General features: G+C 41.7%; 3 protein-coding genes and 1 pseudogene across 4 annotated transcripts; 3 read left to right on the forward strand and 1 right to left on the reverse strand.

Moving 5' to 3' along the window:
* The first annotated feature begins 520 nt into the window (after nt 1–520).
* On the forward strand, nt 521–22730 carry LOC308039894 (transmembrane protease serine 11E-like). The gene is made up of 11 exons (XM_080343623.1): nt 521–621; nt 7913–8036; nt 13722–13837; nt 14130–14197; nt 15504–15667; nt 16740–16778; nt 17668–17848; nt 18089–18354; nt 19242–19384; nt 19796–19969; nt 22117–22730. The coding sequence occupies exons 2-10, from the start codon at nt 7925–7927 to the stop codon at nt 19955–19957; spliced, it is 1251 nt and encodes a 416-aa protein (XP_080199749.1). The 5' UTR covers nt 521–621; nt 7913–7924; the 3' UTR covers nt 19958–19969; nt 22117–22730.
* Nucleotides 22731–28667: 5937 nt separating this feature from the next.
* On the forward strand, nt 28668–67578 carry LOC308039999 (transmembrane protease serine 11E-like; the record flags this gene model as incomplete). The annotated part of the gene is made up of 10 exons (XM_080343803.1): nt 28668–28831; nt 35219–35340; nt 36056–36174; nt 48073–48140; nt 51209–51372; nt 60304–60342; nt 63423–63618; nt 64836–65095; nt 65872–66014; nt 67417–67578. The coding sequence occupies 10 exons, from the start codon at nt 28668–28670 to the stop codon at nt 67576–67578; spliced, it is 1437 nt and encodes a 478-aa protein (XP_080199929.1).
* A 6034-nt stretch (nt 67579–73612) lies between these two features.
* On the forward strand, nt 73613–102443 carry UBA6 (ubiquitin like modifier activating enzyme 6). Its single transcript, XM_080344364.1, has 33 exons — nt 73613–73713; nt 75939–76001; nt 77180–77274; nt 78096–78124; nt 78993–79087; nt 79615–79726; nt 80806–80886; nt 80976–81098; nt 82910–83033; nt 84209–84312; nt 85097–85159; nt 86201–86277; nt 86931–86997; nt 87405–87548; nt 88201–88268; nt 88554–88632; nt 88822–88902; nt 89286–89363; nt 90645–90826; nt 91404–91509; nt 92215–92304; nt 92407–92487; nt 93099–93227; nt 93805–93856; nt 93942–94005; nt 94875–94944; nt 95643–95714; nt 96869–96986; nt 97823–98016; nt 98661–98788; nt 99600–99687; nt 100058–100152; nt 101710–102443. Exons 2-33 carry the CDS (start codon nt 75961–75963, stop codon nt 101843–101845), a joined length of 3066 nt encoding a protein of 1021 aa, XP_080200490.1. The 5' UTR covers nt 73613–73713; nt 75939–75960; the 3' UTR covers nt 101846–102443.
* A 3372-nt stretch (nt 102444–105815) lies between these two features.
* Nucleotides 105816–119795, reverse strand: LOC308040025 (annotated as a pseudogene). The gene is made up of 3 exons: nt 119721–119795; nt 107971–108042; nt 105816–105987 (listed from the first exon to the last, which is right to left on the reverse strand). The product of its transcript is annotated as an uncharacterized misc_RNA (transcript).
* Between the last annotated feature and the right edge of the window lie 23909 nt (nt 119796–143704).

Consider the following 143704-nt stretch of genomic DNA (forward strand, 5'->3'; position numbering starts at 1 on the left):
GTGATGAAAGAAGTGTATTGTTATTGTTTTAGGGGAAGAATCATGCTACTGGGTAAGCCTCTGTCACTAGAGACTTGCTGGACTCGTTTGTTCTGACTTGGCTATGACTCCTTTCTTTCCTAATTCAGGAGATAAAGCCTCAAGTCTATGCTGAGATGCTACACACTGTGTTGTGGCGTTGGGGACAGTGCATCTCCCACACAGAAGAGCTGCTTGCTGACCTCTCAGAGGTGAGTGCTACAGCCATCTGACTTGCTACTGGGTACTTTGAGCAGTGTGGCTGTCTTGAGCTTTCTAGGACAGTTTGAGCTTTCACTGAGGGTATGGGGAAAATGGCACTGCCTCTGAGTGTACCTTTGATTTGAGCTGCCTTCCATGCATCAGTAATCCTTCTGATACTTCTCCCTTTCTCCTCACCTGAAATGCATTTGTTTTCCAGGCATTTTTGGCTCCTCTACAGCATGGTATGGTTGACAAATCAAGCTGGTCTCTGGCCACTGAGGGGTGGGAGGGCAGGTGAGAGTCCTCTCACTGCACCCCCTCTCTCATCTGCCCTTTGTGCTGGTGTGCTTAGAATGCGTTACAGCCACAGCTGCTGAGCTAACAGTGTGGTACAAGAGGGTGAGTGCAGTAAAGTAGTAAAAGTGGCTTCTTGCGCTCTTGTTTATTTTCATGGACTTCTTATGCAGCCAGTGAAGTGTTAATCTGTGCAGAATCAGCTTGGAAACACTCTGAATCTGGCACCAGACCATTTCACCCACCCTACCTTGGAATGAAAATCAGACTGAGAAACCACAGAGACTACAACTGCTTGTCTGGTATCTCACTTCTGGAGTGGATTTCAACCTGTCAAGGGGGAGGAAAAGGAGGCAGGCAGAGCTGCTGCCAAACGCTAAAAAGCGGAGACCTACTGCTGTGTTCTGGCACTGCTGAACTGACATAAGATACCTGTCTATGAATGGAGCTGGAAGTAGAAATTGTGAGGGGTAGAAGATGTTGTACACATTGCAGAACCTTATCCTAAGCTGGTTGCAGTCGGTGTCTGTGTACCTAATATTTCCCTTGCACTGGGATGGCCACTCACATATTCATGCAGGTTATAAAGTCCTGATTTATCGAGTAGCCTTCCTAGTTCCACTAAAGCTTATTACAGAACACAGGAGTTTTTCTCAAGATGGTGGGTGTGGCAGTCAACTGCAGAAAGATGTGTTATTGATTTAGGTTATTTTAGTTTCTGGCCTTCTATATTGTTGTAGTAACACGTTAGGCCAGCTCTATCTGAGTAATTAAAGAGCTCACAACCTCCAAAAAGCTGTGTGCAAAACAAATGAGAGAGTAAGGAAAAACAGACACTTTGTGCTGATTGCTAAGGTGATAAAATAATTGGTAAAGCCTGTGTGAGTAGCATTTGAATGTTATGGATACTGATAAACTCTGAGTTAAGACACCCCACAGAGTGAACGCTGCCATTGAATGTTTCTGCAAATCACCAGAACAGTATTTGGAGCTGTTGTTGTTGTCCAGCTGAAGTGTGCTTCTGGGAAGCAGCAAGACCTCCATAGAGCTGGATGGTGGTTAAGAGGAGGAGTTCAATTAGTAAGTGGCAAGGACATTAGTGATGCTTTATCTGACTGCAGAGGGGTGGCACGCAGCACCTACTGTTTTTGTGGGATGTTGGAGGGTGTGGGGAGATGAAGCTGATTCAGCATGACGCATAGAAGAACACACACGTTTTGTTTCCATCAGCAGATGCCTTCAATATTTGCAGGTCTACCATTGTATCAGATTTGCTTTAGGACATACCAAGCTTTGAGAGACTGAGGCTTGTAGGTAACTGACCTCATCCAAACAAGGCTCCTGCAGTACTTGGGGACTAGCTGCTTCTGTTTCAGTGCCCAAAGTAGTGGCAGAGGACCTTGTCCCATTCTTTTCTGAGTACGTGTAGTCGTTAGGCTGTAGGAATGGAGGAGAAGCGTTAGGTTGGCACGATTGCTTGTGGTAAAGGTGGGAGTAGACTTGGCATATCTGGCTTCCTGGCCCCATGCTTGTGCTACAGCATGCCTGGGGTAAGCCCAATGCTCTCCGGTTGCTGCCTTTGCCAGCCACCCTGCCAAGGTAGGTAGCTTCAGGGACGTAGTCTGGATTTTTAATTGGCACTCCCCAGGCCAGCAGATTAGTTGGTTGGCTTGTCTTATGAAAGGTCCCATTTCTAGGAAGAGCAGTTATAGGGATGTGCTTGAATTAATCTTTGAATGGAAAACCGATCATGGCTGTAAATGTGGAGGGACCCTTATTGGCAGATGTGCTGCCCAAGCTCTGCGGCTGCCTTTTCGGAGAGTATTGCAATACCAGTGAGCAGGATTCTAATAAATAATACAATAATTTTATTATAGTAAGACAGCAGCAGATCAGATAGTAGAAAGAAAAAGGTTGCATATTTTTCTCTATCTCAAGTGGGGCAAATAGGTTGGTTTAAATACTTGGTCCTGCCAGGAAACATGGTTTAGATAAATCTAAAAGCAAATGAGATGCTATGAGGGCTTAGCTTAATAAGTCAAAAATAGTCAAGGACAGATCCTTAAAACAGAACAGGGTAGCTGCTCCCTGCTTGCTCAGCAGCTCAGTGACTAGGGCCCTTTCCAAGGATATGGGTGGTAAAGTTTCACTTCTTTTCCTTGTCTGAATAGATGTCTTCTGGTCAGTTTTCTAGTATTGTTGTTACTGAGGCTTTTGATAACGCACAGTTGCTCCACTGGGAGAGATCTATAAGCTAAATATAGCTAATACAATTCTGTCAGGCAGAGGTGGGAGCTGAGTTTTCATCACTTGCATTGTGAATGAATGTAGTAACCTTTTAGGGAGTTTGGTACAGGGTGAGAGGAAAAACAGCTGATCACCCGTGTATTGTGCTAGTCATTTGCTTTTGGGTGAATAGTCCACAAGGCCAAGAATTCATTTGAGGCTGATCACAGTTTTACTGTGTTTAAAAGAACTTAATTCTATACAAACATAGCTATTTCCAAGATCGTTAATTTGGATGGATTTTTAATGATCAAACCGCATTCTTTGCCTCAGAGCAAAGGTGTGTAAACTAGGAGACTAACAGTTTGCACTTCCAGACCCAAATGAACTATGGATGAAATCGTCAGATGCTACTGTCTCCATGGGTTGTCTTGGGCTCCTTGGGAATTAAGCATGTTTTAAATGAGGGCAGGGATGGCTGAAGGAGGTCTGTGTTCATCCATACTATTGCCAAGATAAGCAATTTTGTACTGAACTTAAGGTCTTGAGTTGGAAACTTCTTGCCAGTTCACTTCAGACTGAAAGCTGCCAGAGACAGGCTGTGAGTAGGTTGTCTTCTGAGCAGAGAGCACTTGGCCTTAGAGGTCTTCTGGTGGAGTGTGGTTTCTCATCTCTTGTTATGGTTGGCTCTTGAGGAATTAAGACTATCCTCATCTATGTTGGAGGACAAATGCATCCATGTTAGCTGAATTTCCCTCTCTGCTCCCCCCACCCCCCGCCCCCCCACCAGCCGAGAGCTAATTTGTAACTTACTGGAGTTAGGGCAGTAAAACAAACAAACAAACACACACACAAAAAAGAAAAAACCAACAACAACAACAACAAAAAACAAACAAACAAAAAACCAACCAAACAAAAAAAAACAACAAACCAAATCAAAGAGTGTAGTATAAGGAAGCAAGAAACATGAGGCTGTACAAAACACCTGAGTCTGGAAGGTGTCTAGAGATGGTGGTGTTGGGGGTCTTCTGAGGCAAACACCTATCTATTAAGCAGTGCTTCTTTGCCACAAGAAGAAAGGAAGGATGCATCTATGGTTGAAGGTGATGATATCATCTCTGCTTCTGCATTCATTAGTGCTGCAGAGGATCAGTGTTTTTCTGGCCAGGGAGTGTTGCTGGGTGGAGCAGAGTTTTCTCAGTTACAAGAGCGCAGGTAAGACCACACAGAAATCTGATTCCTAAATAGGGGGAACAACCTGCTGCTGAACTATTGAACTGTGGAGATGGATGTCTCAAGCCACAGAAGTCCCTCTTGGGGGGTTACTCTGGTAGAGCAGAAAAATTCTGCTGTCCATAGCATAATAGCAAAAAGACCAGGGCAGTAAAGGGGCTGGCTGGAGGTAAACTGCATGTGATTAATGACTGGGTGGGGTGAGTGGACATAACCTGGATGACAACTGTCTTTCACTAAACATCCGAGTAGGTCTCAGCAGAGCCAGCCTCAAAACCAGACCTATTTGTGACTGGGGTTTGTTTTGTGTATACATCCCCTATCATGTGAGAGGCCATCCCATTGCATGGTTGTGGGCACAACTGGAAATATATGCGGCTCTAATACAAGCAGTAAACATTTGATGTTGCCTGTGCTCAAGCTGTTATTCAAAGAGTAAAGGATAGCTGCTCTTGGGTCACACAGGACCATCTTCCCTGCACTTGTGCTGATTCCTGAAACTGGTGGCAAAAGATCGGGTATTTCTTAAAAAGCTAAAACCAGGAGAGTTTGTTCTTTCCCAGTCCTTCAGCACAGCTGGTGACCAGCATGTCTGCTGATCGAGTAGACAGAAACATGTGGGCTACTGAGTTGGGTCCTGCACTCAGGTATTGCTGCTGAAGCACATGTATTGGCAGTTGTGAACTGCAGGAGGTGATGAGACTTGCTGCTTCCATTGCATGACAGATTATTTTTTTTTTCTTTTGGTACTTATCATACCAAGATGGAAGTCAGGAGCATCCTACTCAAGGGAGGAAACTGGTTTGGGTTTACAGAGGTGTTTTCACTTTAATTTGTATATTCTATGTACAAATAAACTACTGATATGAATGTAGAAATATACGAAAGTGCTTCCTGGCAAATTTCTTTATAATTTTAAAGTGAAATTTGTGTCAGAAATGGAGGTTTTTTGGTGTTTTTGTTTTGTTGGTTGGTTTGTTTGTTTGTGGTTTTTTTTTTTTACATTTTTCGCATGTTTCCATTTCCCCCAGAACTGCAGGAGTTCCTAGGGTATCTGTTTCCCTTTGTAAGTCTGTGACCTGTGGAAAACAAGTGGTTCTGAAATGCTGGAGGAGGAGGGGCGTCTGTGCTGCCAGTACCTGTCCATGTAGCTGATATTTGCACAAAAAAGAAATACAGATTGAAATGCAGCACGGCACTGCCTGTCAGAGCATGAGTCCCACAAGCAACGAGGTGCTTGTTTCTCAAGTGGAAGTCTTAAGCTTTTGTAGCTTAGGTGTAAGGCTAAGTCTTGAAGAAATCTCTCTGTACTTAGTTCAAGAAAGCCGGTGGCTATGCGATGAGTGCTGTTGCCTGGATATTTGCAGAGTCAGTTGTACACTGTCAGGTCTGTGCTGTGTGTTCTCTGTGTTGGGAGCGAAGGAGGGATGTTGCTCTGATTGCTATTGGGGTGGGAGCGCAGCTGAAGGGCAGGGAACCAGGCTGGTTGAGTTTCTTGATGGGGGGAGCTCAGACTGGGCAGTAAAGGCTATCCAGTGAGGGGATCAAAATTGGGTGCTAAGGCAGCATCTTTAAAACATGAGGGATGGCTAGCCAGGGGAGAACAGAGTCATATTGCCATAGAGGGGTTCCGGTTAGCCAAGTGAGACACCATGAGCTGTGAGATGAGGATGCCCCAGGGGAGACTGCAGCATGTTAGAGAAACTGAGGCAGGACAGTCTCACTGGTATTGTTTTTATCTGAATTTCTGCATCTGTTTAAACCCTCAGGAGTAATGAACAGAGTGTGCAGTGAAAGTCTAGATGGCCAGAAGTTATTACGGCCTCTATGGATCAGCTTAGCTCTACTGTCTGTATATGATATGCTCCCTGCAATGTGCAGCTTACAGATTAAGTAACCCTGTCTAGCCTGGGCTTCTAGGCTGCTCTAAAGTCTGCTTTGCAGAGCCTTGCCATCAGGGAACTGAGCCAATCTGGTTGGGAGACAGCTAGATTTGGGGAAAACCTCAACTGTGCGTTGCCAAAACATAAGTTTGTCCCCAAACAAGCAGGCACAACAGAAGGAGAGGTATCAGGCTTCTCCACAGAGAGCGACAGTGAAGCAGAAGGCTTCATCCTGGTCACCTGCCCTGTGTATTTTACTAACACTTAGTTGTGGTCTGTGACTACCTGCATTTGTGGTGCTGGCTGAAGCTACCCTGCTTAACTTTTTTTTTTTTTTTTCAGTGTGCTGCCAGTTTGAGGGGGTAAAGACTTGCATCCCCTTCTTAAGCAATGGACTGGGATACCTGCCAGCACTCTCACTAGCCAAAACCAAGCTTTTACGTGAGGATATTAAACTCTGAGTTGCTTCCAACATCCCTGTCCCTTGCTGAGCACACTCTTACTGTGTGCAGACCTCTCAGCTGCTTCCTCCTTGGCTCAATTTTTTCTGGTTTGCTTTGCATGCCATCTCTTCCTTGTAGCTTTGCTCAGCTTCCTTGCCCTCAGGGCAGAGTGTAAAACCCCACTCTGCTCTCCAACCACTTCACTCTTTTGCTGTTTTGGGTTTGTATATCACACCCTCAGATTCACCGCTGATTCACCCTCTCAGCTCATCTCCTAAAATGGAGCCTCTGCTGTTATTCTGCTCTGTATTGTCTTTCTTGTCACCTGACAGAGAACCTGCAAAGCCTTGTTCTCTCTGACTCCTCTTCTGTGCCTTCTTGTCACTTTTTCCTCAGAAGTGGTTGTGCCATAGGCCTGCAAAGGGGAAAAGAGCATTTTTAGCATGTCTGGTCCACAGCAATACAAACATGGATCAGTGGGTGAGTAGCCAGCTGAGTTCCTCCTCCCCAGAACTGGCTGCTGCCACTGGTCTCTCCAGGCACCTTTGAGAGATTGTCTCATGTGTTTTTCTAGTACTCTGTACTGAATACCCGCCCGCCATGATGTGGAGACTCAGTGCATGGCATGACAGCAATTACTACATAGCGCACTGGGGAATTACTGGGGATCTGAAATAATTGCACTTAAGGCTTTGTATCATCCTACAACAAAGCCACTGGGAACATGCATAAAAAATGCAGTTTTCCTAACGCTCTCTTGCTTAATGCTGCACAGGAGGATGTAAATGGAGGAGAGAGGCTTATGTGCCTTTGTTCACGTGTGAGTCAAGTTCCTAACCCTTTTGTGAGTCTGTTGGCTTTCAGCAAGTCCCTATTTCTGGGTCTTGTTGCCATATCATGTTCACACATGAGTAGCTATTTCTCTTCCCTCTGACAGGCTGCCTGGCAGGGTACAGGATACGGTCTCTTACAATGTACATGTGGTTCTGGTGCAATAAAACCCAAGCCCTGTAGGGGATCGATAAATTTTATTACTCATACCAACTAAAAATAGTTCCAAGCTGTGTGTTATATGGCATCTCTGGTAACCTAGAGTGTCCTTGGTGCAGAAGTTACTTCATCAGTCCTGAATTATTAAATTTATGTTCAGTTTGAGCACTTGTGTATGCAGCCAGCTACACTTGAAATCTGTGTAATATTTCTTGATGGAAAATTGTCTCTACTAGCCATACCTGTGCAACCCTAGGCTTTTCTCAGGGGTGTGTGTGAGGCAATGGAGGCAAATTAGAGCACAGAAAATTCTGACTAAGTGTAAAGAAAAAGCTTTTGCCATGAGGGTGGTCAGAAACTGGACCAGGACCCCTGAGAGTCCGGAGGATCTCTGTCCTTGGAGATATTAAAACTTAACTGGACAAAGCCCAGAGCAACCTGCTCTGGTGAGACATGGTTTGGGCAGAAGGTCAGACCTGCAGAGTCTTGAGGTTCTTCCCAACCTCCCTCATTCTTGGAGGTTTGTCAGCTGAGCTAAGCTGTGACAGATGATTTGGCTGAGGATGCGCTATTGTCTTTGTAATAGAGTTGAATTCCCCCCTGTTTTTTCCTTCAATGCAGATACTGATCCAGATGGACAGAGCAACGCAGCGTCTAGAGCCATGGAAAATAGCAGTCATTGTTGTGGCGGTGATAGCAGGCTTAGCCCTCATCATTGGCTTACTAACATTTTATTTGTGCCATGGTAAGCATACCACTTCTTTGTTGTCACAGGACTTTTGGAATATGTTGTGTTTCACTTGGTATTGTGGTCTTACCTGATGATTTAGGTATGAAATTCACCCTGGTATAGAATCCACATGAGAAGGTGTACTAGACTGTACTTGAGTTCTGAATTGATTAGAAAACCTGCAGGAATGGTTAAAATATCACTTACTTGAAACAGGCATTTTAGTATTGTCCATCTATTTGTTTCTTGTTTTACCATGGTGCCTGCACTGGTATCCATGGTTAACCAAAGGCCAGCAGGCTTCTGTGGAAGCCATGGTGGTGTGTCTAGAGCTCAGGCTAGGCAGAGTAAGCTTGACCTTGAACAAAGCTTATCTTTGCTTTTTGTTAACTCCGCATTATGGAACCCCTCTCTGCTGATCACCCGAGAGCCAAGTTTTCAACTTGCCTGCTGAGTGGATGCAAACAGCTCTGAGGCACCTGCCTCTGTGTCAGAAGGGACATATGTGACCTGATGTGTCCCACGCTGTGCCCACCTCAGGCTGATGTGAAGATGGTCCCCAGAGAAATATTGTAGTGGGTGTAATATCAGGCTGCTTGGGACGGTCCTCAAAGTAGAAATGAACCCCTAGTTGGTCCACGGAGTGGTAAGGTGGCTCAAAGCCCACCTCAGCTACTTTAATCTTAGCAGTTTGATCTGCTTGTTGGTTGTTTAGATGTTCCTCGGTGGCTCGACTTTTAGGCACATGAGCATCTACATGACAAACTTTCACAGGCAGGCTCTCTAGCCAAGCAGCAATGTCTTGCCACAGTGTGGCAGCCCAAATGGGTTTACCTCTGCGCTGCCAGTTGCTTTTCTTCCATTGCTGTAGCCACCCCCACAAGGCATTTGCTACCATCCATGAGTCAGTGTAGAGATAAAGTATTGGCCACTTCTCTCGTTCAGCAATGTCCAAAGCCAGCTGGATGGCTTTCACTTCTGCAAATTGACTAGATTCACCTTGTCCTTCAGTGGCTTCTGTAAATTATCATGTGGGACTCCACACAGCAGCTTTCCACCTTCGATGTTTTCCTACAAGACGATAGGATCCATCTGTGAACAGTGCATACTGCTTATCAGTCTCTGAAAGTGTAATATACGGTGGTCTTTCTTCAGCATATGTTACTTCCTCCTCATCTGGAGACATCCCAAAGTCTTTGCTTTCTGGCCAGTCTGTAATCACTTCTAAGATCCCTGAGTGATTGGGATTTCCAATTCGAGCTCATTGCGTGATCAGTGCAATCCATTCACTCCACATAACTTCGGTTGCATGATGTTGAGAGGGAACCATGCCTTTGAACATCCAGCTCAGCACCGGCAGTCGAGGTGCTAGGAGGAGCTGTGCTTCAGTACCGATCACTTCTGAAGCAGCTCAAACTCCTTCATATGCTGCTAGTATGTCTTTTTCAGTTGGAGTGTAGTTGGCCTCAGATCCTTTGTATCCTCGACTCCAAAAACCTAAGGTCGACCTCGGGTTTCTCCTGGTACTTTCTGCCAGAGGCTCCAGGTAAGTCCATTATCTCTGGCTGTGGTGTAGAGCACATTTTTAACATCTAGTCCAGTCCAAACTGGTCCAAGGGCCACCGCATGAGTTATCTCACGCTTAATTTGTTCAAAGGCTTGTCGTTGTTCCGGGCCCCACTCAAATTGGTTCTTTTTACGAGTCACTCGATAGAGAGGGCTCACAATCTGGCTGTAGTCAGGAATATGCATTCTCCAAAAACCTACAACGCCCAAGGAAGTCTGTGTCTCCTTTTTATTAGTAGGTGGAGACATTGCTGCAGTTTTGTTGATCACATCCATTGGGATCTGACGACAGCCATCTTGCCATTTTATTCCTAAAAACTGGATCTCTCATGCAGGTCCCTTGACCCTGCTTTGTTTTATGGCAAAACCAGTACCCAAAAGAATCTGACTTATTCTCTCACCTTTCTCGAAGACTTCTTTTGCTGTGGCACCCCATACAATGATGTCATCAATATATTGCAAGTGTTCTGGAGCTTTACCTTGCTCCAGCGTGGTCTGGATCAGTCCATGGCAGATGGTAGGACTGCGTTTCCACCCCTGGGGCAAGTGATTCCATGTGTACTGGATGCCCCTCCAGGTGAAAGCAAACTGCGGCCTGCACTCTGCTGCTACAGGAATAGAGAAAAATGCATTAGCAATGTCAGTTGTAGCATACCACTTGGCTGCCTTTGACTCCAGTTCAAATTGCAGTTCTGGCATGTCAGGCACAGCAGCACTCAGTGGTGGCATAACTTCATTCAGGCCGCGATAGTCTACAGTTAGTCTTCACTCGTCACTAGACTTACGCACTGGCCAGACTGGGCTGTTAAAAGGTGAGCGAGTCTTACTGATCACACCCTGGCTTTCCAACTGACAGATCAACTTCTGGATAGGAATCAAAGAGTCTCGATTGGTGCGATATTGCCGGCGATGCACCATCATGGTAGCAATTGGCACCTGCTGATCATCAACCATCAGCAGTCCTACAACAGAGGGGTCATCTGAAAGACCAGGCAAATCAGACAGCTGTTCAATTTTCTCAGTGTCCACAGCTGCTATACCAAATGCCCACCTATACCCTTTTGGGTCCTTAAAATACCCTCTCTTGAGGTAGTCTATGCCAAAGATGCACGGAGCATCTGGACCAGTCACAATGGGATGCTTTTGCCAGTTTTTTCCAGTTAGGCTCATTTCAGCCTCTACAACAGTCAGTTCCTGGGATCCCCCAGTCACTCCAACAATATTGATGGATTGCGTTCCTTTATAATTAGAAGGAATTATTGTGCATTGAGCACCAGTGTCCACTAAAGCTTTGTACTCCTGGGGGTGTGTTGTACCAGGCCATCGTATTTGTACAGTCCAATAAACTCTGTTATCCCTTTCCTCCACCTGGTTGGAGGCAGGGCACTTCTAATTTCTGTTTGCACAGTCTCTGGGTGTGAATTAGAGGTTCCTTCAAGAGCATCAGAATCTCTTCTGCTCCTTTTGTAAACTGGAGCAGCCACTCTCCTGGGAGTTTTTCCTTTTATCTCATGTACTCGTTCCTGAAGTTCTGAGGTAGGTCTTCCATGCCACTTATTCATGTTTTCTCCCTGCTCACGTAGGAAGAACCACAGTGAATCTCTTTTTGTGGACTGCCTCTGTCCTCTCTCTCGAGACTGGAAACGCCTTTTCCTAATAGCTGAAACATAGGTTTGTGCAGGTCGTGAATGGTACGTGTCTTCTCTGAGTTCTTTGATTTCTTGCAACAGCTTTTCAAAACGGTCATCAGATTTTTCACATAGTTTCTCCACAGCAGAGACACAAGCCCGTAGAGAACCAGCAAGGCTGTCCTCAAAGTCTCGGAGCTGCTCAATCACTTCAGTAATATTTTGTACACCTCCAGATGACCAGACCATTACTGCCAATGACTTAGCGTATGCAGATAGTGCACTTTGTACAAATCTGCGCCACAGAGGTCGTGTACAATTGATTCTGTCTGGGTCTGTTCCCTCTTGGCTGTTTGGTTCAAAATAGATGATCTCTCGCACAACTGATTTTCTCAGGAACTGGATACCTCTCTCCATAGTATTCCATTTCCCTAACTTGGATATACGATCTTCCTTGTAGGGAAATCTTACTTTCATAGCTGCCAGGAGTCGGGTCCAAAGGGTAGTGGCATTAGGCTCTCTTGAAATTGCCCTATCAGTGGTGGAATCTTTTGACAGAGATCCCAGCTGCCTGGCTTCACCACCTTCTAATTCAATTGTTTCTGCCCCATTGTCCCAGCATTGAAGCAGCCAGGTTAAAATATTCTCACCTTCACGACGACTAAAGTCTTTTCGCAGATCTCTCAGCTCACCTGGAGAAAAGGACCGAGTGGTGGTCACTTCATCTCCTCCCTGTGCTGATGATGCCCCTTGGGTTGATGTTGGCCCTGTGCCATCATCTGCTGCACGGGTAGTCTTTCTAGTGACTTTCTTACAACTGGCAACTGATGCTGATATGAGTTCACCATAATTTGATTCATTTCCAGAGTCTGAATGACTGTCACAGTGATTGCTGTGGTTACAGCAGCAACAGTGACCAGTGTGTGAAGTGGGGGCTGCCTTTGAGGCTGGAGAAGTAATGTTATCTGCAGCGACCTTGGCAGAGGAACTCTGCGTAGGAGCTGTAGCTTCAGCCTGTGAAGCCACTGTTGGGTGGGCAGTGGCTGCAGTGGCAGCTTTCGCTGTTTTGCTTTTTCTTGAGAGGCTAGGAGTGCTTTTTGCTAAAGCTTCTGAAGATGCACCGCAAATCTCAGGACTAAAAAGAGACGCAAACATCCTATTGAACCTAATTTCTCTTAACAGTAACACAAACTGACACACATTCAGCAAACGAGATAACACCATCACAGTTCTATCAAAGCTCCAAGGATATTCAAAGCTCTCTAAAACATTTGCAAACTGTCTTAGCGAAAAAACGAAAGTATTGTTAGTCAGCCTTTCTAAAGATTCACTCAACCAATTCGCAAACACAGAGCCGTATTGCTCTTTAATCTCTCCTGGAGGCTTTTCAAGGTAAAGCAGAAATGAGTAGAACTTCATTAGTGGCTGCAGTATAATGAAATAAACCAGTGCCCAACCACACAGTATCATCAGAATCATCGTCCAGTTTCTTGTTGTTATGTAATGAATACTTCGATTTAGAAAGAAGGCCCAGCACAAATATGGAATCACCGAACACAGTGTAGAAAATAACTGATACAACTTATACCATAACATCTTTAAATCGATGTAATTCACTTTGCCTTAATACCACTAAATAATGTCCGAAGCAAACAGATGCATGAGTATCATAACTCAGAGTTGGCACGGTGCCAAGAAAATTGAAAGGTACATCAGAGAAGTAGAAAAGCCGAAAAATCTTCAAATTTACCCCTTTCTCTCACCCGGCATTGGGCGCCAATTATCTGTCGAGGGTTTAGATTGCGGGGTGATAATAAAACCCTGGCAGATGTTCTGTTAATCTCCTCTCCCCCCCCACTTCCCCCTTTTTGCCCCTCCCTCTCCCCCCTTCCCACTCAGGACAGGCGATCGGGAGGAAAAGAAGGACAGAGAGAAGAGAGTTGGAAAAAAATTAAAGATGTTTTACTAATGCTACTAATAAGAATAGAGAAAATAATACAAAATATACAAAACCAATCTTGAAAGTCTCAGCAACTGCAGAGCCGGCACCCAAAGTCCTGGACTGGACTCTGCAGCCAACCAGAGCTGGATTCAGTCTGTCACTAGGCCTCAGTTCGCAGGGACGACTAGCAAGGTCCTCTCCTAATGTCGGCCATAAGCAGAAGGGAAAAGGGAAAAGTGACGAGATCCTTGTGATCTCCCACTTTTATATGAAGTATTCACGTGAATGGAATGTTATACACTGTTGTTCAGTTTCTTGGTCACCAGTTTCTCATTGTCCCTCTCACGAGATGTCCATCCGTGCTTATCAATAAGTTTGCATTCCATTGCTATGTTTACCAAAACATGTATCTGGTTCTCGAGGAAAATGCAGCTAATATGAAGGCTTTAGCTGACAGGCAAAATTCACTAAAAGAGAAACTTGTTTTTTAACAAAACCAGGACAGAAATGCTGTACATGTCTGAACTGTACTGAAGAAGATAAGCAACCTTTCCTTCTCTGTAGATCAGGACCGGTATTACAATGCATCGTTCCTAATCACCAATGTCAAGTACAAACCTCAGTATGAAAGACAAACCACAGAAGAGTTCAGAGACCTGAGTGAAGAGATTGAAACCATGGTAAGCCAAGATGTTTCTCTGTTTCTGCTTCACCTATGGTGAAGAGTCCTGTGACTGGAAAGTGGGTTGGAGCCTTGTGGTGGAACAGGAACCTTCAGAGCAGAAGGGACATAAAAAATCTGCCTACTCAGCTGTTTATTTTGGTTCTGCAATCTCTGATGGGAATTTAGAGGTAACTTTGGTGTAGAGGTGGAGATCTGAAGGCGTTTTTTGTTTCAGAGGCTCACAAGACTTACCTTGGAAGTGTGTACATATTAGAGGTGTATTTTAACATGTTCTTTTCCTTTAACAGATGTCTGCAGTGTTTAAGGGGTCCTTTCTAAGTAAAAGGTACATCAGGTCCCACGTTGTCAGTCTAAGGTAAGTAACATGAAGGTCAGGAATAAGCAGGGGTGGAGATAAATACCCTTTCTTCCTACCCCTTGACCATATGGAGTGTGCTTGGTTAATGCTTCCTGTGGAACCTTGAGCTGGTGTTTGTGTCTCTGCATAGTCTACAGCAGAATGTGACTCTTCTCCCTCTCTGAAAAGGTATGAATGAGTAAGTTGATTCCATTGTGAGATACCGGCATACAGAGTTAAGGGAAGGAAACAAGTGGGACATATGGGTCTAAAGGTCCTGTGGGAGATCTTTAAAGTCTTCTCTGGGCAGTGATTATGTATTCACTCTCAGCAATAAGCCATTGCTTCCCTCTTCACATTACTTTTCGTTTGGAGTTGTAGTTCTTGAAGGTTCAATTCCGCTGTAGAATATTTTCCCTAGAGAGCAAAGAACGCTAAACTTGCCACAAATGTCCTCCTTCACAGCGCTTCTGGGGTCTATTGTATTTACCTATATCTAGATGGAATGAATAATTTCCTTGAACTATTGCACATTATTTTCTGCTTCTGGTTTCTTCCACAAACCTCCCACACTGTGTATTGTCTGAAATCACAGAAGTTGAGGGCTAGACTTGAACCAACCTCTTAAAACCTTTTGGGCTGACCAAACAATGTCTTTTCCAAACTTATTTTTGTTACAGATACCTTATTGTGCAAATGAGCGCTGGCCCAGCCTAGCTGTATAGCTGCTGTCTTTTCTTCTAGGCTTCAGCTGGTTTCCCTTTAGACTGTAAGCCTAAAGTATTAGGCCAAATATTTTATACAGGCAGTAAGTGACCATGCCTTGCTCTGGTAACTTAAGCTATTGAGATTTGTTTCTAGATCCAATGGAGCTAACTATCCAATAAATGGACAAGTGTCTTAAATGGAAAGAGAGGCCAAACAGCTGTTTTAAGCTTCTGTGGCTCTAAACTGGGTCTTTTGAATGCCTGTTAGGAAGGACTTGTTGGGTACCTGTTGAAGGGTTTTAACTTGTTGCATTGCTCCTACTGCTGTCTGTGTCCTACTGACTATGAGCTGTGTGGAGACCAAAGGGAGTGATCCCTCCATGTCTTTCTCAGCTATACTGCTTATAACAGCTCCCAGAAGATTCCCTCTTATCCCTGCTTACCTGCTGACATATGTAGTCATCTTCCTTTACTTATGCACAACTATGCTATTCATTTTATGCACCTTGGAATACCAGATCTGTTCTCATATAAGGAAGGCAGATGGTGCAAAGCAGAGCAAAGAGGACTGGTGAGCAAAGAGAGAATGACACCACTTTGTTTTTGTTGGTTTGCAGCCCAGATCCTGGTGGAGTGCTGGCATCGGTTGTTCTGGTATTTAAATTTGTCTCGGCTGACAGTCAGGCGACAAGCTTGGGTCACATCAACCGCGTGTTGCGCATAAGGCTGCAAACAAGCTCCAACTCCTTGAATGTTGACCAGTCTACCCTTATTATCACAGGCAAGTGCCTTAGGTTTGTTTTTTTAGGTTGGAGTTTCTTCCTCATACTTTGCTGTTCTCAGTCTAAGGAGTTTCACTTCAGTATGCAAATGTATGGGCCGTTACTGTTTTATCTTGTTAAAATCATGGTACAGCTGACAGCCTGTGAACTTGGGAAAAAGTAGGTGGAAGAGAACTAAAGCAGACTGGCACTGACTTAAGAGTATGAGCTCTCCTCTGTGCATCAGAGGCTTTTTCGCGTGACCTAGCTCTGTTAAATGGCATTGTCCCCCTGCACAGTTTATCCAAAAAAGGCCTAACTTTGTGACCATGGCTTCACAGATGATTTTGCTAAGGCACACAGTGAGTTGGAGAGGAACCTGTAACACCAAGCACTCAAATGCTGAGTCTTCAAGCTGTTAAAAAAACCAAAAAAAGATAAACAAAAACAAAACAAACAAAAACAAACACACACCAAAAAAACCCATCAAAAAACCCCAAAACAACTAAAAACCAACAGCAAAACACAAGGCTGAAATGGTTCTGTTCTTCCCTCCTTGACATTTTCTTTGCCTCTTTGATAGTTTGCTGTAGTGAGTGATCATAACAAAAACCTGAGGTGCCCTGGGCAGTAATCATCTCCCATGAATCTGTTGTTGGTTACCATCAGAATCTGGCAGAGGGTTTTTTGTAGGGAAGAAATCTGTAATGTTACCATTTAGCTCCTGGTGCTGAGGATTTGTGAAGGCTCTTTTGACCACCTTGCTATACTGAACCTGCACAAATGCCTATAGGCTTTTATATAATAGCCACAGCACATGTAGTTGTTACTTGGACCTACTTGCACTTAGTTGCTGCTTTTTATTTTAGCTTTAAGCTGAGGCAAGAAAGATGTATCTTTGGCCTTACACTTTCAGTGAGAAACAGAGGCTTAATTGAACTTCTCCAACAAACCAAATTATCCCTTTTACCATACTGTCAACTTCATGCAGCAATGCCATTTAATTTGTGTTTGTTGAGTACAGGGAGGGAGTCTCTGCTAGATCACGTGGCAATATGAGAGGTACACAGTGTTGTTTGCTTTTCTTTTCAGAGTTAAATAAGGAAAAGGGAGACAACCTTCTAAACAACTGTAAGTACAACTACTCTATAAAAAAGTCCAGGGACATGGTGCTATAGGTTCTGTATTTACAAGATTCTTATGCTTTTGAGATGCAAATTGAAACGTAACCTGTTAAAAATACTAGAGCAGTAGATAAATATGAGCCAGGGAAGACCTCAGCTCATTTTTTTGCAGTTAGGCTGGCTCTGTAGTGTTTGCAGAATTGAGCATTCTGGCTTGGTGGTGGGAAGCACTTGCTTTAATGTTGGTAATGGGAAGTGGGAGCATATAGGTGAGTTGCTGTTGGTGAGCTTTACATGAGGATTACACTGACATTTCCATGCAGTACTAAGAGAGATTTTGTCTTTAGATGGAACTTAGATGCTGTTTTTATGAAAGGTATATGAATGTAAATGCTTAGGTTGATTATCAGTGCATGTCTTCATGTGTGACCATCTGTGTGTGTACCTGTATGCACAGACATGGTAATGAGTATATACATGTTACCTTTCCCTTGTACAGCTCTGATCAAATATCAAACAAAGCAAGGTTTATAGAGGGGCAGTATTTCTCTTTTTAAACTATGTAAACAGTTATAGTTGGGGAAAATAAACAGTGTGTCAGAGGCACAGCCCTCAGTTCCCATGGGAACGCATATGGGCTGGTGTGTCTTAAAACTGGCTTTATGACAAAGTAGTGACTCTTCTACCAAACTTCTTTGTTTACTCCACATCAGTCCTGAGATACTTGTGACTGTGATGTGTGGTTTCCCTGCGATGGGAGGCACTGCTTTAGGTGAAGGCTGTCTCTTGGCATCACTGCCCCATTATGCCTGTGCCTGCAGCCATGTGGGCCTTTCCCAAAGCAAGACCCTGACTTCCCTCCATTGACTAAAGCAGAGCTGCCTTTTCTTTGACAGGCTGTGGAATACGCAAACAGCCGTTTTCCTTCTCAGGAGTGGAGAGAATAATTGACGGGCAGCGTGCTCAGGAGGGGGAATGGCCGTGGCAGGCTAGTATTCAGCTCGATGGGTCCCATCGCTGTGGTGCATCAGTGATCAGTAATACATGGCTAGTGACTGCAGCCCACTGCTTTAGAGGGTAAGTCATCAGCACCTACATGATCCTACAGGCTTTAGGACTTGTGGGTGCTTTGACAGGTCTGCTCTGACCTTTTGTGGCTCGTTTATGTCTGTATCTGCTGAAAGATAATGAAGTTTGGCTCTACTCTGCCACTTGGGCAAACCTGGCCACATTGCATTTTGATGCATAAATGGAGAGTTAAGCTCCTTTGGGGATCTTGTTTTGTGTGGCTGTGACATAACCTCCAATATCTTTCAGAGTACAAGATCCTCGGAGATGGACTGCCAGCTTTGGAATTCTGCTGAGACCTCCAAAACAGAAAAAATATGTCCGAAGAATTATTGTTCATGAAAGATACGGCAACTTTGTCCTTGATCATCAATATGATGTGGCTGTTGTGGAACTTGCCTCTCCTATTGAGTTCACAAGTGATGTGCACAGTGTCTGTCTTCCTGAAGCATCTCACGTATTCCCAGAGAACACCTCCTGTTTTGTCACAGGTTGGGGAGCTTTGGAGAATGATGGTGAGTGTCTCTTGCCCTTCTATGCCCTGTCATGCATGTATTGGAGAAGACTGCTGTTAGTTTTATGGCTTTTTGTTTGTTTATTCTGGTTTCCTTAGACCTGGTGTATGTGTGATAGGTGCTTCTGCTAGTGATGGACTAATGGACTTGGTTTGCCGCTTTTTCCCCCCTCTCTTTGTCACCAGCTTGGAATATGGCGGGGGGAAAATCCTTGCAGGTTAGCCTTACAGGAATAAGAACCACTTTTTTTGCTGGTGCGTGCATTGTGGTGGTTGAGTGCATTCTGTTGTCCCTTCCCACTGGCACATTCCTGGATTTAGCTCTGACCTGAGTTCTTTGCCCATTCAGCTTTGTCTGTCATAGATAAATTATAACAGTCTTCATCAGTTTTTCTCTATTTAGTCATAATTCAGACTTCATTTTATCAAAAGTCTTGAATGAGCTTTGTTCAAATTAGTTGATGTTAGTGAGATTAGAGATGATGGGACTATACATGGGCTTACGAGAGTCATTGAACTGTACATTGTGTTCCCTGGTAGACTCTTGGGGTGTGTAGTGGTTATCCAAAGCTACATTGCAGTTAACCAGTGCATCCTTCTAGTGACATGGAAGACATATTTTGTAGCCTACAGTTGAATTCAACACTGAAATGTGCAAAAGTCCCTTTGCCCATTATACTAAAGAGCATCTGGTGAGACTAAAGCATGGAGAAGGGTTATGAGCAAGCAAAGGACTTCAGAGGAAAAAAATTACTTTCTTCTTCCTGAGATATTGGCTGGGTAGCTCACTTTGCTGCCTATAATGGTAGAAAAGCTATAGGAAAAACTGACTGCTCCTAATCCTTTTGTGTTTTAGGTTGAAAATGCTAATGTCACTTTTCCTTCTAGGCCAAAGTGTTAATCAGCTTCGACAAGCGGAAGTGAAAATTATAAGTACTGAGGTTTGTAATAGGAGAGCAGTGTACAATGGAGCGATAACACCTGGAATGTTGTGTGCTGGATACTTAGAGGGGAAGGTGGATGCCTGCCAGGTACGTCTGTTTATAAGGTAGCAGTAAGAAGGAAGTGGGGTGGGAGGTGATGTTTCCTAGAAACAAGAAATACAATAACACTGGCTAATCTTAAGTTGATGGGCTTCAGGATATTGACAGATGTAAACTAGAACTTTGCTTCTGCACTGAAGTCTGTACTGAGGTGCTTGGGTTTTATATGTAATGCACATGTGAGAGAATGCAGATGTGAGGGTGTGGAGTGGGAGAGATGGAGTTAGACATAAACTGTAATCCTCTGTCTTCTGATTAAATTGTGTAGAGATTGGATTATAGCTGTGGTCTAGAAACAAATATCTGTCAGTTGTAGCAGAACACTTTGTGGCTTGCTATGTCGGTTAGGTGAGCACTGTTTACTTTTTGTTCCTGCCTGCTGATGTTTTTTCTCCTTAGGGTGACTCTGGTGGCCCACTTGTGAACATGAACTCCAGAGGAATCTGGTATCTCGTGGGAATAGTGAGCTGGGGAGATGAATGTGGCAAGCGAAATAAACCAGGAGTGTATACGCGAGTGACTTACTATCGAGACTGGATTGCCTCCAAAACGGGCGTTTGAAACCTGCAGCGGGTTAAGTTTTGTGGGCTGTGTATAAGGCTCTTCCTCTGACACATTCTACTCTGTGGCTGCCCTCTCACCAGCTGCTGGCCTAACCTGTGGTCCTGTATCAAGTGCCAGTGAGCTTGGAGTAGTCTAGGACTTGAAGTTGGTTTGGCCTAAAACCAGAAAGGAACGGACTTGATCCATGTGGCAGCTTGTTTGTTCAGGAAGTACTCTGACAAAGGGGCAACTGCCTCGGTCTGTATGCAACATACTGACCATTTTTTCTCTGTGGCCATATGTCTTGGCCCCTATTTTTACAGCCAGGCAAAGTGTCTGAGCTTAAACTATCATTTACCAGCATCTGTGACATCTTCTGTGTGCTCCTGAGGCCCCATTGATCCATAGACCAGCTGGAATCCAGCCCCTGATTTGAAGGCTGCTGCACTTTGGAATTCTTTTTGAGCTTTTCTCCTGCCTCATTCCAGGGAGCATACTCTAATGAAGACCAGAAGATGTCTTAGAGAAGTCCTGGTTCCTAATATCACATCAGAGTGTTACCTAAGTGAATAGAGAATTTTTCCTTGCTGTGTTGTCCTGAAAAAGAGATTGGTCAAAACCATCAGCTTCTGTCCACCTTCTTTGAACAAGCCCACTCATCGTTTCGTATGAACAGCTTCTACCACAGCATTTGCTGAGACTTAAGACCCCAAACCCCTTTATGTTTATTCCAGTCTGTCATATCAGAGTATGTGGCTGAATTGACTTCCATTTTTAACTTTCCAGATTGTATTGTTCTGAATAAAAGTCTTTGGCTTCTCATGCACAGTGGAGGATTGTAACAATCTTAGTGTGACCATTGCCAAAGAAACCCCTCTAAGGCTCCTTATTTTTGTGAATGGTGTTTTCAAGTCTTCATAATTTAATCTTCAGCTGTGTCAGGAAAAAAAAAAAGCTTTTGTGTTATGGCGGAAATTCCTGTCTCCTCCAGAGCTTCTCACTGACCCAGTGGTCTTATGTAAAGATCTCTCTTCAGTCAGGAAGCAAGAAGAGCCTGTGTCTCACTGCCAGATCATGGCTAACCTGTTTCATCTCAAGCACACAAAATTAATATTCTCTCTGATTTCATGTTTTTGAGAGTCTGTGTTTCCTTCTCCCAAGTAGATCTCAAACACTTTCTGCACCCCAGCAGTAGAACATACCTGTTCCTGGTGGGGATGCTTTCCTTGGGGCATCTGCATCCTCTTTCCAACACTGTGTGTGAATGCTGATCCTGACAACAGCAAGTGCTGTGGTCTTAGTTGCTAGATAATGAGCAACTCAATTGCTCTTTGTTTTTTCTCTGTGGTCAGAAGAGAAAAGAACTTGGGGAAAAAAACAGCCAGAGTGCCAAGACTCAGAGCTGGTCTGGTGTGGAAGCAAGCAAGAATCTTATGCCAGGCTAGAAAAGGCAAACAGCAGGCTTTTGTCCTGCTCATAGGTAGATTTGGGGAAAACAGGCCCTCAGTGATTAAAGGCTTAGGATCAAAGTGATCTGGCTGCTTGTGAGTACAGACAACTAGAGTTTTCCAGAATCTCACTTGGGTGCCCAGAGAAAGGCCTGCATGAAAGACAAGGGTCTGAAGCTGTCGGGTGTTCTATATTTGTATATATCCGGAAGATGTGGCACTTAAAAAAAAAAAAATCTCAGGAAACTGTTTTGTGGAATGTCGTGAACTTCAGATACAAAGCCTTGGTGGCCTTAATTCTAGATAAGGAGTAAAAAGTGTCAGACTGGTTCTGTAGGTTTGTTGAGCCCAACAAATCTCATTTTAGTCTCTTAAGCAGAACACAGCCTTGAAGTATATTGTTTGTAGAGGAAGCTTAAAAATGGTGTATGGAAAGTACACATGATTTTTTTTTCTTCTTGGTAGCAATTGTCTTACCAATACAGTGAATAAGATTTGAGTCTTTGTGAAGAAAAAAACATCATTAAAAGACACTATGGATTTCTAGTTTGCTAAGCACTTTAGGCTTGGGTGTTCAAAGGGCATAATGGTTTCCCCATCCTGCTGGATTTCATTGTAACTTAGAAACATAATATTTTTAGGCTTGCAAATTCCCAGCTATCTCACAGATTTCCTCAGGCAGGTAAGTATATGCCCGAAAGACTAATTCTGCATCTGTGATCTTTCCAGGTATGCTCATTTTGAGTACAAAATCAGAAAGCCTTAAGCATTTTGCCCTGTGGTAAATACCATTCTCTAAAGTGGTGTGCACAAGACTGAAATAGCAAACTTGTCATCTGCTTAAGGACACACAAGTTCTGAGAATCTCCTCAGAGATTCAGTTCCTCATTCACCTGTAAGGCCAAGCACCATAACAGTACGTCCAGAGGAGCGGAGCTGAAGAGGACCTGACATCTACACAGTGTATGTTTTAGGAGCCTTTATTGACTGCATTGTGAACTTTGAGTTTTCCTCATAGCAGCTGAAGCAAACTTGGGTGATCAATTTTTTATTTTTTTTTTTCCAGAAGCAATGTAGTTTAAGTGCTCTGAGGCCTCTCGGTGATGCAAAGCAGTGTTAAGGGGGCTGTCAAGAAAAGGACTTGAAAAAACATCCCTCAAATTATGGAAACCTCAAGCAATGTAGGTGGCCAAAATGCTTTACTTGGTTTGGATGGCCTAACAGATCTGTACTTCTTCTAAGCTGCAGTCTCACCTTTTTATGAAGCCATGAGCTTTATGTGTTCTCAGCTATCTTCTCATAGTAATTAACATTTTCACTCAAGACTAATGGGATATGTCTAACTGTACAATCCTGCGTGACACACAGGAATGTAATTTATATGTAAATTAAATAAAACCTGTTAAATAATTTGCCTTCTGTTTCACGTACTTGTTAATTGCCTGTATCACAGTAAGCAACTATAAGATGAGGACTGTTTAAGAACATGTTACACTGATCCTATACCATGTATTTATATACTGGCTTTGATGTAGTCTTAACCATCTGGTTTTATTGACTTGTTAGAAGAGCATAGCTGGAGGAAGAGCATAACACCCTCCAGACTTGAGCAGGATTTACCTCCCTGTCTGGAGGTTCCCTGAATTTGTGTGCAGGCCAACAGATCTTGTGGCAGCCACTAGAGGGTATTATCTAAGAGCCTTGAACTCTTGGCTGTTGATGCTGCTCTGTTTCAGCTCTGTAGAGAGGATCTGGAGGACAAGGTACTGTTTTGGTGTTGCCTCAAAGAGATGCTACACTTGCAAAGTTTGAGGAAACTGCAGCCATTCAGCTTTTAGTGCAGAACTGGGCAGCACTAGGTGAGTTTCAGTCTCTTCCCCCATCACCAAGTTGGTGTTAAATGCTCCCTTTCAGTTGCAGGAGAATGCTATGGCTATGTGCAGGGGGCTGAGCAGGTGTTTTGTTTTTTGGTTTTTTTTGTGTGGTGTTGTTTTTTGTTTTTTGTTTTTTGTTTTTTTCTGCCAGACTGTAGCCAGACCTTTGTCCTGTGGAAAAGTAGACTGGAAAGGCACATTGTCAGGTGGTGCTGGCATCACCGGTCCATTTTGTCAGCTTGTTTAGCCTTCCTGCAAACAAGATAGCAAAGAGCATAAACAATTTTGAGAATCTTGTAGGCTGGGAGGTTTTCAAGTGGCATACAGCTGCTGTTTGCTTTGACCTCCTGTTTTGAGAACTCCTGATTATTCCTGTAGATTGAAGACACATCAGATTTCTTCTTGCCCTTTCCTGTCAGGATGTGAAACTTGATACAAATAGCACCATATTCTGAGGTAGAAAAGCAACTTCTTGATGAACAAAACATGGTGGAGTTCCTTGATCATCCTGGTCTATAATACTTAATAGCCAAAGGGATGGTCTTGGAATTTGAAGTAGTCCAAAAGGATAGAATGGAGTACAACAGCTTTACTGCAGTTTTACAGGACATGCAAGGTTGGCTATGGATGGGAGGGTGGCTGCTTGTTTGGAAGAACACTAGCCAGTTTGTCACGCTTTACTGGGTCAGGTGCAATAGAGGGAGTCTGAAATCAGAGGCAGGCGACTTAAAAAAACGTTGTAACAAATTTATTTGGTTTTTTTTTTGTTTCTTTTTTTTAATATAGCTTAGGGGAAACTGAGTTACTGACAGAGTGTGTACTCTGTGTGTGACACTTAGATAAAGCATTTATGAGCATTCAGTAGCTGGTAACTGTGCCATGACCCAAGGTTAGGTGTGGCTGGTGTGGTTTTATCTGTCTGGGGGAGCCATGTGGGTGGAGTTACTGACAAAGGGTTTGAAGTGAAGAACATCTCTCATCCGCCCCTGTATGTGTGGCTGAACCTGGATCCTTCTATAAAACACAGCTGTCAATATTTCAGCTTGTTTAAGGTCTTTAATCCGTTATTGCCTCAAAGGAACCTTTAAAAACTCATCTGGTTAGAATATTTCAGAAGCAAATACTACAGGCTGCAGTTAATCTGCTTTATCTTGGGGTAAAGTTTTCTTTGTAATTGAACCCATCCTTAAATGACACTACTTTGAATGCTATTTGATGATTGCATGCTGCCATTTATTGCTAGTGGTGCAAATAGACTGTTGCCATAAAGACAGAGAGAAGTCTTTTGGGAACTTATTAAAAAATGCATTTATTTTCTTTTATGCAAGCTTTGATAGGTCCAAGGAATGCATGGCATGTCTCTGATTCACCAGATTAGCTAATGAATTCCTTTTTCCTTCCAGTAAACCTGAAAGGTTGTGCTTGCCATGTGATGTTTGTCCCCTCAGCTCCTGTGCTTTCTATCTTCCAGTTGTGCCACTGGGCAGTACAATCCTGGAAGAAGGACTGAGTATCAGCCAAGTGTCCAGAGCCTGTTTTAACCACAGATTGTTCTTTTAATGTCAGTACAGACAGTCAGCTGCCTGCAATTGTCACACATCTCTGACCTTGCCCAAACTCTTGGGTTCACCCACAGTCTTTGGAGTTGTGACCTAGACAGTCTGGCACTGTTCTCCAGGCCAGCAGAGGTGACCTGCATACCAAAGGGACCTGTTACTGGGATCATTCCTTCCCTAGTGGACAGACCAGGTGGAGGGACTGTACTAGGAAACCATTTCTCCCATGCTAGAGGGTGGTGCAAATATAAGAGTGAACTTTATTGTGAGAATGATTGAATATTGAAACAGGTTGTCAGGAAAAGTTATGGAATCTCTGTTGCTGGAGATATTCAAAACCCAGTTGGATGTGATCCTGAGCAACCTGGTCAAGCTGTCCATGAGAGACTTTGGGTTAGACCATCAGCAGAGGTCCCTTCCTGCTTCAGCGGCTCTGTGATTCTGTTATCCCAAAGTGCATGGCAGCTTTGGGGAAACAACCATGGCCAAGTGGTGGGTACTATCTCAGATGAGCTGACTGCCCCTCAGCTGTTCCAGTGACAGAGGAATGCTCTGGCAGACACCCTAAAGCAGGCTGATGCCAGGTCATCTTCATGCTTGACCCCTAGATGCAGTATGCAGCACAGTTGTCCCCAACTTGTCTGGCACTGTTGCCACTGATTGAGTAAGCAATGAAAATAGCAGGGCATGGAATGGAAAACAATCCATTCTGAGCAGGTTGCCAGGGAGTGAGTGCTGCCAGGAGGTCACACAGGGAGGCAGCAAACCAAGTGAGACCCTCATTTGGTACTGAGCAGCCCTGAAGCATGCTGTGTTTTTCAGTCATGGTGACTGGGCCCCTGAACTGTGGCTGGAAGGACAACCGGAGTTGAAACTGCTGCAGGATAGTGGTCTTGGGTCTGATTTTCATTTTGTCTAGTTTAGTCTATGAAGCCTCAAACACTAATGCAGTGTATGGTAAATCAGGTGATTGCTGACAAGAATCCCATTTAGGATCTTGCATGCTGCTACAGAAAAAAAGTGGGGCAGAAAACAGTGGGGCAGAAAGCACAGGTGCTTGGTCTTATCAGGTGCTCACAGAATCACAGAGTAATTTAGATTGGAAGGAGTGTCTGGAGGTCATCTTCTCCAACCCCCTGCTTGAAGCAGGTCTTAATTAGGTTAATTCAGGTTGTTCAAGGCCATGCCATTTAAACAGCATTTCTGTCAGTTCTGTTACATATCACTGGGAAGAACTCACTTCTCAGTTTAAAAGTAATGACTGACCGCTGTCTTTCGTCTAAAATTCATGGCTCGGGTTGAGTAATTGGTAGACAATTATGTAAAACATCTTTGCTTGTAAATTCTGAAGATGTTCTTGCTCTAGGGCTGGTCAATGGTCTTCTCCAAAGGCATTCTTCACCTCTACAGCCAGGCTGCCTATGTAAGTATGCAAACATAAATCAAGGTAGCCTGTTATTACCATTCTTAGGTGAGCAGTCTGTCTGACCAGCTGGGCTGACTTGGCAGCATTGGACACAGACAATGGTCATTAACATCTTTTTACACTTTCATTCACAAAATCCTGTGCACCCACATTCTTAGATTTCATGCTTTGATAGATGGTTTCTGTACTGCTTCCCTGCTATTAACCAAAAAATATTACTAAGTGCCTCTGCTTACTGAATGACCTCATAATATCAAGCACTTTGCAACTTGCTAATTTATTGTGAAGAAAATTGTTCCTTAATGAATGTATTTTCTTGGCCTGTCTGTACCATTGTTCCTGGAAGATAGATGTGTGTAAATTGATTTTTCCATAATCTGACACAGCTGAGTGCATTTCTTTGTTTTCCACTGTTTTCCAGGACAGTTCATTTTAATGGTTAATTTGAAAACAATTTTTACTAGGCAGGTTGCAACAAAATTGTTGATTGTAAGGAAATAATGTTCTCTCTTGCCCATGCTTAGGAGTAACAACAGGAAGGTCTGTCCTAGTGATATGTTACCTGAAGTTCATTTATCTGTTGTCCAAGACTCTTCCTCCAGTGCTACTTCTTGACATCCTTTGCAACTTGATGTTCTTCTAAAGAATAGTCTTCCTCTCCATAACTCTTCAAACTCATTGTGTAGACCAAGATTTCAGGAAACCTTTGCCTCAGACTCCAACTGTTTGCTAAAACCCAACTCTGGTATTTGTTTTTTACCAGACTCAGGAGAGTAGAGGTGGCCCTACAACTTCTGGGCACATCAGGGAAAATTCTGTGCAACATTACTTCAAGGGCCACCTTTTCCTGATGTGCTCGGCCTCAGTACTCAGAGCACCTGATTAGTGACAACAAAAATTGCTACCTGCTTTTTTGCATTGCATCCAAACTTAATTAAACTTTTTCTGTTCTTGGAGTGTGTTTTGTAAGGGTGACAGGTTTTGTGATCACAATATTAAAAGAGAAAAAAGATAATTAAACCAAAGAATTCTAAGATATTCTTATGCCTCCTAGATTGAATCAGTTTATCATTGATCTCCAGCACTCTGAGTGCTGAAGTTTCTGGGGGTATCCATATGATACTGGGTAGAGCAGAGATTTCTTTTGTGCACGAACTCTCTTGAGTTTTGCTAATCTTGAAAAAAGAAAATAATGGGGCTGGTGGGGAAGGGAAAGGAAGGGCCCAGGGAGAATATTAGTACTTGACAGGTGACTATGTTTTCAGTCAGTAAAGCCCCATGTAAAGTAGGTAACTGCAACAATGTTCTTCAGGGAGCTAGGAGAAGTCAAAAAAAAGCCATTCATTAGATCAAGGGAAAGAAAGAAATCAGTGTTGGAAAAATAGGAGATGCCATGCAACAGTGCTCAGCTTTCCCCACTGTCCTAAAGACTGGCTATCCAGACACTTGCTACTATAATTACGTTGAAGTGCCTGTGAATGGACATCTCTGGGGAAAGATGGAAATGGACTACGTATGATTAGGTGAAAATTTCCTCTGGCTATTTCCCTTCTACCCTCTGCTACTGAAGTTCTTACTGTAAGATAATGTTCCCATAAAAATGACTGTGAAGCCTCGGTACTTCATTGAAAAATCAAATGCTTCAAACTTTTTGGCACAAATCCCAGCACTTCAAAGGCTGGAAACAAGGAGTTTGGTTTCTGGTAACTTTTGGTTTTGGTTTGGAGTTTTAGATGCAAATGCAGAATTTCTCACTAGAGAATATCCATTTTTCCCAGTTCCAGCTGACTCTAAGGAATCATGTTTGTGCTGGGAGAAGGGAATTCTGGGGAGACTGGTGGCCCTTTTCACAGAGTAAGCATTTTCCACAGGCGGGGTTATGCCAGCCATTAAATGACTAACGTGTAATTAGGGGGCTGGATACTTATAGTTGTCATGTCCCTGATGCCAAGGGAGTACAGGACAGCTGTGGAGGAGTGAGCATCGAGGGAGGCTGGACTTAGCTGACTGAGCCATTTATATCTGTACTGGGTTTTGTGTTCGGCCTTTGCGTTGGCTGTCTCGGGAGAAGAGTGACAGTGTCAGGGACAGTACAGTGCCTCTCTGGGGTGGGTTCTACAGTGAGCATACAGTAAAGGTGCTGCTGCTCAGGAGAAGGCCTGCTGTAGGGACATGAGTTGGACAGAAAGGGAGTACTGGAAAAGGGAAATTTAACGCCCTTCCTGTTCTGCTGAGGTGAAGAACAAGTTGTCTTGCCTGGGCTGGTTTATCTGCCTGGGGAGCTCTTTGATGCGGAGCTGATCCGAAGGTTGCAGTCTGCATATCGACTCCATGCGTACCTCAGTTTGTTTTTATTCTGAAGTTTGCTCCCTCATTTTGCAATAACCCACAGGGTGCTCTGGGTGTTGCGCCAGCTGTGCCTCAATGAAGGATCTTCATTCAACACCTTTCCCTTCCCATCACACCAGTCAATGTGACTCCTGCGTTTTCCAGCAGCATTCGCTCCGCAGTCCAGACTTTAGTCGAGCCTTGCTTGGCAGTCAGAGAGGCTACCAGACCTACCGAGACCTACCATGGGACCTTCAAAAGTAGGTGATGTGTTTTAACTTGGCAAATCTGTTTTGGAGTTGTAGCGGTGGTAAAAAATATTGCCTGGAGGAGAGCTTTAGGGCTTCAAGGACATATATAAATCCTGAAGAGAAATCTTGGACCTCGTTGCTCTATCTCTGCTCCTTTCATCCTAATATATGGCTGGAGTGATAAACGCAGAGGGAAATAAATCCTTCCCTGGCATGGGCAGAACCACAAAGATTTGGTTTCTGTTCAGAAAGACAACGTGGTGGCTTAGCTTGCCACATTTCCTCCCTGTGATTGTTTAGTCCTGCCTCCAACAGGATTTTATTGCAGCAGTGCAGAATCTAGGAAGCTCTTTTGTGTCAAAATCAAATTTTAATAACATGTTTTTGGGAAATGATGGGTTTTGGTCAGATCTAGTTGCAATATTATTTTTCCCATACTCTGCAAATGTTCCAGTTAAATCGGTGACAGCAGCACATAACTACATAAGCAGAATTCTATAGGTGTTCATCATTCCAGCTTGACCCTTTTAAGGAAGAAGCCACATTTTTTGCAGAGCAATGACAAGGTATTTTGTATCTGAAAGTGTTTTGTGCAGTCAGAGATGCTGGACATCCTTCTCTGTGCTTTACTCTAACTTAATGCTGAAGGCAGTGCTGGCAAGTTTAGAGTATTTTTACAAAAGTCAGTTCTCCGGCTGCAATGGTCTGCTGTGCTCTCTTGAGTCAGAGCAGGGATCTGAGGTCATAAACCTCAGTGAATCTCCTGGAGTTGGTTGTTTCTGCTTAACACTCTGGCTCCTGAGTTCATGTGGCAGCAGGAGATGCTCAGACTCCCTTGAGTTTGGTGTTTGTTGCTCTGGCAATTGATGAAGCATAAAAGTATAACCTCAGAAACAAAATCCAAAAGAATCTAAAATGTTTTCTGTGTGTGTTTTTTTTTGGTTTTAACATCCCAGTTGTTTAGCTGGATGGCTGGTGTTTTTTTTGCATGTGATTGATAAAGACTACAGTATTTGTATTTTCTCTGCCCTTGCTTTGTGCAAACAACTGTGCATGATTGCAAGATACTAATTTTTCTATCGTCGGTATTTTTAATTTTTTAAAAATAATTTCTTAGATGCTGAAATAGAAACATTGTTTCTGAATTGGCAAATATATTCTTTATCCCCACTTAAGTGCCTCTCTATTTTTTGTAAGGACAATAACATTTTAGTCAATACAATGGTTGACTTTGCCAGGAGACTAAGTTCAGCTTTTGACTCTGTGCTCCTTACTGGTACCCTGCTCAGTACCCCAAGATCCTGGACTCCGAGCAGTGTCCTTACCTTCAGAGCTACACTGCTCTGTCAGGTGAGGAAGAAATAGCCATCAGTTGTGAGTACCAGTTTATGTAAGAGTTCTCTACTTAGCAGAGTTAAAAAGCCATTCCTTTTTAGAGGCAGATGTAAATCTAGTTGCTATGTCTTGTTGATGTCAACACTGGTATAAATTTTAATAACAGCATGCTAGGGGGAAGTTAAACAACATATAAATCCAGTTTGGTTGCCTCCTAGTTAGGAAAGGATTTATTTATTTGAATTTAGATTAGTGTAAAAATCTCAAGTATGTTGAGGGAAATCTGTTTCGGATAATTACATATTTACACATTTAAGTAGGGATGGAGACTGACGGGTCTTAATCAAAGACTCTGTGTAGCCTGCTAAATGTCCAGCATGTTTTGCTGGGCAGGGGCGTAGATCTGAGCATGGAGCTGTAAGCCTTGCTGTTTGAGCATATCATGCTGTGCTTTAGTCTTTTATGAGAACAGTGATTCAGAATTAGTTTTATCCACTTCCAAGATGCCTCCTTTCGCAACATTTCAAGCTGAGTTGGAACGCGTGCTCCATAAAATCCTTCAGGAAGCAGAGCTGCCAAGGAAAGCTGGGTGGAGTGGACAGCCTTGCAGGTCTTGTCCCTCCTCTGCTGTGTCCTGCAATCCTGGGGAGCAACCGCAGTGTCCAGCCTGCAGCTGCCTTGTGAAGAGCTTGTCCCTGGCAGGGCAAGGTGCAGAGCAGCTGGTGTTTATATGGTACTGGAAAAGTGAATATGTAGGTGGCAATGCGGTGCTGCTTGCACCAATTTGTCATTGGGTAGATGGCCAAAATTAGTGTAAATTAGAGTGCTAAAGTGTAGCAGGAAATGAATACCAGCCCTGGTGTGAGGACACTTGTGTCCCATCGGCATTAGTGGGAGTTAATTTGATTATTGTAGGAGACAGTCATGGTACCAAACTGAAACCTCTTCTGCTCAGGTTGCCCCAGTCTAGACTCTGTTTCAGGGGAGTCTACTGATAGAATTGTCACCACACCTGGTTTGACTGGTGTGGAATTGGTATCATTTGTGTTTCCTTGCCATATTCACTCTGTTTCTGGCTATTCTAAACAGAAAAACAGAATAAGAAAGAATGTCCTCCTGAGCCTTAAAATCTAGTAGTCATCATTAACTGAGCAAGCCCCAGTGTAAGCCCATCAGCTTTTCTGGCCTCTGCTGTTCCTGTTAGAACATGTTGCAGAAGTGCCTCATATAATTATTTTTTTTTCACAGACAGTTCTATGATCAGGCATTTTGCGTCAGTGTAACCATCTAAAGTCAAGTCATTCTGCTTCCATCACATACTCCTTCCATTTCTGTATTTCTGGTTAGACAGAGATTTTCATTCTGAATTATGTTGAGCCAACACAAATCTTGGGATTGTTCAGTTTGACATGATTCTGGTACAAGAAAACTGGAAAATTTCATATGGTCAGTGGACAGATTAGGTGATAACATGGGGACAGATTTCATTGACAACTGGATGTGGAAATTACCAAGTGTCTCTGCAACCAGAGACATGACCAGGGTTTCAGTCTCTGCTGAACCTCTTCTCTGAGGGATGTTTTTTGATTTCACCAGCATTTCTCCCATTATGAAATCTGTTCTTCTCTGTTCAGTGAAAATACATTGCTAGATCACAGAACAGTTTACCCAGCACTATTTACCCAGCTGAGCAATTGTTTATGATATACAAAGTATAAAATACAGAAAAATGTATTATTCAGCCAGGAACATAAGCTTCCGAACTATAGGAAAAGCTGGATGCTTTGGGCCAGATTTTCAGTGGATACAGTCTGTTGGAGATGCACACAAACCATCATGAAGGGAGAAGGGCTGGGCTGTTGCATCAGAATTGCAGAACTCCTCAGGAGTGATGTTAAATATATATGGTTGTTTTACTGTGACATTTCATATACCAGTAGACAGATTTATTTCAGTAAACAACTAAACCACCATCGCTGTCCTATTATGTGTGTATTTATACACTGCAATTATTGCTAAGGCTCATACAGTGATTTTTTTTTTTTTTTTTTTTTTTTTTTTTTTTTTTTTTTTTTTTTCTCTCAAAGCACCTAATAAGAGAGAAGTACTGCATGTATTCTAAAACTATGGAGGAAAATTGTCTAAGCATACCTCTCTTACCTCTGATGGATTATCATACCTCTCTTACCTCTGATGGATTATCACGTGGACTGAAGCTTCAGTTTTGGGCTAGTTATATCTCATGTGTGTATTGAGCCGTTGTAAGTACTGTCCAACATTACACACAATGGGACCTGCTGTCAGATGGAATAATTCATTTTTGAGGCATGAACACCAGGAGACAGAGCAAAGCAGGAATACAGCTCAGAGTTAATGGGAATGGAAAAGTATCAGCCCATAAATTGCTTTTGTTTCACACAGATATCTCTGAAAGCCTGGATTTGAAATCCTCCCGGTGAGCTGCCCACACCTCTGTTCACATGGAGAAGTATCCCAATGGTACAGCCTAAGCAAGGACATTTTACTCAAAAACACTTTTTGTTTTCAAATCAGGTTAGGAACGGAGTGTAAACATTAAAAAACATTGTATGTTGTTATGTAAAAGCAAATAGGAAAGATTATTCAGGAGGGAAAAAAAAAGACATCCCAAGTCCCAAAAGAGTCTCCCATCTATTGACCTTTTAAGATTAATTTATTAAACAACTTATTATCTGAGGAAACTAAGTTTAAAGGCTGATGCTGAGGCCCCTCTGCACCTCTTTGAAATGATAGTCTCAAACAGGTTTCATTAATTGAAAGTCATGTGTGTGAGTAAAATTACATGTGTGAGTGACTGTTATGGACTGTTTTCTGTTTGGTAAATGATGACATGGAACTTGAAAGGGAAAAAATGAAGAATTAGAGTCAGAAAAAAATTATACTACATACAAAAGAATGCTGAGAAAGTTTCCAAGTGTATGATACTCTATATTTAACTGTGTCCCAGCCATGTTACTGCTGCTCTGTAACAGTTATTTTGCTGATATGATAGGCAGTTATTTCTTCAGGCTCACCTGCTGCGGTGTAGAGGTAACATTCAGCCTTTTAAATAGGCTTCTCAAACCTAATGTTTTGTTTTGGGGCTCTGCCAGGGTCATTATAGCTGAAAGAGCTTCTGAGAGTGTTTCCTTCAGTACAGCTTAAGACAATGCTTTTTAAAATAAGTATGTACAACAATGAATGTGGGTAGGTTGTGTCAAGTTAATTTGTTGTTGGTGGTGGTGTTTTTCATTAGCTTGTTCTCACTTCAAACTTAGTAGAAACAGTTGCAAGGCACATGAGTCATGCAAAGAAGAACTAGCTGGAGTGGCAGAAAAAAACCCAAAACTGCATGGCAAATGAGAGCTGAACTCACCACTGACTTAGTGGTTTCACCTAAGAGCTGCTGTTCAGAAATACTCTTCTTAATGAGGTAGCCCTGACTATTTATACCTGCAGGTTGTTCATTTCTCCAGCTAATGATTTAAGGGAACTTTCATACAGTATGCTCAGAAATAACCTTGGAGCTGCTCATCTCCGAACTCTGAAAAGCATTGCTTAATTTCAGCCTTTTTTTTCCCCCTATGGATTCACAGATGTGCTTTAAAGCAAACCAGATGAGATAAGAGTTTAACAGCTGTTTTAGAGGACAGGAAGAATGAAGGGAACAGTGGCTAGAAAGGTCAGGGAAAGTCAGACCAGGTATGAGTGACAAACTGAGTATTCCCATTTTCACTCTATCAAATGTCACAATATTTAGTCTGACTTGGCTCCCAAGCTGAAGTAGTAAAGCTATAATTATAAGGCTTTAAAATGACTTTAGAATGAAATATAGAACTTCAATATCCATGTGCAGTGCACAGTAGGCCTGCTGACTCATTGGTGGTCACTTGCAAATGAGCTTTGTGTACTTGGTTGTGAATGTGGGACCCCATAGAGATCCCTCATAGCCTTGGGAGAGGGTCCCTGCAGCCTGTGTTCCTAGGAAGGATGTACCTTGACCTGAACGTGTGTGTGTTTGCAGGAGTGAGGTAGCTGGCTCTAGAATGAAGGACTTGTTGCCAAAATTTGAGGCTTCCTCTTTTGTATTTTGTAATTGTTGATAACGTCATAGAAAAATTGCTTTAAGGATCTTCCACTATCTTCAAGTTAAAAGCCGAAGGCAGGATTTGCTATAAGTAACCTTTTCAGGAAGTTTTTTGTCTAACTATAATCCTGACCTAGTGACTATTGTCCTACCTTGAGTTAAATTGGTTTAGCACCTGCGTAATTAAGAGCATGGCAGAGAGAAGTGTCTGGCGAAGCTTCCTACTGGTGTTCTCTGGTCTCCTCATGTGTCCCTGCCCTTTTCCTATCACTCCATCACTTCAGCAGATACTGCTCAGAGCAGTGCGTGCCTTCTGCTTTTCAGTTTAGTCTGAGTAAAACAGGAAGAACAGGCTGGCCTTCTGAAATCTGCTTCTCTTTTTTCATCCAGCTTTGCAGGCTGAAATGGAGCAGCTTGGGTAATGTATAAATACGTATTATACAAAGCATAGGACACTTTCTAACAATTTTATTGCACAAAGCACTTTTGGGAGAAAAGGTGTCCATGATAACTGATTTGTTTAATCCATTGAAAGCTGCACACATTGCTGTATAAGTTGATCTAGCTGAAAAATATGTTTTATTCTTGCAAATTTCCAGTCGGGGGTCACATAAGAGAAGTGCTTACTGGGATTCCTATTTAATTTGGCCCTAATAATAATTAAAAACTAACAAACAAATCCACAAACAAACATAACCCCTCAAACCCTGTCTGTGTTCCATGACTTCCAACATATCCCAACATCTATTTCGAATAGTCTTGAGTCATGGTTTCATTTTCAAGGGTGTTTTGTAAGAAGTCAATACTGCTGGGAAGAATCAGCTGATGTGGAGGGACGAAACTTTAGCTTCCTCTTTGTGGGGTTTTAAATAGAAACGGATCCCTTATTAATTTTTTTTTTCTTTTTCTTTTCTTTTTTTTTTTTTTTTTATTTTTTTCCCTGCCCTCCTGCCCAGAATTCAACAGCCAACGATCAGAGAAAGACATCTTGAGCCCTGGAAAATTGCTCTAATTGTTATTGGAACAGCAGTGGCAGCAGCTATCACCATTGGTCTCCTAGTTTATTTCCTGGCGTATGGTAGGTTTTACATAATGCCACTGTTCTGTTTCTGTGTTTAGTGTGCCTCCTTTGTGCTTGTTGTGCCACACAATGCTGGGAGTTTGCTTTTCATCAGTCTAACTAAAGCTATTTTGAGGAAAAGCCACCGGCTTCTGTAGAGCTTTCTTTCCTCCCTCATTTAGCATCTTTGTAGACCTCTAAGGAACATTTCCTGCTGTGCAGGCTGGTTTAGGGCTGTGGTTTCTGTTGCCTTTCACTTGCTTTCACTCCTTTCACATCTTCCTGATCATCTGCTTGTGTGAGGAGGTCAACACACAAGTCCTCTGGTCTCTGTTACACGACTGACTGAGCCTTCCACCTGTCTCTGCCCATGGTGTTTCTCTGTTCCCTTGCCCGATCACCTGCAGCTGCCTGCCAGGACTTGGTGCTGGGTGGGTGCAGAGGCCAGGAAGGCAGCTGATGGGCAAGATGCAGCTTGTGACCCCAAAAGCTGTTTGCTGACCACAAACGTAACTCTTGGGGAAACTGGGCTTTTCATCACTACTTGGCTTAGATCACTCAACTTCTCTGAGTTCTCACTCTTGGGGTCTGAACTTTGTGAATAGGTTGGATACAGGTGAAGACTCATCTTCTCCCTAGATGTCTGCATCTCAGTCAACCCCAAGAGTTTTTCTAAAGTTCATGTATCCTGCTGCTTTGTGAGTATTCCCTGTTCCTTTTCTTTCCCTTTCAGATCAGAAGCTCTTCTATTACAGTGCCAATGTAAAAATCACCAACATCCGCTACAGTAATGAATTTTCCAGGCAGTCTTCAGGAAGGTTTAGAGACCTGAGTGAGAGGGTTGAGAGACTGGTAAGTTTGCACCATGTGATTTTCCATTATTGGGGACTCGGTACTGATATAAGAGTCATTAACGTGAACAGCACAAATGTCTGGTATATGCTGAGGCCCTGTGGTTGGCAGGATCTGGGCAATGGGTAGCGTGAGAGTCCTGATTGTACCCAGCAGACCAAGCACTTGCCAATCTGCTTGTTAGAGTGTCTCTGTCTCTGCAGTGCTGAAGGTGATGCTGACAATATTTTCAGCTTCTTCCTCTATTGTCAATCGTGTGTGTCTTCCTTTTCCCTACTCTGAGCCTTGGTTAGTGATTTCTGCCCCACTGTCTCAAAGGAAAGCAATGCTTTTACACCCTCTCCTTTACAGGGCAGGGCACTCTGCCTGTCAAGCTGTTGCTGTGTATCGAGAAAATAACATGCAAGCCGTTTTCCCTGCGCCTTTGGTATGTTTTGTTGGGAAACCTTCCTACAAATAGCAGAGGCTGCAGAGTGGCTCTCGCTCATACAGTAGCTATAGAAATAAATAGACATATTGCAATTTCCTTCCTGGTTTTCTCTTTGAGACACTTCCCCACAGATGATAATTACAGAGTTAAACTCTTTACAGCAATAAGCATGTGATCATGCTTGTATCTTTTTGTGTTTCATTCATCAGGGTCTGATACATATCTCTTACCAACTCTTTAGCAACCTGCACAGATACTCAGTTAATAGGACAATCAATGCTTTGCTCCCCACTGGCATTTAATTCAGGGCTGTGCCACTTGTCCATAGCAAAACGTGAGCTGTGGTGAACATTGTTGTGGAGCAGCAGGGTGCTGTTTAGGGATCTGGCAGCACGAGCACCTCTTCCCATCTCCACTGAGGGCCTCGGAGATCTTTGTCAAGTTGTCCTCTTTTCTATACTTGATTCCTTTTTGCCCTCTTTGCCTATCAGGGACTGTACCATATTTCCCAAGATCTGCTCCTGGTACATATCTGTATATAAAGAATCTTACATAAGCTGCACTTAAGTTCGGTGCTACCATTTGACAGCTATTACCTAATAATTGCAGGCTCATAACCTGGTGAGATAGGACCTTGGAGAGGGAATGTTCTCCCTGGCCAAGAAGACATTGTTTGTTGCTGAGGCGGGAGGAAGGCAAAGGTTGGGGACAAGTCTTTGAGGAGCAATCATTGACTAAAGTTATACCCTTTTCCCCTACTTAATTCCCCTTTTCCTTTCCTTTTTTTTTTTTTTTTTCTTAATTTATTTTCTTAAACATGGGTCCTTTGGCAGGGAAACATTTGTTTTAGCTAAGAAGGTCTTTCAGATACTGTCCGGTGCAGTCAGATTTCTTGTGAACGTGGCTATTAATTTAGATGCTTGAATGGAAGCCAGAGCATTAGAAACCCTGTCTCCTTTATGGGTGTTGAGCAGTTCTGACAGTAGTGACAGTAAATACCAGTGCTGGTTGAGCAGTGAGAGCCATTATTTCAGAGCATGTTAATTGTACCTGATAAGGAACACCATAACAAACACACAGAACTGTCTTGCCTTTCCTTCATTCCTGTGACTTTTTTTAAGAGTTGACGTTGATTCAGGAATTAACTTCTCACTCCCTCTCTCAAATTTAGTGAGTAATTTTAGGTCAGCTACCATAAACACTGACTTTTTCTGGATTTAGCTCCAGGCATTCCATATAACAAGGATGTATGGGACTGAGAATTGTCCCTAAGCTTCTTTAAAGTTACTCCATTCACTAACGTTTCCTATAGTATGTAATGCACAGTATGTTCCTTGTAAGTCTGACTCTCTCCAAACAAAACTCAAGCTTGTGGTGATAAAAATCAAAGCAAAAAATAATATTTCTGTCCAGAGACAGAAATATTCTCTTAACTTCTTGACAGCTATCTCAAAACATCAGCATTTTATTTTCAGGTATTTCACACTGTCTCTTTAATAAAGGAGGAGAGAGTTGAGTTTTTTATCAGATTTCATTATTTGTCTGGATTCACCAAAATCCCTTGTAATCTTTCCCTGGCTGCTGTTAGAGTTTTGCATGTCCAGGCCTTCCCATATCATTAATAGTAACGATACTTTAAGCTCATGTTGTGAAACAGTGAGTCAATGCAGATAAATGCATAAATCTTTCCCAATACTTGGAGCAAAGTGAACAGAAGTGAATCATCTTCGATAATCGGAAGCATCCAAATCACCTGAGTTAGTGCAACTCCCTGCCAAGTGCTCCCTTCTCTGATCCCTCCATGACGAAGCTTCCTTCATTAGTCCCCCAGAACAACCCTGAAAGGAGCTCTTTTCAGAGTTGATGTTTCACCAGGAAAAATTTGGTTTGCTCCCATCTTGTGTCTTTCCTGGGACGGGCAACAAACACCCTCGTGTTTGCCTTGGTTTCCAGAGCTGAGCAGTAACACCCATGGTGTGAATGACATTCCCAACTCTCTTATCTCACAGAAGGCGGGAGGGAATGCAGCCAGATCATGCCAGAAAGCTGATGAAGCCGGTGCACCCATCAACAACCCAGGGCTGACTGGAATGTCTGGAAAATGTCTTGTGGGGTGGAGCTGGGGGAGCTGAGGAACAGATGATGAAAGGTCTTTGCTACTTGCCTGGCTTCCTGCAAGTGACTGTGAGGAGGGTTCACTTTGCTCGCTTGAAAAAGCAGACCGGAGTGTAGCTCGCCAGAGCCTCCTCGTTTTTCTAGCTGGGCCAGTTGTCCTTCCCTTGCCAAGTTCAGATGCACTGTGCCAGACCCTCCCCTCCCAAACTGGATACAAGGGCACAGTTGTAACCTCAAAAGCTCCTTCCCCAAAGAGCCTTTTTTTTTTTTTTTTTTTAAATAGTGGGTTTACCTGATGCTTGGCTGATCTGTGCGGGTCTCTTAGATGCCACTGCTGCATTCCTGTGCCACCCTTCCCCACTGTTTTTGTCTAGCTCCTGCACCACACTTGGATTTTTTTTTCTTCTCCCACAAAATGTATTAATTCTTTTGGATTTCTCAAGAACGCCTGAAAGTCCCTAACCACACTCTTTACTAACAGCATCTGGAGGAAGATTTCCAAAGGTTTCCAAGCTTTGCTGCTTCAGCCCCTCGGCACCCTTAATTGTGGCGAAAGCTGAGGCAGCCAGTTCTAGATAGACCTGGGTGACTGGGATGATCCCAGTACCAACTGCCTTGTGTGCAGGGAGGAAGGTGGAGGGACTTTGTGCCCAGTATGGAAATCCATCTTTGACCTCAAGGGAAGGAGCTGTGCATTCAGAAGAGCTTGAAAGGAACACCTCATTAAGGCTGTCTTAATGAGAATTGTCTCAGCTGAAGGTGCACCTCAGTAGGAGTGTAGTGTGGCTTTCTCCTTGGTGAATTGGGTGGCTGGGGGAGAGGCATTGTGGTTTGCTTTCTCTCTGTGAGTGCCCCAAGTCACAGAATGGACTGCCATGGATTTGCCCTGTCATCTCATCCTCCACAAGGCACCTGGGCTGTCCCCTGTCCTGCCACCATCTGAAACCAACCACTAGCTGGTTGGATCTGGGCAGAGTGGCTGGGGACTGCATTAAGAGGATTCCCTGGGTAACCACTGTCTGCTCAAATACTTGTATTGAAGTAATGGAATTTCATCAAGTAATTCTTGCCTCAGGACTCAGTATTGTGTGTCAGGACATCTCTTTTAGAAGCAGACATCTTGCTTCAGGGATTTCAAGTGACAGAAGTATCTCTTATGCTCTAAGTACAGATGTTGGGGAAAGTTTGTAATTAATGCAGTTCTTGAAATGTGCCCTGTCTGATAGAATTGAATTAGAGCAATTTTGATTTAGAAGTAGTGTTTCTACTGGGTGTTGCAGAGGCACTTGAAATAACACAATAAAATGCTGCAGAACAGCTCTGGCTGTGCCTGTTCTCAGTTGGTTTAAGGACTCACTGATGAGTCCCTGTACTGGAGTTGGTAAGGAAGGAGGCAGTTTTCTCCCCTGGAAGATGATTTTAGAGGCTGTTAACACATTTCTCTGAAGTGCTATCCTCTGCATCCTCAGTGGTGCAGATTCTCAGCTGCTTCAGCACAATTCAATTATGACCAAAGGACCCAGTAGTTACCCAGCCCCCAGGCACTGATGTTTCCACTGTGCAGACAGGGAACTGAATTGGAGAGGAAGACCAAATCCATAAAGCCGCTTCAGCACTGGAGAAGAGATAACCCAGAGACAGGAAAGACTTTTTTGGTTGCCTATGGCTGATCAGGCAAGAACCCAGCTAGTTCTTCTGGCACACTCAAGTTTCATTCACCCTCATCACTGTACTTGAGTTTTTTTGTGGTGGTTCTCTGAACTCCCATGTAGATACTTCTGCTTCCAGGGACAGCAGAGCTTTAACACCCGAATACCTTGTTTGGTGGATGAATTAGTCCTTCAGCAGGATGCTTGTAACTGCAAGACTCTCCCCTTTATACCCGGTGGTAAGCTGGCAGTCATCCTGATATCAGGAAGTATTTTTATGGCACTTTTTAGGGTTAGACATGGCACAAGTCTTCCTGGGGAGCAGAAGTTTGTGTGTATGTGTATTTGGTAGGTGGAGGGAGATGAAATACAAATGAGTTTAGAGCCAAAGCTACTTGCAAAGCTGGCTGAAACTGTACACGAGGTGTGTCTGTCACACCTTCCATGTGAAGAGTATGAAGGTAAAGCTCAGGAGAGTGTGGCTTCATCTACTAGTGCCTTTTGGCCTGTGGGTTGGGAAGTTGATGCAGCAGGAGCAGATCTCCAAGGCATCAGGCTTTGGAAACACTCTCTTTAAGAGACTTAGCTCTGGGAGACCAGGCAGTGAGAACTAATTCAGAGGTGATAATTGAACGTGTTTCAAAAAAGGGAGTGTGCTGAAGTTCCAGGGAGTCTAATGTGACTCTTTTTATACAGCAAGTTGAAAAGTACAGGCATCATGTCTGTTCATTTGCTGTATGTGTGCTATCCTCCCACCTCCATAAATTAATTATTTTCCCTTCTAAGCCCCTGAAACATAAAAGAAAACGAAGATCACAAGAAGAGACATTATGGTGGCTGCAGCAGTCAAGTCTTTCCAAGGGTTTCTGCAGCACCCAGCCAAACTCAGTAAGAATGTTCCTGGTTGTAATAAGTTTCAAGTTTTCAGATACGGATCCAAAAATTTAAAACCTTAAGTCTTTATTTAAACCCAAGCTTTCTTAGGCACTATATGATGTGCCCTTTCAGGTACTTGATTAGTACTGATATGAGGTTGAGAAGGTCAGAACTTCTATTAAAAGCTTTTCTTGTTCTTCACTGACAGAAATTTTATTTAGAAGCACATCTATAGTAAAAAAGCCAAAAAAATGAAGCTTTTTAGAGAATTAAAATATTATCTTTTTTTTCTTTTTATGCAAGATAATGTTGTGTTGTAAAAAAAAAAAAAAAAAAAAAAAAAAAAATTCATCATCTTTCATCTATGTACAAAAGACCTTTAAGGAGCATTAAAAAAAAAATCCTAAAATACATTTAGGGCATTTGACACCTTTGGTTTTAAAAGCTTTATTTTTAAAGGAACAATTTCTGCAAAGGGAAAGCATTGTAAGCATTGTCCTTGGACTAGCATGGTACAAGAAGGGTGCCCTCTATGGGTGACCAGGGCTGGAAACCAAGCAGAAACCATCTTTCCACGGTAATTCCGCCAACTGGGAAACATGGCAAGGTGACGGCGGGCAAGATGACACTGTGGGGACTTGTTGATTTAGCTCTGGAATTAAAGGCTGGTAACACACTTGACTATCAGTATATACATGCACAGATGTGGCCTTAAAGATATAAGTAAAATGCTGAATGCTGATGGATGAAATCGATTGCGATTTTTTAAAAATTATTATTAATTATTTTTTTTTTAGAAATTCATATTGAAATCTGAAAAAAAACACTGGCATAGGCATATGCTGCATTGCTTTAAAAATTGAGATGCTTTCTTGCTTTAAATTCTCTTGCCAATTTTTCCTGTTTCCACATGTAGCACACAGGGAACTATAAAAATAGTGAGGAAAACATGTAGTATTTTCAAATGCTAATGTGAGTTGATGCAGTGGATTGCATGAAGATGTGGCTTAGTGTTTTTCCTCACCTGTAATAGCTCAAACTGTCAGTGTGCTCTACCTAAATAGCACGTACTTCCAGGATGAAATGGTTGTCACTAACAATGTGCCTAATACCTAGCTTTCTAACAAACTGCATAATTCTTTAGCTTTACTGATTCTTTGACTTATTAATACACTTTAATTTTTTAAAATAAAAGGCATACAAGCAGATTTTTCTTTTTAGTGTTTTCTTTTTTCTTGGTTCGTCAAGGCAGAAGGTCTATGAGCATGTACAACAACAAAAGAAGTAGCTCTAATCCAGATCCAGTATGTGGCAAGAAAAGCTGTAAAATGTGCACAAGGAAAATGGATGTGAGCCTGAGCTGGGTAAAGGAATTCCAAATGAAATAAAGGGCAGTTATCAATAGTGTGTGAGATTAAGGGTAGAATATTATCTTAATTATAGACCCATGATCCAGAATGACTACATTGTTTCCAGGTAATTAAATCAATGAAGTGATTAAAGATGTGAACTGGTGTCACTGAGATCAAAATCTGGCTGGTCAAGAGAGTGTTTAGAACATGGTGTTGTCAAAAGGGAGAATCCGAATTCAGTACTAAACTTGTGAGACTGATGGTATTTGGGGACTTGTAACATGAATGTCACTACTGATCTTCCTCAGATTTCATAACCCTGTTCTTATCCTAAGAGCTACTTGCTCCTCTATTTCACCTCCTTACGTGTAAGTATGGCTTAAAAAAATGCAAAGGGATACAGGGTCATTTTCCTGGGGAAAGCATACTTTCTGAAAAGTGAAAGCCCTTCTCTGGATGGGTTTTTCCTTACATCTCAATTTTCTCTCCAAAAGTTGGAAAATCTCCTGCCTAAGTGGACAAAAACTTCTATTGCAGTGTGAAAGTTTTAGGAAGTTAATTACAGATAATTGGAAGCAGGGAGCGGGAGTGGGAATACTCAGATGACCTTAATTCCAGCTGTCACTATTAAATGGCTATAATGAAACTCTAATGCTGCGACATGCCTTTCAAATTGGTTGCACTAGGCATGAGCATGGTACTTTAAATCCTAATGTTATCCCTTGTCTCCCTCCCCTTAATTTCTTCTATCTAGAAGTCAAATCATTTAGGATCTGCTGTACAAGGTCAGTTAATTCTTTTGCAGCCGACACCTGAGAATCATCTAGCTGAGCTCTGTATTGTAGTGCCAAGTCAGACAGAGCTCCCTCACCTCCCAGCTTTAGCAGTCCAGGTAACTGGAACTCTGAAGAACTGGCGGTACTGTTTGCAGATGTACAGGCTCACACTGCCCTTGTCTGCCCTGACGTGTTGTCTTGGTGCATGTGGCTTCTGCTGGTAAAGTTTCTGATCCTATGATTTGCTGATGGCCTGTGGATCATTACATGGCTTTGTCCTCAGGTCCATTTTCTTCTCTTCAGGCGAGCACTGTGGCTGTCGGGCTGTTGGCTGCTGCAAGTAATTGGTGTCTCTGTTTGTAAGGGGAGTGTGATGTCCACATCCTGGTTTGGGACTCTGCCAGGTTCAGCTTCTTTTGCTCTCTCTGTCTTCTCCTGGCCTCTCTCTCTCTGACCCCTTATAGGGTTCCTGAGTAACCCCTCCATTGAAACCAGGCACAAGGGATGTCAAGTTCCCAAGGGAGCTGCTACTGGATTTGCTTTATGGTCATCTCTGGAGATCTCAGCAGGTTGGGCTATAAATTGGATGCTCATTGTCCAGCAAGTTGGGTACTAGATACTAGAGTTAACTGGAGTAATACAACAGATTAGTAAATTGTATTCTATGATTACCACAAAACTGGAGAGTATCACTGAGCCAGGTGGTATGTTCCAATTAATATTTGTGATAGAAAAACTTTGAAAATCAGTACTAACAGGCTTTACGTACTAAAAGGAGGAATGTTATAGTGTGAGGCTGTTGAAGGACTAAACTGGCAGCAGGCAAAAGAGCAATAGTATTGAGCAATGAGAGGATTTGTGCTTCCAAACCTACTGAATGCTTTTGAACATCCCATGAAAGTAATTCAATGGGTTCAGCAAATACCCCAGAGGAAAGTTCTGACAAGGTGGGTTTAAGATCACCTTTTTGATAAATCTTGTTACCCTCTGTGCAGTGGCAGAGCAGCATGTGGTAGGAGAAAGCAAAGGCTGACACAGCTGACCTTGCGGGGTCACTTCCAGGCCCAGCTCATGTCAGCCCCATCCTACACTGGAGCAATAAGATCCCTGTCACATATGGCCTGTTTCCAGAACTTGTGGTTTTTTTGGGTCCCGGGGAGGCAGGACATATCAGGCGACTCTGAAATCATGGAATTATTTTGGTAGGTTGCTCACAGGGCTGACCTTGCTGCCATGGTGTGACACAAGAAAAAGAGGATAATGATGATAGCTGGAATTATTCAAGATAGGATAGAAAAACAAGTCTTGATCATCAAGGTGTAAAGCAAAAGGAGGAAAAATTTCCTTTGCAGTTGGGTTTGTACAGGTGGGAATGTTTTACCCTTCCTATTTCATCTTTTACTGTGTTGGCATTGATGGAGTGAAGCCTGGTTTGTCTTTAAAAGTTCTACTGCATGGAGAGAAGTTTTTAAAAAAATTATAGATGATTTGAAGTTGAATTAAGGAAATACCAGATGGTATTAAGCTAAATGAGACAGCAAACATTAACTTAAAGTCTTGTTTGGATGAATACTAAAATAAAGGTGCTCAGGAAAATGCTGCTCAATCAAACTTGGCACTCAGTTAAGGATGGCTGTAGATCTTGCCTGCAGCAGCAATTGTCACCATTCAGCATTTGCTAGACAAGGGTCAGGAAAACAAGTGAGATGCACTAAATCAGTGGTGAAGATACAGGATCTGGTCAGGCCAGCGTCTCTTGATTGGCTGTAATGAAAACAAAATGCTTAAAATGAGTGTAGATGCTTCACCCTGGCAGGATCAGTTTCCACCATGCTTTTGCTTCCAGGATTGTGACTCAAGCTGAGAGGAAACCTGTAAGCAGATTGGAGATTAATGTTTGACATGGGTGTGAAAGATTTGACTAGAAGATTCACAGTAAAAACAGCAGATAGACTATTAATTTTTCAAGTTATTATTTGAAAGCATCTTGCTACCTTTTTTCCTCTTACATAAACTCTGTATGAATATAAAGATTACTGTCAGTAATTCAGGTTACCAAAATCATCACTGAAGGAATGGGACAGATTCATATCTGTCAAACTAATTTTTAGCAGGTGAGAGTCAGTGGCCATGGTGCAGAGATTTGGCTAGCATATCTTTCCTGATTTGATATACCAGGTTACAAAAGTAAAAACCAAACCAAACCAAAAAACAGGTCAAGTTTGAAGGTGTTAAAGACCCTACAAGGATCACTAGAAACAAAACCACTCTCCAGTTGTTTTATCTATTGGTGATGTTGTACTAAGGCAACTCTTCAGACAGAGAAAGTTAGTGACAGTATGTACCAAAAAGGAAAAACTGACTACTTTCTCATTCAGATATGAAATTGTAAAAGTTAATGGAAGTAAATCAGTGTAAGTCATTTTGGTGTAATTTTAAATAACATGCTTACTGTTCTTGAAAAGCACCATGTCTGCTGCACAAGTGCAGATGGAAAGTGTTGCAAAAACACAGTCTCAGAGATGAGAGGACACAGATGGCTTGAAAACACAACTTCCAGGAGGAGATACAGGCTTCAGTAATGTGATATTGATTTCAGCCTCCTTTGCAAGGGAATGCAAATTCTTCCCCTCTCCAGTCCTAAGCTTTAAGTCAGCCTGCTTTCACTTTTCTCTTCAGTGCTGTAGAAGCTTCAGGTGTACCTCAGCCCAGCTCAAGGCTTGCTTTTGTTTGTGTAAAGAGGTCCCTGTCCTAAAGACCTCAAAAGTTCTGAGAGGCAGCACCGCCCAAGATAGCACATACCATTGTGTGCCACCAAGCTGGCAGTGCGGCTTAGCTATGGGTTTCTGCTTGCACAGTCACCAGTGAAGCAGTTAACACTCTGACAGAACTGACAAGCAAGTATTATCATAAAAAAAAAAAAAAAAAGTTATCTGAGGACAAGTACTTTGAATAACGAAGGGTGGTAGTAGATCAGGCTGCAGAGCTATAGGAAACAAACCGCTTTATTTTTTATTTCTAACCATATGCCTCACAAAATGCAGTGGTAGCAGCTGGCCAGCTGTCAAGTGATAAGATAAAGTGCATTCTGCATATATACAGGGGCTTGTCACAATTGCTATCTGTCTGCTGTGTTTTTTTCCATAGCATTTTTTTGGTGGCTTCCTAAGTAATTCCACATAACTGCCAGTAACAGTAGGATAAAAGATCAGCTCAGGGCATGACAATTATGAACTTTTTTCTTTATGAGCATAGACTTAAAATCACCTTAAAATGTGAAGTTTTCACCTTGAAATTATTCTGGCTCAGTACCACTGTGTTGCCAATGTCTTCCAACAGCCCAGACTTGGAGGAGGGGCTTTGTGTTCTTTGGGAGGAATCACCCCCAGATTTCATGGGTACGTGCTTGTTTCTGTACCTGAAAGACTTCAAGGTGCCTGTGTTTGAGAACCATTACCTCTTTTTCTTTCCTTCCAAAGGAGACTTGATTCTAAATCGGACTGCCTTTATAGGCTAAAAACTTACAAAAACATGCAAGTTTTCTTTTTTTAAAGCATTTCTCTGTAGTTTTTCCTGTAATACATTTGATGTTGACACGATAAGTTCAATATACTGTCTCTTGCTGATAGGAGGAACTGCAAAACTCACTGGTGACTTGACTGTTTCTCAATATTTCGGTGATCCTGAGCTATTCCTGGCAGAATTTCATGCCATGTTTTACCAGGCAGCACTGTCTCAGACTGATGATGCAATCCTGAGACAACATTCAGCCTAAAGCAGGATGTGGCTAAGCAGTCACCAGCAAAGATATCATCTGGGGATTGATTCCTTATACTCAGAAGTTATGAGTCACAGATTTCTGATTTCTGATGAGAATTGCTTGATAATTCTCATAACATGTGGAGCAATCACAAAGTGTTATTTGAGATCATTGGTAGACTCATTTTTGCATTTCTACAGGACTGAGGGTAAGTGCTGCATCAGAAAGGGCCCTTACAAGAGAGGCTCAGTGCAGCACAGAGCACAGCATGTTGTATTCCTTCTGTGAGGGTAGACCTTCTCACTCTCTACAACTACCTGAAAGGAGGTTGTAGTATGGAGGGTTTTGGTCTCTTCTCCCAAGTAACAAGTGATAGGACAAGAGCAAATGGCCTCAAGTTGTGCCAGGGAGGTTTAGGTTGGATATTGGGAACAATTTCTTCCCAGAAAGGGTTGTCAGGCACTGGAACAGGCTGCCCAGGGCAGTGGTGGAGTCACCATCTCTGGAGGGGTTGAACAGATGTGGAGATGAGGTTCTTAAGGACATGGATTAGTGCCAGGCTTGGGTTAGCAGTTGGACTCAATGATCTTGAGGGTCTCTTCCAACCACTATGACTTTATGACTCTAAGATTGCAGCAGTGCGATTCAGGATGTTTATAAATATCCCTCATTATGCCTGGTAGTGGACTAGACAGCACACTGATGTACTTCTGGGATATTTATAAAAATGAGTTAACTTTTTATGATGTGCCTTAGGCCAAATGGGAAACAATTAGGAAAAGCTTGTGGCAAATGTTTTCCAGAATCTGGGCTGGATTGCATTTTTTGTCTCTTTTCTGTCAGTTTGTAACTACATGCAGTTTTCTGAATGTTCCTTCCAGCAACACATCCCCTTCCCTTCCTTTTTTGTCGTTAACTCATATTTTTCTTTTTTCAACAGATTGACAAGACATTTCACAATTCCATTTTAAGGAAAAAATACATCCGTTCGCACTTAATCAGAGTGAGGTATGTGAGTTAATAAATGCACAGAGCTGAGATACAATGAAGTGGTCACCAAGCCCAAGTAGAGAGCTATTCGATCAGATTCAGTGAAGTGTATTTTACATAAAACCAAAGCATAATCTCCAGTTAAGCATGATCTTATTCTGAACCACGCTCTCCTTTGCGCTCAAACCTTTAGCAAGCTTTAGCTAATAAAGCGCATCTAACTTTAGCTATTAAAAAACAAAAAGCATTTTCAAAATTATTTCCTTCACTATGATGCAGACGTCATTTTGCTTCTTATGTTGCTGCTGTGCTGGGCTTGTCAAGTGAAACCCAAGTGTGGCTGTGCTGTTTTAGAAGGTCCCATTTGTCACTGTTGCATCTCACAGAATGGGCAGAAGTAGCAGTGGAAACACAGCAGCTCTGTGATAACTTAATAACTTTGGTGTGCTCCCATCCTCCAGCTGTTTACCACGTGGGATTCCCTGGACTGGTGAGGGTTTGTCTGTTTAGCAGCCCTTGGTTGAGTTATCCTCCAAGGACACATTCAGTCTCCCCTGGACTCCTGAACTTCGTGCACTTTCATCCTTTAGTGAGGAGCTCCTTGTGAGGAGCCACCTTCTTTGGATCAGTTGATGGCCCCTAGTTCTTGTGCTGGAAGAGGCGATGAAAAGTTGACCTCTATCCCTCCTCTCCACGCAATTAGTGGTATCGGGCACTCCCACCATATCACTTTTTATCACTTTTCTCTCCTCTACCCCATCAGCTCTACTCTTTTTTTTTTTTTTTTTTTTGTCAGTTGAAAGTCCCAGCTTGCTCAGCCATTCCCTGCAGGAGGTGTTCTTTGTTCACCTTGTCATCCTGCTCTGTTTCAGGTCTGCTGTTCCTGCTTTTTGAAATGAAGAATTCAGACCTGTGGTTGGGATTATAACTGCACAATTATTTTTGTTCTCTCTTATCACTAGCAAATTAATAGAGAATACCTGCTGTTTTATTTGCATGTTTGAGCACTGTTGAGTGCTGATAGTGACATTTTTATTGAACTGTCTATTGTAATACTACAGTATTGTTCATGAGCATCCACTGCTTTCCATGTGAACCTTGAACGTCTTCACAATAAGACACTAAAGCTGCCAGACTAATGATAACAGCCTTGAGAACTTATTCTCATGAATGTATTTCTCCTTGTTCTTCCAAGGTTTGTGAAATCCTGCCTCCTGCCCTACCTTAGCTGAGCCCTTGGTTAGGCAAGTCACTAAATTCATTATTCGAATGTAGCTTTAGGAATGTTTGTACACACTGACTATGGTGGTTTAAGTGTAGACAGGATGGTTTAAGGATGTGAGTGGCCAGTCCATAGGGAGAAGTAATATCCTTCATTCCTAGTTGGTCCCCGGGACAGACCAAAGTACTTGCTGTGGTGTTTGCTGTGTTGGATGGAAGATGTGCATGTGCTGAAACTTGTTTGCTTTTAGCAAATGTGCAAGCTTTATGCATGTTTAAGTGCCCAGACTGCAAGCTCTTTTAAGTGGGGTCATTTGTTACGGATTTGCTTGCAAAATTTTTGGCACAGTGTTAACAATGCATTACTAATAATGCTAATAAGCTAATAAAGAGAGACAAAACCTTGACTTGGGTGTCTTTTGGCTCTGGACCTTTGCTATACAGTGAGTGATTCAAGGCAGGTTGTGCCAAGGTGAGGGTTTTGAGAGGTGTGGTGAGCTTGCAAGAGTTGACATGGTAATTCCAGTGTGGCACAGGACAGGAAGAGGAGTGGGGGGAGAGGTGAGGGAACACCTCAGAAATGCAGAGCAACACCCATGGTAGGATCAGATAGTATCTGGCAAATAAACGGAGTGGCAATCATGCTGAAGTTGGCAGTAAGGGAGAAAACAGCCTGTTGGAAAGTTCACATAGAGCTACATGATTTCAATGATGAGGTCCTTGAGGCAAGGAATGTGTCTTTCTGCTCAGCTAAGAAACACTCAGCATGCCTCAGTGTGATAATAACAAATTTTGGTGTGTGATTCCTTTGTGTATAAGCTACCTGCCTTCTGTTTTTAATTTTTTGTTTTTTCCTTTTATAATTACAAATTTCCAAGGTAGTTACATATAAGTGGAAGGTCTTCTCTATTCCTATCTGAATGATGCTTAAGATGGAGCAATCTGCTTTTAGCTCGTCCCCTGTATGCAGTCAGAGCAATTCCACCTGTTGTGGGTTGCGTTATTGCTGCTTGACTCAGGTAGGAAGAGGCAAAGGAGACAAGATTCTCAGTAAATTCTCATCTTTAATGTATAATGACCAAGGATGAGCTGCCTGCAAGCACAGTGTAAGATTTACTATGCCAGGTTAGACTTGTCAATGTTTGTAGTCTAGCGTTCAGTCTCTTGCAGTATCTGAAGCTCTAAGGAAAAAACAAATATTACTGCTGAGTGAATGTAGTCCATTATATATTTTTTTCCTTCCTTTTATTTTCTCTGCTCTTACATGAGTTTTGCAGTACACACTTCAGACTGTGGAATTGTGTGTCCCAGCATGGAGATGCTTGTTCTTTTCAGTGAGATGTTAAATGCCTCTTTTTTTGGTCCATCTCTTGAATTGTGATAAGTAGATTGTGGATATGCTGCTGAGTTTTGTTTATTGTTGTATAACATGAGGTTATGAGTCACATTCTCTCAAGAATGGCTGAGCAGATCTTCTGACTCCACACAAGGTTGCAGTGGTAGAACTGGACTGTGTGATCTCTTTCCTCAACCACCTTTTCACTGCAATCAAATCAGTTCATTCCCTGCTGCTCCTGTGTCCCTAAACCTGTGGTCAGTGACTGCTTTTTAGACTCCAGGAGTACAGTGTTGGTCTGGCCGTTTGTTCACAGAAAGCATCATGAAGTCTTCTAGCAAAACACATACTTGACCCTTCAGCATTTGTTTGGTTGTCTTTTGCCAACTCCTTCTCTCAGAAATGTATGAAATGTTCAAAAATTCATCTACTCTTCTGTAACATTGCCATCGCTAGAGAAGCTAAGATAAAGACTAAGAAATGAAGGAATGGGCTGAAGGTAACCAGATTGTGTTTTGTTGGTTTGTAGCCCAGATGCGGATGGTGTGATGGCAGAGGCTTTGCTCACATTTTGGTTCTCCTCCACTGATTCCAGAGAGGCATTGCGAGAAAAAGTTGAAAGGATCTTACGGACGGGCCTGAAAAAATACACTGGCCCCCTGCGAATAAATGTCAGATATTCTACCATCTCAAGTAAGTATACTACATCTCTCAAAGCGAGCTCTTGCCCTTTTCTGATTGATGGGACATGACTTTTCCGTTTCGATGGTGGCTGTTGCGAGTCTGAATGACCAGCCTCCTTGCTCATTAACAAAAGTGGCAATGTGTAAACCCCACCTAAGGTAAGGATTAACAGCAGCTGTTGCTTTGTGGCCTTTTCTGTACAGCCTTACCCTCCCTCCAGACTGCAGTACCAACCTTACCAAGGAGCAGGACCCTAGGTCTTGCTTTCTCTGAGGAGCCTGAAAGTGCAGCAACTATGTTCGGGTGACAGTCTTTGTAGGGAAACAGCAAATGGACTGAAAGAATAATCTTTGGTGAGGGGGATCAAGATCCTTGCAAATTCCCTGTGGGAAGGGGAAAGGAAGGGAGAATGGTCTTCTCAGTGTCATTTCTCAGACCCTTCTTCGCAAAGCAGCCCTGTATCTGCAGGGTATGCAAAGTGACAGCACTATGTTTTTGATGTAGTGAATTACCAATGAGACACTGAAAGGTGAGTTTCGCATTGCTTCTACACTCCTGATCTGTTAGAGGATTTTTGTGCAGGCTTAGACTCTTGTCTCTACAAATGGCTCAGCCTCAGTTTACATATAGTCAGCATCTCTTTTGAGGGGGTGCCAGACTTGTCAAGAAAGAGTTGCTAGTCAAAAGTAAGGCACATATACTTGCTCTGTTTGGTTTTGCAGACCTTATGCTTACCCTTAGCACAAAGGTGACTGTTTAGCACATGGGTGGGTCCTTTCTGCTTGCTTTTCTATATGAGACTGCTCAACCCAGCAGAGATCGACAGAGGCTTGGACAGTTGTGTTGAGAGCACAAGAACCTTGGGCTACATTCCATACTGGATGGATCCAGGCTTCCTCCTGCTCAGAAAGGACCAGGAGCAACCTCTTGTTCTCCCTCTTGGTGCTTGAAATGGGCAAGTTGCATTGTGATAATGCAGTGAAACTCAAATATGAGCTGTCACAGACACATCATTTCTTCATTGGGCCAACCTGTCTTCCTCACTAGAATGGCTTAGGATAGGTGACATCCCTTTGGACAAAGAATCATCAGTGTTATTTATACTCTAGGAGTTCCTGTTCAGCAAAGACCACATGGAATTCCTCTCAGAAATAGTGTGAGGGCATCAGCCAGAGAGATTCAAGGAGAATTGGTGGTTGTTGGTTTTGTTTGTTTTTAAGACAGCAGGTTGTGATTTAGTGAATTTTGAAGCTTTAAATAAAGAATAAAATTGCAAGTATACAAAAATGCTTGTTAGGAAAGGACTGTGATCTTCATGTTGAGTTATCTGATTAGCTGCTCTTTTTTTTTTTTTTTTTTCCCAGTCTGGTAAAAGTGCAAAGTGACTCAAAGCTGGTTAAGTTGACCTTCAGCTGCACCAGGGCTGTTACAGTTTTTTAACTAGCAACTAGTGAACTAATTAGCTGATATAATTGAATCACAATGTTTTCATTAAACACTTGGTCTCAGTAAAAGATGGCATCTCTCTGTTAATTTGATGAAGCTGTATGATAAACTTCCTGTTGCTTTTCTTGTCTCTCTGAGCCTAACCATAAGACACTGACTACATAAGTCTGCTACTTAGGACAGGACAGCATTGTGCAATCGTTCCCTGTGACATGAAGGAATATAAACAAAACCTTGCTGTTCCTAGGAGATGACAATAAAAGATTCCATTTGGATCCTTTTCTGGTGATAGGATTTCATCATTTTGCACACTTGCTATTTTATCACATCTGTACTATTAAGCTTCTACTTTTTTTGAAAAAAAAAAAAAGAAAAAAAAAAGAACTAATAAAATACTGTCAGTTTAGACTTTATCCCACCTTTGTTGCGAATACTCGGCATTTAGGCTTAGGCTCCTGCTGGTGCTGCTGTTTAAGAAACCCAGGCTGACTCAAGTGAGGAGTATAGAACAGAGCACTCCTATGCTTTCGGAGGAAATGCAGGTCTCAACTTAGAAATTTAATCTCCTTCCCCACACCTGGGAGAAGTGACAATTTTCAATAGATCCTGGAAGGCAAGGGGGGATCTAGAGTTTGCATTTCTCACTTTTTTGTTCCCTCCTGAAATATCCCATCCAACATCAGTATTTAAACCAAGGCAAGCTAAGAAACCCTATATTTTTTTCTGGGCTCTGCAGCACTTTTAAAACTTCTACTTCATTCTAGCTTTGGTTTTGCCAACTGGAGTCCTTGTTTATCTTGAGGCAATCCCAAAACATTTTCTTAATGGCTTGTAAAAAATAATTAACCTGTTCATTGTGATCACCTTATCAAAAAATTCTAACTTGGAAGATGTGATATGACTTAGTTTAGCTAAGCATAACTAGTTGAACAAATCCAGGTCAGGCCCTTATTTACATTGTGTGCTAGGAGGGCCAGAGAAGGAGAACCTCCTTCAGTCTTCCTCCTAGGATCTAATCATCTTGTTGTTCAGCACCATGTCCCAACTTGCACTTCATTCAAAAGCATTTGCTCTGGGGATCAGCTCCAACAAACTCCTGCAAATTGAGTCCAGCATTGGGATCTTTGGATGCGGTTCAGGGCAACAGAACAAACCTAAGTAGTCAGCTGGCCCATGGGTAGAACTTGCTTGTCTCTTCATTCCTGAGGATTGGCAATAAAGGGGGGATAAAGCCTAAACTGACAATGTTTTATTAGTTCATTTTTTTCCAAAAGAGGTAGAAGCTTGACCATACAGATGTGAAAAAATGATGAGTGTGCAAAACTGAATGGAAGAAAGCAAAATAATATTGCCTGTGTTTTGTATCATTGCTAAACAGTAGATCTTCTTAACATAATGCTGCAAAAATACATTTGTATTGGGGTATCTTTGGATGCATTATTACTGAATTCTCTTCCTGCCTCTGGCCTAGGACAGAGCTGTCTCCAGACATCCACTGTACCTGTGACAGAAAATGGGAAGTGATGAGTATCTCTGCACTTGTGTCCAAACCCCACTGGAAGCCCAAATATTTTTCAGTGGAGAATCAAGCCAACTAAGTCCTATGTTCTTTGAACAGCAGTGCAAGGGCCAGCAAAATGAGATATCAAAATTGGGTGACTTGGAAACACCCATGTTTGTCCCCCCTATGGTTCTGGCAACAAAGAGATCTCCTGCAAGGCTGATTTTTTTTTTATTTTTTTTTTATTTTTTTTTTTGCCCAGGGTGTCTTGGTTAGAAGTAGTGTTACCTCAGAGCCTGGATCCCTGTTAAGCAAAGTGTAGAGCAGCTTGCCAGACTATTTCCCTCTGTCAGGTAGGTTGGAAGTCTCCCAAAATGTATTTTTGGGAATGTATTTCTGATGTCAGAAAGAAACTGGTTGCAAGAACACTGGCACTGTTCAAAGTGAGTAGGAAGTTATTCCTACCTGTAACACAGCCAAAGGTTCTGACTGTGAACAATGAGTCATGAATTGGTTTTGATCAACAAGTCAGCTGTTATTATTTCTGTTTATCTGGCATCTGAGGCTTGCTAAAGCTCCTTACAAATACAAAGTACAGGACCTAGGAGACAGATTTTCACTTCTTTATCGAATCTTCGTTGGGAGACACACAGATGAGTGTCTGACCTGGATGACTGAGGAATGTTTCATCTCAAATAATGTATGTAGCAGTGTGGTTTTTTGTACTTTACAAGCCACCACAGCAGCCTGGGGGAATGGAACAGGACATGCATCTGCACATTGGGAAATGCAGCAGAGATCTGATGTTCCTCCACTTTGGTGCTATTAGTTTAGCACAAGATGGTACATTTCAGTGTTTGCAACAGTCTGCAGAGGCTGACTGAAATGGGATGGACTGAAATGTATTTTTAAATTATTATTTTTTCAAGGATGTGCTTGTGATAAAGGAATTAAGCAAGAAATCATCCTGGCCTGACCTAGACAACCCAGATAAGTTGATTTAATTAATTTCTTCACTCAATTCTTTTTTCTCCCTTTCTCTGCCTTGCCTGCAGAGGTTGCAAGTCAATTGGGTTGCCCCTGCTGTAGTAGGACCTTGAATGCAGCTGCGGTATGAGTGTAGGTCAGGAATCACAGAATGGCTGGAGTTGGAAGGGACCTCTGGAGGTCATCTAGTCCAACCTACCTGCTAAAGCAGGTTTGCTAGAGTAGATTACACAGGATTGTGTCCAGATGGGTTTTGAATGTCTCCAGAGAAGGAGACTCCACAACCTCCCTGGGCAGCCTGTTCCAGTGCTCTGGCACCCTCAAAGAAGTTTTTCCTCATATTCAGGAGGAAAAATAATGCTAAAAACTGTAGCAGCTTGGATCCACACTACAGAACTGGTACACAGTTTCTCATGCAGATGCCTCCTTGGGCTGCAGGCTGCCCAGCTGGAGAGGCTATGAGGATGCTGTGAGGTGTGGACCTCTGTCCATCCTTATGGACGGAATTCAGATGTGGTAGATATTTTGTCATCTTTCAGGAAACTTCTGCATTTCCCTTCAGATATAGTTTATGAAACATGGCTGAACATGCTGCTCTGAAGGACTGGTCTGATTCCCATCTCACCCCAGGACCTCAGGCCTTCATGGTCTTTAATGTAATTAAATAATAAAATGTAATTAAAGTGGCTATAGCTATTATCCTCACGCCTGTCTGCACTGGAGGGCAGGTGTACTCTGTGACATCCTTCTCAGCTGCCCAGTTTGGTGACCTACTAAAACGTGCCAGAGATCCCTTTTTGCCCACATGCACTGTTGTTACCCTAAATAACACTCAGCTGGGTGAGCCCCTGCTTCTGATGCAGCTGAGAAGTCTATAATTTTCTCTCTTTTTGAGGAAGTTGTGATTAAAATGTGACAGTGGGGAAAACACACTTCCTTTGCTCCGTGGTGCATTTCATGGAGCTGTGTTTCAAATGCATGTCCAAGAATGTCTTACTAGTACTGAAGCACATACTTCTTATTTCTCTGTGTGTGTGTGTGTGTGTGTGTGTTTGTGTTCTTTCCTCCTGTCATACCCAATTTATGATAATCTCTACCTTGGCTTTGCTGTGGGGAAAAAACAACTCAAGATGTGGGAACTTGATATGATAGAGGATGGAAAGCACAGTTTGCCTTTGATGCTACCAGTTATGATTATATGTAGACAATCACAGGTGGAAAACCTTAAAGAAAAAGTTTCTTGTGGGAATCAACATCTGTGAAAGATGATGTAATTGAGTAAACCTGTATCAGACGTTTAGAACATCTTTAATTTTGCAGCCATCTCTGGCCTTTTCCACACTGAAAATGCATAATATCCCCTAATTTTGCATTTGCTTGCCTTTCTTGAACTACTTCAATATAATGTCTGCTCCATTTATGTCACTGGGAGTTCTGTCTGTTATTTTCCTTTTATTATCAACAGTGGACTCTGTGGCTAACATTGAATGAGGCAGTGGACACAAGATGAATTCTTCTGGTGCAGTGACACTGAGAGATGTGCCAAAGTGAACACCTTCTTCAGTAGGAATCTCTGAATCCCTCAGAAGTGGTCACGTTCGCTAAGCAGTTATATGTGAACCTGCAAACATTTAGATGGTTGCCAAACAGATCCATGGGCTTTGGGCACTGAACTCCCTTAGAAATCCTTGTGTGAACTAGCTATTACATATAAACAATTACCAAAATGAAGATGGTTTCCTGCACTTGGTTACTCCCTGTTTTTTTCCATGTTTGCTCAAACACATACATTGTTAACTGCATTAGCAAAAGTAGTTGGCCACTTGGAGAACAGAGCTCTCTTCTGCAAGATGGAATCCCTAAGCCGCATTTCAAGAGATTTCTGTGATTTTAATTTAAACATTAGTTTTCTTTTTCAAGTAAGGCAAGCTTTAATTAAATAGCAAGTGCCATTTTACAGAGAGGCAATGCATATTCAGGTTGAACTTGTTTCTTGTTTACAATGGAAGCCTGAACACTGTTTTCCTAAATGCAGCCCAAACAACTATTTTTGCATGTGCTGTATGTGGCTGGGAGAAGATATGACATTTTAATTGTTACTAATTGATGCTTTTTCTTGGTAATGCAAACAACTAGGGCAACTGGTAAATGAGCAGGGCAGAAAAATTGTCTCTCATGCCATACAAGTGATTGCTTCAAGGCAGAGCTTGCAACACGTTGGCTGGTACAACATGAACAGCTATGCTCTTGCCCAGGCCAAAAATGGTAGATTAGTAATGACTGAAGCCAAACCCCTAATGAGGTAAGCAAGTAAGCAACGTGATTTTTTAGCAGTATCATGTAACCCAGAGCGCTCTCTGCTTCTGGTGAGATTGATTGTGGGCTTGGCTTATATGAAAATCATGCCAGTGACGTCAGGTTTCCAAACATGTACATGTGCGCTAGGTTTGGGACCTTGGTTTTGAGTCCTGTGTATTGTGCCCTTAATTTCACCTGTCCTGATCTGCACAATGGGTTCTTGGTTCTGTTGCCAGGCAGACCTGCTTTCACCTCTTAAAAACTTTATTTTGAGGTTTTCTCTGTGATGTTTTCATTGGTACACTCTGCATTCCAGCTCCCGGTATGGGATACATGCTCAGGGTGTTGTATCTGGCAGATCTCTAAAGCAAACCCTGGCGAACACAGCATTTAATTTATTAAAAAGTGTCACTGGACTTTTTCCTTCAACAGTTGGGAAGCAGGAGAGTACATCGGCTGCGTAGTCTTGATATATTACGAAATACGTCAAAATTCAAAGCTATACAGACATCTTATTTAAGACTTGGCAGTGTATGTGTGTTTAAGTCTTGTTCTTCCAAATACACAGAAGTCACTCCAGCTGGAAGCAACGGATACAGCTCAGAGCAAGATTTTGCCCTTGTGAGGTTTGCACTTTTTTTGTAGGTGCCTCATAAAAAGGCAAACAGAGACATAGACAGGTGGCTGGCAGAACAGCTGCGCGACTCACAGCAAAACTCCATGCAGTGAGAACATGCCAATCAAATTGCTTCCGGCACTGTGCTTGAACGAGCTGCTTGCTCCTTTTGTCATCTCCATGAGCTTTGCAACATACTATAAGTGTTAATAATTGACTGCAGGCTTTATAATTAGGCATTGTGAGGTAAACGTCTCTCCACCCAGAGAAAAGCTAAAAAAACATTATTATCAATATTGCAATTGAAGGCAAAAGGTGCTCTTTCATTGTTGATTAACATTTGTTGGATTCTTACCAGTTTCAAGATATAAAAATATTAGAATGGCCGAAATGCTGAGCTGGTTCTGAAGGTGGTATGAATTTCTAGGAAAACTCTGGATGCTCATCATAGCTGAAATAACCAAGTAGGGCCAGATTTTTCAAAGTTTTTCTTGCCAATATAAACATATCAGTGAAGTAGTCAAATCTTTAGCACAGCTCAGCACCCTTTTTTCTTTTTTTAATCCTCATTTTAATCCCTTTGCTGGCCTAGATTTTTTACTGTCTGGTAATATTACATCTTGATATTGAGGATCTTGGCCAACAAGTGACTGTGTTATCCATGGAAATTCATAGGATACAACTGCTGTTCTTTCATAGGAACTGAGAAAGTACAAGTGAGCAGTTTTACTTAAAGGGGACTCGGAAGTTATTGCTTGCCCAACAGTAAACCTTATTTACCTTTACTATGGGAACAATTGCTGTTTATAGTTAATAAGACTATGTTGCTACATAAATGTCCAATTATAACTCATCTCCCATTCTTACAAAATAAACTAGCAGCTGCATATGCATATGGCATCCTTGGCACTGCCTTTCCTCTGTGTCACTCCCCGCAGTCAAGCCGTGCACATGCTGGAGTTCTGTTTGTTTCCTTTTTCTAGCATAATCTGCATAATGTCATTAAGAAATGAAGGAGTACATGTCTAGTAATGGTGGATTGCAACTATGCAATTCATCCTGCATACCAGGAGGAGTGCCAAGCCCACAAGCAAAACACAAGTGACAGAAGCACGATAGGTGACAGGGATGAGCCAGAGCCCTTTGCTTCCAAAGAGTTTGCTCCTGGCTTGGTGTGGTTTTGGGTCAAAGCCGGGATATTGTTTTGTGTAGCTGCAAAGAGAAAAGAGAAATTAATTAAGTGGGTAAGGCCAGGGATCTGCTGAGAATAGCTCTCCAGCTGCAAAATGAGTTGTGGATGCTGCATGAGAATATAGAAATAACCTAAACATTGTTTTGTGTGAAGGGTGGTTTTTGGTTGGTGGTTGTTGTTGTTTTTAAATTTTATTTTGACTGCTGTCAACTAAAATGGTAGCACTAGTAAAACAGCATTCTGGAAGAAGGGCGATAGACTTATACCTTGAGCCAATGCTTGTTACTGTCAGCACAAGCGTATTGTGTTGTCTGTAAACATCCAATGTGTGTATTAAAGCAGGGAATGCATGGCTAAAACCTGCTGTGCCATGCAATAAATAGCTATTAGTTATCTCTCATAGTGTAGCGGACACCCTGTTGCTCAATAAGATAGGAGAGAGTGAGCCACTGCTCTTGTAAACTGTCATTGCTGCAGTAAAGTCAGTGCCTTCTGGTCCTGAAGACGGCATGGAGTGTCAGAATCCCCTCTGGTCCTCACTGGTGAATTCTACAGAAAAAACAAGGAACTTGAAAACTTTACGCTGTAAAAGTTTCTTCCGAACAAAATTGTGGATTTTGGTTAATACGGGGCTTGTTTTGTCTGTGCTTCCCTCTGGAAATGTCAGGAGACACCCTGTGCCTGCTCCTTGGAGGATGCTGGCTGGAGAAGAGCAAGTGAGACCACAGAAGTCAACAGCCAGCGCAAGAACACAGCCTTGGTGTGAAATTCCACTGGTTTCCCTCTCAGCCCTCTCAGCTGTAGCTCCTGTGGTGCCCTGTATCCATGTAGCTGTTGGGGGGGATGCCCAAATCATGTCTCTGTTGTCCTGGCCTGACCCTGACTGTTTATTTGTTTCAGATGTGGAGGCAAAAAGAGCAGAAGCCCTCTTCAATGACAGTAAGTGAGGGCTTTTTAAGCCTGGGCAATCTCTAACTGTTGTAATTAGCGTTAGTAGTCTCTAAGAACTTTTTCTGGCCTTTAAAGACCTTTTCTCATCCTCCTGTTTAATGAATGCAACCTTGTACTTCACACAGGTGAGTGGTGGGCTTAGAAATTGTGCTCAGTCATGGGGAAGCCTTTTGTTTGTGTCTTCTGGGATGTTTAGGAGAACTGACGTAAGTGGCTTGAAAATAATGTTGATGGGTTGAAAATCCCTTCTAGAAAAGGTCTACATGCACTGCTGAGCCCCCTGGTCGTGGAGTTTTTTGGTGTGCTTTTTGGGTTTTTTGGGGGGTTTTTGTTTGTTTGTATGTTTCCCCAATATCTGCAGTTTTTATGAGAAAAGAGCAAACAATGAGAAAAGTGCAAGTGCTGAGGGCACCGTAGAGATTCCCAAGGTTGGGCAGAGAGAAGACATGTGGGTCCTGCTGTGTCGGTGCCTCCAGCAGTGCTGATGTGGGAGATGAAGGGTGCAAATTAAATGTAAACCCCACCATCTAGGAGACAGAGAATGTAGCCAGTGAGGGCTGAGCATTGCAATGTTCGGGACACTTGTTTATTTACCAAACTGATGCTGTTGGTAGCAGTGAGAGGTTTTACACTGCATATTTGGACACGCAAAGACTAAGTCATGTTTCTCCATGAAAGCTGTTCCAGATGGCTCCAAGGTGTATGTAGTAAAACTGAGTGAGCAAGGACTTCCAATAAATAAAGGAACTTAATCCTTTGGGCTAGTTGGCTGCTCTAATGTGTAGGCACAGCAACTCACTGGAAGGTGTACTATAGTGTGCTAAAGGCAAAGGAGTCCTTATCAGGGATTGAGTACATTGTATATTTGAGCAGATTATATATAAGTTATAAATAGATTAAAACCTGTACTTAAATAGAATACTTTAATCCTGCTTGTGCAGGGCAGACACCTTATCTTGTGTCTCTCTGATGTAAAGTATTGGAACTGCATCTCAGAGCAGCAACTGCAGAATCTGTTTCATATATGTTTGTCCTGGATGCTGTAGCATAATAATTAATCTCTGCCTTGTTGCTTGTCCTAAGGGGCAAGGTTTAGACCTGACTGGGTACCAGCATGTTGTTAATTGGTGCTTTAAGGACAGCAGCCTAGCAAAGACCACTGACATGGCCTGCGAGTGAGAAGTGCCCCAAAAGCTGGTAGGATTGGGCAAAGGCAGAAGAGTTTGGAATAATCGCTCCCAGAAACTGGGACTATGTCATTTTCTTCAGTGTGCACTGGAAAGAATGGAAGGGACCATAAGGAAATGTATAGGTTATATCAGCCTGTGATTATAATGAAAATGTTCTGGATTTTGGCATGGCTAGTATCATAAAATTGTTCCTTATGGAAATAAAAGGCAATATGATTGGTCTTCTGAAGGCATTGCTGTAGGAGTTGAGGTAGTTTGTTTTAAGGATGTTTTTAAGCTTTTTGAGGAGGAAGTCAGCTTCTTTGGAGACTGAGTAGTCACAAAAAGCCATTTTTGCTTGCAATTTGGTTTTCTTTTAACTCTAGGAAGGTTTGATCTGTTCCTTAGCGACAGGCTGCCTAGTTATGCCAGGTTAAATAACATCACTTTGGGTTGGTTTTAGGTGCTGGTGTTCTGGGGCATTGATAGAACTGTGAGTTATTCCCTGTGTTTTCAACACTGACTGGTCAGAGGGTTGATAGGATTGTGCAGATTTAGGAGCAGTAATTGAGTGTTGCCAAGAGGTTTCAGGAGGGAACCATGCTAGTGCAGACACTCTTATCAATTCCGATATGTTCTCCAGTTTTCCTTCCACATGTAAAGTTTCAAACAAGTAGCTGTATCTTTAGATTTCACCGATTTCCTTCATTGTGGTTTTAAATCTCAGAACAAAGCAGACTCCGCTGAACACATGAGCTTCTCAGTATTGCATGACTATTGTTTTTTCCCAAAATTTATGAACAGTTTTTGATTGGCTGTGTTATTGCTGCTGCTTTTGAATACAAGGTACAGTTAACATAACCTTGTGCAGATCCTAGCAGAAAGGGGCAGAGGTTATACTCTGCGTGGCTCCAGCGTTTTGCTGCTGAGGACTCCAAGGGCCCCGAGGCTGGTGTCTCTTCAGTGACGTACAACCAATTTCTGCTTTGTCCCGCTCTGGGTCACTGGCGATAGGCAGTGCAATGATTTGGATGGTATTGTCACGATGCAAATAATTCTTAGCTGTCTTTTTCAATGGATTGGGATAGTCCTGTCAACTTTATCCTAATGTCTAGCTGAAATTGGGGCATGGGTGAAAACTAGTGGGTCTTGGTCCAGGTAAGATGGATTTGATGCTGTTGGCATGGGAGAAGACAGCTGAAGCAGCTCTGTCCATCGAGGAAGCTTCTAAAGCTACTGGGGAGCTTCAGCTCCTCCTGAATATCCTGTGTTTAGTGGCTGAAACCATGGATATTTTCATTTCTGCTCTCTGGGTTTGGAGCATGACACTTTTTGTCATGGATGCACAGCATGCTGGAGGTATCCATGCCTTAGTCTCTGGCTTGGATTACTGTGATGCTCTTTGTCTGAAGTGCCTCTGCAGGGCCAGTTGCAGACTGCTGGGTTTGCAATGTGCAGCTGCCTGTTTCCAAGTGACATCTTGCTGATATAATCTGCCTGCATGCATGATAAAAACCCATGGCTTGGATCATTTCCATCTCAGCTTTTTGTCTTGTTCATGTTTTATCCTAATGACAAATTACCTGGGGCATGAAAGTTGGCAATCCCTGTATTTGGGAATGGTACTGGGTGAATGGTGAAGGGTTTGATTCCTGATTTGGGCTGCTCATACAGCTAAGCCTGAATGATTCACCATCATGGCTGTCCATAATAGTCAGTTGTTCATTCAGGCTTGTAACAGAAGGGGTTGTGCATGAGGATCCCTGATTTGAGGGGCTGGTGGAAGGTTTGTTTTCTCGTTGATGTTAATACTGTCAGAGAACCTAAGTGGTGTGTAATTTTACATGTTTCTGGCAGCCCTATTTAATAAACTAATACACTCTTTCTCCTTTTTGACAGTCTGTGGGTTACGGCAGAATAGATCAGTCAAGTCAATGGCAAAATCCTCATCATTGCGAATAGTTGGAGGATTGTCTACTGCAGAGACTGGCGACTGGCCGTGGCAAGCTAGTTTACAGTACAACAATATCCATCGCTGCGGTGCAACGCTCATCAGCAACACATGGCTTGTATCTGCAGCTCACTGCTTCAGAGAGTAAGTTCCCAGCTTAGGGAGAATCTGCAGCAGAATGTGACTCACATGTATCAAGTTAGAATCATAGAATCATTTCAGTTGGAAAACACCCTCTGGGTCACAGAGTCCAACCATAACCTAACCTAACTCTAGCACTAAATGATGTCCCTAAAAACCTTGTCTAAACACCTTTTAAACACCTCCAGGGATGGTGACTCCACCACTTCCCTGGGCAGCCTGTTCCAATGCCTGACAACCCTTTCCATAAAGAATTTTTTTTTTTCTGATATCCAACCTAAACCTCCACTGGCACAACTTGAGGCCATTTCCTCTTCTCCTATCACTTGTTACTTGAGAGAAGAGACCAACATCCTCCATGCTACAACCTCCTTTCAGGTAGTTGAAAACAGGGATAAGGTCTCCTCTCAGCCTCCTTTTCTCCAGGCTTAACAGCCCCAGTTCGCTCAGCTGCTCCTCATCAGACTTGTGGTCCAGGCCCCTCACTAGCTTAGTCACTCTCCTCTGCACTCTCCAGTACCTCAGTTGTGTGGCTTTCCAGATTTGTAGTGCACCCCTGACTCTTTCCAGGGGAACAATTTTCTGCCTTAGAGGAGAAAAGTCAGGGATGAACAGACTTGTCAGTTGTATCTTTTAATGAGAAATTAAAGACTGACTTTTTGGAGCAGAACTGGCAATTTTGTAAGTGGGAATCAAGTCATTTGGCATATTCAGCCAAGAAATGCAGAAAAGGTAATGTGACCGAAATGGCAGAGCATTTGTTTCCTGTTGCACAAAACATTTCTAAAGGTGTTACAGGTAGGCTGCTGCCGGAAGCTATAATCTCCCATTCCTACCCCTCCATTCAGCCACGCACTCCCAGCCTGTTTCTGTTTCAAGTGTGAAAACTGTGGAGCTGCAGAGCTGCAGGGCGTGCAAGATGGAACAGCTGGTTGAACAGATAATTAACAGGCAAAAAGAGTAAAGGAGATGACGAGTTTTCTAGCAGAAGAGGTTTTTGATTACACCCTGCAGCCACACAACGGCTAGCTTGGGGGCAAGGAGTAGGGGAGGAGTATGAGACCACATTTGAGGAGGGAGTGCAGGATTGCCCTCCTCTAGCAGCGACCCACAATTATGTGGGACACAGTATCATGGAAAGTGATGGATGCTCACCAAGTTTAAATTCTGTAATACTTATATTTACAGCTAGATACTTACAGTACTCTTACCTTTTTCAGCATGAGTCACCCTCAGAAGTGGACTGCTACTTTTGGAGCACTTCTGAAGCCACCAGCCTTGAAACGATCAGTCAAGACTATCATTATTCATGAGAAGTACCGCTACCCACAGCACGATTATGACATTGCACTTGTGCAGCTCACGAAACAAGTTGAGTTTACGAGTAGCATACACCGTGTTTGTCTGCCTGAGCCATCTCAGACTTTTCCGTACAATATTTATGCTGTCATCACAGGCTGGGGAGCACTTACCAATGACGGTGAGTCCTGAGTCTACTAGGCAACCCATATGTTGCAAGAACAGCAGCTCTAAGCTGCTGCTGAACTGACACGACTTCTGTAGCCTTATGTTGTATGGCAGAGTCTAATTCTTTGCCTATAAGAAATAGGTTTGTTTAATAGTGAGCAGCAGTTTCTTGCTCTAAAATTACACTGGACAAAGAGCTACAGTCCACTGAAGCAGAAAACAGTGAGAAGACACTTCTCTTTTTCCAGCCTGTCCATTTCATATTCTAAATTCTTAATACAGGTAGTCTAGCCATGCATGTGTTACTGAAGCACCTAAGAAAATATTGTCCAGCCCTAGCGAGAAGCTACAAGTAACTCTGCGAGCTTTCAAGAAAATGTGCAGAGTGAGCTGCAGATGGTGACTTGCCAAAGCTCATGCTCTTATCAGCTGCAGTAGATTTAGCAACTGAATGAGGATATCTTCATTTTGTATCACCTGCCTAAATGGCTAGGTAATTTGCGTCCCATGGTTTTGTATGGAACATCTATGGCATATATGGTGTTACACTTTAGGCGCTATGTACCATGTAGTCATTACTTCTATCTTACTGATACAGTTCCTAAATGAGACTGAGTGTGTGTGCACATTTTCCTTCATGGCCTAATTTAGAGAGAGCAACAAGCAAAACCTCCATATTAAACTGAGTTAAGCTGGTCCTCCGTAAGAGAACATTAAAGGCTCTTCCTGTATCTTAATCCTTGCAAAGTAATTCTGTTGGTAAACTCACAAACTATTTTTTTCCCTCAGGTCCGACTCCAAATGTTCTCCAGGAAGCAACAGTGAAACTTATAGACTCAGACACTTGCAACAGAGAAGAAGTGTATGATGGGGACATAACACCTAGGATGTTGTGTGCTGGATACTTGGAAGGAGGAGTAGATGCTTGTCAGGTAACTGTAGCTGAAAATTAGAAAGAAATACTGTTTTAATGCTGAGTCTAGCATTTGGTCAAATAAATATTAACTGGCAGTGTGTTAGTCCTTTACACAGACTCAGATCAAACAGGAATTAGGATGTAAAATGAAATAGCGTTTAGTACACATCATTTAACACATAAACCCCATACTAAGAGAGTTAAATTAGTATAATATTCACAATTAAAACCTTTCATAGAATGAAATGAAATTCTTACTATGTAACTCAGAATAGCTGCTACAAGCCCATTGGCTTCTTATAACATCTTGTGTGAAATCTAAAAAATTTGTTTGCAAAGTGGTATGACAAGACATTGACAGAGATAGTAAATGCCAAAATGGTAAACAAGAGCTAAAAACTACATTACTCAAGTGGCCAAGAGCAGACATCTGTACAGCTGGGAAGGAAGAAGATGAAGAACGTAGCAATTAAACTGCCAGCAAAAATGCACAATCACTCAATGGAATTAAATTTTGGACTAGATCATTTCACAATAGATCTCTGTTATGATATGATCCTGGTAACAGACATGGATCAGTGGAAGGAAAACTGTCTGAAAGAATAAATATAAGGAAGCTAGGTGTAAATTCAATGGATAAATGCATGGCTCAGACTGGCAAATGTTGCAAGGAATAAAAATAAAAATATTTCCATAATAATAACCTTGAGAAAAGTCATGTCTATAATGTTATTTCTAAAGAATGTACTCAGAAGCACTGGTTCAAAACAGATCCCTTCTAGAATCCCAGATGTACAGATTTACGCCCAAAGCAAAACTCCTTGTGGAATAAGTCTGGGCAGCTCAATTCCTCTGTTCCTGCCTGGCTCAGCACTGAAGAGACCTGGACTAAAGGGTGCAGCTGCTAGTTATTTCAGTAAAGCATTTTGGTGGAAGATGGGGAATTTGGGCTGTTGCAAGAGGATTGCCTTCAGCCTGCAAGGTTTCCCGTTTAACTATTATTTTGATAATAATACCATGTAATGCAGTGACCTGTATCTGAATTCAGCCTTTGAGAGTGGCAAACATCTTAAGGAGTGACTAATTAGAAGACCAAGTTCCTGACTAAATCCTTTTTGAAATGTAATGGCTGCAAGTGACTAAAAGAATTTGTTGAAAGGATAGTTGTTACTGTAAAAAAACAAACCAGGATGTTAGGTGGGCTTACCAACACGCCAGGTCATTTTAGGTTGCTGTATATATTTGTGTTTCTGTACTACGTATGAGGAAAAAGAAAAGGCAGGTGGGGAGCAGTGTTTCACAAAAGGAGCTTTTTGTACTGCTTGCTTTCTTCTCTTATTGGACACACCTCATGTCTATGGAGAGAATTACCTTTTCTCTTCTGATCAATTAAATATTTTTTTCCCCTCTTTCTCTAGGGGGACTCTGGGGGACCACTGGCTACTCCAGACTCCAGAATGATGTGGTACCTTGTAGGAATAGTGAGCTGGGGAGACGACTGTGCCAAACCAAATAAACCTGGAGTTTACACACGAGTAACTTATTTCCGTGAGTGGATTACCTCAAAAACTGGCATCTGATTCCAAAATCAGAAAAGGGATTTAACTACATAGATTATGTGTAACTCCCATTTGTCTGTAATCCTGAAAGGCTATATTTTTTAGTATATATATTCCTACGTAGGTTGAAGCAGCCTTCGCCTGCAGCAAGTGCTGTCTTTGCTGTCAGAGATCCTAACCCCTTGTGAATTTATATTAAACATATGAGATTGCCTGCCTCATTTTGAGTCTCAAAACATTCTCACTTACAAGAAATTACGAACTGATGTCATTAAGCTAACATTTGAAAGCTACCAATTTACCTGCTTTGTAAATACAAACATTTTCCAGGAAAAAAAAAAATTCTTCAGCCACAGCTGAGGTCTGAAGCTGAACATTCTTCCTGCATTGAAACAAATGTTGTCACAGCTGTGTTTCTAGCATAATGAACCCTTAATTTTAATTCTTGTTAGAGACTATGATCTGCACAGACTGCAGCAGAGACCCTGGACGCGCACCCTGCTCGGTGGCCTTGATGACAGTCAACAGTGGATCAGCTAGGACTGAGCGTATCCCCTAGCTAAGGAAGAGGAGAATTTTTGTGCTTGCAGTAAGTTAGAAGGCACAATATAAAAGCTTGATGTTCTTTTGAAGCACATTTTTAACAGAAAATTTTTGGTGGACTCTGCTCCAAGTTACTCAAAGGTGCTGTTATTGAAGCGCCTTATCACAATGCTGTGTTGCTACCTCTGTGCCAGCTCCTTTCTGGACCTACTCTGTTCAACTCAGAACATGCTTTAAGATCCAGAGACACAAGTTCTACCAAATTTGTTTGTAATAAGTGTGTCCCCATGAACAACCTCGCTGGAAGGAAACATGGCATTTACATTTGTGCTAAAGGAAAAATAAACATTCACTGCAAATAAACTGAAGAAATAGTGTGCTTTTCCAAGGGCATGCCAGCCAGATGAAACCATCTTGCTGCAAAGAAAGCAAATAGTGATAAACTGTCTTGCTTCACTGATGAATTAATCTCTGCCATGAGTGAATATGCTCCTGTCTTTTGAGGCTGAAGGGTAATTTCCCATTAAAAAAGTCAACATAGGTACTTCAGAGTAAATGCAATCCTTATACATGGATTAAGCACTTTTCCTACCTCCAAGCGTGATGTTCCATGGATTGCTGGTGATGTCACTATCGCTGTCCCATAGAGCCCATGCCTTTGATATGGTGATCCAAAGTGTCCCTCCAGCACTGTCTCCCGCAGTCTCTGGCCACCGGGCTGCTTCAGCTGCAAGTGCAGGACTCACAGGAGTCCGTATGAGACACAAAAGAAGATGCAGGCCCCACAGCTGAACCCACGACAGCTGAAAATCTCTCCAAAGTGTTCTGCCTTCCCTTCTGCTTCGGATTTGGGTCTCTGTTCAGCCTCCCTACTGTGCCAGCTCTCCAACCATCAGCATCCCTGGGAACAAGATGCTCAGCATTTCTTGAAAAATTACCCCCTGAATCCAAAGCCTATATAAGGATGGAAAAGCCTGTGCTGAAGTCTCAGTGGTGAAGGAGGGGGTTGTCTTATTACACACAGAATCACAGAATGTGCTCCTTCCAGTCTTTCTATGTATCTTTTGAATTTTGGTGAAAGACAAGGTGCCTTATCTCAGAAAGAAATTATCGAAGGTTTTAGTTTAGTTTTTGTTTTGATATAGTAGTATCTTTATTCTGATTTTCCATGTCCATTAAAAAATTAAGAAAGGATCTTGGGACAGTTAGGAGGATAGTTAGATGCAGCAAATCTGTTTCCTTAATTTATTGTTGAAGTTTTTAATTTATGCACTTTTGAGTTGCTGCTATTTTTCAACTAAGAACTTACTCTGGGTCATGTTCAGTTACTAAATAGAAACTTAATAGACATTTGGATTAGGTCACCTAGAAACACTAGTGTCTTCTAGTGTTCAGGTCCCCCTTTTTTGAAAGCATCCTTTGGGGGGGAAAAAAAAAAATACATCTAGTGTTTGTGCCTCTTATTGCTGCAAAGGTGAAAATCGTGGCAAGTGTCTGTCATTATAATCAACTGATGAATTGCAATTGAAAGAGAATAGCAGTTTGCTTTCATAGATAGCTAAGGCTTTGTTTTGCATTTAAATCTGGGGTTTTTTTGCCTACAAAATGGAGGGGCAGCAATAAAGGGGTGAAGGCCAAATTAGATACAACCTCTATATACTGGTTCCTACCTCACACTGCAAGTGACTTGTATATATAATACCTTTAAAATGAGAAAGGGGACCTTTATTTCAGATTTTCTCATGAGAAGCCAAACAGCCACAAGGCATGTGGGAGAATGTCTACCTTACTCAGGGAGTCCTGAGCCAGCCAGATGCACTTCACAAATTTTTTAGCAAACTATCTGGCCTGGGTTTGTCTTACACTCCATGTCAGTGTTTTATTTATGAAGACTGTTTTTCTGCCCTAGAAACAAAGAGAATATTGTGTGATTAAAGATTTTTAAAAACCTTTTATTGTTGTTGGTGTTAAGATTTAGCAAGGATTCAAACAATATAAAGGGAATATGTTTCATAACATTAAATGTATTTAAAAAAATTGCTCTTTTCTGTCCTTTTTTTTTTTTTTTTGCATAATGATAACTAAGCTAAAAATTTATATGATTGAAAATAGATTAATCTTCCTTATTTTGACCTAAGACTAAACTAAAACTGCAGTGCTTTTTGTTCATCCTGCTACCCCCGGACCCGTTTTTCTTTATCAGTGGTTGGAGCTCTACAGATGTTTCAGCAAAGACAAGGTGGGACATCGGCTTTTCTAAAATACTCAAAAGGTGAATTTTAGCTAATTTTAGCGCTAAACAGATTTGATTATGGATCTGAAGCTTCATACAAGAATCAACTACCTTGCTTCTGGCCTTGGAAAAACTTGTAAGTGGCATTCCCAGCAATTGGCTGTAGGGAGCAGCTGATTTACCAGTTCTCCTGAGATGTTCCAGGCAGATTTACAGCATCCAGAAATGTGTTCCAAAGTTCTGATTATTCAAATCAGGTTGTGTGAGGCTTGCCAAAAGCTGATTTTCAGCCTGGAGCACAAGGTGGAAAGAAATTATAGGCTGATTGTGCAAAGTGTGATCATGTGAGGAGGTCTGGTTGAATGCTATGAAGCTGTCACTGGGATTCCTTGGGTGGGTAAAGCTTGTAGAAATTCTGCTTCCCTATCTGCTTTTCCTGTTAACAAATCAGAAGATCTGAAAGCCAAAAGTTATCATTTAACTCAATAAATATTTATCTGTGAGCTTCCAGTCTGTGTTGGAGATGCATGTGCATAGAAGAGCTGGTGCTTGCTTTTGGAAATGCGTTCCTGTGTGTGTCAGTGTGAAATCGGCTTAGGTAATCGGTGCCTTTGTTTATCTGGATGAGGTTTTTAAGAACATTGTTAACGTGGTTTCTAGGAAGGCGTCGCTGGCTAGAGCAGCCTTAAGTGACAAGATCCCTTGGCCCACCCCACTAGGAAGCTGGAATCCTCTTAGACATGCCAGCCAAGCACTCCCACACCTGAAGTTTTGCCAAAAAGTGGAGCCGAAGCTTTGCCAGTCAGGACTGCGCTGCTGCCAGAGCCCATGGCAAGCCACAGCCTGGGACAGGGTGTCTGGAAAACCATGGAAGCAGCACCGTTCATGTGGATTCACAGTCCTTTCTGCACTGGCCTGCATGCTATAAACTGAATTGTGTAGGCCTTGGTGCTTTCAAATAACACATGGAGTTTTGTCTTTTAATTTGCTTAGTAACTAAATGAGACAAATAAATGCATCCTCTAAATCCCTGCTCTAGAGTCCCCAGTAAGAATGTGAAATTGTGCCTGGAAATTAAAAGACTGGGAAAAACAAAACAAAACCCACAACTGTGGAAGTTGGCTGGGATTTCCCCCAGCAGATGGAAAGGAGATTTGCAGCTATATCAGCTTCAGCTCCTTTTGAAAAGACTGGCTCTAAAGTTGTGTTTGATACCTGCACATAGAATGAACCTATGGCACCGCACATCAACTGAAGTCAGAAGGATTTTGGGGCTTGAGTCCAGAATTGGTGGTGTTCTCCTGTCCAGGTATAGCTGACTTTAATATGGTATAACTATAGAGCTCAGAACTTTATTTCTTTATTGATTTATTTCACCAAATTTGAAAAGAGGTTAGGGTTATGTGTATTTTTAAAACAGGAGGCTATTGGAGAAAAAGTCAGATGGCTCCAGATATTTCAGATTTTGCAGTCTTGGAAAATAAGAGCAAAATCTGTATGTTTTTTGATTTGGTACCAACAACCTAGAGGGCTTCTAAGTACAACTGCTTCTAATTGAAGCATTTGGGAACTGGCTTCTTTGGCTTTTTGTGGAAACAGAATCTGACCACTTTTATTTTATCTTACAATGCCTATGTTCACACATTCACTGATGGTTAGTCTTTGCTTAATTACTGCTACATTGCTAGGCAAGAATTAACTGGATGTGTCTCTATTTAGGCAAAGGACTTTTCAGTATTCACTGTTATTATGCAAAATCTGTTTCTCTATAGCTAGGACTGCTGTTCATTCTGTTCAGCAGATATGTGCACTGCTCTTTGAAATTTTCTGAAATAAGAAGTAATTTTATTCTTGTGCTTTCTGATTTAATGTATTATGTGAAAAAAACTACAAAGCAAATACCAGCCTTAAATATCAATTTCTTTACTGGTAATAATTCCATTCATCATCCTGAAGAAGGGAACGGCTTTCTACCTTTCCCGGTCTTTCAGTCCAGCATTTCAGGCTTCTAGTGACCTCTAGTGGTTTTCTGAAATTTGCCCACATCTTTAATTTTCTTTCTGTGTGGCACCAAAAAAACCGCTATTTAGCAGGTGTGAGTACTTTCACCCTGATCTTGCTAAAGCAAAGCCCGTGTTTGAATCAGCACAGTGTGTTCTACCTGTTCTTAGTCTTTGTTACTAGTTTAGTACAAAGGGTGGGTAAATATTGAAGACGATGTGGAAGGGTGCTACGCCTCTATTAGTTACAGTCACAGAAGAGATAAGTACTAAAATAATGTGCTAATGATACAAAGATTTTATGATTAGGCTAGTTAACAACAGAGAAGGCTGTGTTTAAGTTAAGGGAGATTTTGTTGATAGGAAGGCAGGTGATGCTGGGATTTTAAACAGAGTTTGGGAAACGAGAAAAAATGTTTTTAGGAGGGAATGTTGAGTTGGAGGAGGCAGAAGGATGGTTGCTGCCACCAAAAATTCTAAAAAGAGGAAACTTTTCTGTAATCCTATGCACCATGTTGGTATAGGACATTTTATGTCCTTTTTGACTACTTTCTGCCAAATCTCTGCAGCCTTGGCTGCTCCCAAGGGTTTTGCAGTTTCCCCATTTAATGAAATTTTCTTTATTTTTGAAGTGGGTGCCATCTTTCTGTCTCTCTTCTGCAAGAAATGGTGATGAAGTTCCTGCGGGAGCAGGGCTCAGAAGTGCTCAATTGTCTAAACCGGTCATTCTTGAACCTGATGGGCGTTTGTTTTTTTAACATGTGTGTTACTTTTGGAGCTGAGAATAGTGGGTTTTGTGGTGGTTTGTGTTTCGCGTTTGATACTTAACGCGCGGGTTACCGCCCGCCGCCATCTCACGCCGGGCTCAGGCCGCCTCTCGGTCCCGCCTTCCGGCGTGAGGAGGCGGCCCGCGCCGGGCGGCCTCGGCCCGGCCCTTCGTGTCGGCGCAGGCGGGGAAGCACGGCGGAAACCATCCCTGCGGCTTCCCACCCCCTTCCTCCCCCTTTCCCTCGGCAGCGCCGAGGGCTCGGTCGCAACGCTGGGCCGCTGCGGTGGTGAGGGCGGGTGGCAGGGCCGGGATGTCCCTGAGGAGGGCTAGGTCGGGGCGCGGTGCCCGACGGGGAAGAGGCTGAGGCCGGGCTAGCTCAGCTTGGGCGGCTTTGTCTTGGTTCCCCACTGTGGATCCGAGGTGTTTGTCACCCATGAGCTCAACTTGGTAATTAATGTTCTCCTTTCTCTTGGCTGACTGAACAGGGATCCTGCATCGCTTGGGATCTACCTCTGGAAACCCTGGACAGGTGGGATGAATTCAGGCCTCTCCACCGTCCACTGCTGAATAGCCAGTAATTAATAACAGCTTCAGCCCGCCGTGACTTCGAGGTAAGAAGCACTGTGGCACAGCTCCTGTGCTTTTGCTGGTTTCCACAGCATCTTTTAGCCCTCCTTAGTAATGCATGGCTTCTCAGTTTGTGCTTCGGCTATGTCTCATGAGCAGCTGAGGCTTTAAAAATTCAAGGACATTACTTCCAGTTAAACAAAAGCGTGGCATTAAGACTGATGGTGCCTGCCTTTAAAAGGAAACAAGCAAATGTAGAAATGTTGGGCCTTTGGTAGGAACTAGGCCATAATGTTAGAATGCTGCCCTCCCCCCCCCCCTTCATATTACATACCTTGCTTTAAGACATTGAATACTGGTTGAACTAAAATGAGAAATACAACTTGGATGCAGATATACGTGACAAAACTTCCTCGTAAAGCCACTCAACAGTAGTACTACCAAGTCCTCTTTTGGAAGGAGAAAACATGTTTTGCTGTACCTAACAGGTACACTAGCAGCAGCTTGGTTCTGCAACAGAGAATGCAGAAGAACATGGAATTGATAAATTGATAAAAGCCACTTGCAGATGGGTCTGTGTGATACAGGTGAAGAAGGTTCTCTTGTGGGTTGATGGCACATCCTCGTTTCTTACAAAAGGCTGTTTGGGAGGGCACGTTAATTGAGATGGCTGTCAGCAACCACAGCAGAGTAAGCTGTGTGTTTTTATCCAGTGGTAGGTCATCTTCCCCACTGTAATACCGCAATTATTTTATGTTGGACAGCCCCAAAGTGCCTGTGTTGTGATGATGGTGGAGCAGAACATCTTGGGGAGATCTGGGCCATTATGAGATGGTGCCAGCTTGCCTTGAGGGTCTTCTGTCCCAGGCAGTGGCTGAAATGAAGGTTTTTTCTGAGCAGGGGCTGAAGCCCATGGCTCTTAGATGAAGTATATTGCTCTCTGGTTTCAGATTTGGGTCCTAAGGTGATCCAGTGATGTTGGAATTGCTTGGTTTTGGTGCTTGTTGTGTAAGGAGGTGGGAGCTGCAGTGAAGTGGCTAGTGGTGTAGATGCAATGGAGGTGCCTTGTGCTGAATGCATACACACGTACCAGTTAGTATCCACACTGTGGGGGAGTTTAACTGGTGGGATTTGTGGCCTGACTTCATTGTAACTATGTCCCTTTTTACACTACTTCAGTGCTTTCTAATTCAACTTAAAAACAGAAGAGATGAATCTCAGGTCAGAATCCTGTAGTCTACAAGTTGTGACAGGCTGTGGGTGCCACATTTCAAAAATGTTAAAATGCCCGCCAAAACCATTGGAATGGCAAATAGGAGTTAACCTTTGGGCAGAATTGTGTTGAAAGCTGTTTCAGGTTATATCTGCACTCTCGGAGGAAAAGCTCCTTAGTATGTCTGGGCCTTGACTTTCAGTCTTTTAGGAGAAAGGGTTGTCAGCCATGTCTAGTTTGTAGGGTGTTGAAATAAGACATATGCCTTCCTAGTAGCGGTGGGAACTGATGTTCTGGGTCAGACATGGGTTGTGTTTTCCTTATGCTGCATTTGGTGACAGTCCAGGTCCGGGAAGCTCCAATTCCCAGTCTGTGTAACTAAGGAACAACCTACTCCATGGAGGATTTTGTTCCTAATCCTACTGCTCAGTTATCGCTGAACAATGAAAAGGCCTTTGCTAATGACTGAAGGCCCTAATAGCACAAATATAATGTTATTTCTTAAAATTCTATTGAACTGATGGCTTAGTTATATATTGTATTAATTCAGATCTTTAGGTATTGATTTTTTCCATTAGCTAAAATGGTAACTTGTTTCCTAAGGCTTTTTAATCAATGTAGAAATCATGGAGCATAAATAACTCTTCCTTGTCATTCAGGGATCTCCTGGCTTTTCCAAAAAAGCACCAATTGGGTAGATCCAAGTTAAACAGCTTGGAGTTGTTAATAAAAAATGAAATTGTACTTTGAGGAAATGTAACTCTTGCAAATAAAATAATACTAGTGCCTCCTCAATGGGGAAATTAATATGTTTCTTTGTATTTTGAAATAGTTTATTGCTGTTCTGGAGGTTCTTGTCTTCTGGCTCTTGTGTATTTTAATTACCTAGGTGCTGTGTTGTTCTGTAGGCTTCTTGATGTCCAGAGTGACTCCTATATATCATCACTCTTTTGTATTTTTTCAGTTCTACTGAAGAATGGGTGCCTGGGGGGAGAGGTAACAAACTATGAAATTGCGTACAATGTAACTTTGGGTTTTTTTTAATAACCCTTCTAGTTTAAGGAAATTACATTGCATCATGGCAGCAGACTCAATGGAAATTGATGATGCTTTGTATAGGTAAGAATGTCTGATTTTTTTTTGGCTTGTTTCCCCTTTCATAAAATAGATCCTCCTTTCCTTCTTCATATTTCACTACCTTATTTTCAGCTTCCTTTTTTGACACTATGTAATTTATGTCCTTCATAATTTCATTTATTCTTCAGTCTTTGCCATACTTCTCCATCCTTATGAACATAATCAGTATCTCTGTTATCGGACAGACTTCAGGGCATTGGGGTTTTTGGTAGATTTTTTCGGGGTTAGGTGTGCGATTTTTTTTTTTTGTGGTTTGGTTGGTTGGTTTTGGTTTTTGTGTTGTGTTTGTTTTGTTGTTTTTTGTTTTGCTTGTTTATTTTTTGTTTGTTGTGGTGGTGTTATTTTTAGTTGTTTTCTTTTTTATTATTATTTTTGTTCTAATTTGTTAGCTGGGAGTGACTTGAGATAGTTCAGAAAGCCTGCACTGGAGCAAGTGGTATCCTTGGAAAAACATGGTGGGATTAAAAGCTGCTTTGAAAAAAAAAATCATCTGTGTGCTGAACAAATGAGGCTTCTTTTCAATTCAACACAATCCTGTGTTCTATGTGTCATTTTTATTTTTGCACTAGTTTTATAAAAACTGTACGAGAAAGGGTGGAAAATGTAGTATTAAGGATGGTTTAAGTTTAATTGTATAGTTAGAAACTAGGAGTCTTTCAAAGCTCAGAGTCTGACTACGAAAGCTGCTGCACCCTCTGGTTTGAAGGTTTCTGGTAACAAAGAAATTCTTTGGCTTGCATGTGTTTTCAGCAGTTAATTCCAAAACACTACTATCCTAGATGGGTTTTACACTCTTTAAAATTAAAAGTTATTTTTCTTTTCTAAAACCTGGCATCGAAAAGGTCTACACTAAATGCTTTTCACTGTTTGAATTGTGGCTGTAAATATTAAATTTGATATACATTTATTTCTGAAAGCACTATACAGTTGAGGTATCTACATGTTGTAATTTAAGTTGCTTGTTGAATGGAGGGCTATAAATAGAACTGTGCAGGTGTCACTAGTGACACACCCTCATCTGCAGAATTAGAGATGGATTGGGATGGAATAAGTGAAAATATTTGGACTGTTTTGGAAATGACTGGGAACTCTTGACTTGCTTTCATATGCTCTTGACTTCATTTGTATGTTGTTTTCATCTGAATTTATCCCTGATGTAGTCGCCAGCGATATGTTCTTGGAGACACAGCGATGCAGAAGATGGCTCAGTCCCATGTGTTCCTGAGTGGCATAGGTGGTCTTGGTGTGGAGATTGGTAAGTTTAGGTAATGTTTATTTAACTACACACAAGTGTATGTAAATGTAGTGTCCCAAAAGACTTGTAAAGCTTATTTGAGATGTAAAAAGCATGTGAAGTATCTGAATGAATTTTTATGTTGTGTGAGTAACACAGCAGATGCAGGAAAGATCCCAGACTTTTCTCTAGTAAGCTTTTTACTAGAACAACATTTCAAATTTTACTCTAAAATGAGCTTCCATGGTGCAGATCACTTTGCCCAAAATTTTGTGTCTTGGGTGAAGGTTGAGGGTGGGTAATCCAAGTTATTCCTTTAGGCATCAGTATCAGTGCATGTAATACAGGAAGAGCTGTAGCCTGAATTATCCCCATGTAGGAAATGCAGGAGTGGGAGTTAGGCAAATAGATGCAATTTGGTGAAAAATGCCCCAGCACGAGAGACTCATTAACAATTTCCTTTACTCTCTATGAGCAAGACTTGTCCTGGCTGGTTCTTAGCTGGGGTATTACACTTCCCGTTGGCTTTAACAGGAGTCTGCACCAGCTGCCAGAACAGAGTCACGGGGTTTTGTGGTTTATTGTCATTAGTGTTTCTGTAATCAGGCTTGTGGGATGAACAGCTGACAGTGACAAGTGTCGGGAACCTTTTGAACCTTGCTCATGGTGTTCCGCTTTCACCAGTGATGTTGAATGCTTGAGCCAAATGTACAAGAGAACAAAGCCTTAAGCTGCAAAGTTCTTACTAGCAACATACTGTTGTTGTCCACCCACATAACTATTCAATTACAGCTTTGCAAAAAATCTGCCTCAGTATTTCTCTCTTTATTTTTTTTTTTTAGCGAAAAATATAATTCTGGCTGGGGTAAAGGTATGTAAAACCATTCTGGTTTGGGGTATGTTTGGGTGAGTGGGAGGAGAAGGGACAACACAACTAGCTAATGTTAAGTTTTTGAAACTGTCTTTCAGTAGTAGAATTGGAAAATATTTTAGGACCTGAAGGTGAAAACTTTAATAATCTGGCTATTCTAGTGATATGGTTTGAGTATCACATTAATGTCCGTCTTAGTTTTTATATCTTTTGAGGTGCGACATAGAAGCACTCTGAAGTACATCATGTAAGGTTTAGGCAGCTGCTAATCAGACATTAAATCTTTTTGTACAATGTAGCCTCTTCTAACTGGAGTGTTATAAACTTAAAAGCCAAACTATTCAAAATATGTTATCCTGTTCTGTCATCCATCAGAATTCGCTTGTGTAGATGTTAGAATGATTGGGTGTTTTGATCCAACAACTGCTTTTGTGCTGCTAGGATTGATTTTACTAGAGAAAAGCCTTTTAAAACTTTCTCCTGATCAAAAAACCTTGTTTATAATTTTAGGAGATAATTCACTTACAGATCACAATTGCCTCATAATTGCAGTGTGGCAAAAATCACCCTTGATATTTAAATGCTCTCATCCCTGTGAGCTGGAAGGAAAAAAATAATTTTTAGTTTTCATTTAAATGTAGTTCTTAAGGAAAAATTTAATGAAATACATCTTCCACATTGCTTTTGTCTCTCAAACAGTAAGAATTTTCTCAGAGGAAGCCTAGAGGGGCTTGTCCTGATATGTGGTACAACTAAGCCTGCTGCAATGCTAGTCCTCTAGTGTCTTATGTGGGGCTTAATCCATCCTTTTGGGTGCTCTGGCCATATATGCTTCTTTCAGTAAATGCTTTTTGTCCAACTTTCTTAGGCTCTTACAGTTCATGACACCAAGCAGTGCACAAAATGGGATTTGGGGATCAACTTCTTCATCCATGAAGATGATATTACCAGTCAAAGGAACAGGTTGGTGAAGGCTTTGGGACAAGGAAGGGCTGAACTTGAGTAGGAGTAATGGTTTTATCAGTGGCAAAAATAGCTGTTCACTGTCCTAGAGCTGCGAACACAGGTCAAATACTTGTGAAACCCTTTCTCTGGAGTTCCTGGCCTTGAGTATGGTGCCCGGGTGGATATTAGAGGAAGTCTAGCTTGGGACTGGGGTTCTGTCTGTGTTGAGCATCTCACTGTTTGTAATTAGAAGCTTATAATGTCAATTTAGTAGTGGGGGCCAGGGCTTTTTTCTTCCTTAGGCTTTTTCTGTCACCCATGTGAGATGAGGAAACAGCCATGACACCAGAGCATCAGTGAGGCCTGCTGTATATCCGGCAGAGCTGTTTTCCTCAAACCTGCTGGGAATTTAAATGCGAATAAATAAGTTCGTGCCAGGAATCTTTCTAAGGGGCTTTTGTTAGGGCGTGTGTGGAATGAAATTCTGTTTTGAAAATACAAGTTTGTAGATGCATGAAAACGGTGAAAGTTGCTGTTTTTTTCAGGGCTGAGGCCACGCTTCATCATATTGCAGAACTCAATCCTTATGTCCATGTAGCAGCATCAACTGTGCCACTAGATGAAACCACAGATCTGTCTTTTCTAAAACAGTACCAGGTATGTCAGGCATAAAGCAGTTGTATGTGGTATTTTGCTCAGGACAAATAACTTGGATTTTTTTATGTAAGTAAATAAAATGAAAAATAACTTTGAAGTACATTTTGAGATTATGTAAACAAAGAAAAAGTCTTGTATTTGGACTAATTAAATGGTCATGCTAATTTTTTTCCAAGGCTGAAGCAGTGTTTTTTGTTCCTGCAATTATTATGAAACTTACTGCGACAATAAATAGCTGAGATTGCCATGATTTTTTTCTTTGTTCTAAGATGAAACTGAATATTTTTGCAGCTGTCTAGCGCAGATGTTTTACAAATATTTTGTATGCTGTGTTACAAGCAATAGAAACTCAGACTGTATAATTAGAAAGGTCATTTATGTATGTGTGCATGTATCTAACAAAATGCAGGCTCTTCTGTGGCAGAGTGCAGATATTTTCAGTTGTTCAGTCAGCTGTCTCCTGCCTGTGTGCGTGGCTCAATCTAAGTTCTGAACTTTTGCTGTGTGGCTATTGATTATACCCAAACTAATCAAGTTTCTGAGTGTCCCAGCTATAATAAGCCACGCATATCTGAATGGGACACAGTGCATGTGCTTTGTAACCCAATATTATCCTAAAACTTAAAAGAATACTTGTAGAAATAGTATGTCTGCAATTTGATGAGCACCAGTTCTTGAAGCTTGTGCAGACTTCTTGGTGCACATTGATGAGTATTATTTGTTTGTTTTGCTACTTTAATCTTAAAACTCAAGATCTCAATTTTTTCTGAGATTATCCATAACTGGTTTTGTAAGTATTCTGATTGGGCTTTGAGTTTCACAAGTGCATTTAAAACAAAAAGGTAAATGAGAGTTTGCTGTTCCTGCTCTTGCTTATCTTGCTGCTAGAACCTGTGGAGCAGTAACCCATCTGTTTTAATGTGCGATGAGAAAAGTGACTCAAGGCTGCTTTTTCTGTTACGTGTGGGGGAAAGGAATCAGGACGCTTAAGTAACTTACTTTTAGTGCTATTTTTTTCCATAGCCTGAAGATGTTGGTGGCATTTGGTGTCTTAGATTGATTTCTGTTCTTGTTCATAGTGTGTCATATTGACTGAAGTAAACCTGTTGCTGCAGCAGAAGATTAATGACTTTTGTCATGCTCAGCAGCCACCTATTAAGGTAAAACAAAAACTAAATTCAATGTGTGAGATTATTTCTTTGGCTTGTGCTGTTTTAGGGATACTCAAAATTTTTACTTTCTCTTGTAGTTCATCAGTGCAGATGTATATGGAATATGCTCACGTTTGTTTTGTGACTTTGGTGATGAGTTTGAAGTGCTGGATACAACAGGAGAGGAGCCAAAGGAGATCTTCATTTCAAATATAACACAAGTAAGGGATAGAAGTTGTTGTGCTGCTTCAACTTTTTTTGTAATGACTCGTTATTGGCTATGTGACCAAGCAGAGTTGAAAACTGGTGGTATAGCAGAGGTGAATAAAGTTCCTTGGTTCTTCAAAACCAGTCAGTGATGATGTCCTGACATCATAGAGCCTCCTGGTCATTACTTGAATGTAACATAACAACACTGAGGCTTTTCTGTTGGTGAGGGAGAGAAAGAGATGTAAAGAGGACATAGCCTTGGTGCAGGAATAGTTTAAGTCTTCCAAGGAAGCTCTGAGATAGGTGTGAAATGAACCCCGTTTTATGAGAGACTGCAGCACATATGGAGGGAGACTACTGGAATGATCAAGGGGAGTGAGAGTGAGAACCTGTTTTGTAAAGACATTTAGCAGTTTGTTTTAACCTACCAAAGCAGAGGTGACAAGAAGAAAATGTTTTTGCTAATACTTCTAGTGCAGAATGTTAGGATGTACATTTGATCTGGTGTTATTGTTTCTATGAAAGGGAACACCTGTAGCTGCTTCTCTCAACTCTGGAAGTCCAGACTAGATCCTCATTCCTCTAGTAGCAAGTTTGGTGATGGGGTACTTTTTTTTTTAGTCCTGTCTCCAGTCTAATCAAACTAGAAGGGGTTGTATAACAAGGTTGGTTTGATCTGAATTGAAGATCATGGTAAGATGATTTGGGTAGCCTGTTCTTTTGTATCTTTAAAAGGGAATGGATGACTTGATTGTTCTCATTAATTATGTAAATAATACACAGTTATGTTTCATGACTTGCGCTAATTGCCTGCCTAGGCAAGAATTATATATAATTTTTTTTTTTTTCCTGCAATTCACAATCTGATACTTAAAGCTTAGTTGTATCTGTTCTGCTCTCTGAAGTGTAAAACTGACCAGAATTACAATGCAATACCAAAAAACCTATCAAGTGGCTGTTCTTGTCCTGCAGACAGTGTCAAGGTGGCATTCTGTCCCTAATTTGGATAAGAATTTTCTCTGGTCAACTCATTTGCCATTCTTCATGCCAAGGAAAATGTAATCTGCTGTAATGAAGTTTTATGCTATTTAACCGAAGTCTTTCTAATATTGGGAGATCAGGAAGGGATGGCAGGAGACTCTACATGCTGGACTGGCTTGCCAATCCACAGTGTGACAGCCTGAGCTGCCCAAAAAGATCTTAAAGAGCCGTCCTCAGCCTGCAGAGGGGTCTCTGTGTGCATGTGAGCTTGGCATGACATCCTCTAATAGAATGAGAGGTGGTCTGAGATTCCTGCACGTGTAAGCCTGGTTCTTTGTGATCGCCTTGAGGCTGTGGCTTTTCTGCCCAGCTTTGTAAGCTTCCTAACTTTAAATAATGTGTTTGGGTTGTTCTTTTTAAGGAGATGAGATGGAAGGGAAGCATGGACTAATAAGGACCATTCATAAGAATTTAGTTTTTAATGTCTGTGAAAGTTCCTTTGTACATGTAGTCCATTTTTTGTTTTGAGAGAAAGATAAACTTGCTGCTACTTCAGAACTGAACAATGATTCTGTTTGCTAGGAGCTAACAGAAATGCAGTTTGCTAGCATGTTGAGAACTCTTAAAGGTAAAAATGAGACAGTCTGTGCTGCGAAAACTGTAAAACCGAAAACAACAGGACACAAAAAATCATAGGTAACTCCCTTATTATGGGAGAACTGAGGCCCCAAAAGTATTAGAGGCTACAGTTTCAATAGGCAAAAAGCTTTGTGTCTACAAAGCATGTCTCCTTAACCCAAGACATTTTTCTCCTTGCTAACTTTGTCATTTTTGCTTTCAGTCAAATCCTGGTATTGTTACTTGCCTTGAAAATCATCCACACAGGCTTGAAACAGGGCAGTTCTTAACTTTTCGGGAAGTTAATGGAATGTTACGTTTAAATGGATCCACACACCAAATAACAGGTAAACTGTTGCTGACTCATTTGCAGTGTATTTATTTTTTGGCCCATTTTAGCTCACTGTAGTGTTATTGTAGCCAGAGGGGTTCTGGGTTGTGCGGGTCTCCAGTGAGCTTGCATGTAAAAATTGCTTTTTGGTCTGATGGTCAACCTGGCATTGGCTTGATTCCATTTAATAAAGTTTTTCCAAACTCATATTGCTGTTTAAGGAGCAGTGGAAACTCACAGCTTGTGGAAACTAGTTGGCAGCCTCTGAGGTTACTGTCAGTAGTTTGCTGATTAAACTGTTTTGTATTTTGGAGGGTCCCATAATACCTGTACTTCTGGCATGGTTTTGGACTAAACTAACACTAATTTGTGTCTCCCTGCTTGCCTTGTCGTTTTTTGGGTGACAATTTAAGAGCAAAAGGATGCATTGACATCACTCTGTTTCTAAGCATGTTTTTGAAGTGATTCCTGTGATTTCTGTTTACCCTGCTTGGTCTGCATCATGCATGTCTCAAGTCAGATTACCTGGTTCCTTTTGGATGCTGCGGAAGTGCCCCATTTCCAGATCTGAATGCCTGCTTGGAGAAGGAGAAGGGTGGGTGGGGCCTGTTTGTTTTTGACTGTTTTGTGGTCTGAGACAAAACCAGTACCATTGAAATGTGTTCAAGTCTGTTTTCTCTGGACCCTTCTTCTTAATCATGGCCCAGCTTTTGTTTTCAGTTTTCCATGAATTACCACCTTTTGTGTCATCTTGTTTTGTCTGAATGGTGCTGCAAGTGGTGTGAGAGGAAAGATGTGACTTTAATACTCCAGCTGCCCTTTTTGATGTCCTGTTGTTCTAGTCACTGGGCTAAAATCCAGCTCTGAGCAGTACACTGGACACTGCTGTGCACAGGCTAAATGAAACAGAGTGATTTCATTTTTGTTACAAAGCTGTGGTTATCAGAATTCTCACTACATTTGCTGCCACTTTAAAAAGCTTATTTCATAGCAGATCAGCTGCACACTACAAAATTACAGCATGAAATGCATTGGCGAAAACCCACTTTATTGTAGACAGAATTACACAGAATGACAGAATGGCTGGGGTTGGAAGGGACCTCTGGAGATAATCTTGTCCAACCCCCTGATAAAACAGGTACACCTGTCCAGTGCAACTGGATCATCAGTCACTGTTTCTTTTCTTTTCAGTGGTGTCACCTTATTCCTTCAGCATTGGCGATACATCAGACATGGAGCCTTACCTACATGGAGGCATCGCTGTCCAAGTGAAGACACCCAAGATGCTTTACTTTGTGAGTGTGTGTTTGGCATAACCGTGTTCCTGAGTGTTAATGGTCTGATTACTGGAAGCAGAGTTCAGCAGATACATGATTTGGTTACTTACAATTTGAGTTTTGTTGGGTAGGAGAAGTTATACTGATCTACTAAATTGTAGAGAGTAGGAAATACTACAAAGTTACCTGCCAGTGTAGAGAGAAAAAAAAAATAAATTATGGGCAGCCTATGCCTGTACTGCTGCAGACTCCATGAAGGCTTACAAATATGTGGGTTCTTGACGATGTTCCGAGAAGAAAAACAATTGGATGAGTTTGTATAAGAAGGGTTGCAAGCTATGGGATTCTGTGTGCCTTTTTGGCCCCACAGAGAACGGGTCCTGACTGCCCTCAAATTCTTCTAAAGAGCTGTAGTGAGGACCAGCTGCTTCTGCTATGAGAGTGCTCAGCTCAATAGCTTGTCTCTGTGCAGCAGTAGTTTCCAGCTCTTGCTGAGCTGGGAAATTCTGCAAGCCACCAGCCACTAGTTGCCTATAATATCTCTGCTAGGCAACCTTGGAGCTGTTTCAGAAATTGAGTCTTGACACCACGTTGTGAAATGTATCTGTGACACATGTGATTGACAAAACTTGCGGTAGATGATTATTTATGCATCTTCTGTGGCATTAACTAATGGTGTTATAGAAATGCTAGTAAGAAAGGATATTTGGTCCTTATTCTCTCCAGGAAATGTTTTGTCAGGTAGCAGTGACTGTTGTGTCCCTAAGTGGCTGTGTTGTAATCATGAATGCTGGTTTTGCAGGAACGGTTGGAGAAACAGCTGACAAATCCATTATGCCTTGTTGCGGATTTTAGCAAGCCTGAGGTAATTAGCTTGTTGAGATTTGGGTGTAAGTGCTTGAAAGTTAAAACTATGTGGAATGTAATCTGCAGCTTTACATGTATAACAATATAATTTCCTAACTCTATTCTGTAGCAGCTAAATATAAGTTTAAAGAGTGAAATAAGAGCTGGGTATCAGTTTGTCTGGTCACACAGAATATACATTATGGTTTAGATTGTTGTGGAAGCTTGTTATTTGTGGTCTGCACCAACTATATTGAATATGCATTTCTCAGCCTCCTATGCTGTTTAAAATCTCAGGGTTTTGATAAGTCTTTAATTCAAGGACGTGTAAATTTTGCAAGTGCCACAGTGATTTTTCCTGTATTTCATGTTTGGTTGGTAAAAATCACATTGTAATCAAAGCTTGGATAATCAGAAGTTGATCATATGTTGGTTGGGAGCTGGAGTGAACAGTGTGAGAATTTTATTTTTCCTTTGAAAAAGATTCAGAGGTATTTTTCAAGTCTGAGAGGAAGCTTGCAGTATTTGCCTCCAATACAGTTGTGGTGAAAGATTATGGACATGCAAGGCCCATAAGTCTCAGGCTCATTAAAATTTTAACCTAAAAAAAGTAGATGGTAATGATTTTTGTTGTTGTTTGATGATGCAAACTCTGACTTCCCTGTTCAGATTTTCTGCTTTTGATCCTTAATGTTGGGCTTTGGTACTGAGGTTTGGCAAAATGCAATGCGATCTAATGTCTAATTAAAAAAAGATCACTGCATTTTGCAATTTCAGCACTAAATTCTTTTGGAGACTCACTGGACTCAGTTGAAGTGGGTGCTGAATGTGAGTGAAGGGTTTTGCATTGTTACTGAGTAATACTTCATAATCTTAGTTTGTAAGAACACCTGTAAGGTATTTAAAATTCACTTTTTAATGCTATTTAAAAACTTTTTTGGAGCAAAATGACTACAAAACGAGAAAGTGAAATGGTAACAGAAGAGTTCAAATAGTTGCTTTTCTTTCCTTCAGTTTTCTCATGTTTCTAACTGATCAACAGCTACTGTTTTTTTAACAGGCACCTTTGCAGACCCATGTTGCCATGCTTGCCTTGAACCACTTCCAGGAGAACTTTGGTCGCGGACCCAACATCGGGTAATGCAGCAGTGTCGTGTTCACAAGACCTTAAATTGGACAGATCCCTTTTTTTTAGTGTAGTTACTGGTTTGATGTGCAGCAGGGCACCTTGTCTGTCACTTAATAGATAATATAGAAACAATAAGTTGAAATTTAGATGAAAAACGTTATCTGATGCATGTGTGAGTTAAGAGGGTTTTGCCAATATAGCAATGGCACTTTCTGGGCCCAGGTAGACAGAAAATCCTTCTGGTGAAATTCTTCTCAGTTCCATTTTCTTCCCATTGTAGGGTTAATAAGGAAAATTTGTTTCAGTGATTCCTGAATTACCCTGTAGCTTACAGATATTTTTTTTTTTTTAAAGGTCTGAAGGATTTGTTTATAATTTTCAAGGTTACTTTTGCAGCTGTAGTTCTTGATGTGCCTGATTTTGGGTTAAACAAGACAAAACTGATTACAAAGTATGAATCTTGAAACTGGACTTGCACTGGTGCTTCTCCACTGAGAATCCTGTTCTTGAGCTAACAATTCTTTATTGCTCACTGTTAAAGCCAGTATTAATTGCCAAACTCTTGCTGCTGTACCCAGTGCTTTGTTCTCCATTGGTTGTGTTTCCTAGAAGGACTCTGGAATGTTTAAGTGATCATTATTGTTTCTACCCGGGTGTCTAGATGCCTTCAAGATGCGGAGGAAATGCTGAAAATAGCCATGTCTATAAGTGAAACACTGGAAAACAAAGTGAGTAACAAATCAGCGTCATTATGAGTCATTTTGCTGTGCTCATTTACTTGCCTAAAGGTCATGCTTTGGTTGTTGGCCATTGTTCTTCTCTTTGTATCCATCTTTATATGGATCAGTTGGCTTTCTGAAGGCCGTGCAAGGAAACAGGATAGTGTTTCAGCATGAGTTCAAACAAATATTCACCTTATGTGAAGGCTGAATTCCGTGGTTGTGTGAATCTGGTTTTTAGATAACTGCTTGTTAGAAGTACAGGGCATACAGTGGATCTGCCTTGTCTGGAAACCATTTTGCCAGTCAGAGTGAAATAGTTTTTCTGTCTTTTTCTGAAGAACAATAATCTGTGACACTGAGCACTAACTTTCTCGATTGAAGGGCTAAATCTCTTATTATGTCTTATTTTTCAGCCTCAAGTGGATGAAAATGTAGTGAAATGGCTGTCTAGGACTGCTCAGGGGTTTCTGGCCCCTCTGGCTGCAGCAGTGGGTGGTGTTGCTAGCCAGGAAGTCTTGAAAGCAGTGACAGGAAAATTTTCTCCATTGCAGCAGTGGGTGAGGCTGGTTTGGCTTTTGTATCTTGATTTTGATGGTGATGGTATAAATGTATGATTGTGTGTAAATGCTGTATGATCAAAATAACCTAAACAACTTCTATAACAGGAAAAAAGACTTGAGACTTAGTTTATGAAAAAATATGATGGTTTTTATATGTACAATGGAAGTATGGCCAGTTTTAGTTAAAATTTTCATATTTGGGGTTCAGGCATCGCATTCTTTTTTCCCCACAAGCAAGGAGAGTGCATGGCTTAAAGGTGTGATAAAGTCCAGTTGTCAGCCCAAGCTACTGTACACAAGAGCTGTGCTTTTAGACTCTCAGGGCAAGTGTCAGAATAAAGTCAGATTGAAAAATTTCACACTCTAATTTGGAGGATTTAGAGGGGTAACGTGCCTCTCAGAAATCAAAAGCTTGTGACTCAGATTGCAGTGAGTTTTTTTCCTCTGTGTCCAGGTGCTTTTTCCTGTTCACTGAAATTGTGAACTGTGGGGAGCTGAATGCTGCATAGTCTTCCACTGACAGTAAAATCTTAGTGCTTCTAAATTTCTACACTCTTATACATAGGAAATATCTACTTTGTTGTTTAAACAAAAATAACAGTGTTTCTCACAGGTTTTTACTGTGTTGTTTTTCTACTTTTGTTCACAGCTGTATATAGATATGCTAGACATTGTAACACCTCTAGAAAAGATGGGCTCTGAAGAATTTCTCCCACGGTAAATATAAGTACAGTCTGCTGGTTTATCTGCTTTTCACATCTGAGTCTCAAGCAGGCTGGGAAGATGCCTTTTAAAGTTAGTTCTGAACAGTTTGCTACAGGGAGGGGATTGGGGTTGAGAACGTCTGTCCTGTTTGAGCATGGGAAAAACAGGGATTATAGGGTATGGTATATAGGTCCGATTCTCTTGGTTTGTGTCAAAGTTCAGTTTGGCATGAGTGATACTACCATGATAAATGGCAGCTGAACCACTCTTCTGGTCTTCTCTCTTGTGCCTGTGTAGGGGAGATAGGTATGATGCCTTGAGGGTTTGTATTGGAGACGGTCTGTGCCAGAAGCTGCATGATTTGAATGTGTTCTTGGTGAGTATGCCTGACTTTTGCAAATGCTCTGACACAGCTAACATCCACTGTCTTCAAAATAGTGAGAGCAGCCCTGATGGGTGCAGCTGCAGAATAAATGGTCCAAAACTGTGATGGGACTTTTCTATTATACTTGTCTTTATGGTTTTCACTTACATTTCTGACTCCAAAAATGTGATCTTTCTTTAGGTTGGCTGTGGAGCGATCGGCTGTGAAATGCTAAAAAACTTTGCACTTCTTGGTGTTGGTACTGGACAAGACAAAGGACTGGTAAGTCACCCATTAACTTTACTTTGCTTATTAAAAAGTTACTTGGCAAGGAATAATTAAATACTTTAGACTATTTAAACATTTTAAAAGCCTAAACCTTATTTCAGGTTGATCTCCTTGCAGAGTGTAAAATGACCCCAGCACAGAGTAGAAATTATGTGCAATTAGAAGCAGAACATATGTGGAGCAGTCTTGGTGTATTTTGGATTTTAAACCAGAATTTAATCAGCCAGTGTTAGTATATGCAGAGCTGTTAACCACAGTGGATGCCAACAGGAATGCTTTGTTTTGACAAGCTTCTGTGGAGATTTCATCTAGGTTGTTGCTCAGTGATACACTTAAAGTTATAACTTCAGCTGTTGCTTTTGCCCCTTCTCACTTAGGTTACAATTACAGATCCAGACTTGATAGAGAAATCCAACCTGAACAGGCAGTTTCTTTTTCGACCTCATCACATACAGGTAGGGGTTTTTTTGTTCAATAAGCTTTCTGGATTGTTATTCTGTTTCCCTGTCCTGTGTCCCCTCTGAGAGCTGAACTTATGGATGTATATACCTCTGTCCAGAAAAGAGTTAAAGGCTGTAACAAACCCCAGTATCTTTTAAAACAATACCTAGGCTATGTTGGCACCCCACTTGTCACCAGTAGCAATCAAGAAAACTTGCTGGTCTGATCTTAATTTGTACTAGTATTTTTGACTAATGAAATCTCTTGAACTTGCGAAGAAAGAATTGGGTGCTGAATGCTGTGCTACAGAGGAAGCTGTGATGAGTTAGTATGCCAGAAGTGCCTTAGTATACCGTTGAAATTCAGGGAGAATAAAACCAAACAACAAAAAATACACAGTGCAGGCAGAAGTCTTCTCAATAGAAGAGCTACAGCTAATGGGACTTGACCTAAATTGCTAAATTCTGTCTTAATTCAGTCTTCATTAAGCTGGAAGATAGCTTGAGGAATAAACATGTATGTTCAGTAAATGAACGGTACAGAATTTTTATTTTCTAAGAAGCAGATAGAAAATCCCTGTACTAGCAAACACAGCACAAAATAAAAAAAAGTGGCTCAGTTTTGACAGCAGTAGGGAAAAGGGATTCTCCTGCCCAAAACCCAGCAGCTGAATGTTCTGTCTCCTGTTTATGTCTAGGAAATCTGGTAACAAATTACATTTCACGTGGATAAATAGAACGTGAACAATGCAAGATTTCAGAAACCATGCTGTCTTGAGTTCTGATGTTTTAAGTGCTGACCCCTAGAAAATTGAATGTGGTATATTAAAATGGGTAGAAGTGTCAGACGGGTGAAGAATGCTATTTCACTTTAGCTTTTGAAATGTGGAATGCCTTGCAGTAATGTGATTATTCACAGATGTTTGTATGTGCTGTGTAGAGATAGTCACAGTAACAAATGGATTTATCAGCTGACAGTCGTGAACTGCTCTTTTCTTATGGCACTTTGAGAGCATGTGGCATCAGTTCCAGTTACTTGATACATTTCTGCTGCACCACTTAAGCACTTTCACCTTGTGGTCTCTGACCCGCTACTTTAAATAAAACTAAAAACTAGATTAAGATGACGTTGATTTGTGAGGGAGGTGTATGATTACAGAATTTCCTTTGTTTTATGTTTTGCATGCTAACATTTCTATCAAAGTCTGATGGGCAAATGAAGGTGATACTTCCATGTCCCAGATGCTCTTTATCTGGATACTGTTTTTATATATATGTATGTATTTATAATTTCAGAAACCTAAAAGCTATACTGCAGCAGAAGCAACTCTGAACATCAATCCTCACTTAAGAATTGACTCCTATATTAACAAAGTTTGTCCAGCCACTGAAAATACGTACAGTGATGAATTCTATACCAAGCAAGATGTGATCGTGACAGCGTTGGACAATGTTGAGGCACGGCGATACATTGATAGGTGGGTTGCGGAAAGGAAGCAAGGGCTACTTTTCGCGTTCTTACTTGAACTCTGCTTTTTGGTTCTTAATCTTCCCGATCTGGAACTGCTTGTAAGATCTGATGGCAGCTTGCTCAGATTTCTCTTGTTCCTTGATAAGGGATGCTGGCTGGGTGGCGGAAGGGATTCATTCGTGTGTTGGAAACCAGTTCTGCTGTCATGTGGCTGGTACAGGTCACATAGAGAGCCTGGGAGTGAGTCCTTGGAAGTAAATAGCTGTCTAGCTCCGATGAGGGGAAGAATACTGTGACAGTCTTAAGGCTGAATTACTTATGCATAAGAGTATGTATTTAAAAGTAGAGATGTTTACATTTAAATAGAATTACTAATGCTTCTTATCCAGGTTGGCTCAGGTTTATAGTATCCTCATCTGTCTTGAAATAGCTCTTATTTAAGCTCTTCTTTTCCTGAGTTTGGTGCAAGCTTTCCGCTCTTCTCAAGGCTTAAGGAGTCAGTCCTGGCTACACCTCGATCATGTCTGCAAGGCAAGAGCGTGGTGATCAGTCTGATCCTGACAATCTGTGTCTTTCCATGTCAGTCGCTGTGTAGCAAACCTGCGTCCTCTGATAGACTCTGGAACCATGGGAACGAAAGGACACACGGAAGTTATTGTGCCTCATTTGACAGAGTCATATAATAGTCATGTAAGTGTTTTAAAACCATAGTTTACCTTCAATAGCTAGTCCCATAATGCCCTCTGAGAATTTAATCATTTATATATCTAAGTGGCTCATATTAGTTGCTGAGGGTCAGTACTATTAGGAAATAATTATTATATGAATCATAAAATGCAAACTTTGGAAAAAGTCCCAATTCTGAAGTGTTTCCAAGGGACTGACTTTTTTTTTTTTCTTTTAAATCTCCCTTTTAAATAAGAATCTAGTCCCAGAATACATTTGCAAGCAGGTGTTGTACTGGTGGGTGTCTTTCTTAAACTCCTTTCTGCCTGCTTGTTTGGTTCTTGGTGACAATCACCTCCACAGGCAGGTAGGAGAAATACAAGTAGGTGTTGGTCTGCCAGTTTCTCCAAGTGTGCATAACAGTTCTGTTTGCCTGGGGAAGCAGAAAAAGAACCTCCAAACGCCTGCAGTGTCTCTCTAAGTTCTTGTGAAACTGCCTTCGCAAGGTAGAAATTCACTGGTTGTTTTCAAGTGTTGAGTTTAGACTATTCTTCATAAACAGGAAGTCATACCTTAGTTTTCATAAAACAAATTTTGTTCTAAGCATAAGTAAGTCACCTCATATTTTACAACAGTGGAGGTTTAAGTTTACACAGTCTAGTCGTCATGCTGTTATTAGCAAGAAACTCTAATAAATTTGCATTTACCCACAATTCTCCACAATTACAGCGGGATCCACCAGAAGAAGAAATACCTTTTTGCACCTTGAAGTCTTTCCCAGCTGCCATTGAGCATACAATACAGTGGGCAAGAGACAAGGTAAGGGAATAAGCTTTCATCATAACTTACTGTGTATTTGGAGAAATGGGGCATCTGAAATACTTCTCGCAAAATGTGATATTTGTTCTTTTTATTTTCTAGTTTGAAAGTTTATTTTCTCACAAGCCTTCATTGTTTAACAAATTCTGGCAAACATACCCATCTGCAGAAGAAGTTTTACAGGTAGGAGAATGTTGCCAAGGTAAAATGCAGGGTTTGAACTAATGTTTTATTCCATTTAATTTCAGTGAGATTTTGGTTATTTTCTGACTTTATTCAGAAAACCCGAACACTTGTTTGGCCAAGTCATTAAGTAATCTGTCATTTGAATGGGAATTTCTGCTGTGTCTCATAATTAAGAACTGAAGTCTTGTGCAGGGGCTGCTTCTCTAGCTCCTGTGTGCTCTGTACTTGATATAAAAATATCAGAAATATTGAAGCACTGCTAACAAGTGTATAGTAGATATCATGCTGCACAACCAGCTGCCACAAATGAAGGGAAAACATAGTTTTGAGTGAATTCAGCTGTGTAATATATCAGACTCAGTTGTTTAATATTTTTTCGTGTGAGTCTGTAATGGCTTATGGTTAGCCGGGCTGGTGGAAATATATCAAGTAGAATACAGCACCTGTGAAAAAACCCAGTGGAGAGGATCACATAAAGGATTACATTTCACAAAGTGATCCACCGTTTCGTTTTGTCTGTAACTTACTAAAACTGTAATTACTCTTGGACTAGACTGGGAAGAATCTTGTCTGTTTTTTAACATTTTCATATTTCCTTCTCTATCTAGAGAATACAGTCAGGGGAGAGTTTAGAAGGCTGTTTTCATGTTATTAAAACACTCAGTAGAAGACCCCGAAGTTGGACACAGTGTGTGGAACTAGCAAGGGTAAAATTTGAGAAGTATTTTAGCCATAAGGTAAGTAGGTAAGACCTAGAAATGAGGTTCTGTTCTGAATATCTGAAATTCTATTCTGAATATCTGGTCCACGGTGTTGCTTAAAGTGTGTGTGTGCAATTTGGTAGGAAAGATGTCATCGTGGTGGTGGTGGTATGTAATTATAAATATATAGTATCTGTATGTATGGAAATCCTGGTGGTAGTTGTCATGTCAAGAAATAAACACAGCATTCCCAATTGTGAATCAGCTTGCACGAATCCTAAAATGACAACAGGATTAGGGGAACACTTTGCTCGTTGGATTAAGTGTCTTGCTTGGGCTTTGGACAGATGAGATGGCATTGTCATCTTTGTCCTGTGACTCTCAGGAAGAGCAAGTCACTCTGTTGTCTAGTAGTACTTGTGTCTTTAAGTTCTCCATCTCAACACAGGCGTCTTAGATTATATTTTTTCAAACTTGTTAAATTCAACTATGTGTTGGAATGTCTCAAAAGCTGTATCAAGATTTCACATCATTACTAAAAAGGTGTGATTTAGTGTGGTCATGTCAGTCTGTATGTGACCAATTACTAAAGCTACTCTGACATTTCCTCCAGGCTCTTCAGCTCCTTCATTCGTTTCCTCTCGATACACGATTAAAAGATGGGAGTAAGTACAAATGCCCCTGTGTGCCTGTTGTGCCTTGCTGTTCCTGATTGCCTAGGATTTCATCTTAACTCTGTCTTCTTCCCAGGTTTGTTTTGGCAGTCACCAAAGAGGCCACCTTTCCCAGTGAAGTTTGAAGTTAGTGATCCTTTGTAAGTATGGTACTGCCTCTGATATGTTTTACAGCATCCTATAAAACTCACCCACAACAGAACATGCAAGACAGCAGCTTCATAGCACAAGAACTTGGGATGATACTTGACAGGTACTAGTGCATAGCCCTGCTGTGGCAGATTTGGTGAACTGTCTTACACTTTCACTGCAGGTAATTTAACTTTCACTGGCATGAGATTGGAGCATGCTGTGGGAAGTTCTGACAACATCGAATGTAAAATGACTTAGAACAACCTGTTGCATTTATTGTCTGATGACAGAATTACTGACTTGTTGCTGTCAGATTCTCCTGCCCCCATGATAAAATGTAGGGTGTGCGTCAAATTAAATTGACTACCCAAAATGACCTAGTGAAGAGACCTCTTCATCATGATTTGGGTCTGATCTAGATGGCTTGATTATTACAGATAATTTAAAAAATTAATGTGGTGGAAGGATTGAAAAGCCTTGATCTGCTGCACATCTGCGCCTGCTTTGAGAAACTGCCTGGATCGCCATTCTTAGTTTGGATGAAAACTGAGATAATGGCAAATATCAAAGTATTTCTGAGGTGAAGCTTTTTATTATCAACACGTGTCATGTGAGCGTTTGTAGTTACTTTCTTGACTGCAGAGGTTCAAGAGGTTTACTGTGATTTTCATTAAATAACTGCACCTAAAGTTTTCTTAGTTTTGGGGAGGACATCTGAGCCCTTCCAAATGTGTCGTCTGTATTAGGCTGTGCTGAAGCCTGGAAATCCTGTTTCTGTGTCTATTTGAGATATCTTTGAATGTGGTTGCAGACCTTCTTTTGGGCAACTGAAGTAAAAAGAGAACCAAACAAAAATTATCTTCCTCTTTTCCTTCAGGCACTACGGTTTCATTGTGAGTGCAGCAAAACTCTTTGCAACAGTGTACTGCGTTCCTGTCACAGAGAAGGTAATCCATATTGTAACAGTGATCTCATCTCATAACGTGGACGTACATATTTGGCTTTGGTCTAATGTCCAGCTGCCAGTTCTTTCCAAGAACTTACTAAAGTGATTCTGCAAGTGATCTGTCCTTCAGCACTGTCCGATCAGCAACTGCCTGCACTTGGTCATCTTTATTTAAATTCCTATGCCTGCACTTGGTCGTCTTTATATAAATTCCTAATGCGGTAAAGAAATGACTAGTGTATTAGGTGTTTTCAGTAAGCACCGAACTTGGATATTCTTATTTTGATGGACCCATTTCCTGTGTAATGCAATAACTGATCTGAAGGTTCTCTTTTAAGGCATTTTTAAGTGTCTTAGCTAAGGTCTGGGAGTTTATTTTTTTACTATTTGTAGCCTATGTGCCATTTATCCTTTGTTTTTCTCATTACCCTTTTTACTTTTCTCTCTAATTGGATCTTCCTCTAAGTCACATTCACTCTTCAGTTGTGTTCAATTTTCAAGTGCTTCACACCTCTCTGGTTCACTATAGCAACTGAAATGTCACTTGGTGTTTCAGTGATGATGTTTCACAAAAACATCGTTGAATATTTGTGGGATATTTTTGTATTCTTTGAAATGCTACAGGTTATAGAGTGTTTTTTGTTGGGGGCCTTTTGAGTTGACATGTGTTTAAACCATTTTTCTTCTAAACCATTACAGGATTTGTCAGAGGAAACTATTTTGAAGATAATTTCAGCTGTGAAGGTACCAGAGTTTAGACCTTCAAACAAAGTAAGTATGATGTTTACTTTAAAGGAAAAACAAATCCACCAGCAGGGTTTCACATCTCCAACTACTTCTTTCATTGATGCTGATCAAAACCAAATACAAATTAAAATGTATTTTGGGGAAACAAGAACATGGCATACAGGACTGCTTTAACTGGATATAGCTAAGGTATCTATGTATCAAATGCTAAATGCAAGATATGCAGGGGTTTGTCTTTTGCAAGTAATTTGAAGCATCGTTTTCCATGCATGGGTCTGATTGTAAGTTTGCAAGCTTCTTCAAAGTTTATATGATTCTGTACTTCTTTAATAAAAGTAATAAAGTGTTGCTCATAAGCAACTTTAAAGCAATCCTAGACTAGTGTAAATTTTTTATTTCTTTCTTGGTAATATTAAGGATGTGTCATTACTTCTATGTTTATTTTTGAAGTATTACCTTCAAAACAGATTAAGTATTAATGTGCAGTGGCTGACATTAGTCATCATTTAAAATTAGCAAATATTCAGGGTGTTTTCATATTCTCTTGTCCGGTGTTAACACTTGTCTCATGAATGCTTGCCTAGTGAAGAAAAAACGATGTTTTGGCTCAGAATCACAGAATGGTTGAGGTTGGAAGGGACCCCTGGGCACTGCCCAGTCAAACCCCCTTGCAGGGGCAGGTAGGGCAGGTCATCAAGGACTGTGTCCCTTCAGGCTTTGAATATCTTTGAGGATGAAGACTCCACAGCATCTCTTGGCTACCTCTTCAACCATCCTCACAATTTTGGTGGTTCTGTTTAATTGTTTTTTTTTCTTTAAAATGTTTTCTTATGTTTCTTCTGGAATTTTGCGTGTTGCAGTTTGTGCCCATAACCCCTTGTCCTGTCACTGGGTACCAGTCAAAAAGTCTGGCTCTACCTTCTGTACTTCCCCCATCACATACTTTTACACATTGAGATCCCGCTGAACTGTACCAGCTCTCTCAGCCTCTCCTTGTATGAGAGATGCTCCAAGTCTCTTAATGGTCTATGTGGCCCTTGGCTGGGCTTGCTTCAGTAAGTCTGTGTCTCTCTTAAACTGGGGAGGGAAGACTGCATGGAAGCCAGGGCATCTAGTACACTTCACATTTGTGCCGTACAGAGTTCATGTGTTCCTCAAACACTGTGCACAACTTGCAGGTTGTACAGACTGATGAGACTGCAAGAAAACCAGATCATATTGCGGTCAGTAGTGAGGATGAAAGGAATGCTATTTTCCAGCTGGAGAAGTCTATACTGTCCAATGAAGCTCTGGAAAGTGAGTAGTATAAACCAACGTCACAGCTGAGCAGCATCTTGCGATTGCACTGCCAGCAGCTGGTGTCCACGTGTTTGTTTGGGTGAAGCAGTTCTGTAATTCTGCAGGAAACAAATAGCTGATCTCTGAAGTGCCATGCAGATAACTCTCTTTATTGCTTGATATTTCCCTGTGTTTCTGTAATTCTGAGATTCCTGCAAGTTGTAGGGGTCTCCGTTCTACCTGCATCTGAGTACAGCCCTGATGGCCAACTAGATTGCAGATGGACTGAAAATTATTCTGGTATGAGAAGGCTGAGAGGTAGAACTTAAAGGAATCAATCTGAAATTACCCTGAATTGTGAAGACTTTTAAAGTTGTCTTCAGCATCTTCTAGATATGTTAAAATGGGGATACTCAAATCCCATTTTTGTGCTTGGCCACATGAAGAGGTCATTGGGCAACAACTACACATGTGCATTTTTAGCCTGTGAACACAGAGGGGAAGATTACCTAACCTCTGCCTCCCATGCTGTGGAGTCCACACTGAAATGGTTACAGATAAAGCTTATAGAGGGAATTCTCACAGGGGGGAGCTATGGCAAGGTGGGTACATAAGAAACATCTGTAGGACTGTCCAAAGTCTATTCCTGGTGTTGCAAGGAAAATAAAATTGCGGAGCTCTGTTGTTACTTCTTTCATATCTGCTACTAGCAAGGGAAGGCAAGTTTTAAGTAAGGCACCAAGTTCTAAAATGTGAAATTTTAAATTCAAGGTTCTAGTTCCATAAAATATATGTTTAGGACCCCCTCAGTTTTCCAATAATAATTTTTGCTCCTTTTTTGGTTTCATGAGCAGATGACTTGAAAATGAAGCCCATCTGCTTTGAAAAAGATGATGATAGTAATGGGCATATAGATTTCATAACAGCAGCATCAAACTTGCGAGCCAAGATGTACAATATCGAACCAGCAGATCGGTTCAAAACAAAGCGCATTGCTGGAAAGATTATTCCTGCAATTGCAACAGCTACTGCTGCAGTGTCAGGGCTGGTGAGTGTGCTTTTTAAAATGCTTAAAATGCGTGTTGCTTTCTCTTGCTCTTCCTTGCCTAAACCCACTGTTGTCTGGATATTGATTAACACTATTCTGATGGAGACTCATTAAAGAAATGGGCTTATTTCAAACTTAGTTTTTTTTTCTCATGTACTAATACAGTACATCGCTCTTCGATCTAGCTGTGTTAAGCTCTTAGTGCTTCTATTTCTGGTTTGCTGACCAGAAAGAGGAGTTGAAGGTCAGCATTTTGGTTTGTTTTCTGTAATTATTACTAACTTCTGTTAGAGTGCCGATGTCAGGAGTGTAAAGGATCTATTCTGTGGTAGTTAACATTTGTGTACCTCAGCAGAACTGCATGTTTTGTGGAGGTGTCTTGAATTAAACAATTTGGTAAGAGTTCTGTATTAGGAATGCTTTGAACGTTTTAAATATTTTTATTAGCAGTGACAGAATCGATTTCTTGGTGGCATATTTGGGTTGCATCTCCAGATGTGGTTTACTGTGCCAGTTGTAAAAGACATTATTTATTATATTTATTTATATTCATTGCTGGCCTCTTAACTAAACTAGTGCTGATCACATAGTACCTAAAACCGGTGTTTGGTCTCATGGAACTATGTGATTTTTATTTGCTGCAGGTTGCACTGGAGCTCATTAAAGTTGTGGGTGGCTTCTCAGCTGCAGCATACAAGAACTGTTTTCTGAACTTAGCCATTCCCATCATGGTCTTTACAAAAACTGCTGAAGTAAGAAGAACAGAAATCAGGTAGGAAGAACAGTGGCAGAAGGCAGTATTTGGAAACCCGCTATTTGATGCTTACGACTTGGTGAGCCAGTACAAGAAGTGCGACGTTTGTATAGTTACTAAATCAACAACCAGACTAAGGCCTTGTGTGCTCACGTTGCAGTACTGTGATGGAACCACAGTTCAGGGTCATACTCCAATTAAATGTTCTAGATGCTGGAAAGGTTTTTTTTGGTTGTTCTTTAAACTTGGAAGATAATGAATCACTTAGTGCTTGACATCAAACTCTGTTATCCTTTTGTAATGTACTGCCAAAGGTGTAAGAGCCTTAGCAGATCATACACTGCTAAAAGTGTGAGGTTTTAGTACTGCCAAGAGTGCCCCAGAGAGTGTTGCTCAAGAACTTTCCATTTGGAAAGTTCATCACATGCTCTTCTGTCCTAATTTTAAAAATAGTGATTTTTTAAGAGCTTAAATTTGTTTTTGGTGGAAGCTGTGGCTAGCTAGGCTTTCAAAATGTAGAGGAGTTAGATGTGCAGCACATTTATTAATAAACATCCTGTCTGGTGACACTGGACACACTTGTCTTGGTCAATACAAAAGCTATTTTGTATAGCTCAGGAAGTTCGTTGCCAGATACCATGTTGAGCTCTTAGTGTGTCTTTTCCTTGGGTCAAAAGGCTGGAGAAAAGGCAGCAGAGAGGGAAGAGGTTTTTACTCAAGATAAAACAGCAAGTTGCTAGAAGACAGAGCAATTCTTCAATACGTGGTTAAGGGAAGTGCCTGAGTTTATGTTGGAAAGTAACAAACAACCTTTCTCTTTTTAAAACAGAAATGGGATATCATTTACAATCTGGGACAGGTGGACAATTTATGGGAAAGAGGATTTTACTCTATTGGACTTCATAAATGCTGTCAGAGTAAGTTATCGTCTGTTGTACTGGGTTAATACAAGATGAGAGGAAAGGGTTTTCTTGTTTTGGGTGGCTGGTTTGGGCTATTTTTTTTTTTCTTTTGCCAAGTTATTGTTTAAACTGAATTAATTCTGGAAAGAATTAATATCAATGGGAATGTCTCTGAGTAAATGTGTCCAAGCCTATTTTCAAGGTTTTTGTTAATTCTGTTGGTTCAAATGTATCTTAATAAAACATCTGCCATTGTCCATGCGTTTGCAAGTTTTCTGGTTGGGATCCTATGGTTTTGAATTAGCTATGGTATTAGCAATAGTTGTATCTGGTGGCTTATGCAGCTGCCCTAGTCCTTTAATAAATTTAAATTTGTGAATTCCAGGAGAAATATGGAATTGAACCAACTATGGTCGTACAGGGAGTCAAAATGCTGTATGTTCCAGTGATGCCAGGTCATATTAAAAGATTAAAACTGACGTAAGTATATCTGGAAAATGGATGCAAGGATATGAGTGCACCTACAAATTATGTTCACTGGTTGTATCATAATGATGTGTCTCTGACAGTAGTGTTTTCTCTGAGCAGTTGCTAGTCATTAATGTTTGGGAAAGAAAAAAGGTAACTTCTTCCCATAGAAAAAAAAAAATCTACAACCTGTTGGACCAGGATCTGAATTTACAGCCTGCCTTAGTGTAAATTGTTTATATTCTTTTTCCTGCAGCTGTATAAATAATTTTGAACAAGTAAGGTGTGTAATGAAAACAAAAGTAGGGTGCGAAGGCACCTTCTTGTGAATATCAGGATTTCTTGTGAATATCAGGATTTCTTATTACCCTGAGACTTGGCTTAAGCTTTCCGTGTAGTTACAGCAATTTGGGGTTCTGTTACAAACAGTCCCAAAGGCTTTATAAGATGTTTCCATGACAAATTTTGGTCTTGTTTGTGTGTTTGTTTTTTCCTAAAGTGTTTAAAGCCTTTCTTTAATATGACAAGTGTTGCAAGACTGTTTTCATTTCAGATTTACAGTGTTGACTGCCAGTATACTTCTTAAAAGCAGATTTTAGAGACATAGCTGTCTGCCTTGGTCTGTAACTTGGGGTTTCCTCATACAAATGAATATAATCTCAGTATCTCTGCTGAGAAGAGGCTAATGCTTTGTGTTGCAATGGAACAAGTACTTTGGGGAAAGCAGCTTTTTGACCTGTGTGCTAAAGGATGACCAGAAGGGAAATCTTTCTCAAAGTGACCTGTGAGGAATAGAAATAAATTATTTCTCATATGAGTTGGCAAGAAAATAATTTTGAGACATCCAGCAATACGTAAAGAAACATGATTGATTTACCTTGTACTTCAATATTGTATTGTGCAGCTTCCAAGCAATAGCGGTAGCTTTTGAGACTGGTGAGAGTGAAGGGCAGGGGTTGCACTAGACATGACAAGCTTACCTTAGTTTAAACTCACATTGTGGTCACAGAGGAAGAAGTCCCAGATCCCTGCTGTTTTTCCCCCTCATTGCTTATTTGCCTTTCAAATTCAAGGACTTGAAGAGTCTTGACTCCAACAGAATTGCTTTCCATCAGAACTGTGTATCTAGTGTCTGCATTGAAGGTGATTTCCCTAATAATATATTAATACCAGCCATTATTGGTAGATTGAGAATTTTCTCCTACTTGCTGACCAGAGCCCTGCACAGAAAGCTCATTTTGCCTTGTGCCTCAGTAGGACACCAAAGAGAAATCAAGTAGATGAGGAATCCCATCTGAAACAGGGCATTTTTCATTTTTGAACTAAGCACTTGTTAGTGAACAATGTAACAGCTCACTAATAGGCGAAGTCTGTCAAGGATAGTAGAATACTATTTACTGTACCTCAGGTGGAAGAACAGATTTTGTGTCAAAATTCAAAGGTAGCTTATTCTCCATTGTAATCTGGTTTTTAGTATGTTGGACTTCGTTGTTAGAAGTGAAATTCATCCTGGCCATGAACTCCCACTGCCAGTTCTGATATCATAAACTGTTCTTAATTTCCTTGTAGGATGCAAAAGCTTGTGAAACCATCAGCTGATAAGAAGTATGTGGATTTGACAGTATCATTTGCTCCAGAGATTGATGGAGAGGAAGACTTGCCAGGGCCACCAGTGAGATACTACTTTGTTCAGGAAGACAATTGATGGTAGAGATAAAGTCCACTCCAGGACCATTTGTTTTGAAAGGAGTGTGCTAATTTTCAGCTATTAAAGGTGGTACTGTATCTTTCTTTTTGGTGAAGCCTTAATTAAAAGAAATGGTGAAAATCAGTGGCTTTGCACTGAAGATGAACTGGATTTATGTTTCATCTCCTCCTGTTTTCTCCAAAACTGTTTGCTCAAAGGAGGATTGGTCATTCTGTGGATGACATGTCCAGTACAGTCCTTAAAGACAAGATTTGTATTAAATTATGGGACGCTGAAGAAAGCAAGAAGAATGGTGAACCTAATAAATTGTCCCCATGTGCAAATCAGGCACTGCTTAGAGAAGAGTCCGAAAATGGAGAAGCTGACATTTTATGATGCTCCTGGTGTTCTAAGAACATCTCGAATATATTTCATGTGTTACTTCTCAAACAAGAGTTTCGATCTTGCCATCTACATGTGAGAGTTAATACACCCAACAGATTTAAACTCTGACTAAAAAACAAAACGGCTTTACTGTGTTGTTGGTGCTTTATTCAGAACAGTGTGTCAGAGCAGCTCTCTTAGGTCAGTCTCACCATGGATCCTGAGCTGGTTTAAATTGTCACAGATCCTCTGAAGTCCAGCCCCTAGGAGGGCTGGAGTTGTTGATTTTCTGCACTTAGAGTGTTCTTTGCGGGAGTACTGCAACATGGGGAAATTGGAACCCCATTGGAGAGCTGAGTTAATGCTGACAACAATAAAATTTGTTTTCAAGGAAGAGAAGATGTTTGGTGTGGTTGAGCCTTTCTACCCTCACCAAATGAAAAGCACTGTAGCAAATGATGACTTTGAAAGGAGGAAAAGATAAACGGCCCTCAGTGTTTGTCACAGCAAACCCTGTTTCCTCAGCTGCTCCTTTTGATACCATTTCCTTCTAGCAAATGGTTGTGCTGCATGCCTGTCCACAGGATGAGCCCGGGTTACACCAAACACTGAGGTTTTTATCATCTTCAGTCAGTTACTAGGATATCTAAGTGTAAAGTATCTGCTAAATCAGAAATAATTAGGGACTGGCTTTGCTGCTGTAGTGAGGCAGAGGTGTTACAGAAGCATCTGTGACACTACCTTATTTTCTCTTGTAATTTAAATACTGGATAGTTGAGCTGATAGTTTTTGTTTTCTCCCAGTGATGATGGAGTGAAGCTAGAATAAAACCCCATGAACTGGAACGACTTAATTTGATTAAGCCTTAGGTGACTTTATCTCCTGCAGCTGTTGCAGAAGCTATTGACTGCTTAGTGGTTTATCCTCAATCATAATGTATTAAGCTTAGGGATATCTTCATGTTTAGTGAACAGTATTGGTCAGGAATTTTACCTTTTTTTTCCCTTCGTGGTTAGTTGTAGTCAGGAACAACAGCTATTAGGCTGAGCATTTGAACACCAAGGTGTATGGGTCTGAATAGTTGGAATTGACACAATTATTCGAATATTTGGGATTTAGTCTTAGTTTTCTGGAAAGGTGTATATAGTTTTACAGTCAATCTAGTTTATAGCTATAATTGTCTAGATTAGTAATACTGCTTTGTAAACTATCTAACTTATTTTATTTTTTTGTTAAGGACTTCTTTTAGATAAACTTTTTCAAACAGGAGAAAAGGTGACATTTAGAGGGCAGAGAAGGCACAAGCAGACAGTAAGTTTCCACTTACAAATCAAAACTGAAAGGTATTTCTCTGTGGCAGTATTAGAATCTGAACTCTGACTGAAATCACTGATTAGTGCTAAGGATGACTTGAAGGCTTAAGTTGGAAGTGCTATTACCTCTCATAGTTGGAGGCTGGAAAGTGAATCTTTCAAGTATATCTGTGGGTGTTAACATCATGCTTATACTTTCAAAGTAGCATATAAAAATAGTATAAAGTCTTGGTACTTTTTTGAATGGCATCTGATGGTCCTCAGGGTTTAAAGTAAATTTTCAGGTACAATTAATAGAATGACTTTTATTAATGGCAACACATAGAGCTTTGTGAGAACCTTGGAGGTTGGCAGGTGTTGGGGCCAGAATTTACAGTCATGGCTGGATCTCTATACCATTTTTACCATATATAACTGTTGGATGGATGTCTGTACTATGAATGGGTTCTGCTCAGTTAAACAGCTGCTGATGGGAAAAACTGAAAATGCACAATGGCTCAACATATTTATTAGCAGACTGTTAAAATGTTCTGAATATTAGTTAATCTAGGGAAAACCTTGCAAGTAATAACCTAAAGGGGACCTCAGATAGAAGACATGTTCATGTCAAGTGGCTCATTAAAATTATTTTTCATGTTTAAAAATCTTCTGATATGGTAATATGGAGAGTGAATCTATTTATATCAAAGGCTGTGTAGAGAGGTGATTTAGTGTGAGTTTGTGTTGGATACAGCCCATTCCTCCATCTCTTGCTGCTTTGTATCAGAAGTCCCAGCAGGTGCTTGGTGGAATCACACCGAAAGGGCTCAACCAAAGTGGGCAAGTGAACTTTTGGGGTGTGGGTGTGCTGGTCTTCCACTACCAGTGTTGGTGCAGAGGCTCGTTGCACTACCTGGAGTCTCAAAACTGGTTCATTTGGGGTTTTTTGGCTTTGTAATGAAAGCTTGTGTGTTTGTATCTAGGAGTGTTGGATGCCACATTCCCAGGCAGCAGCTAGAGCTAGCCCTCTCCCTGGAGCAATGAAGAATTGTTTGCTAGAACACTTCAAAATAACTTTCCTTCAAAATGTGAGGTTTTTGAAAGAGTAGTTGACTTGCAGAGATGAAGTTTTGTGTCAGTGTTAAAAATCTTCATCACTCAAATGCTTTCTTACAGACGTCGCTTGTATATACACTAGTTTTCCCTTAATTTCTTGCACTCTTAATAGTTGCAGGAATGTTTGTACATGCAAAACATGAGACATTTAGCACCCTGCTCAACTGTTCTCCATGATTAATTTCCATGTTTCTTTAAGGCCAGGACTAGTGAGGATTCTGTGTGAAGATCATGCTACTCTTAATGAGACTGTTTTGGCAGATCCAATGGGTTTAGGACTCTATTTACATGCACAAGGAGGAAAAAGTGTATGTTTTCAGCTTTTTACGCCCTTTTCCTCTGTATGGTGAATATGTGAACATCTATTTAAAAACAAAAAAAGTGTTATTAAAGAGTAATGATTACGTTAAACAACCTCTGACACCAGCTGGGCCGCTGTGAACGCACAAGCCCTGTCACCTTGTCACAGTGTCTCACGTCCTGGAATAATGTGAGTTTGAGCTAGGCAGAGTTTGTATATGTCTGACTTGTAAAGGCTGGTCACCATTTATTGCGGGCAACAATAAAGTGTGGCAGATGCTCTCTATTAACCCCCCACTAAGGAAAGGGATAAGGAGGAAAAGGGAGAGAGACTTACAAATTGGAAAGTTAAAAAAACCTTTACTAATAATGAGAGAAAATCATGCAAAATGCATCCTTCCAGAGGCTGCAGGGTAGACACCAGGAAGTCCTGGACTGGACTGAGCAGCAGACAGGAACTGGAATTGGGGATGCACAGACTGGAACCAGGATCAGGATCACAGGCAGGGTCCTGTCCAGTGCCAGCCACGGACAAAGAGTGAGACCCTCGTGATCTCCAGGCTTAAAACCGCGTACAACATGGATGGCATGAACACGAGTTACGCTGGCAAGGCTGTGTCATTCTGAGCTGTGCAAAGAGATGCGGGCTCCCGGGCTAACACCTTCGCCAGGCCAGGCTTATCCAGGGCAACTAGTGTGGCTGCCAAGAGATGTGATGTCTGAAGGACTGCAGGAGTAATCTTTCCCTTAAGAAATCTCTGGGAAGTCCTTAAGGTAGATTGTGTTAATTGAATATTATACAGCCCCTTGTAGGACAGTTCATTTTTTAACCTCTCTATGAAAACAGTATTTTGAAAGAAGGGAACACTGTCTAATCAGGTTGGGGTTCACATAGTTCAGTTGGAGGTTACACTGGCTTTAGCGGTCAAGGTACTGCTGGGAGGGCTTTTTATGTTCAAGGACGCCCTGGAACAGTCGTTAAGCGTAATCCTTCTTTCCCCTTTCTGGAACATTATGCATTCTTGTAAGTTGTCCAGGTAGTAATGACTCATCTGGTGGACCTGACAGCTGAAATTTAACAGCATAATTGAAAATGAAATGAAAGTGTGAACAAACATGGTGAGCAATAGTTTCTGCGTGCATAACAGCCCATCTTTGTGCAACTGCCATGCAGAATCTTTCTTACTTTCTTACTAGGTGTCTGTGATAATCTGGAAGGTTTGGATTCTGCTTTGAATAAAATGCTGCACATGTGTTACTGTTAGAACAGTGAAATAAGTATATCTGTGTACTGATTCACCAGATGTGCATTGACAGAAGTGGGAATGATGTAAGAATCCACAAGGAGATCTTGGCATTGCTATACTGCAAAAGACTGTGTAAATGTCATTTAACCTATTCCAACCATCCTTGGCTTTTTAAGTGATTCAGCTAGGCCAAGGTTAAGTCATTTGTGAACAAACGTAATTTACTTTTCCACTGGTCATTATCGAAGAGGGTCTTGTATTTTCAAAGTGCATTTAGCTAAGATGAACAGTAGAAAAAAACACAGGGCTGAGGGTTTCTCAGAAGTGTACTGTTTGGCTGTTTCCTTGGTTATTTCTTTATCCCATGATAAAGACTTAGAGAGTTGTTTCTGTCATAGCCTGAGGAAACAGAAAATGACAGTCTAAGAATGACTACAGAGAAAAAAGAATAAGTACAATATTTCATGTGGAAGCCTCAGGTAACTCTCACCTTTTTACAAGTACTGTGCTCAGAAATAAGCTCCATCACATCCTGAAACCATGCTCTTCTTCAGTACTGCATGTGCAATTAGAGAGAGAAGACAAGAGGTAGGAAGGTATTAAGAAATATAAATAAATATAAAAATACAATATGCTCTGTTGGAGTAAAAGGAGAAGGTAGATGTAGATCCAAGTAGAAGGCCAAGCTAAGGATGTAAGCGAATTGGGTACAAAACCTTGTAGGCAGTCTCTGACTGCCACAGTCTATGGCTTCTGAATGGTGAGATGGTCAGATAATTTACTCACTTTCTTCGTTTTTACAGGTGATGTGCACCTGTCAGTGCAGTTCCTCCTGGATTCTTTTGTATATTTTATCATTCAATTCTTTACTTGTTTCATATTCCTGGATACCCCTGAGAAAAATTTCTGATGCCTCAAAGTGGAGTTTCCAAGGTGCTTGGTTCCTTTGTGATGCTGCCCTCTTTGCCTGCCTTTTAGTCCTGCCTGGCTGTAAGCTCTGCACTTAGGTGTCAAGAAGGCAGCTCTGCTCCCACGCCACAATGGAGCTCTGAATGTCTGAAGAAGAATGGATAAATGTTGGTTGCTGAGGTCAAAGCTTATCCATCTAATTTCTGTGAGTACTAAGGATGGGGTGGGGGGGAAAGAGGAATAACACAAGTTGTAGTTTTCACCAAAAACCTAGCTGCTCTCCAAAGAAATTTGTTCAGAAGAAAATAGATTGAAGCTTTTTTTTTGCTAGAACTTGAATTAATTATAACTGACAGATGTGCCCAAGTTCAGTCCCTTGTTGCTATTTACAGAAGCTCTTCTCACCAGCAACAATCCTTGAGGATTTTTCCCATCCTGGTCTTCATAATCACAAACATATTAAATCCACGAGGCCTCCCTGAGTATGTGCTTTGTGACTCCAACTAAATGCACAGCCACAGTACTCCATGAAAATATCAAACACATTTTCCTCAGCTGCACACACCAATTTACACACCAAGTGACAATTGACCCTTGTGCCCAGCTGAGTGAAGAGCGCTCTAATATCAGGGAGCAATGTGGACACATTGGTAGCTCAGCTGTCAAAAATAATACTCGTTTTGGGTTGATTAGGTAAATTAATATCATGTTGTTCATTCCATTCTAGCTTTTTTGATAGCCTTTCTGTTATGATATTCAGTACCTTTTTTTTTTGACTATGCAGATGAGAGAGGGAAGGGTGCAGAGAGGTATCTGGAGTATGTAAGGATTACTTAATGAAAATAACTCTTGCACTTCATCAGAGCAGTGGTTACAAAGTCACCACTTTACTCACCATTGGGGGTTTCTTATCATCATAAAAGAAGAGTGGAGATACTCCACATTATGTCCAATACACTCTAAATTCCTGTGGGAAAGGAGGGAGCGTCAGTTTGCAAAAACAATCTATTGTAGTTCCCGCAAACTACTGAAAGTGTAAGAACTGCTAAGAAAAAATATGTAGTCAGATGTTAGATTCCAGTGTTTTAAAGATTGTTAAAGAGCGAGTATGTATTTTTGCAGGCAATTTATGCAAAAAAGCTCAGTAAATAGTTTTTAGAGGCAAAAAGATGTATAGGTTCTAGGCGTTGTTTGCCAGAATCCAGATCTGACATGGAACTGGGAAACTTTCCTTTGAACTGATTTAAAGGTTTTAAACATTTGTCAGCATTTTGTCAAACAAACAAAGGGGGTGTGTAATGGAAGGAAAATCTATTTCAAATACTACTTCAAAATCTTACTCTCCGTAAAAGGCATGAAAGTAGAACATAGTGGGAGATGAACATGTAGAAAGACTCTGGTCTTCTAAACCATTCCATTGGTGGCCCATTTGCACAGAATTTTGATTGTGCCAGTTCATTTGCTATAGGGACAAGATCTAGGAACTTGACAGTCTGACCTGGGATTTTGTGCATTTGAAGGGATATTTTACATGGTTCGTCTTTAAATTCCATGTGCCAGCATGCCATGGAATTGGCATGGAATTGGCAACCAGCACCATGCCAAGATAGATATGATTGTCTGACCCTCATGCGGTCACACTGGAGTGATGGGTAAAGGTTTTCTGTCTCCTTGTGCCGCGCATACACCCTGAGCAGTAGAACTGGTTTGGGATGCTGAACTGGGAAGGCACCTTCTGTAAAGCAGTTCACTTACCTGGTTTGTGGTTGGTTGTGTGGGGGTTTTGGTGTTTTGTTTTGGATTTGTTTGGTTTTGTTATGTGCTGTTTGGTTTTTGTTTTTGTTTGGTTTTTTTTGTTGTTTGTGGTTTGGTTTTTTTGGGGGGGGTTGGGCGGGGGGGGGGGTGTGTTTGTTTTCTTTTTTGGAGAGGAGCGGGGTGTTTACAACACAGAGATTTTCACAAAAATGAAGTAAGGAACTTGTGAAGTCTGCTAGGTCATACACGTGAGGGTGAGCAACATTCCCCCGAGTGTCCTGTGGGTGAATCTTGCTGCATTCCCTGCCAGCTCCAAACTATAGTCTTCCTGGTGGTTTCTGTCAAATTACTAGTGTAAAACTTCTATAGCACTCAGCGTCTGGGCACCAACAGTGTTCTCTTCAGGTAAATGTCCTCATTAAACCATCTGTGTGAGCCAACATAGGCAGGTTGCAGGAACAACCACAAACCACAGATGCAATGCAAAGGGTAAATTTATTTTCATTACCTCACAGGAGCAGTTTACCACAGTGCTTTGAGCTTTTCCAAAATGAGTTTCAAGGATGTACAATAAGGTGCCTTTAAGACTTTTTCATAGGCCTGTTATCTAAACACAGAGGTTCTACTTGTGATTTATGTGTTTTTTTTCTACACCACAGCTGCAGTTCCTTGAGTGTATATACAGTTCTCCTCCTCGCCAATCTTCTGTTATTCCCACACAGTAGCCATCTGCTAATATTCCTCAAAAGACTCATTTACTCAACATAATAAAGCTCTATGAGGAACTGTGGTTCTCCCCAAATGTAGTGTGATCAGATTCGTTCTTTGGAGCCTAATTAGGAGCTAGTTTTCATTTTGGATCAGAACTGAGCTTCTGCCTCCATTGTGCCATGGGCAAAAGTAAGTAAAGTAATGAAACAATACAATTGTTAGGAATTTCCCAACTCTTTAGTGCCAGCACACAGTGACAATCATGAGCCACATATACAGACAGAATTGTTCATTGAAATAGTAAATTCAGCTTGGACTGGTTTAATAATTTTTTTCGGTGATCCTTAAATGTAATCCTGGGAGGAAGGAGCTGGTTTATGTGATATCCAAAAGAGCTTGTTTCAAATGTGTTGCAAAGTTAGCATTACTACTGAAGTCATAATAGTTTCCATGATACGTGGTAGCTTTCACTGGATAATTCATATTCCTCTAGAGTCTTTTAATTACTACTGGCAGAATCAATGACTAACCCATTTGGATCAAATGTAATTGATATCCACTAACTCTTTTTGTCCTGCACCTGTGCAAAAGGACTACAGAAAAAGTCGTGCAATAACCTATCTCAATGGCTTGAACTCATCAGTAATTCAATCGGAGACCATAAAATCCTACATGGTGGTGCGAAAAGTATTGCAAGGTGATTACTGGGTAGGCAATAATAGCTGTTCTCCCTTTTCCATGGGGATGTATTACATTTTATAGTGCCCTACTGAATTAATCCATCTTAAACTTGGCCCTGAAAGATAATTACTCTTCTCCAGCTTGTCTCTAGACACCTCTCTCATCTGGTACACCGAGAGCAGATAAGGGGAGTTGCAGCTAAGTAACACCAAAATGGGAATCCTTCTATTTCTTCTTCTATTTTCTTTGCCCTCGTCTCTTGCTGCCTGTGTCGAATATGCTAACCTGCAGTTGCACTACCAAACAGCTTGCAGCAGAGTGACATTTTGGAATTGCTCGGCTTTGCAAAGGGATGGAGAGCCCTCCAGCTCCATCGCTACCCGATCATTGACTACTTAGCAGCATCAGCCCTTCTGTCAAGAGTGTTTGTCTCCAATAAAACAACAATCATTATCAAATTCAGGGAAAGAGAATTGCCAAGGGGTGAGAAGTGAACATGGTTATTCAGGATGTCTTTCATCCCCAGAGCCTTGCTAGATAGAAGCTTGTCTTGCAATAGCTGCTGGGTTTGTGGGGTTTTTTATTTCCACCAGATAACTGTCTGTGTGCTACCCTTGTCTAAAGGCAAACTTTGTACCCTCAGAAACTGGAAAGTTTCTTAAAAGATGCAAGCCCTCTGCCTAGAACAATAGCATGACAGATGTCATCTGTTAAAGGCCTCAAGTTGCACCAGGGGAGGCATTGGAACAGGCCGCCCAGGGCAGTGGTAGAGTCACCATCCCTGGAGAGGTTGAACAGACACTGAGATGAGGTTCTCAGGGACATGGGTTGAGTTAATGGCTGGACTTGATGGTCTTGAGGGCCTCTTCCAACCAAAATGATTCTCTAATTCTACGTCTGTGTGCATACCTGTTGTGGATTAACTTGGCAGACAGCTATGCAGCACCCAGCTGATAGCTCCCTCTCCCTGAGTGGTGTGAGCGAGAGTCAGATGGGGAAAAAGTGAGAAAACATGGGTGGAGATGAAGGTGGTTTAATAGATAAAGCAGAAGCTGTGCACACAAGCAAAGCAAAATGAGGAATTAATTCACCATTTCCCATCAACAGGCAGATGTTCAGATATCTCCAGGAAAGCAGGGCTTCATTGAGTGTAACAGTCGACTGTCCCAACTGTCCCATCTTTCCCAATTTGTTGTGCATCCCCAGCCCACTCCCTGGTGGGGCAGTGTGAGGAGCAGGAACGGCCTAAAATATCCCTGTGTTAGCCATGCTGGTTTTGTCACAAATCCAAAACATGCAAGTTACAATTAAGAAAATTATCTTTGTACCAGTACAATCTGTTAGTCATTAGGGATCTGTGAAGCTCCTTGCTACTTTATCAAGAAAAGAAATTATATGAGCTAAGGACATCATGTTTCCACATCTAGGTTTGGGCTATTCTCTGGCTAGTGTTCAGCATTCCCCCTCGCTGTGCTTTACCAAGTGAGCAGGCACAAGCTATTTGCTTTCTAGGAAAATAACCTCTGCAGAGAAGATGGAAGTTTGTAAAGGTAGAGGTTCAAAGGAGTACAAAAATTTAAGAAAGGACCGGAAGCCCCTGTCTTGTGGGAGGTGGCCTTTCTGAATTGTCTGTGCTTACAGCATTAATGGTCCTGTGTTCAACTCATGATGGGCAGAGAAAATAGTTAAAAGTAGACATCTACCTAGAAATAGAAGGGAAGAGCACTACTATGGAGTGATCTACAGCCATTAAAATTGTGTTTTCTTATTAAAAAGACACATTATTGCTCAAGCAGGCAAAATGTTGTCAATGGAGGACTGTTATCTCACATGTTATCCTAGGTTGCTTCTGATGCTGATGTTCCTCGATGGACTAGCTTGATACATCTGAACCCTGGAAACAAACGTTAGATCATGACAGACAATTACCTACACTGAGGGCAGGACTTACATGGAACTGAGAAGGCAAAAATCCAAATTTTTCATTCGCAACCAAGTCATATTCAAGGAAAGTTCCTGGTCTCATTAGAGAGAAAGCAAACAAAAATTCTTTTTTCTTGTCAAAACTTTCTGCTCCATGGCCCAAGCTGATATGTTTAGCTAAGGAAGAAAATGTGTTGATATCTGACCATATTAATGCAGATATCTCATGGCCTGGTAAGCATCTCTAGTAAGTCCAAGTCTGTCGTGAGGAACACCTCAGGAGCACCTGAGATCTTCCCTGACCTCTGTGTTTCAATGGGCAAAACAGGCAGCAGCATCAATAAGTACTGGCTGAAAATAAGCCATTTTTATGCAGATGCTCCTGTGAATCACCCAGGGCTTTATTCCATTTGGCTGTGGAGAAAATTTCCCTGTGCATTACTTATTGTTGACATTTCTCTGACCTTCAGTGCTCCAAGTGAAATTGCTCTCAATAACCTCTCTCCAGCCAGCTATTTCTCTTCAAACAGAACAACTTTCTGATGTGGCCTTGCTTTGACTTTCATGAGGCAGGAGGCTGAAGTAACACTTAGGAGAAATAGGGAGAGAAAGGAGTAGGTGCTGCATTTTCTGCTAATCACCGGTTCAGTCAGAAATTTCACATCTAGGAAGTGCCATGTATTTTCAGTGATATATGTAAAAAGTATATTTTTTAAATGGGTTCAGTTTTTGGTGTGGGACTTTTTTTTTTTTTCTCTCCACTCACTCCTTTCAGCAGAGACCAGAATCTTACTTTTGACTTTCCAAGGCACTTTGCTCATGTGGCTCTGGATTTGCAGCCCTCCTCCCCGCAAGTTCACTGCTGCTCATGCACACATATAGCAGCCTGTTAATTTTACTGCTGCTATTCATGTGGATGTTGTTAGGATCCTATCAGAACTGGTTATAAACCAACACTTGCAGGGCTCCTGCTGCCGTAGTGAAGTTCAGCAACATAGATGGCAAAGAGAACAGCATATTTTTTTTTCTTTGACAGAGGCACTTTGAGCATGTCTGTGTTCACACAGTGGAAAAGGAAACCTGATAAGTGGAAAAGTTGCTTTAATAATCCCATAACTTAACAGTGGAATGTGCTGAAGCTGCAGAAATGTTTGTATTTGGATGAAACAGGCATGGCGTGTTTGGCATTGGGAGAATCAGCGAGGTACCAACTCTGTTATTGTGTTTAGATATAGTTTCTCATACATAACCATCTCTTTTAATATCTGCAGAAGAATAGCTAAGTTGCCCTGTCATTTCTTCCAGTATTACCACAAGAATCAGCAGACACTCAAGAGCTTCTGGTTTAGCTGTTCTCCAAATGCTGCTGCTAAAGGCATCACTAGAGAGATCCGGGGAAATCGGGCAGTGATAACAGAAAAGGAAAGATGTCATGGTCAAGTCTCCCTCTATCACTGGATCTCAATCAGCCCTGTATGCTGCTTATTCTCTTAGGAATGTTTTTCAGAAGAAAGTTTGTTATCAAAAACTCCATGCTTCTTTTGGCAAAGAGCTGCTGTTTTGTGCTAAAAATGACTTGGTGTTTATCTTCATCCCCTCCTTTTGCTCAGGGTGACCTTCTCCTTCATGTGCAACCCTTCCTCTGTTAGCCCAAGTGCTCTGGGCTTCTCATCAAAGGCACAAAGACTTTTCAAAGGATGATTCCGTCACTTAAGAAAACACTGATGGGTTGTCTTTGGTTTTGGTGGGTGGTTTGTTTTTTTTTGTTTTGTTTTGTTTTTTGGTTGGTTGGTTGGTTGCTGGTTTTTTTTTGTCCCTTAGCTTTGCATTTAGAAATGGATTCATGACTTCAGCCCAAAAGATTCAACACATAAGCAGCCTCAGATACTTGCCATGGAAAATATTTGTCAGATAAGTCGTAAACAGTTTAAGGCAGGTTTATGATGGCAGTTATCAGGCGGGTTGTATCATTATAAAAATCTTTGCACAGGAGGCTAGAAACTGCACTGGAGAGAGACGTTCTGTTCCTGCCTTCAAGAACGACAGCTCTTCTTGTTTTTGGGCGGTAACATTGTGTGCTCTTGCTGGAGAATGAAGTCCAAGGTCTTTCCTCATGATAAATGGGGCATAATCTTTTGAATGCACATTTTGCTTGCCAGGCTGATTCTCCTTTTCTTTAATTCTCTGTAGACTCAGGCCAGACATGAAAGAGAAATTTTTGACCCTGAGAGTGGTGAGACCCGGGCCCAGCTTGCCCAGCGCGGTGGTGGATGCTCCATCCCTGGAGACATCCCAGGCCAGGCTGGATGGGGCTCTGAGCAACCTGATCTGGGTGAAGATGTCTCTGCTCATGGCAGGGGTTGGACTGGATGAGCTTGGAAGGTCCCTTTCGACCCAAACTGTTCTATGATTCGGTGACTCTACTGGAGCAGAAAGTGCTGTACATGGGGTGGAGCCAGAGAAAGAAAAAGCGAAGATCCGTGCACCAAAGGGAGTGAGAATGCGGGTGGATAAGAATACAGCAGATCTGAACATTTATCTTCCCTTCTATTTGTATGGATGGTGTGCTGTGGTGTGGAGGTTTTTCAGTCTGCCGCTGAAATAATCACAGGGGACTGAATCTGTTTGTGCATCAAATTTCCCCTACAACCTTCTAACCAAACATTCCAACTGAACAGCTACACCTTGAAATCTTTTTTTTATTCATTATAACTTTGATTAGCCACACTGATTTCTTAAATATGGCAGCTTTTAAGAAAAAATTTTAAAAATACAGATTAAAAGCTTTTCCCCCCCTATAATTTCTTCAGTTAAAACTGAGGCATACCTTGAACTCCAGGTGTGACAGAATTTGTTTAGTATACTCACCTTGAAGAGAGTGTAAAGACTGAAAAAAAGAACATAAAAAGACTAAACAAAATATGTCACAATTAACAAAAATAACAACCAACAAAAAATAGTGACAGGTTGCCTACTCTTGCAGTTTTTCATAAGCTTTGTGATTTAATTGCAACTCTTGGGATAGTGGTTGATTTTCCTAAAGGCCTGATTACTGGAGTTACTTCAGGAGAATCTCAGCAGATATTGAATTTTTTAAATATGCATACATCTTTAATATTCTGGACTGAAGAAGGTTTGATGTACAAAGTGACAGCCATTGCTTCGGAGGCGAAAGTTACAATTTTTAAATTCTGCCACTAGCAATGCAGTGGCAGGCATACATAAAATAAATTTTTAAAATTGATTTTTTTTCCTAGTTATCTGAATGTTAGTGAGGTTTGATGTATACAGAGAACTTCACAAATATTTGCAGGCACCTAACAGAAATAATTTCCCCAATCCCATCAGTGTTCGGGTCCCTATTTCTTTTAGCTGCTGGAAGCTCTGGCTGCAGAGACACTCAGCCCTATGATGTTGAAGTCAAGGTAATTATGGACAAGTTATTTATGAAGTAAGACTTTTTTGTGACGTGGGTCTTGCTTCTACGTGGTGAATTTTATTTGGAAAATGGTACTTCCACGCTTACTGTGGTAACTCAGGCTACCAAGGTATGCCCCTGTCCATATAGAGTGAGAAGTTGAATGGCTCACCAAAATTCATATATTACTTCAAAGAAGCACATTATTTATGTGCTTCTCCAAGTACACTGCATGGAAAAATATAAATGAAGCATAAAGCTCTTACAAATTGAGCCTCAGCATTTTTTTCTTTTTAGCATATAAACTGCTAGCCAGGATGTGATTGGAATGTATTCAATACTGGTTTTTCAAACTGTAATTATGTTTCCCCAGTAAAACTCAAAAACTTGATATGGTCCTGCTGCAGCTATACTAGACAGGTAGTAATTGGAAAATTTAACTCAGAAGTTTAATATGTAGTAAAAGGTAAGGTTGCATGTTGCATACAGAAAGGATTTTGTCAAGTATGAAAAACTGTGTGATGTTAATTTTACACTTGAAGATCTGCTCAAAAACTATATTATAAGCTGTAGTTCATGGCTGAAGAGGAAAAAAAAATAGGGAAGGGAAAAAGAAGGACAAAAGAAAAACATTTCTATCTAAACTTCATTATTTTGCCTCTTGAACCACTTGTAATTAAAATAATCACGTTTAATTTTGTCAGAGCCTTTCGCACAGTGCATTTCAACCCTGAGGCTTATGTTTCGAAGTGCAAAGAGACAAACGTTTAACTACTAGTAATATAAATAAAAGCAAAATAAGAGATGATCTGGAGATGTGTATCTGGACACAGAAGTCAGTGTCTTCAGGAGCAAGGACACTGTCTGCTGTGTCATGAAATCTCACTCCTTTTGCTCTGGCATCCACTCAGTCTCCTTTGTAAGACAATTTTGCAAATTATCTGCATAACACTTTGATTATCACACAGGTTACCAACTCATTTGTGCCAAATGAATCTGCCCAAACTTATTGTGACCTGAGAGGACTTTCACCCAACTCTCTACTTGTCTGCTCTTGTCCATTCCTAAGTGATCTTTCTGCTTTTTATGCCAGGTCTGCTCTCAAAGTTGCTACTGCTATTGGAGACATAGTCCAAATAATAACTTCTGTGATTTTTAAAATTTTTAAATACTTTAAATTATTTTTATTATTTATTATGAGGTTTGTGGTGTGGTTTACTTTGTGTTTGATTGGTTTTGTTTGGGTTTTTTGGGGTTTTGATTGTTTTGATTTTTATTTGTTTATTAGTTTTTTAACTGATAGGTCTGTAGCTGTCCTTGGCCTTTGTCTGTGGGTGACTGGATTGATGTAAAATTAAAAAGACAAACAAACACAGAAAATTACACACACACACACCAACCCAAAAAATTTTATCTATTTTTTGATATCTTGAGAGAGTATGTACACAACTGCACACAGCTGAGTGACTTTTATTGGATGCAGTGGAGTTCGTGCACTCTCTTTTTTCCTGCTGGATGTTGGGGAGGTTGCTGTAGTGGGACCATCACATGGGGGAAAGCTTTCCCTGAAGACCCCTCCCTCTCTATAGAAAAATTGTTTTTTCCCCCTAGAATAAGCAAGGGGAAAGCTGCCCTAGCAGAGGAAGGACCCTGCCTGCTGGTGATTGTTTTGCACTGGGTACGAGCTCTGCTTTGATTCTTATATTCTGCTTTGTTTTTTCTTATGCAAAGCGTCAAAAACCTCTTCTCTGCAAATTAAACCTGCCATAGCAAAGAGATGTCCACAAGATGGCACATCACTCCTGCAATTCCAGGGAGCCACAGACGATGGATGAAAATGCATTTATTTCCCTCATGCCTCAGAAAAACCTTCCTTTCCTTGCAGTTGAATAATTTTGTGCCTCCTATACTTCAGCATGGTGCATCCATATTAGAGAAAATTGCACAGGACTCTTCACAGGAAAAAAAAAAAACAACCATCTCCTATCTCATCCCCAAAATCACTGTAGAAGTTCTTGTTTTTAAGAAATTGTTCATACGTATAAGAGAAGGAGAGTGGAAAGAGTTGTTTAACATTGCTGCTGTTGATACTGTGCAGAAATCTGAACGGTGCCTTGTAGGGTAATAAAGATTTCAGAGCTTCTGCCATCACTGCTGTACAACACAATGGTTTGGGACAGGACGATGGTACCATCCCTATTTCAATGGGTCTTTTTTCAGTTCCCAGCCTAGCACATGTCATGGTAAAAGTCATCCTTAGAAACAGGTTATAGCAAATACCACAGAATTCTCCTTAAAGCTGTGGTTTTGGCAAACTACTCAGACATGATGGCTTGCCCACAATGTAGTGTTGGTTTTAGCTGTGTGGGGCTTTGCTCCACAGATATTGTTTCCCCCCTCCAGCAGGTCTCTGCACATCCCTTAAGGGCCTGTTCTACAGCTCATGAGGCACGAGGCTTTGTGCCAATTTTTTCCTCTTTGCTGAGCTCATGCCTCATTTTTGGGACTGCAAAGATGGACCTGTTTGTTTAGGTGGTACACTGAGGTCTCTGTTCAAGTTCTGCTTCTTCCCAACATTGCTAGCAGATCTGGAATGAGTTAGCTTCTCTGAGACATGTCTCCTCTTACCGAAAAAAGGTGATAAAGAGTACATCCCTGCCATGAGGCTATGACAGTAAGGAAGTTCAAAGTCACACAGGGCTCAGTTTATCTGACTGCTCTGTAAGAGATCATTTACCGAGGCAAGGCAAAATGTCTGTTTTCCCCTTTGCTTAACCTATTTATGATACAGTTATAAAATTTCTACCATAGACTCAAGGGCACAGTTTGTCAAACTAATATAATTTCCTTGCTTAGGGTGTGCCAGGGAGGGGTGGACTGGATATTTCTTACTAGTCCTAAGCTTGTGTTTCCCTAGGATGTTCACAACACACTTCTGAGTCCTGGGACCTTTCAAGGTTAAAGGCAACTTTCTAAAGTTGTTCTGATAAGACCCTGTGAAATGTGACAACTTTATTACATGGAGAGGAAAGCAACATTTCAGAAATGTAGAAGAGGTGAATAGGAAAAAAAAAAAAGTGTGCCCAACCTGTAGAAAATATTTCACTTGTCAGTCTCTGAAATTTAATGGAGGCAAAAGTGAAACTTTTTTGTGATTAATTCAGTGTCATAGAGATGTGCCAAATACTTTTCTGAAATATGCGCATCCATTATCTGCTTATCCAGAGCACAGGCACAGCATGGCAATATGATCTGCTGAGAATATGCCTGCTTCCACCTTCCCCAATGGATAGTGACCAGGGAGAATAAGTTGGCTGAAATAAAGTGCTTGAGGTTTTCTTTTCCATTAATGAGAGGCTGATGTTATCTTTTTCTAGCCAAATGAAAATATTTGCAGAAAAATTAATTGTCTTTCTTTTTTTTTTTTTTTTTTTTTATTCCCGTTCCCTCTTCAGCAAGAAACTTCTATGTCTACATGACTTTTCATGGGGTTTGCGAGGAACCCTGCCTCCTCTTTCCTTTTTTTCCAAGGGAAAGCTCGATGGAAGAAATAAACCTAGAGAAAACAAAATTAATAAAGAAAGTACTTTTAGGGGGGAGGGAGGGGGTCCTTTTTCCTTTAAAACATTACTTGCAAGAAACAACCAGGGTTTTTCAAACAACAGAAGTCTTCCTTCCTGTTGTATGCTGCTCTATTTTGCTCCACAGAGACAAATGCCAGCTCATACCATGGATTTCCTGACACTGGTCCTGGCTGAGCCAGCCCTCCACAAACCATGACTCTGCCATTGAACAGGTGTCATGAATGGCCAATTCAGACTGCTTAAAGAAACAGTATCCAAAGTATTGGCAAAAGTGTTTTTACTGAAATATGGTGTTGTAAAAGTGTAATGTTGCAAAGTTGGATGGCAGGGTTTGCTCTATTACTGCATGTCACGGTCCATTCAATGATGGACTCATAATGATTTGTTTACCTTGATCTCAAGGCACAAAATTAAAGCAACCAAAATGCCAACGGGTTATAATTCAATCAAACAGTGTTACTTTATTATTTTGCCCATAAGGTGGCACACAATAGCAAAAGAGAGTAAGAAAAAGGAAAAGGGAAAAGAAACAGGTAAAGAAAAATTAAAAAGTGGGAATGAGGATTGCTTTACGATCAGACAAGTTCCGGAGACGTCCCTCTGGTCTCCGGTCCCGTAGAGTTCTGGGGACATCTCAACAGTGTCCATTCGGGAGTCATCTCTTATGCTTCTTCACCCCCGCTCACTCCCATTGTTTGAGGCCAGTCTCCACCTTGATTTCGCAACCCAGGCTTAAACTGCACAGGCTCAAAAGATCCACGCTTCTTTTGCCAGCGCTTACATGGCCTGCATTCTCTCTGGTCCATTGGGTGACCTCAGGACCCTTGGTGTGCTTCTTGGCATGCTCTTTTATGTTGGCCATTGTTTGAGGGAACAGGTGGGGAATAGACGTGACTGAGGCTGCGGGTGAGAACACATCTTCTGGACAGCAGCTGTTGTCCCTGGGTCGAAGAGAGCCTCATAACAATCCCTTTTAGGAGACGGGGGCTGGTTTGGCTGAAGCAGCAGGCAAAGTCCATACAGCAGCCATTGTAAGCAGCAGCCCCCTCGAACTGGAGAAACCAGTGCAGCACAATGCTTCTCCTTGGGCCTCTCTCCAAGTCATTGTCCATGCATTCTTTCTCTCAGGGCCTTGGTTCTCTCAGTTCTTGATGGCAATGGTCAGGCAAATCTTCAGACCGCCTCTTACACTGCACAAAGGATGATTGCACTGCACAGTGATGGTTGAAGGGTCTGGAGCACAGGCGTGATGGGGAGCAGCTGAGGGATCTGGGGGGTTCAGCCTGGAGAAAAGGAGGCTGAGGGGAGACCTTATTGCTCTCTGCAACTGCCTGAGAAGAGGTTGGAGCCAGGGGGGTCGAGCTCTGCTCCCAAGGAACAAGCAACAGGACTAGAGGAAACGGCCTCAAGTTGTGCCAGGGCAGGTTCAGATTGGATCTTGGGAACAACTGCTTCCCAGAAAGGGCTGTGAGGCACTAGAACAGGCTGCCCAGGGCAGCGGTGGAGTCACCATCCCTGGAGGGGTTGAGCAGACATGGAGATGAGGTTCTTAGGAACATGAGTTAGTGCTAGGGTTGAGTCAACAGTTGGACTCAATGATCTTGAGGGTCTCTTCCAACCAACATGATTCTGTGATTCTATAATAAGCAACCATGCCAAGGAATATATCACATGTACTAGGTGGCAAAAGAACTGTGTTCTAGAAAAGTGAGAAGCTAAACTGCTGATGGCCTTGCAGTAGCATACTCTACCTTCACAGCAGACAGGCATGAAAAGTTGCCATTCTTAGTAATAATTTTCATGACCAGGTTTAGAGGACATTCTTGTTTGTTCTCCTAAGACTTCCATTTGCTGCAGGTTACATGGCTGAGATTGGGCAAGCAATGCAAGCAGCATTTGTTTGAAGGTGGAAATGATCATGGAGATGGACTTCTGTAGACCTTATTTAGAATGCAATTTAATTAATTAAAAATGTAAAAGGTAAATTAAAAGCTAACAATTTCAACCTCATAAAGGAAAAACAGACATATTGATTGAATACCATATATAGCTGATGATTATTGCAACCTATAAAAACCCCAGGCTTGATTCTTACCATAAAACAAACAAACAAACAAACAACCTGCAATGAGATTAGCAGTGTAAAATGTTACAGCCCAGCTAATTATAGTGAAGATTTAATGTGTTTAATTTCTTCTATACTTGGCGTGTGGTCTGTCACTGAAGCCAAGGTCAGCTTGCAGAATTTGAGTAGAACTTGCTCTAGTGGGAAAGGTGAGATAGGATTTTGCCCTTGTGTTGCCTACATGCCTTGGAATCTACTGCTGAATTGAACTCTAAAATACCAAATATTGTCAAAAATTCTTGGTTTGGTGTCTAACAACAGTTGCCTCAAATGTCATGATTTTTCTGTGACCTCAGTAATCTTTAATATTCTTACTGAAATATGAATCTCAGGTAGGATTCTTTGACAATTATTTGGAAAAAGCTGCTTTAGATCAAGGCACCAGGTGCGCAGACCAAGTGCCTGGGTTTTGTTTTATATTCAAGTCTGATAAGTGGCAATATATCCAGAAGAGAATGATGGATCTTAGCCTGCCTGCCTGCCTTCCTTCCTTCCTTCCTTCCTTCCTTCCTTCCTTCCTTCCTTCCCTCCCTCCCTCCCTCCCTCCCTGTCTTTCACATTTCCTGCTGCTACAAGCTGTGTTACCTGATCACACTGAATTCTAATTTGTATTGCTGAGTACTTTATTATTATTATACACAGTGGCAGTCTTTACTTCTGCAAACCTTTTCCAAAATTGGGATGAGGTGGGGGAAAGCAGAGGTAATTGTCCTATTATCCAGACAGTAGCAGTAAAGGGACTTATGAAGACTACAAGACTACTTTAATTAAAAAAAAAAAAAAAAAAAAAGTCTAAACCAAAAGCACTACCTGAAATGAAAAGGTTTTCTGCTTTCAAACAGGTTGGTGGTAGGATCGAAGAAAATCAATTGCCTTGTATGTGGTGGGAGTACCCATCAGAATTAGCACCAACTGTCTTGCAGGTTGACAGATGATGTTTCTGGGTGAAATCCACACCAAAAAGATATCTGGTGGCAAGCCAGACTGTTTGATATAATGTCTGCTAAGTGTTGTCACTACTGGAACGTAATTGTGCTTTACTGAGTCTGCAGATGAAAAAAGCTGGTTTGATCAATTTGGGGCAGAAGAGATGTAAAAGTAACAACTAAACCAAAATTCTCACAACTTGGCTCCTTGGTTGTGATCTGGGTAGGAGTGGTGGTGATTTTGTAGGTCTGATCGTTCTGCAGAGCTGCTCTAGGGGGCAGTATTTGCCTTAAATGCACTCACCACCAGTGAAAAAGCACGTGGGGTTCATTAACACACTTGGGATTGTTTGTCACTGAAGTGCAAATGTCATTTTAGTACTTCACTGGTCACACCACCTTCTCTGCCCTTTGTAAGAAATAAAATATTCCAGTGTTCTTTGTTTCTAACATGTACTCTAGAAGGAGCCAAGCATTTATTATGTTTTATAAGGTTGGTTGGAAGATGAAGAGTGCTATAGGCAAAAAACATTTCAGAGCAAGAATTAGGTTATATTGTAGCTGGGGACTTGCAGTATACTATATCACAGTAAGGTTGTGGTTTTTCTTGTTTCTTTGTTGGTTTTCCATTAAGGTTTTGTGTTGTATTTTGGTTTGGTTTTGGTTTTTTACTTGTGTGTATCCTGAGCTGTGGGCACAAGAATTTGCTCTAATGCAAATTTGACATCATCTATAACTGCATGTCTTGGATTAATGTTTTAAATGGAGCGTCATCTTCCCTGTAACATGTGTTGTGTGTGCGCATTAGTTTGCCTAATTGTGTTTCTTCTGGCAGCTTGTCCTCAGGAGGTGGTTACTGACTCGAGAAGGGAACAAGGAGACGAGGTCTCCAGCTGGTCACAGCTTGTGTGAACCCAGCCAGGGCAGTTCTCAATGTACTTAACATTCTCACTAGAAAGAAGTATGGTTTTGTTCTTTGGAAGCACAAAAGCAAAAGTTTATTTACATTTCAGAATCAAGTCAAATGGAGCTTCCATTCATGCTGGCTCATTTTCAGCTTGCTCTTTACCAGGATCCCCATGTCCTTTTCTGCAGAGCTCCTGAAAGCTCATTGCTCAGCAGCCAGTCCCAGTGCATGGGATTATTTTGTTCCAGGTTCAGGTTTTGTGTTTGCCTTAGAATCACAGAACAGTTTCGGTTGGAATGGACCTTCCAAGCTCATCCAGTCACACCCCTGCCATGAGCAGGGACATCTGCACCCAGCTCAGGTTGCTCAGAGCCCCATCCAGCCTGGCCTGCGATGTCTCCAGGGACGTGGCATCCACCACCTCTCTGGGCAACCTGGACCAGTGTCTCAGCACCCTTGCCTTCTACTAGTTCATGATATTTCTTGTCAGGTCAGCCCTCTCATCAGTTGAAGTCCCTTGACCTTACCTTCTAGAAAATCAGCTGTTCCTCCTCCAATTTGGTGGAATTCCCAAACCAGTGGGGCTGTGCTGATGAGGATATCAAACAGCAGTACTCCCTGTGCTGACCACTGAAGAATGTCACTGGTATCTGGCTACAGGTTGGACTTTGTCTCTTCAGCCACTACCTGTAAGCCCAGTGCTCCAGCCAGTTTTTTTTTTACTTACCCATCCAGTTTGTACCATCCCTATGTGGCCACAAGAATGCTATGGAAGATTAAGTCAAAAATCTTGCTAAGCGCTGGGTAAATTGCATCCTTTGCTCTCCTGTTGTCTACAGAAACAGTGATTTCATCAGAAAAGGGATGTGCTTTCCAAAATGGGCTTTTGGAAGCAAAATTTCCAGTAAGTGAAATTTCAAACAGTCTTGTCAATGGAGTCATCCATGCCTGTTCCTAAGCAGAGGACCGCTGGGAAATATCTGATATAACTCACATCTATTCAGATCCATTTTTTGCCAAATAGTTCCTGGTGAGATTAGACACCCAAAAGGTCAGGTGCCCATTCTGTGAGGCTGAGGCTGTTTCCCCAGTGCATTGTCACTGCTGTTTGGCTTCCCATAGAAACACCTTTTGGGTGGTTTTATTTTTTTAAACAATATTCTCATTTACCCTGCCAACAAATCTCTTAGTATGTGCAAATACAAAAATGCTGCCATGTTTGTTGTTGTGAAAATTGAAGCGTAAAATGCTGAGGGAGGAGGGGAGGTGAATCTCCATTTACAATATAATGTCCTGTTCTGAAGGTCTTGGTCTACATTTCATTATTCATCATGGGCTTATTCTCCTCATATCTTATGCATCAGCGCTGCACCCACATAATCCTCATGGATTACATGCTGATAGCAATGTGAGAGAAGTAAATTGTCTTCATAGAAGACGAGTGGCATAGGGGTTTTCCCATTGACATTTCTTATAATAACTTTTTCCTAAACAACTGTAGTTTGACAAGAGCTATTTTGTTAACTCTTTAACTAATGGCATGGGTTTATATCTCATCGCAGTGGTGAACCCATCTCTGAAACGTAGCTCATATTCTGAGAAACTTCAGCACTGGGAGCTTATTCTAACAGTGTTGTAAAATCGCATTTGAGACCTGAAATGCTAATGTAGGAGCCTGTAATTCTGAGTATGTTTGATCCTGGCTTTAATGTTTCCCTACAAGAGTGAGTTGCGGAGCAGGTCTCAAAATGAGCAGAGGGAAGACGAGCAGTAAATCAAATTTTGCGCTGTCCTTCATGTGGACAAATATATAGAAGTAATACCCATTGTTTACTGTGCCAGGCCAGCAGGAATGGGATGTTGCCCTTCCTGAATCTGTTTGTTGTGATGGGAGATGTACCTCCCCCTGGAGAGGTCCTCCTTTAAGAACCACTGGGCACAGTAAATCATGTAATGAGCTAATGTGCTGTAGTTTCAAGAAGGAATGCAAGTTGTCCCCAGGATTTAAAAAAAAAATGAAAAGGGGCTAGAATGAAGCTTTTAATTCAATATACACAAGAGAAACTGGCTTGTCTGTACTATTAAAATGCATAATTTCAGGTGCCTTCGCTGCATATGAGTATCTGTTTCCAAGGCAACTGATAAACAAAGTGACACCATTTAATGTACCAAATTTACAAGGTTTTAAGGGAAAATTCTGCAGAATTCCTTGCAGAGTAAGTATTAAGCTAATTCCTCGTCTGAGCTGCTGGTACAGAAACAAATTTGAAGATGGTTCTGCAAATAAGCTAAGGGAATGTGTTGACTTTCTGGGTTGTGGAAGGAGAGGGAAATGCAAGAATGTGAAGCTGCTGCCCTCTATGCTGCTCAAACAGAGGGTGTTTAACTGTCGGGTAGGACATGTCCTGAGCCACATCCATTTTTAATCGAAATGAGGCAAAAGAGGCACCATACTGCCAAGGCAGTGAATTCTAAGCAGCTCTTGCTATTATAGGAAAGGAAGGAGCACACAGCCAGTCATGAATTTTTTAAACCATTCTGGTTTGGGTACTTAAGCCAGCTTTCATTCTGGCTGCATGTGATCTGAGCTTCAGCCCAATCTTTTTTAATAGAATAGGTAATGCCAGGGAGGGAGGACAAGGCACACGTAGGTTGCCTCATGCAATGAGCTTTATGTCTGTCTTAAAGATGCCCTGACTTAAAACAGCATTCTGGTACTGGGAGAGAAAAAAAGAAAGATGCACATCCATAGGGTGGCAGTAAACCACAACATGTTCCCTACATGTTTGCAGTAAGCATAAAAAAAGGTCATGTAGCTATGACACACAAATCTGCATTTGGTTTCTACACTGTCTGTAAGACTACAAATAACTTGTTTATCCTATCAACACATTGTTTTTCCATCTACAATGTGTATATGTGTGTGCACGCATAGGAAGGGCATCTTGCTGATCATGCAGGTGTTGGCGTGTATAAATAGAACAGAATCACAGAATCATTTAGTTTGTAAGAGACCCTCAAGATCATCGAGTCCAGCCATTAACCCAACACTGGCAGTAACCCATGTCACTCATGGAGTGTAGTGTCTGGCTCTGCAACAGCGGAGGATCTGCACTGCAGTCCAGGGTGCACCCAAATGATTTTTGCTCTTGTAGGAAACCTTACTGAAACTTTTTCCCCTTCAGAGAGTTGCAGGTTTTTTTTTCTCCAAGGTAATAGCAAAAATGCTGACAAATTCCTGTTACCAGCCCTCTCTGTTAGGTTAACAGTTGGACTTGGCAATCTTGAGGGCCTCTTCCAACCAAAAATGATTCTATGACTCTTTGGGAAGAAGGAACATGCATGGGAGAAAGGACATGCCACAGACCAGGTAAATCTGATTCCTCTCTACATACCCGCTGGCCTGAAAGTGCCCAACATGAGCATTTCTCATTTCTTCCTCAACCCTGAAGCTGCACAACTTCAGGCCCAGCTTCATGCTGGGTAAGAGAAAGTGAGGGCTCCCAGAGAAGGAAAGTGGTGTTGGGACAGAGCAGGAAATAAGGCAAGAATGAGAAACTGCAGAAGGCGTAAAAAAAGCAACGCAGGAAATAAAAATATTTTTAAGAAGGTCTCTGAAAATAAGCAACCATTCATAAAAGACTGAATCACATAAATGCTGATCTGTAGATAGCTGCACACCAAGGGAGGGGAGAAGTGAGAAATCAGAGGAGGAACAAGGCACCTGGAGACCTGGGCTGTCTCTGGGTGTATAGAAGCCTGGCTGGATGCTCTCTGGTTCATGGACTGAAGAATGAGGCTTTCTCCCGCACCCATCTAACCTATTCACTCACCAGCTGAAGAGCTGACAACTGTTTTAACTGATGGGTCTGAGGGCCCATTTCCCCACCAATTCACCTTGCAGAGTGCTGACAGAAGAAGGACCAGGTTTCAGATTATTCTAAAAATCTATGTTGAGCATTGGATTAGGTTTCATGTTCCTGAACAGCAGAGGGCTGCTATCAGATGATTTATGTAGTGCCAGTGTTAGGTCAATGGACTCAATCTTAAGGATCTCTTCCAACTAAAATGATTCTGTGTCATTTCTCTAAACTTCCTGCCATACACAGTTTCATCAGTTAAGTCTTGTTTTGATTTAACAAACAATAAGGTTTCTGGGGCATGGACTGTCATTTTCTACATCTGTATACACAGAGTGCTGGTTTTGGTCCAATGGCCCTAAGTACTAACTCTAACAAAGCTGATGTGAAAGATCTGCCAAGGGGCTGGGAGGACTGGAGGGAGACAACAGAGGCTTGTGAACACAATATGTGGGTGTGCAAGGGGACACTTGAAATGCTTGAAAGAGTTAACATCCATGGGGCCGTTCCTGAAACTGGGACTCCTCCCTCACAGTCCTTATTTTTGCCCCTCACCTCCCCTCTATCTTACCATCTACTGAGCAGTTCTCCTAGTCCCTGCAGCACATCTCTGAAAGCCCACCTCAGCTGGATGGAGAAAACCGCTGTTGAGCGCTACATGAAGGCAGACAGGCAAGAAAAGCACAGAGAGAAGTGGAATTGTTGAAGCCCTTATAATTAGTAACTCAAGGTCTCAAGAGAAAAATACTGCTGCAAAAAGGTCTGAAATCCTAAGGAAAAAAATAATGGAGAGAGCGAGGAGACAGTGACTTGGAAAGATCAAGGACCAGCTTGCTCCAAGAATCAGTGAGGGCCAACCCATCACCTCCTGGCTGATGAATGCGTGTCTGGTGAGTGCTCAGCAGGCATCTTGGGCAGGGGGGTGAGTGCATTAATGCTTAGCTGAGAGTCCCAGCTAAGGGGATAAGCAAAGATCAGTTGGTCCTACCTGGGTATTGTATGTCTTAGCCAACAAGTAACTGCTCTGTGCTAAGTAATCCATTTTCCCTTTGGGCATTGCCAGAAAATGCTGAAACAAGAGTAATTCAGAGAGGAGCATTCTCACCAGGGCAAGTTTGATGTGTAGGAGGCACTGTGACAGCTAAAGCTGTTGGTTGCTTTTGTGCTGAGCCCTGCACAAGAGACACAGACCTCCAGCCTTTTCCATACACAAGGCTGTGGGGCTGGTGACATGTCCCAATAAGCTGCTTCTGAAGCACCCTAAACCCAGGCGATCCAACAGATGACACTGAGCAGCTATTTAAGACTGCATCAGTGCAGATTTGTCTATGAATGTGACTGTTTTCATAGACATGAAGAAAAGTTTTAGCTGTGGCTCATTTTATCACTGAGCTGGTTGTCTGTGAGCTGCCTGCTTTGATTATGGCATATATTTAAGGTGTGGTTTGCCTAACTCTCATGTTTTATCTACTGCTTGATTTGATAAAAGCTTTTCAGACTAAGAAAATTAATGACTAGCAGTTAATATAGGGTCACAAGATGAATGCTCTGGTAAGTATTTTATAAGAGAATCTGCAGGCAGTGCATTGTTCTGCTGTAGCACTCTCACATAATCTCTGTGTTGTCCATCTGTGTTTCCCTTGTAGTTTCCTGGAGAGAACAAAGCCATAATTCCTGGATATTGCTTGCAGATGGGAATAAAGGGGTATGCAAGGAAAGAGAGTTTGCTGGTGCTTGCAACGCACTGGGATCTGAAACAGCGTTGTTTTCCCACTCAATTTGTTTTTATTCTGGCGAGACAGCAGAGAAGACATAAAACGTTAAGGGATGTTTGCGGGGGAGGTCATCCTGTGCCTTGAGCTAATTATAGAGTGTGTTGTTTAATGCTGCACATGTTGCCCTCTGGACTATCAATCTCCTGTCGGAGTCTGATCAAAGGGCAGTATGTCTTTTGTCCTCTGTCAGAGCTTTTGGAGTCTGTCCCCACATTATTGCAAAGGCAGTGTAAGAACAGAAATTCACACATGGAAGAAAAACAGGTCACTAAATCAACTATAATGCCAAATAACTGTTTTAAGAATTATGGTGATTTTGAAACATTATGTCCTTTTTAATGGATCTAGAGCCCTTTAAAGATTTTTTTCAGTAGCCTGTTTATTGAAGCAAATGTATTAGATGATCATAACACTAATGCTCTCTGTTGAAGTCTATTGATGGTAAACAACATGGAATGATAGCAAATTTCATGAGTCATGCCTTTTGGAAAATGCAACAGAGGTGGTACTTATTTGTATTTGATAGATGCTGCTCAGCACACAGGCAATGTTTGGCAATTGGTGGGTGAGACCTGCAGAGAAACACTGCACTTTGCTCGCTGCAGCTTTGCTGAGAAATGTCTGACAAGTCTGTGTGTTGGGTCTGACTTCAGAACGATACGGCCCTGGTCGCTCCCACTGATGTCCGTCCATGTTGCCAAAGCTCTGAAGCTTTGAAAACCAAGCTCCAGGGCAGATGGGAGGCTAAGTCAGTGGGAAACTTCTTCCTCTTCATCAATGATTCATCTTTCATTGAATCTTATGTGCTAGCCCTGCTCTGGCAGGAGTTTGTGCTGCCTTTGCTTTCTCCCAGATGTGTCTGGGGATCAGGCTCTGCTCTATCAAAAGCTCTACAGGGCCTTTACATTTACTTGCAAGCAAAGACCAAACATTTTGGAGCTCTACTACATTGTCAGCTGGTGACGGGGCAGTTTTGAATTTTCCTTCTTGGCTTGTGTTATCATTAATGCAAATGCTGAAAATAAGACCTTGTGTGATATTTCCAAACGACCACCTCTTGATTGCCAGTGTCTGATGCATGTTAATGACAGCCCAGCTCAGGAAAGACACGTGAGTGGCCACATCTCCCTCTGTGTGCCCACTTCACCCCCCATGTTTGCTTCTCTCTCTCATCTGTTGGCTTGAACACAAAGAAACTTAAACCTGCTGCTGTCTAACTGCAGCACATGGCTACTTCTCCTGACTTGGAAATGCTTAACAAATACAATTAAACAGTGTACACACTACTTAACTAACTGCCAAAGAAAGACATCCAATCAATTGATGGTTTGACTCTTGGTATTACAAAAGAGGAACTGGGGAATGAAGCTCAGAGAATTGTTGGAATTAATTGAATAATTCAGCTTAGCATTAACATGATGAAAGAACAGATCCCCTGTTGGGAACGAATGTATAATGCATTCATGGATTGGATTTTTCTGCATACCTTTTATCATTCAGAGCAACTGCAGTCGAAATGGTGATGTGGAAACAATTAAAATTTAAACAAAGAATTTTTTTGTTGTTGTTTTTAAAGAATTATTTTTGAGGAAGAAGCAATATTGCAAATACTTGATAGAATTTACAAGAGGGAGCTGTTTTGGTCTTTCAAAGTGGTATAGCAGCTGAATTTAGGACATAAACATAACCAACCTGTCTTTCCATGAGAGAGTGAGAGATTGCATTTCTCAACCATAAAAGAATAAAATTCTAAGCAGCATAATGGATTTTATTTACAGAAATTACATGGCTTACAACACTCCTCTAATACAACTTGTCATAGGTAGCACATTAATTCAACATAAGTGGAAAGACAGGAGTAAAACCTTGCTCGGAGCCAGCTTTGTACAGATCATCTTGTTCCCATCTTGGCCCTCGATCTCCAGGAGGATACAGGTCTGCTGTCCAGGACGTGAATTCTGGAAGGCAAGAATTAAATCCCACAGTAGCTCTTCAGTCTGACTCTGGCCATCTTCTCTTCAGGATGGGAAATCAGTGCATCGGTCAGCTACTAGCAGAGGGTGTGGTGCCTCGCAAGTGTCTGTATGTTGGGATCTGACAGTCTGTGTTTGGGAGTTTTCTCAAAACAACCACCAAAGAAAAACAACAGCAGTGGATCTGGGTGTCAAAACCCATCTTTATCTCTTCTACATACAAAACATATTCCCTTGGAGCATGAGGCACAACTTGTCTTTGAGAAGAAACCCAAATGCAGACCTTAGTTCTGCAAGTTCTTTTTACCTTTTAATAGAAAAGGACAGTGCAAATTTTCTTTCTCAAGCAGATTTACAAAAAATCAACAAGGCACATCAGATTGATTCTGTGACAGAGAAAATGACCATGGTGTAAGTATATTTAAGAATCATATCTTTGAGCAGTCTTTTTTGTGTTTTCTGATATTGCTTGTTTGATAGTGGAGCTGAGGAAGAAAGGGAACTTCCACCCATTAAAAAAAAAAGTCTCTTTTGAATCTATTATACACTCCAATCAAGCAGAAAAATTGAAATGCCATGATTTGTGCTCTTTCGCTACCTTCTTCTCTCTCCCAAACAGTACTATTTGGAAATAGTGATGCACTTTCAACACTTTTTAACAGAATATCTCAAAATATCTGTTTGGAGTTATTTACTGTTGCTTTGCTCAACCAGCTGGCAGAATCCCCCCGCAAGTTCCAAGGTCAGTCCCATGATGCTCTACCTAATGACACAGTGCCTTGGGAAAAGTGGTTGTGGATGTCTCCTGCCTCTCTTGTGTCCTGGGCTGAGCCTCTGGCTGACCACAGCTCCCAGGGGTTCCCAAACCACATCTGGAGACTCTATCACTTCTGGAATACTCCAGAGGAGAGGGAACAGGTTGGTCATTTCATCTTATCTGTGGCTATTGAATCTGGGAATTACCTCTAAAGGTGAAGTGAGGCAGCTGCTCCTGTGGGCTTGATTTGGACTCTTCTATGTCTCCCCTGGTAACTTCACCTCCACTCGCAGAACAGGTGTCCCGAAATGGCTGGGGAGCATCTCCCATGGTGTGTCAGAGCGTTGGACCCAGAGCCAGTGGAGAAGGGCCTTGCACAACAGCTGCACTTGGTGTTAACAAGTATAAAGAGCCAAGCTTTGGCAGGGCAGAGGACGTTACTTGCTTGCGTTGACAGCTCCAGCTTGATCCCAGTGCACTGTCAGTGCTGGCACAAGGGGCAAGTGTCAAAAGCCAGCCAGGTTACTTTGCTGATGTCATGTTTTTAGTGCTTAGCGGCTGCAGAAAACAAGAGGTGCTGTCTGTTGACAGATTAGCCACCTTTCCATGTTGTAGGGGCCTTATGAGGTTTCAGAAAGCCTCAGGTCATTTGTAATCCTAATGGAAGGAGAACTCCAAGTGCAGAAATACAGAGCTAGGACAGTATTTGCAAAACACACGGCTTTTAAAACCAAGCGGATGTACTTCACCTTGCCCTCTTTTGGTCCTGACATTCTGGGGGTGAATTTGGCACTAGCTAGCTCCATCTTGTAGGTCACTTTTTCAGTTCTGGCAGACTCAAAAGCAGTTATTAAATTAGCCAACAGCTCTCCGTGCCCAAATCAAGCAGTAACCAGGTCTCATGGGACACCGTCCTGCTGCAAAGTGATGCACCTGCCCCAGAGGAGTGCAAAAGCCTCACACAGGCTTGCTTCCAAAATTGTTGCCTAGTGCCAGCACAAATATATACTTCACTGTTCCAGGTTGGGCAGTGTTCAGAGAAAGGAAGCCCTTTGCAATTAAATAATAGCGATGCTTCCAGACTCCAGCTCCAAGTGCTGCAGTTGCATGTTGGAAAACTTCTTAGTCTTTGGGGTATTTGCATTGTGGCATTTGTAATTAATGATCTAATGAAGTAGTATGGTTTGGAGTTATGCTAGAAAAAAGAGGCCCTCCCCCCTGAATTTAGCAAAAAGCCAGGAGTGTGGTAGTACCTCTTTATTACTAAAGCTAATTCCTGGTACTTGCTTTCATATAGCCCCAGCTTGGGCCCTAAACAATGTTGTTTCACATGGAGAAAAATCCCCCATGTGCACATATAGTATGCATGTATTTGTTATTAACACCAAAAATGTATATGCGTCTTTGACTTGTGCTATTTGTACGTATCACCATGTTTCTTGATGCCAAAATAACGACCAGAAACTTAGAAAACGTTCTTATGTGGGGGCTGATATTTATTGAGAGGACAATGGTCTCAGTCTGACTGTTAAGCAAAGGACTGCAGAGTGCTTCCAGATTCTGTATTCAAGGCCTTTGAGGGTCATTGGTCGGTCCAAGTTATTGCAAGATGCTTCTTCCAGGATGCCCCCCCCCAGATTGTCTGCTTTATCTCTAGACAGCTGCAGTTTGCTGAGGTGGAGGCTACCCTTGGCTAGCATTTTTTTCACAAGCATAAAGAGGCAGATGAACACTACAAATTCCCATAGAAACCATCTATTTAATTCCCTGAAGTTCCCCTGTTGTTATTCACTAGGCAAGCCAGCATTTCTCTGTTTTAAAGGACAGTTGCAATTTGGGTATCATTGTTAAGTAGGTACTTGAAATTAAATAAAAGCAGCAGCAAGAGCTCAAATTGCTGTTCTGTTTCATTTTGTCTCTCTGGATTAGACTTTGCAAATAGCAGACTAACATATCTACCAGGCTGTGTGCTGCTCAAATCGAGTATTTATTAGATGATTTCTGCTCCATCAAAACGTGAAAAATAAAGCACAGGGCTCTTTTCATATGGTGTGCTGTAGACAAGGTCAGCTCACCTGGTAAAATGAACTGGAAATAGAAATCATTGAATAGAAAGCAAACCTCCAAACTCCACAATTTTCAGAAACATCCTCCCAGAAATACACATACATATCCTCAGGCTTATAGTGTGAACTATAGGGTTGTCATATGCAGGGACAGAATTTGGACTCGATGATCCTTATGGGTCTCTTCCAACTCAGGACATTCTATATGCAAGGGCTCAGGGAGAACGAGACAGACAGAATGAAGAGTTTTGCACATGGGGCTATGCAGATATATTGGCGAGTTGAGCACTTCTATCAGGATCTTTCTCACCTGCTTCTTCATTCAGACTGAAGCAATAAGGTCATGAACCAGCTGCCACTTCAGTTTGTAAAACAGTGAATGCTATATAGTGGATAACAGGTAATTATCACCTTCTCAAGTCTGTCTGCTTAATCTTTTTGTTGGCTCTTGATGTAATTACAGACGCCACACCACAGTAGAAAAAATTTCACTGAGTTACCTATAATGACCATTTGCCAAACACTCTGGAAATTTCACTGAGTGAGTTTGGGACAAACATTTCAAAGTGAGTGCAAGATTCACCTGTCTGACTTCTCCGAACAAGCTGGGAATGACTTCACTGGCTCAAGTGGGGGTCAGGAGGGGCAGTACACCCAAGTGAAAGACAGGGCCCTGAGCCAAGCTCATGCTCACCGCAGCCGGACCTGACCGGGCACAAAGTGGAGGTCCCGCTGAAGCCCCTCCGGAGTGGCCTCTTCAGAGCGGTGCGTCTGTGAGCAGAGCTCTTCCCTGAGACCAGGGACCTGCTGAGGAGACTTCCCAGAACTGAGAGCCCTTGCCTGCTCCTTGGTGAGGGATTTTCTGCTGGATATTTCCTTGAGTGAGCCCTTCGCACCCTGGGTGAGAGGAAATCGCTTCCAGTTGTGCCAGGGGAGGTTTAGGTTGGATCTTGGGAACAATTTCTTCCCAGAAAGGGTTGTCGGGCATTGGAACAGTCTGCCAAGGGCAGTGGTGGAGTCACCATCCCTGGAGGGGTTGAACAGATGTGGAGATGAAGTTCTTAGGGACAAGGATTAGTGCCAGGGTTGGGTCAACGGTTGGACTTGATGGTCTTGAGGGTCTCTTCCAGCCAACGCGATTCTGTGATTCCACATCTCATCTGGACCCACAGTGATGGAGGTTTCACTAGAAGTTTGTGGAAATTCATGACTTGTAGAGAGGGCTTGACTTAGCAGGGACCATAAGCACTGAAGTGTGTTTCTAAACCTCAAGCTGTCAGGCTGGCGTTTGTATTTTTCTTGGGGGCTTTGTCTGAGCTGTGAAATTTGACCAGAAGAAGCCATTTAAGTCTCAAACAAACTAACACAGGAGGTTCCACTTAAATATGAAAAGAAAATTCTTCACAGTGAGGGTGAAGGAACGCTGGAACAGGCTGCCCAGGGAGGTTGTGGAGTCTCCTTCTCTGGAAACATTCAAAACCCGCCTGGATGCCTTCCTGTGTAACCTCATCTGGGTGTTCCTGCTCCAGCAGGGAGATTGGACTAGATGACCTTTTGACGTCCCTTCCAATCCCTAACATTCTGTGATTCTGTGATTCCTCAGCTGTTTGAGATCCTGGTTTGGGATAAACATCTGTTGCTCTGTTCTTCTCTTGTGATGCTGATGTGATTTCGGTGGCAGTTTGCTGTTGGCTCTCATGGCATCAAGTCAGCTTCAGATGAGATGTTGTTGGAGACATGGGTTCACCAAGAAGCAGCAGAGCCATAGGGCATTATTTCTGTCTGCCTCTAGATCACAACAAGGTTGACTTAGTCATGTGAGTTTATTGGGAAAAGTGGGAGTCCACTCCAGGGTTGGGGTTTGTAAGATCAGAGCCTATTAATTCATGCTCCATGTAACTCTCAGCTTCATCATGGAAAACACTGTCTAAAAATAGGTGGTTTGATGATGTTTTTTTTCATACTCTACAACCTGGTTTTGTCAGTTGGCTGCGCTTGAACTAGAAAGCGTTTTGGCTTTGCCATAAGTTTAATTTGCAGGTATTTCTTCCGATGTCTACACATGTTCCCGCAGAAAGGCTGTGCCCCATCTCTCACTGGCAGCGCTCCTCTATGTGCGATGATTGACATGTGCGTAAGGTGCACAGAGTGTTCAGCTCACCATTCAAAGGGAAGAAAGCAGATCTTCTATTCCCCCTCCTCCTGCTCCACGACCTGCTGATGTTTAATTCAAGCAGCTCAAGCAAAGAAAGTAACATCAATGACTTCAAGGATGTTACAGATCTCTGGTGCAAACCTCATGTTCCAATTCCAGCAGTTTCATACCCATACACCTAGATTTATCCTGAAGCTAGGATTTCAGAGATTGGTGATATTAGTAAATGCACTTCAGTAAAATTTAATAAAATCCTATTCTGTGATGATTTTCATGTAATATTTTAACAGTGGTTTTCATCACAAGTAACAGGAGAGCTTATAACAGAAGTAATTAGTCACAATCACTGTCCTTGCGAAGAAACAAATCATCAAGCAAGCTATTGACTGTAACCAACCAAAGACATATAAAAGTCTTCCAACAGAGAATGTGATTTATGATTTACTCAAAAGACAAACAAGCCAGAGGCAGGTTAAAATTTTCACTAGCAATTTCGGCAGGAAAGAAGAAATAGCTTTTTTCTTCCATTTTGATAATGCTGAAAGATTTTCTTTGAATGATTACATGGAGGTGATTACATGAAAGGAAAATTAGACAAATTATTTGATGTTCTTAAAAACATTTTGGTCATTCTAATCCAAGATTAGACATTTTAACTTGGAGGAAAAAGATGATATTTTGGCTTCTTGTTCTGGTTTGGGGTAACAACAGAATTTGGAGGCTGGAATTCCTTGCAGGGTGAATATGTGACTCCCTGATCAGTTAGTTCCTCTTGCTCAAAGGCAAGATAAGTAGTAATTGACTTAATTTACAGCACAGAAATGAGGTTAGATATTAGGAAAATCTTTCTCCTGGTATTGGTGGCTGATGTGCAGAGAAGAGATGGAGTATCTGGTGTCAGGAATTTCTAAAATGTGTTTTAAGCAACACGTTGATGAATGAAGATACAGTTAATTCTGTCCTAGGTTCAAGGGGACAGTCTGACCTCTTGAAGTCCTTGCTTTGCTTCATTTGTGTGACTGACCTTAGGCACTGCCACAGCTATTGCATGGCAAAATCAGGTTAGAAGGGAATATTTATATGCGAAGCCAGAAGCAATTTCAAAAATTCAGGGAAGCACATATTGACTTCTTTGGGCAGATTTGTTCAGTATAGTACTCAAATTAGTTTAGTGTTTTGTTTGTTGCCATCAGTTAAAAAGCAAGGAAAACAATCAGATTTACAGGGCTACTTTCCTGATTAGACATCTGTGTTCCAAGCTCTCTTTATTCAGGACATTGATATTAGTGAAATTGATAATGAATTATGCTCCTTGAGGCTGTGGTTAATTAAATTGGATATCCTTTTGTCTTTAGCAGGGGCAGCTGGGAAGTTTGTCTGCCTAAATTGATGCGTGTCCTAGTGGACAGGCAGTTCTGCTGTCAGACAGTCATGCATCTTAGACCACACAATTCCTGAACTATTTCATCATCCTTCAGAAGAAGCAGTTCTGGGAGGAGAACTTGTCAAAAGCATTTGTTAAAAGTGCAGTCTGTCTGTGGGATAACAAAAGTCTTTAAATATTGCAGTTAGAGTCAGCAAAAGTGAATCAGGAGGTCCTTTCCAGCCAGTGTTTTCTGGTGAGATATTAATAAGAAGGACACTGTCTTTTTTTCTCTAGCAACCAGGAAGCTCTCGGGTCTTTAGCAGTAGGTGTCATTGCAAAGGAGTCAGGAAAGCATCAGGTGTAGTCATGTTCTCACCCTTAACTGGGATTAATTTGATGGAAATGCCAGAGGAGCACAGGGAAAGGCTGCCGTGACTGGAGCTCATTCAGGAATAAGGCTGTCTGAAGATAGTTCTTATTGGAAAGATTTTCCTTCCTCTGTCCCGTGAGAGTCACAGCAACCATCTGAAGGAATAAGGGCTCTTAAACGCATAGAATGGGGAGCAATGGTGCACCTCTGTTCCAGCTGCCTCTCCAAAAAGTAGCTGAGTAGCGACTACGTAGAACCAAGGCTAGCCTGGCTTAGGAGCGGAAGAGCTGTAGCAAAACTTGTCAGGGGTTCTACCATCTGAAGCTCAATGTACCTCTTCTCCTAGGAGTTACCAGTTACCAGTGGCCTGACATAATGACCCTGCACATGCTGAAATGAGCACTGGGCTTCCTCGGCCAATCAGTTTCAAAACTATGGACAAAAACCAGACGGTTAACTCTTCAGAATTATTTTCCAGCAAAAGACACTATTTTTTTTTTTTTCTTTTTTGAGTGTGTACTCATTTTTCCCACATACACATGCTGTTCTTCTAAGGGATAGACTTGGGAACACAAGTTTTACTTTATCACAGGTGTTTCTTCCACTTAAGATAAATATTCTTAGCCTTTCAAGAAAAATAATTTCTAGTTCCCATAGTGATTTCTTCTGCACATTCATCAAAATGCATCAAAATTAGCTCATGCCTGGTTCTTACTAAGTACCTTGTAATGGTTGTTCTCCATTTGAGGAACCACTACCTTTCAAGATAACTATTTTTAGTAAATTGTGAAATCCAGTGAAGTCTAAGCAGTGGGGGTGGTTTTTTTTAGATCTTAATGTTTCAGATTTTTGAGCCTTTACTCTTAAATTCTAGGCTCCTTTCAGTTCAGTTCCTGACATATAAATGTGTTAGCATCCCCCCAGCTGTTATTTCCTCGGTGTTTTCCTCCTTTGTCTCTTTATGCTGCATTGCATAACTATCTGCATCTTTTCAAGATGATTCAGTTTATCTGCTCTGTTCTGTTACAGTAGCTGTTTGTGTGTGTGTGAAGGCAGGAGAGGCTGGTTATTCAAAATGGCAGTTTGCTTCTTATCCTGTCAAGCAGATGACAACTTTTCATGAGAGTACTCTGCTTTCATTTTTCTGGTTCAGAGAAAGTAATGACTTGCCCCTGAATGACTTTGCAAGTAGGTTGCTGTCTTCCTCATGATGGACAAAAAACTCAAAAAATCAGAACTTTTTTTTTTCGGTAAGATAACATAGTTTTTGTGGTGGTTTGTTTGTTTTTTTTTTTTTCTTTTCTAGAAAAAGGCTGCCATTTACCAAGCAATGCAGGCTTTGGGATTTTTTTTTTTTTTTTTTTTTAAAAGAAAAGGCAGTTGAGCTCTTCAAAACTCCTTAAATAATTAACATATTTCAATGACATTCAAGTCAGAGCTAATTACATCTATGTCCTGGTTTTGTTAAAAACAAGTTTCTCTTCCAGTGAATTTTTCCTGTCAGCTAAAGCCTTCATATTAACTGCATTTTCCTGGAGAACCAGACACATGTTTTGGTAAACCTAGCAATGGAATGCAAACATATTGATAAGCATGGATGGACATCTCACGAGAGGGGCGATGAGAAACAAGTGACCAAGAAACTGACCAACTATGTATAACATTCCATTCACATGAATACTTCATATAAAATGGGAGATCACGAGGATCTCGCTCTCTTGTTCTTATGGCTGACATTAGGAGAGGACCTTGCTAGTCGTCCCTGTGAACTGAGGCCTAGTGAGAGACTGAATCCAGCTCTGGTTGGCTGTGGAGTCTAATCCAGGACTTTGGGTGCTGGCTCTGCAGTTGCTGAGACTTTCAAGATTGGTTTTGTATATTTTGTATTATTTTCTCTATTCTTATTAGTAGCATTAGTAAAACATTTTTAATTTTTTCCAACTCTCTTCTCCTCTCTCTGTTCTTCTTTTCCTCCCAATCGCCTCTCCTTAGTGGAAAGGGGGGAGAGGGAGGGGCAAAAGGGGGAAGTGGGGGGGAAGAGGGGGTTAACAATACATCTGCCAGGGTTTTATTGTCACCCCGCAATCTTAACCCTCGACAGATAATTGGCGCCCAACGTGGAGCAAGAGAAAGGGGTAAATCTGGAGATTTTTGGCTTTTCTACTGCTCTGACGTACCTTTCAATTTTCTTAGCACGGTGCCAACTCATAGAGTTGTGATAGTCATGCGCCTGTTTGCTTCAGATATTATTTAGTGGTATTAAGGCAAAGTGAATTCCACTGATTTAAAGATGTTATGGCTTAAGTTGTATCAGTTATTTTCTGCATTGTGCTCACTGATTCCATATCTGTGTTGGGCTTTCTTTTTAAATTGAAGTATTCATTATATAACAACAAGGAACTGGACAATGCTCATGATGATACTGTGTGGTTTGTCACTGATTTATTTCATTATACTGCAGCCACTAATGAATTTCTACTCGCTTCTGCTTTACCTTGAAAAGCCTCCAGGAGAGATTAAAGAGCAGTATGGCTCTGTGTTTGCTAATTGGTCAAGCGAATCTTTAGAAAGGCTGACTAACAATACTTTCGTTTTTTCACTAGGACAGTTCGCAAATGTTTTAGAGAGCTTTGAATATCCTTGGAGTTTTGATAGAACTGTGATGGTGTTATCTGGTTTGCTGAATGTGTGTCAGTTTGTGCTTCTGTTAAGAGAAAAGGCGTTCAACAGGAGGTTTGCGTCTCTTTGTTGTCCTGAGATTTGCGGTGTGTCTTTGGAAGCTTTAGTAAAAAGCACTCCTGGCCGCTTGAGAAAGAGCAAAACAGCAAAAGCTGCCGTTGCAGCCACTGCCCCCCCTGCCCCCGCAACGGCGCCTTTGCAGGCTGAAGCTACAGCTCCTCCGCAGAGTTCCTCTGCCAAGCTCGCTTCTGATAACATTACTTCTGCAGCCTTAAAGGCAGCCCCCGCTTCTTCACACACTGGACACTGTTACTGCTGTAACCATAGCGATCACTGTGACAGTCATTCAGACTCTGGAAATGAATCAAATGATGGTAAACCCATATCAGCATCAGTTGCTGGTTGTAAGAAAGTCACTAGAAAGACTACCCGTGCAGCAGATGATGGCACAGGGCCAACATCAACCCAAGGGGCACCATTAGGACAGGGAGGAGATGAAGTGACCACCACTCGGTCCTTTTCTCCAGGTGAGCTGAGAGATCTGTGAAAAGACTTTAGTCGTCGTGAAGGCGAGAATATTTTAACCTGGTTGCTCCGATGCTGGGACAATGGGGCAGAAACAATTGAATTGGAAGGTGGTGAAGCCAGCCAGGCACCATTGATAGGGCAATTTCAAGAGAGTCTAAAGCCTACTACTCTCTGGACCCGACTCCTGGCAGCTATGAAAGTAAGATTTCCCTACAAGATTGTATATCCAAGTTAGGGAAATGGAATACTATGGAGAAAGGTATTCAGTTCCTGAGAGAATTAGCTGTGCGAGAGATCATCTATTTTGGACCAAACAGCCAAGAGGGGACAGACCCAGATAGAATCAATTGTTCACGACCTCTGTGGCGCAGATTTGTACAAAGTGCATCACCTGCATATGCTAAGTCATTGGCAGGAATGCTCTGGTCATCTAGAGGTGGACAAGATATTACTGAAGTGATTGAGCAGCTCCGTGACTTTGAGGACAGCCTTGCTGGTTCTCTACGGGCTTGTGTCTCTGCTGTGGAGAAACTGTGTGAAAAATCTGATGACCGGTTTGAAAAGCTATTGCAAGAAATCAAAGAACTCAGAGAAGACACGTACCATTCACGACCTGCACAAATCTATGTTTCAGCTGTTAGGAAAAGGCGTTTCCAATCTCGAGAGAGAGGACAGAGGCAGCCCACAAAAAGAGGTTCACTGTGGTTCTTCCTACATGAGCAGGGAGAAAACATGAATAAGTGGCATGGGAGACCTACCTCAGAACTTCAAGAACGAGTACGTGAGATCAAAGGAAAAACTCCTAGGAAGGTGGCTGCTCCAGTTTACAAAAGGAGCAGAAGAGATTCTGATGCTCTTGAAGGAACCTCTAATTCACACCCAGAGACTGTGCAAAACAGAAATTAGAGGTGCCCTGCCTCCAACCAGGTGGAAGAAAGGGATAACAGAGTTTATTGGACTGTACAAATACGATGGCCTGGTACAACACACCCCCAGGAGTACAAAGCTTTAGTGGACACTGGTGCTCAGTGCACGATAATTCCTTCTGATTATAAAGGAACGCAATCCATCAATATTGTTGGACTGACTGGGGGATCCCGGGAACTGACTGTTGTAGAGGCTGAAATGAGCCTAACTGGAAAAAACTGGCAAAAACATCCCATTGTGACTGGTCCAGATGCTCCGTGCATCCTTGGCATAGACTACCTCAAGAGAAGGTATTTTAAGGACCCAAAAGGGTATAGGTGGGCATTTGGTATAGCAGCTGTGGACACTGAGAAAATTGAACAGCTGTCTGATTTGCGTGGTCTTTCAGATGATCCTTCTGTTGTAGGGCTGCTGATGGTTGACGATCAGCAGGTGCCAACTGCTACCATGATGGTGCATCGCCGGCAATATCGCACCAATCGAGACTCTTTGATTCCTATCCAGAAGTTGATCCGTCAATTGGAAAGCCAGGGTGTGATCAGTAAGACTCGCTCACCTTTTAACAGCCCAATCTGGCCAGTGCGTAAGTCTAGTGACGAGTGGAGACTAACTGTGGACTATCGTGGCCTGAATGAAGTTACACCACCACTGAGTGCTGCTGTGCCTGACATGCTAGAACTGCAATTTGAACTGGAGTCAAAGGCAGCTAAATGGAATGCTACAATTGACATTGCTAATGCATTTTTCTCTATTCCTGTAGCAGCAGAGTGCAGGCCGCAGTTTGCTTTCACTTGGAGAGGCATCCAGTACACGTGGAATCGCTTGCCCCAGGGGTGGAAACACAGTCCTACCATCTGCCATGGACTGATCCAGACCATGCTGGAGCAAGGTAAATCTCCAGAACACTTGCAATATATTGATGACATCATCGTATGGGGCAACACAGCGAAAGAAGTCTTCGAGAAAGGTGAGAGAATAATTCAGATTCTTTTGGATGCTGGTTTTGCCATAAAATGAAGCAAGGTCAAGGGACCTGCACGAGAGATCCAGTTTTTAGGAATAAAATGGCAAGATGGCCGTCGTCAGATCCCAATGGATGTGATCAACAAAATTGCTGCAATGTCTCCACCTACTAATAAAAAGGAGACACAGACTTTCTTGGGCATTGTAGGTTTTTGGAGAATGCATATTCCTGACTACAGCCAGATTGTGAGCCCTCTCTATCGAGTGACTCGTAAAAAGAACCAATTTGAGTGGGGCCCTGAACAACAACAAGCCTTTGAACAAATCAAGCGTGAGATAACTCATGTGGTGGCCCTTGGACCAGTTTGGACTGGACTAGATGTCAAAAATGTGCTCTACACCACAACCGGAGATAATGGACTTACCTGGAGCCTCTGGCAGAAAGCACCAGGAGAAACCCGAGGTCGACCATTAGGTTTTTGGAGTCGAGGATACAAAGAATCTGAGGCCAACTATATTCCAACTGAAAAAGAGATACTAGCAGCATACGAAGGAGTTCGAGCTGCTTCAGAAGTGATCGGTACTGAAGCACAGCTCCTCCTAGCACCTCGACTGCCGGTGCTGAGCTGGATGTTCAAAGGGACGGTTCCCTCTCCACATCATGCAACCGAAGTTACGTGGAGTAAATGGATTGCACTGATCACTCAACGAGCTCAAATTGGAAGTCCTAACTGTCCAGGAATCTTAGAAGTGATTACAGACTGGCCAGAAAGCAAAGACTTTGGGATGTCTCCAGATGAGGAGGAAGTAAAACGTGCTGAAGAAGCACCACCGTATAATACTCTTTCAGAGACTGATAAGCAGTATGCACTGTTCACAGATGGATCCTGTCGTCTCGTAGGAAAACATCGAAGGTGGAAAGCTGCTGTGTGGAGTCCCACACGACAAGTTACAGAAGCCACTGAAGAACAAGGTGAATCTAGTCAATTTGCAGAAGTGAAAGCCATCCAGCTGGCTTTGGACATTGCTGAATGAGAGAAGTGGCCAATACTTTATCTCTATACTGACTCATGGATGGTAGCAAATGCCTTGTGGGGGTGGCTACAGCAATGGAAGAAAAGCAACTGGCAGCGCAGAGGTAAACTCATTTGGGCTGCCACACTGTGGCAAGACATTGCTG

The sequence above is a fragment of the Nesoenas mayeri genome, assembly GCF_963082525.1.
Source record: "Nesoenas mayeri genome assembly, chromosome: 4".
Taxonomy (NCBI): Eukaryota; Metazoa; Chordata; class Aves; order Columbiformes; family Columbidae; genus Nesoenas; species Nesoenas mayeri.

Excerpts from the sequence above, each read along its gene's own strand:
- UBA6 (XM_080344364.1), top strand. The coding sequence starts at position 75,961 with ATGGCAGCAGACTCAATGGAAATTGATGATGCTTTGTATAG. Across the intron at positions 88,269-88,553 it reads TCTGAAGAATTTCTCCCACG|GGGAGATAGGTATGATGCCT; the intron begins GTAAATATAAGT and ends GTGCCTGTGTAG. Across the intron at positions 93,228-93,804 it reads AGAAGTATTTTAGCCATAAG|GCTCTTCAGCTCCTTCATTC; the intron begins GTAAGTAGGTAA and ends CATTTCCTCCAG.
- LOC308039894 (XM_080343623.1), top strand. The coding sequence starts at position 7,925 with ATGGACAGAGCAACGCAGCGTCTAGAGCCATGGAAAATAGCAGTCATT. Across the intron at positions 13,838-14,129 it reads GTGAAGAGATTGAAACCATG|ATGTCTGCAGTGTTTAAGGG; the intron begins GTAAGCCAAGAT and ends TTCCTTTAACAG. Across the intron at positions 16,779-17,667 it reads AGACAACCTTCTAAACAACT|GCTGTGGAATACGCAAACAG; the intron begins GTAAGTACAACT and ends TTTCTTTGACAG.